At 44.7% G+C, this 123,829-nt stretch overlaps 2 protein-coding genes across 2 annotated transcripts; both read right to left on the minus strand.

Annotated features, from left to right (window-relative positions):
* Window positions 1–1,196: 1,196 nt before the first annotated feature.
* Window positions 1,197–24,412, minus strand: LOC124032383 (solute carrier family 25 member 33-like). Its single transcript, XM_046344751.1, has 7 exons — window positions 24,218–24,412; window positions 16,581–16,763; window positions 9,675–9,752; window positions 6,272–6,372; window positions 4,077–4,143; window positions 2,776–3,056; window positions 1,197–2,420 (listed from the first exon to the last, which is right to left on the minus strand). Exons 1-7 carry the CDS (start codon window positions 24,259–24,261, stop codon window positions 2,218–2,220), a joined length of 957 nt encoding a protein of 318 aa, XP_046200707.1. The 5' UTR covers window positions 24,262–24,412; the 3' UTR covers window positions 1,197–2,217.
* A 5,264-nt stretch (window positions 24,413–29,676) lies between these two features.
* Window positions 29,677–63,257, minus strand: LOC124032384 (SPRY domain-containing SOCS box protein 1). The gene is made up of 3 exons (XM_046344752.1): window positions 63,008–63,257; window positions 55,552–56,545; window positions 29,677–32,005 (listed from the first exon to the last, which is right to left on the minus strand). Exons 2-3 carry the CDS (start codon window positions 56,243–56,245, stop codon window positions 31,878–31,880), a joined length of 822 nt encoding a protein of 273 aa, XP_046200708.1. The 5' UTR covers window positions 56,246–56,545; window positions 63,008–63,257; the 3' UTR covers window positions 29,677–31,877.
* Window positions 63,258–123,829: the final 60,572 nt, after the last annotated feature.

Consider the following 123,829-nt stretch of genomic DNA (forward strand, 5'->3'; position numbering starts at 1 on the left):
CACAGGAATGTCAGAGTTCTGCCATGGCCAGAGCCCGGATCTCAATCCCATTGAGGACATCTGGGACCTGTTGGATCGGAGAGTGAGGGCTATGGCCATTCCCCACAGAAATGTCTGAGAACATGCAGGTGCCTTGGTGGAAGAGTGGGGTAACATCTCACAGCAAGAACTGGAAAATATCATACAGTCCATGAGGAAATGCACTGCAACACTTAATGCAGCTGGTGGCCACACCAGATACTGACTGTTACTTTTGATCTTGACCCCCCCTTCGTTCAGGGACACATTATTCAATTTCTGTTGGTCACATGTCTGTGGAACTGGTTCAGTTTGTGTCTGTTGATACACACATTTACACACGTTAAGTTTCCTGAAATTAAACAAGAGGACATTTCCATTTTTGCCGAGGTTATATTATTTTACTGCTCTAGGTGATATAATTAGTTTTGATAACCTTATATGGCTCCTTGCTGTCCCCAGTCCACCTGACTGTGCTGCTGCTCCAGTTTCTGTTCTGCTTAGACCATGTGATTTATAATTTGAACATCTTGTTTTCTGTTATAACCTTATATTCCTCTCTACTATTTTGGCCTTTCTATTTTCCTAGTATTGAATTTGTATCAGCTGATGTACTTATAAATGATTTGATTTGATTCAATGCACCTTTATGCAATGCACCCCGCAGAGAACACCCGGGAAGACGAATTATCAACCAAATTACCTCCGTGAATTGTAAAGTTTGTTTGTGTCAATTCATCCCATAAATGATGGGTTGCCAATTTGACATGAAAACCTTTTTCATTCATTCACTGTATGAATAGTGGTAAGTACTGATACAGTATATTATAATCACAATTAAAATGTTAAGACTGGATACAAACCCCAATGGGATTGCAAATCCAAATCCACTAAATGTACTACTGTACAGTATTTTACTAGATAAAGATGAATAGACAATCGCTAATATGTACCCATCAAAGTACAGTAATGTAATAATCTCAATCAGGCATAGTGGTTCAATCAAGTGAAAATAATTTATGTAAGTGTGTTTTGATTTGTGAAGCTGTGAGGAAACCCGGTTAACATAGTCAGCACCTTTACAGTAAACCACCAAGTGAAATCTTAACACCACTAGTTCAGGCCATCTTTCTCAACCAAATTACTGTAGTTTTACGCCATTCAAAAACAATGAACCGAACACTTAAGCCAAATTTTATTGAGCCACTGGTCAAATAAGCTTTCTCGTTGTCATTATAGTGTAAAAAGAAAAGAGAAAAAAAGAAGATTATGTTCTCTAACACAATATATAAATTAACCTGTATTTGTCATGGAAAATAATTAAAAATTACACTTCAAAAATCACTATGGTAGTAAATGAATAAGCAGGAACTATCATGATGGATGGTGGCTCGCAAGGAACAATTCTAGCTATGCCTTGATCTTCCTTAATTAGCATAAAATTATATAACCTGTAGCCCAAGACCTTGACTGATCTTTTGGACATTCAACATTTATAAGCATCAGAGAAAGTCAGACAACATAATAACAAAAGAAATACAAAATAATTTAGTTCCAATTTAAAACAATACTCTTCTATTCAGATGACCCCTTTATCTTGTATGAAAACAACTACAGTTATTCCCATATGGTCCTAGCCTGAATCCCAGATACGTTTGTGCCGTCTTGCCAACTCAACTCATGACAGCAATGGAGTTGGCGATACAACACAAACAGATCTGGGACTCAGGCTAGAGTTGTCCTGTCAGTAGTACCACAATTCTTGAGGAGTTTAAATTCTTCTGAACAACTTCTAAATAACATGCTTCAATGAAAAAAAAAAAAAAGTTTTATTATAGAGTCCAAAATGGCCCCTTTATAAAGTGCACTACGTTTGACCAGAGCCCTACGGACCCTGGTCAAAAGTAGTGCACTAAATAGGGGATAGTTTGCTATTTAGGATGTATCCTAAAAATCAGTTACAGTTCATTGGATAACAGTAAAACCTGCCTTCAAATTCCCTCAAGAGAAACCAACAGTCTCTAAACCAGTCTTTCCAACAAAACAGAAATTCTGCAATTTCACAATTGTCTTTTTCTTTCCCAATGTGCCTTGGGATATAACTACATTGTGTTGCCCTTCCATCTAGGATGGGCCGACCAAAACTGGTCTTTTCCTTAGCTACCATGTTGTTGTCGTCGTCATTGTTGTTGTTGTCGATTACTGCGAGGAGTCTCCCATCAGGTGGACAATGAGTTCGTAGGTGGAGAGGACGATGGCTGTGTTGGGGATCTGTCTGATAAGCTGAGGAATGAGTCCTCTGTAAAACGCAGCGTAGCCCTCCTCCACTGCCACCAACCGGGCCGTCTGGAAGAAGTACTGATATTTACTGCCCTCTTCTCGCAGCCTTGTCCGAATCACCTCTGACGAATGGAAGAGACGCAGAGAGAGAGAGGAGAGAAATTAAGATGAATTAGAATTAAAAAGGTAATTTTGAATGCGGTTTACAGAGTATTTTGACTAAAGACGGAATCCCAGATACGAACTCAACATAATCCCAGATGTTGAGTTTTACTAAAGTCTTCTCACTCAAGTTAACATTGAGTCATGGGTGAATGCTGTGCTACTGTACAGTAGACAGTTGTAGATCGGGCCGTCGTCAATTAAAAGCTTGTTTTGCCTCTTACGTCAATGTGTGTTGTTGTAGTTTGAGGTATGGTATGACAAGTTAATACCGTAGCATTTATTTGATTCCTACCCATGAATCCCCATGCTTACCGTGTGGGTAGGCTATGCAGGAAGCACAACCCTTAGCGAAGGCAGCCGCCATCATCAGGCCTAGGAAATCCGACGCCCCTTTTTCCGTTTCGCTGTTCGGCGACGTGAAGCGCGCTTCGTTCAGGCGTTTCTTCAACGTCTCGTAGATGAGGAAACAGATCATGGTCTCGGAGATGCCAGCGTAGGACGCCGTCAGACCCCGGTAGAAACCTCTCATGCCCTCGGTCTTGTAAACGTTCCGGGCACACTGCAGCGCGTTCGTCTTCTTCTCCCCTCGTACCCTGGAGGAAAAGACGGTCAGTATTGATCTAAAAAAAACAACTACATCAGCAGGTGCCAAAAAAGTATGTTTTTGGCAGAAGATTTAGAGAAGAGGTTAAATTGGATCAGAAAAACATTTTCCTGCAGGAATGGCATTTTGTGGGTGGTAACCTACTATTTGAACTTGTTCTATAAGAATGGTTTCGCTATATTTGTTTTGTGAAGGTGTGCCCTAACGCAGATGACCAAGAACAGAGGTGTCAGGGGCACAATACCCAGTAAACAACACAACATCAAGCAGAACAAGTGTCATACCTCACACTCCAGTCTTGTGACAAATAATCAAGAGACATCCTGTATTGTAATGTCCACTGTTACTTAAAAAAAATAAAAAAATGAAATGTGCATTTAGCATGATACAATTTAATTATATATTCCTATTTTTCCATCTACCAAAAAAACCCCTCCCTCCCCACTAGTTAACTATAGTTTGAGTGACTACCTTATATGAACAAGTCTACAGGGTAAATAGGACACTAGGTCACCAGACATGCGTGTCCCCGTAACGGTGACCTCCCATAGTTCTATTGCTCCCATGTGTTCCAAACGCCACCTCATTTCCTACATAGGGTCACTACTTTAGAACATGTTTCTGGTCAAAAGTAGTGCCCCTATATAGGGCGCCATTTAGGATACAGATTCTGTGTAAATATAGCCTCTTCCTCCAACGCAGCCTAATGCGTCAGCAGCCAGGGTATTTATGGATCTGCCCGGTCACATTACACCACGCAAACTGCGTAACCCAAGGACAGGACAGCAGCCAAGATGGGGGCCCGTCAAAGATCACATTAAAATGGTGGTGGTGACAGAACTGTAATTACACACTACGCTTTAATGAATGTTCTGACTCCATTAGTACAAAACTAGTATCTAAAATATGTCTGCATTTAAAGCCTGTAAAAAGCTTTTAAAAAGAGACTTAATAAAAGTAAAATTAAACAAGGAAGTAAGAACTGTTGACTAATATAAAATGTACATACTTCCTCTCCAGCTGCATCCTGGTCTTAACCATCCAGACGGGGTTCATGAGGGAGTTTGTAACAAAGGCTGAAACAGGAAGTAGAAACAGAGAGTTGTGTCGCATCACTGGATGTAGCAAGAGAAAGGGACAGAGTTCATTTTATATCTCTGGATGGGAGTTCAAGGAAAGAACAGAAGGCCATATAGGGCAAATCCTCCAGGATTCCTGACAGAGCAGAAATTCAATCATTAGACAACACATAGTTATAGAGTTATATATATATATATATATATATATATATATATATATATAAAATACACATATTTATTATATATATATATTTTAGTGGACAAAATGGCAAAAAAAAATCACCACATTTGGGCGCAACAAAAACTGTTGTTTACCCAGCAGGCATAGAACCGGCATGGTTTACCCAGCAGGCTTAGAACCTACATGGTTTACCCAGCAGGCATAGAACCGGCATGGTTTACCCAGCAGGCATAGAACCGGCATGGTTTACCCAGCAGGCATAGAACCGGCATGGTTTACCCAGCAGGCATAGAACCGGCATGGTTTACCCAGCAGGCATAGAACCGGCATGGTTTACCCAGCAGGCATAGAACCGGCATGGTTTACCCAGCAGGCATAGAACCGGCATGGTTTACCCAGCAGGCATAGAACCGGCATGGTTTACCCAGCAGGCATAGAACCGGCATGGTTTACCCAGCAGGCATAGAACCGGCATGGTTTACCCAGCAGGCATAGAACCGGCATGGTTTACCCAGCAGGCATAGAACCGGCATGGTTTACCCAGCAGGCATAGAACCGGCATGGTTTACCCAGCAGGCATAGAACCGGCATGGTTTACCCAGCAGGCATAGAACCTACATGGTTTACCCAGCAGGCATAGAACCTACATGGTTTACCCAGCAGGCATAGAACCTACATGGTTTACCCAGCAGGCATAGAACCTACATGGTTTACCCAGCAGGCATAGAACCTACATGGTTTACCCAGCAGGCATAGAACCTACATGGTTTACCCAGCAGGCATAGAACCTACATGGTTTACCCAGCAGGCATAGAACCTACATGGTTTACCCAGCAGGCATAGAACCTACATGGTTTACCCAGCAGGCATAGAACCTACATGGTTTACCCAGCAGGCATAGAACCTACATGGTTTACCCAGCAGGCATAGAACCTACATGGTTTACCCAGCAGGCATAGAACCTACATGGTTTAACCAGCAGGCTTAGAACCTACATGGTTTTCCCAGCAGGCATAGAACCTACATGGTTTACCCAGCAGGCATAGAACCTACATGGTTTACCCAGCAGGCATAGAACCTACATGGTTTACCCAGCAGGCATATAACCTACATGTTTATTTATTTTTTTTTACAGGGACAGTGCACATTAATCAACGTTTCAGTAAAAGTGCCGGTTTTAGCCAGCCAGGCTAATTTTCAACCGCAGTCCCTGGGCAGGTTTTTAAAAACAATTACAATACAGACAATCATTGAGCAGTGAGCACACGTAGAGCAACATAGGACAAGCAAGACATAGAATACAGACAGAGCAACATAGAACAAGCAAGACGTAGAATACAGACAGAGCAACATAGAACAAGCAAGACGTAGCATACAGACAGAGCAACATAGGACAAGCAAGACATAGCAACACAGAACAAAAAGCAGCAAGACAAAATTCATAAAAGCAACAAAGTGTTTCCACACCTCACAGACAACAGAAAACATGGAAAGCGGCAACACACAGCTAGGGACCATGTTCACAAATCTGATTGACATTTAGCCAGGTCTTCATGCATTTTGTGAAAGTGTGATAGGTGGTGCAGTTATATGTGTCTGAAGGCAGTGTATTCCAGACATGAGAAGCTCTCACAGAGAAAGCGGATTTACTAAAGGTGCTTTTCCTTAAGGGAACTATACAGACACCTCATGGCAGACCTAGTGGATCTACTGCCATAGTATTTTTGTTAAAAATTTAAATAAATAAAAACCTGAGTGGAGGGGGAGGAGCCAGGTCATTTAGGATCTTGAATGCAAGACATGCGTCAGTCAGTGCATTGCACAAGATTTTCCCAACTCAGGAGCTCATTGCTTTGGCTGTATTGCTTTGTGTTTCATATAGAATGAGGGTAGAGTGCTCCCACAGACGCTGGGGTCGCCGTGGTTTGCTTCAGACGGTCTCACCTGCACAGCCAGCTGAGGACATGTGCACCACTCCACTGTTGGGGACGAAGAAGCCATTGAACGTCTCCTTAGACTTCTTGTAGGCAGCAAAATAAATAGCTCTACAAGAAAAAGACAGAAGACCAAAAAAAAAAAAAAAAAAGATAAGGGTGAGAAATCAGATTCCCTCTTTAAAATGTTTAAACAAACGTATCTTTCTCAGTAAGTGAGTGTCCATCTTTCACTGTGTCTTATAAAAACGACAGCATGCCTTTATGTAACATCACACAGCCAGGTGCTGCCCGAAACCTGTGAAGCAGTAGCAGCAGCCTTTGACAGAGACAGCAAAGCGTGCCACGTGTGTCCTGTCCAGAGCAGTGTGCTATGCTTCTGGAACAGTCCGTCCCATACAGTGTGTGTCACAAGCAGCAGCAGAATGGGTTGAATAAGCACAGAGGCAGGCCACGGGTGTGGTCGAGAGAGAGAGAGATGGGTCTGGACTAGTGCTATTCTCATTCTGAATGCCAGGCAGGGTTTGGAAGCTGGCTGATAGCATGGGGGCGTGGGTCAGCTGGTTGTTAGCATGGGGGCGCGGGTCAGCTGGTTGTTAGCATGGGGGCGCGGGTCAGCTGGTTGTTAGCATGGGGGCGCGGGTCAGCTGGTTGACAGCATGGGGGCGCGGGTCAGCTGGTTGACAGCATGGGGGCGCGGGTCAGCTGGTTGACAGCATGGGGGCGCGGGTCAGCTGGTTGACAGCATGGGGGCGCGGGTCAGCTGGTTGTTCGCATGGGGGCGCGGGTCAGCTGGTTGTTAGCATGGGGGCGCGGGTCAGCTGGTTGTTAGCATGCGGGTCAGCTGGTTGTTAGCATGGGGGCGGGTCAGCTGGTTGTTAGCATGGGGGCGCGGGTCAGCTGGTTGTTAGCATGGGGGCGGGTCAGCTGGTTGTTAGCATGGGGGCGGGTCAGCTGGTTGTTAGCATGGGGGCGCGGGTCAGCTGGTTGTTAGCATGGGGGCGGGGTCAGCTGGTTGTTAGCATGGGGGCGGGTCAGCTGGTTGTTAGCATGGGGGCGGGTCAGCTGGTTGTTAGCATGGGGGCGGGTCAGCTGGTTGTTAGCATGGGGGCGGGTCAGCTGGTTGTTAGCATGGGGGGCGGGTCAGCTGGTTGTTAGCATGGGGGCGCGGGTCAGCTGGTTGTTAGCATGGGGGCGCGGGTCAGCTGGTTGTTAGCATGGGGGCGGGTCAGCTGGTTGTTAGCATGGGGGCGGGTCAGCTGGTTGTTAGCATGGGGGCGCGGGTCAGCTGGTTGTTAGCATGGGGGCGCGGGTCAGCTGGTTGTTAGCATGGGGGCGGGTCAGCTGGTTGTTAGCATGGGGGCGGGTCAGCTGGTTGTTAGCATGGGGGCGGGGTCAGCTGGTTGTTAGCATGGGGGCGGGTCAGCTGGTTGTTAGCATGGGGGCGCGGGTCAGCTGGTTGTTAGCATGGGGGCGGGTCAGCTGGTTGTTAGCATGGGGGCGGGTCCTCCCTCGCCCCCGGCCGGTCCGTCCGCCCGCCCCGCCCGGCCGGTCCGTCCGCCCTCGCCCCGGCCGGTCCGTCCGCCCTCGCCCCGGCCGGTCCGTCCGCCCTCGCCCCGGCCGGTCCGTCCGCCCCTCGCCCCGGCCGGTCCGTCCGCCCTCGCCCCGCCCGGCCGGTCCGTCCGCCCTCGCCCCGCCCGGCCGGTCCGTCCGCCCTCGCCCGGCCCGGCCGGTCCGTCCGTCCGCCCTCGCCCGGCCGGCCGTCCGCCCTCGCCCGGCCGGCCGGTCCGTCCGTCCGCCCTCGCCCGGCCGGCCGGTCCGTCCGTCCGTCCGCCCTCGCCCGGCCGGCCGGTCCGTCCGTCCGCCCTCGCCCGGCCGGCCGGTCCGTCCGTCCGCCCTCGCCCGGCCGGCGGTCCGTCCGTCCGCCCTCGCCCCCGGCCGGTCCGTCCGTCCTCGCCCGGCCGGTCGTCCGTCCGTCCGTCCCCGCCCGGCCGGTCCGTCCGTCCGTCTCGCCCGGCCGGTCCGTCCGTCCGTCCTCGCCCCACCCCGGCCGGGTCCGTCCGTCCGTCCTCGCCCCCACCCGGCGTCCGTCCGGTCCCCACCCCGGCCGTCCGTCCGTCCGTCCGTCGCCCGCCCCACCCGGCCGGTCCGTCCGTCCGTCCGTCCTCGCCCCACCCCGGCGTCCGTCCGTCCGTCCGCCCCACCCGGCCCGGTCCGTCCGTCCGTCCGTCCTCGCCCACCCGGCCGGTCCGTCCGTCCGTCCGTCCCGCCCCACCCGGCCCGGTCCGTCCGTCCGTCCGTCCTCGCCCCACCCCGGCGGTCCGTCCGTCCGTCCGTCCTCGCCCCCCCGGCCGGTCCGTCCGTCCGTCCCTCGCCCCACCCGCCCCGCCCCGGTCCGTCCGTCCGTCCGTCCGTCCGTCCGCCCGCCCCACCCGGCCCCGTCCGTCCGTCCGTCCCGCCCCACCCGGCCGGTCCGTCCGTCCGTCCGTCCTCGCCCCACCCGGCCGGTCCGTCCGTCCGTCCGTCCCCCACCCGGCCGGTCCGTCCGTCCGTCCGTCCTCGCCCCACCCGGCCGGTCCGTCCGTCCGTCCGTCCTCGCCCCCCCCCGGCCGGTCCGTCCGTCCGTCCGTCCTCGCCCCACCCGGCCGGTCCGTCCGTCCGTCCGTCTCGCCCCACCCCGGCCCGTCCGTCCGTCTCGCCCCACCCCGGCCGGTCCGTCCCGTCCGTCCTCGCCCCACCCGGCGGTCCGTCCGTCCGTCCGTCCCCCCCCCCGGCCGGTCCGTCCGTCCGTCCTCGCCCCACCCCGGCCGGTCCGTCCGTCCTCGCCCCACCCCGGCCGGTCCGTCCGTCCTCGCCCCACCCCGGCCGGTCCGTCCGTCCTCGCCCCACCCCGGCCGGTCCGTCCGTCCTCGCCCCACCCCGGTCCGGTCCGCCCCACCCCGGCCGTCCGTCCGCCCGCCCCACCCGGCCGGTCCGTCCGTCCTCGCCCCACCCCGGCCCCACCCGGTCCGTCCGTCTCGCCCCTCCCCGGCCGGTCCGTCCGTCCTCGCCCCACCCGGCCGGTCCGTCCGTCCTCGCCCCACCCCGGCCGGTCCGTCCGTCCTCGCCCCACCCCGGCCGGTCCGTCCGTCCTCGCCCCCCCGGCCGGTCCGTCCGTCCGTCCTCACTCCACACCGCCGTTCTGTCCTCACCCCACACCGCCGTTCTGTCCTCGTATGTCTTAATTCAACAACACAGCAGTAATAACATGTTGCAGTCTAAAAGCCGGTCCTTGGTAATGACATGATAAAAGGGTGAGTGTGTAGGCTGTTAAGGGTGTGGACATACAAAAACACATCCACACCCAAACATTACTTACACCAAAACGAATCCACCCTTTCAAATGCAGTCCGTGTCTCATTTAGCAGGCTTACCTTGAAGGGGCCACCCCAACAAGATTGGGACCCAGTCCCCGGAAAAGCGACCTTGGTCCCTCTTTTTCTAGAATTGACCTAGAAATGGGAAGAAAAACAGACAAGTTAATTGAATATACACACTTTTTAAAATTTTATGTTTGAATGACAAGAACATCTATTTAGGACGTGGATTCAGTAGTAGCGTCAACTGTGGTCGGGTTCAGGATGCTGTATGGTCACTCCGCAAGTCGTAATCTGACATCTGCATTGGCAACACAGCATGTACTGCCATGGGTATATTATTGTTAAATTGAATCGTTAGTGATAATTCAGTTAATTAAATCGTGATTTGACATTTCCCCCCCCCCCCTCCATATCACAGGGCTATGGTTTTGGCCAAGACCCTACTCTCAACCCAGTATACCCTTTGAAACTGGAGATGCACTGTGAACTCAGTCACCTCTGTGGGATTGACTTTACACACACACACACACACACACACACACGGTCGCAATTGTAAATGAAAACTTGTTCTCAACTTGCCTACCTGGTTACATACACACAAATAAAATAAATAAACACAACACACACACACACACACACGGTCGCAATTGTAAATGAAAACTTGTTCTCAACTTGCCTACCTGGTTAAATAAAGGTGAAATAAAATAAATAAATAAAACACACACACACACACACTTAGTCCCGTAGCAGACACACGGGCCAGGTGAGTAGACACACGGGCCAGGTGAGTAGACACACGGGCCAGGTGAGTAGACACAGGGACACAACAGGACTGATGTATTCGTCCTGCACTCTGCTGTAAAGGCAGATTTTTATTTATTTATTATTTATTTTAAAAAGGACACGATTAATCCCACCGGTTGTTTTCCCACACTGTAACGACGTCATTATGTTCAAATAGATAAAAATAAAATAAAAAACATCCTTCAGGCCAAGTAAATAAAGGATTTTAAAAGTTATCCTGTTTAGTCATAACATGTTATGGATTTACAGTTTTAACATTTTACCTTTAAAACTGACCAACAACGGCGTTTGGAAGTGAGCCAGTGAGCCACAACCTGTCACAACAGACAACACTGGATAAACAAGGATTTTGGAGAGAAGAGTTTCATTCACAACAATTATTGGTGAAATTAACTAAAATGGATGCTTGAAGGTTGTAGAGTCACTTAGAATTACAATGGCTCACCTCCAAAATGCCATTGTTGGTCAGTTTCAAAGGTAATTTTTTTTTAACAGGTTGACAATACTATTTGAGCCATTCCCCTCTGAACCATTCAGCTGAGTCCAGTCCAGACTGGTTCAGTCACATTCAGCAAAAGGCCTCCGGGCACTAAACCCTTGAGGCGAGAAACATGAGAAACCACAGACCACATTTCGGGATGTCAGTCGGCACGGCTTCCTCCTCGTGTTCAATTTGGCAGAGGCACAGTCACGCCATCACTCTCACCCAGTCTGTGGTCGGAGGCAACCCTCCCTGGGCCTCGGGGGTGAGGGACATTTCCACAGGTGGCATCAGCGCTTACATAAGTGTCCTCGCTGCACTGTGCGTCAGTGCGTGTGCGTGCGTTCCCCACAGCTGGCAAACAGCTCTTCGATTAGAACAAGATAGCTCTATCTTTAGTCTCTAGTTTTTGTGTATAAAACAGGATAACAGTAATGGCCCTCGTCAGACAGGGTGGGGGCGGGCCCTCGTCAGACAGGGTGGGGGCGGGCCCTCGTCAGACAGGGTGGGGGCGGGCCCTCGTCAGACAGGGTGGGGGCGGGCCCTCGTCAGACAGGGTGGGGGCGGGCCCTCGTCAGACAGGGTGGGGGCGGGCCCTCGTCAGACAGGGTGGGGGCGGGCCCTCGTCAGACAGGGTGGGGCGGGCCCTCGTCAGACAGGGTGGGGGCGGGCCCTCGTCAGACAGGGTGGGGGCGGGCCCTCGTCAGACAGGGTGGGGGCGGGCTCGTTTCCTCCTCTTTAGACGGAGTGGTAGAGTAAAGACACAGGCCTATTCACACAACTAGAGCAGCATCCCAAATTGCACCCTATGCCCTACAGTACACTACTTCTGACCAGGGACCATAGGACAAAACATTCTTAGCCTAGTAATTCCTTGTGGCCTGGCAGCCCAGTGGGTGGCCTGGCACAACCACAGATACCGAAGGCTACATTCTGCAGCAAGACAATGATCCAAAACACACAATCAAGTCTACATGGAAATGGTTAAAAAGAAACACATTTTTACGTTTTGGAATGACCCAGTCAATGTCCAGACCTAATTCCAATTGAGATGTTGTGGCAGGACTTGAAAGGAGCAGCTCATGATTGAAAACCCACAAATGTCTGAGTTAAATCAGTTGTGTGTGGAAGAATGGGCCAAACTTCCTCCACAGTGATGTGAGACTGATCAACAACTACAGGAAGCGTTTAGTTGGAGTCATTGCAGCTAAAGATGTCACAACAAATTGCTGTTTATATTCAGATCCACATTCCTCTGTAAAGATGAGAGGATCTCATGTTAAATACTGTTGATGTAATAGGGCTACAGGTTACTCTGCCTCACCTAAAGATCATTCTGGTGGGAATCTGCTATAGACCACCACGTGATAACAGTCAGTATCTGGATAATATTTATGAAATTCTTGATAATGTATGTGATACCAATTGAGGAGGCATATTATCTAGGGGATTTAAATATTAACTAGCTTTCAGCAGGCTGCCCACTCAAGACAAAGCTTCAAACTGTAACCAGTGCCTGCAACCTGGTTCAGGTTATCAGTCAACCTACCAGAGTAGCAACAAACAGCAGAGGAATGAAATGATCAACATGTATTGATCACATCTTTACTAATGCCGCAGAAAAGTGCTTTAAAGCAGTATCCAGATCCATTGGATGTAGTGATCACAATACAGTAGCCGTATCGAGGAAAACCATAGTTCCAAAGGCTGGGCCTTATATAGTGTATAAGAGGTCATACAATACGTTTTGTAGTGATTCCTATGTTGTTTGGTGTAAATAATGTGTTGGTCTGTGGTGTGTAATGAGGATGGATCTTCTTATGGCTGGGGGGCAGTATTGAGTAGCTTGGATGAATAAGTTGCCCAAAGTAAACGGCCTGCTCCTCAGTCTCAGTTGCTAATATATGTATATTATTATTAGTATTGGATAGAAAACACTAATATTAACACTCTAACACTCTAACACTCTAAAAAATATTGTCTGTGAGTGTGCCATAACTGATATTGCAGGCGAAACCCTGAGGAAAATCAAACCAGAAAGTGGCTTCTATTTTGAAAACTCCATGTTCCATAGCCTGCCTTTGCTCCATTTAAAGGGATATCAACCAGATTCCTTTTCCTATCGCTTCCTCAAGGTGTCAACAGTCTTTAGACATTGTTTCAGGCTTTTATTTTGAAAAAAATGAGCGAGAAAGATAACATCGAGTCATTATCTGGCCGGGTGCCAGCAGCGTTTTCTATGTGCAACAGACTTTGGGCAGCCATTGCCTTTCCCTCTCCTACTGAAAAATACAGTTGTGGTTGATATATTATCGATTATATATTTTAAAAACAACCTGAGGATTGATTATAAAAAACGTTTGACATGTTTGTGGACATTACAGATAGTGTTTGGAATTTGTCTGCGTTGTCGTGACCACTCTTTCCTGTGGATTTCTGAACATAACGCGCCAAACAAACGGAGCTATTTTGGATATACAAATCATCTTTATGGAACAAAAGGAACATTTGTTGTCTAACTGGGAGTCTCGTGAGTGAAAACATCCGAAGATCAAAAGGTTAACGATTAATTTGATTGCTTTTCTGATTTTCGTGACCAAGCTACTTGATGCTAGGTGTACATAATGTTTTGTCGAGCAATTGATAAACTTACACAAACGCTTGGATTGCTTCCGCTGTAAAGCATATTTTCAAAATCTGACACGACAGGTGGATTAACAAAAGGCTAAGCTATGTTTTGCTATATTGCACTTGTGATTTCATGAATATAAATATTTTTTTGTAATATTATTTGAATGTGGCACTATGCAATTCAGCGGTTGTTGATGAAAATTATCCCGTTAATGGGATTGCAGCCATAAGAAGTGTGTTAATGTGTTAACACATTATGAAATTGCTTATTCCAGTTACTAATAATCATGCACCCATTAAGAAAATTACTGAAAACGTAAATCCGAGTGGATTGATGAGGAAAAAGGTTTGGCAAATAAGTCTGGTTGTACAACCAATTGACAAACGTACTGCAAATAGAGAAATTGTGTGACTAAACTGAATACCGACAAATATTTAAATATTCCTTAAAGTAGTTGGCAAGATTAGCAAATTTAGGCATGACATGCAAGCAACAAATGCTGACACTACACATCCAAGTATATCTCACTAAATTATTAAAAACAAGAATTGTAATTTCAAATTCCGTAAAGTGAGTGAGTGTGGAAGAGGTGAAAAAAGTATTGTCTATCAACAATGACAAGCCACCGGGGTCTGGCAACTTGGATGGAAAATGACTGAGGATGATATTGGGGATGATATTGACCCTCCCGTTAGCCTGCTTTTCAATCCTAGCCTACTAGAAAGTGTCCCCCCCCCAGTCATGGGGGGAAGCAAAAGTCACTACCTAAGAATAGTAAAGCCCCTTTACTGGCTCAAACAGCCCAAAATGTTTTGGGTGTTTGACCAGATACAACATTATTTTACAGTAAACAAATTGACAAACTTTCAGCATGCTTATAAGGGAAGGACATTCAACAAACACAGCACTTACACAAATAACTGATGATTGGCTGAAAGAAGTTGCTGATAAAAAGATTGTGGGAGGCTGTTTTGTTAGACGTCAGTCTTTTTTTCGACATTATTGTGACATTATCGATCAGCCTGCTGCTGGTAAAACTGATGTGTTATGGCTTTACACCCCCTGCTATACTGTGGATAAAGCGTTGCCTGTCTAACAGAACACAGAGGGTGTTTTTAATGGAAGCCGCAAACATAATCCAGGTAGAATCAGGAATTCCCCAGGGCAGCTGTCTAGGCCCCTTCCTTTTTTCAATCTTTAATGACATGCCACTGGCATGACTCATTATACACATCAGCCACTACAGCAACTGAAATGACTCCAATACTTAAAGAGATGCAGATAGTTTCAGAACGGGTGGCAAGGAATAAGTTAGTCCTAAATATTAAAAAACTAAAAGCATAGTATTTGGGACAAATCATTTACTAAAACCTAAACCTCAACCTAAGGCAGGTCCTACAGACCCTAGTTATCACACCTGGGTTAATGTTCAGTTGTGTGGTCAGGTGCCACAAAGAGGGACTTAAGGAAAATTGCAATTGGCTCAGAACAGGGCAGCACGTCTGGGCCTTGGATGTACACAGAGAGCTAAAAATGTATCATATGCATGTCAGTCTCTCCTGGCTCAAAGTAGAGGAGATATTGACTTCATCACTACTTATATGTGTAAAAGGTATTGACATGTTGAAAGTACCGTGCTGTCTGTTTACACGACTAGCACACAGCTCAAACACCTGTGCATACCACACAATACATGCCACCAAAGGTCTCTTCACAGTCCCCAAGTCCAGAACAGACTATGGGAGGTGCACAGAAACTACATAAAGACATGACTACATGGAACTCTATTCCACATCAGGTAACTGCTGCAAGCAGTAGAATCAGAAAAAAAAGATGCCTTATTGTACAGTGGGGAGTGTGAAGCAACACAAACATAGGAACAAACACATACACACACACTATACACACACATGGATGTTGTGTTGTAGGTAGTTGAGCAAGGGTCCAAGGGGACACAGTGTGTTGTGAATTCTGTAACGCTTGTATTGTAATGTTTTCTTAAATTTAAATTGTATAACTGTTTTAATTCTGCCGGACCCCAGGAAGAGGAGCTGCTGCCTTGGCAGGAACTAATGGGGATCCATAATAAACCTCAGGAAGAGTAGCTGCTGCCTTGGCAGGAACTAATGGGGATCCATAATAAACATCAGGAAGAGTAGCTGCTGCCTTGGCAGGAAGTAATGGGGATCCATAATAAACCCCAGGAAGAGGAGCTGCTGCCTTGGCAGGAACTAATGGGGATCCATAATAAACCTCAGGAAGAGTAGCTGCTGCCTTGGCAGGAACTAATGGGGATCCATAATAAACCCCAGGAAGAGTAGCTGCTGACTTGGCAGGAACTAATGGGGATCCATAATAAACCCCAGGAAGAGTAGCTGCTGCCTTGGCAGGAACTAATGGGGATCCATAATAAACCCCAGGAAGAGGAGCTGCTGCCTTGGCAGGAACTAATGGGGATCCATAATAAACCCCAGGAAGAGTAGCTGCTGCCTTGGCAGGAACTAATGGGGATCCATAAAAAAATACAAACTGAGGAGTTGGGTATTAAATAACTTTATTTTATTTAATTAAGTATATTTGTTTTTGTTATTTGAAAAACTCAGGTTCCCTTTATCTAATATTAGCAGTTGGCTGAAGATCTTTATAAAAAAATCAGAAAGGGGACAAATACTTTTTCACAGCACTGTACACAACGTGGTGAAACCATTACCACGAGACCTGTAGTAGCAGCCCCACACTTATAAGAGCCCCTTACCATAAGACCCATAGTAGACTAGCCCCAAGATAATAAGGAGGGACAATAATATTTAGATGCACTATTGTAAAGTGGCTGTTCCACTGGATGTCATAAGGTGAATGCACCAATTTGTAAGTCGCTCTAGATAAGAGAGTCTGCTAAATGACTTAAATGTAAAATGTAAACCCCTTACCCTAACACCCATAGTAGACTAGCCCCAAGCTAATGAGGAGGGACAACCCCTTACCGTAAGATCCATAGTAGACTAGCCACACGCTAGGAATAAGAAGAGGGACAAACCCTTACCGTAAGACCTGCAGCAGGCCAGGTGGCGTAACGGTGCCCGAGCCTGGTCTGATGACCCCAGTACCATTGAGCGTGCCCAGTTGGACCTGGAACACGGGCCGGAGCGCGAGGCCTGACGACTGCAGCCTGGTCTTCAGCACCTCCAGAGGACAAGTCACGATGGCTCCCACCGTGCCACTACATCTGCAGAGAGAAAGATGGGAAAATACAGTAGCATTTATAATACAGTAATAATATATACACTAATCTCAGGTCATTTAAAAGTCAGGTTTTACAACATCTACACAGAGATGAGCAAAAACATGAATATGGCATTAATGAATTAACACGGCGAATGACAATGGAGATTGGTAAATCCTTTCCACCATCATTGGAGTTCAAAAGAGATTTCAGGAAGTGGAGAGCCTTAGTTGTTGCCCTTACGTACCTGAACCAGCCTTTTGTCAGGGCATGGTAGACTATAAATATACAAAAACACATATTTACATGTGTCCAATTTGTAGTGTGCTATGATTATACCGGGTGAAGTAGACCCGCTGTCTGTTGCAGTGTTATCAGTGAGAATTTATTTCTCCCTCTCTCAGGGAATGTAATTTACATAACAGTAGCAGCCGCGCAGTACTTTTATGGCATTACTAAAAGAGACAGTGTCATGAACAGGCTCTCACATTGACTCTATACACATCTGGCACAAAAGGTAATTAAACCTAAAAGCTATAGAGAGAGAGAGAGAGAGAGAGAGAAGAGGTCTTACAGCCTAAGCCTACATAGCCGTTTAAAAATGTCCAAATCACGCACTTCATTTGACCTAAATTATGACCTAAAAAAAAAAAAGTAGTCAGGAATAGTCTTGCGTCACAGAAGATATTAACCTCTCTATACAACCCCTGTCCATCTCAGACAAGGTGTGACAGAAGGAATTAGATCCGTTTTGCCCCAAGGGGACAAGCATTAAGTCTTCAATGAGGTCCAAAGGTTATTTTCTTACCGTTTTGGTAATTATTAGCGAGCTTGACACAGTTCGGATTTTGTTTTAGTGATTTAAAAATATATATATAAAACATACAGTGCCTTCAGAAGGTATTCATATCCCTTGACGTTTTCCCACATTTTGTTGTGTTAAATAAAATAAAATAAAAAACATTATATTCAATTTAATCCCTTGGCCATCTACACACAATATCCCATAATGACAAAGTGAAAACATGTTTATGGAAATTTCTTCAAATGTATTGAAAATCGAATTTACATAAGTATTGACAACCCCGAGTAAAACACATGCTAGAATCACCTTTGGCAACAATTACAGCTTGCGAGTCTTTTTGGGTAAGTCCAAGAGCTTTGCACACCTGGATTTTTTAAAGTCTTCAAGCTCTGCCAAGTTGGCTGTTGATCATTGCAAGACAGCCATTTTCAAGTCTTATCATAGAATTTCAAGAGGATCCATCCTCAGCTCTACCATCACAGCCATTAAACTATGTAACTGTTTTAAAGTCACCATTGGTCCTCTGGTGAAATCCCTGAGCGGTTTCCTTCTTCTCCGGCAACTGAGTTAGGAAGGACGCCTGTATCTTTGTAGTGACTGGGTGTATTGCTACACCAAGTGTAATTAATGACTTCACCATGCTCTAAAGGGATATTCAATGTCTTTTTTACATTTTTTTACCCATCTGTGTCCTTCTTTGCAAGCCTTTGGAAAACCTCCCTGGTCTTTTTGGTTGAATCCGTTTGAAATTCACTGCTAGACTGAGAGACCTTAAATATAATTTCATGTGTGGGGAACAGAGATGAGGAAGTCATTCAAAAATCATGTTAAGTAGCACACAGTGGGTGTACGTCATTTTTTGTGGTTCTTGAGGACATTTATACCACCTTATTTTTAATTTTTAATTGATTTGTAAACATTATTCCACTGACATTATGAGGTATTGTGTGGATACATTTAAGACTGATTCTAAAATATATATATATATTTTTAATCCTCCATCAATCTACACACAACACCCCATAATGACAAAGCAAAAACCGGTTTAGACATTTTTTACAAATATATAAACAATAAAACAGAAAACCTTAATTACATAAGTATTCAGACTCTTTGCTATGAGACTCAAAATTGAGCTCAGGTGCATTGTGTTCCCATTGATCATCCTTGAGATGTTTCTACAACTTGATTGAAGTCCACCTGTGTTGAATTCAAATTATTGGACATGATTTGGAAAGGAACACACCTGTCTATATATGGTCTCACAGTTGACAGTGCATGTCAGAGCAAAAACCAAGCCATGAGGTCGAAGGAATTGTCCGTACAGCTCTGAGAAAAGATTTTTGAGACACAGATCTGGGGAAATGTATCAAAAAAGGTCTGCAGCAATGAAGGTCCCCAAGAACACAGTGGCCCCCATAATTCTTAAATGGAAGAATTTTGGAACCACCAAGACTCTTCCTAGAGATGGCCGCCCGGCCAAACTGAGCAATCGGCGGAGAAGGGCCTGCTCTTGGACGTGACCAAGAACCCGATGGTCACTCTGACAGAGCTCCTCTGTGGAGATGGGAGAACCTTCCAGTAGGACAACCATCTCTGCAGCACTCCACCAATCAGCCTTTTATGGTAGAGTGGCCAGACGGAAGCCACTCTTCAGTTTGCCAAAAGGACTGACAATGAGAAACAAGATTCTCTGGTTTGATGAAACGAAGATTGAACTATTTGGCCTGAATGCCAAGCGTCACGTCTGGAGGAAACCTGGCACCATCCCTACGGTGAAGCATGGTGGTGGCAGCATCATCATGCTTGGGGATGTTTTTCAGAGGCAGAGACTGGAAGACTAGTCAGGATCAAAGGAAAGTTGAATGGAGCAAAGCACAGAGATCCTTGATGAAAACCTGCTCCAGAGCGCTCAGGACCTGAGACTGGGGCGAAGGTTCACCTTCCAACAGGACAACGACCCGAAGCACACAGCAAAGACAACACAGGTGTGGTTTTGGGACAAATTTCTGAACGTCCCAGAGCCAGGGCTTGAACCCGATCGAAACATCTCTGGAAAGACTTAAAAACAGCTGTGCAGTGACACTCCCGATCCAACCTGACAGAGCTTGAGAGGATCTGCAGAGAGGAATGAGAGGATCTCCCCCAAATACAGGTGTGCCGAGCTTGTAGCGTCATACCCAAGAAGACTCGAGGCTGTAGTCGCTGCCGAAGGTACTTCAACAAAGGTACTTCAATGTACTGAGTAAAATGGTTTGAATACTTACGTAAATGTGATATTTCCATTGGAAATTTTTCACAAAAAAAAAAACAGTTTTTGCTTTGTCATTATGGGGTAATGTGTGTAGATTAGTAAAAAAACAAAAACATTATGAGTCTGTAACGTTACAAAATGTGGAAACTGAAGGGGTCTGAATACTTTCCGAATACAATGTGTATCCACACACAAACGTTTTCATACACTGAACAAAAATATAAATGCAACATGTAAATTATTGGTCCCATGTTTCATGAGATGAAATAAATAAAAACCTAGAAATGTTCCATACGCACAAGATCCTCTTAAATTGTGTACAGATTTGTTTACATCCTTGTTAGTGAGCATTTCTCCTTTCTCAAGATAATCCATCCACCTGACAGGTGTGGCATATCAAGAAGATTATTAAACAGCATGATCATTACACAGGTGCACCTTATGCTGGGGACAATAAAGGGTTACTCTAAAATGTGTCGTTTTGTCACACAACAATGCCACGTCTCAAGATGAGGGAGTGGACAATTGGCATGCTGACTGCAGGAATGTCAACCAGAGTTGTTGCCAGATAATTTTTATGTTAATTTCTCTACCATAAGCTGCCTCCTACGTCGTTTTAGAGAACTTGGCAGTACGTCCAACAAGCCTTACAACCGCAGACCACGTGTAACAACGCCACACAGACAAGACTACGGGAGGCGCAAGACATGCTGAGGAGTGTTTATGTCTGTAATACAGCCCTTTTGTGGGGGAAAACCAATTCTGATTGGCTGGGCCTGGCTGCCAAGTGGGTGGGCCAATGCCATCCCAAGACCACTCATGGCTGCACCCCTGCCCAGTCGTGTTGAAATCCATAGATTAGGGCCTAAATCATTTTTCCAATTGACTGATTTCCTTATATGAACTGTAACTCTAAAATATTTTTTAATTTGTGCATGTTGCATTCATATTTTTGTTCAGTATAATATATATATTTATTTTTACTCAAACCACCCGCAGGCCGGATATGTTTGACACAAATTTAGGTCGGCCGTTTTGGTCAGGGAGCTCGTCAACCATGGTTTGCCAGTGCTGTGATAAAATAGTGTAAAATAATGAATTTGAGGAATTAATCTGCACTGTATATTTGTTACCAAAGCTAGCCTGCCAGTTTTAGGAACGATACCGTTAATGATTCAAATTTTCAAATTAACCGCCACTATCCCAACATTCCATTCAAACAATTCCGTTAAATCCTCACGGTGCCTTATCTTAAAACTGGCGTAAGGTCAAAAAATCAAAGTAAACATACCCCGATTAAAAACACCTGGTTTTCTGAGCAATCTTTCAAATTATTAGGACATGCAAAACGCCTTTTTTTATTGGCGTTTAATTTGTACTGCGCACGTGTTAGCACCAGCCTCCTTTAGCGTGACTGAAGTGAGTTCGGAACAACTGAACTAGAAGTCGTTTTCACAAACTTTATATGTCCAAACTCAAAGAAAAAAAAACACTAAAAAAATGCATCCCAAAAATAACATGCAAAGCTGTGGAAGAACATCTATTTAGATGGGCGATTTTCATCTATCAAAGTGACATAAGGTAGCCTGATTTCAGATATGTCCATGTAAAAACAGGAGTTTTAGGGGGAATCGTTCCTCTTACAAAGCACGTCAAAGTTTAAATCAAACTTACATTAATCTGACTTTTCAAATCTGACTTTCCAAAATAAATCGCATTACTGTGTGCATGTAACTGTACTCAGAGACATTTATAGTATGTTACCTATTTTTTAAGAGGCTATTTAGAAGAAACATTTGGATCAAACCGGTATAAATTATTTATAATTATATGATAATATTTTAGATTGACAATAATATTAGACAATTTCTGATACATCACATCTGATTGGTGGAGTGCTACAGAGATGGTTGTCCTTCTGGAAGGTTCTCTTGTATCTCCACAGAGGAACTCTGGAGCTCAAGTCAGAGTGACTAGATGTCTAAAGGGCACATTGTGCTAAATGCAGTTGCTTCCAATAACAAACAAATAGCTATCCATTCACTCGGCTTATCATAAGCATCTCCTGGCCGTCTGGGACGCAATGAGAAAAACACACTGTGGACGAGATGGAGTTGCATAACCCTGTGTGTGACAGTGATATGCATACTAAACACGGTATGGCAAAAGGCCATATCACGGTGTCCTCCAAACAACCAAAGTTAACATTTTTCAATCAGTTCAACTGTGAAACCAGAAGCCACCATTAAAAACATTTACTAGCTCAGAAGAGACCACGGCATGTAACAGCCTCTGTAAATACAGACATGTTATGTCTGCAGTCAGTGTGCAGCTTGGAAAGGCAGGCTAAACTCTTGGATCTCAATCCCAATCCCAAAATAAATGTAGCATTGCCTTGACAATGATATTCAGTGTGAGCTTGTCACTTATGATATTTGCACTATTCTACTATAGCGACTAATACTTTTTTAAAACGGTCATATTTTTTTTTAAATTTCACCTTTATTTAACCAGGTAGGCTAGTTGAGAACAAGTTCTCATTTGCAACTGCAACCTGGCCAAGATAAAGCGAAGCAGTTCGACACATACAACAACACAGAGTTACAACAACACAGAGTTACACATGGAATAAACAAAACATACAGTCAATAATTCAATAGAAAACAAAGTCTATATACAGTGAGTGCAAATTAGGTCAAATAAGGGAGTTAAGGCAATAAACAGGCCATGGTGGCGAAGTAATTACAATATGGCAATTAAACACTGGAATGGTAGATGTGCAAAAGATGGATGTGCAAATAGAGATACTGTGGTGCAAAAGGAGCAAAATAAATAAATACAGTATGGAGATGAGGTAGATAGATGGGCTGTATACAGATGGGCTATTATTAATATTATGTTCTGATTGTGCAAGTAGAGATACTGGGGTGCAAAAATAACTAAATAAATAAATACAGTATGGGGATGAGGTAGATGGGCTGTATACAGATGGGCTATTATTAATATTATGTTCTGATTGTGCAGGTAGAGATACTGGGGTGCAAAAATAACTAAATAAATAAATACAGTATGGGGATGAGGTAGATAGATGGGCTGTATACAGATGGGCTATTATTATTATGTTCTGATTTTATAAATAAAGTAAGCGTTATAACCATTATCCTCACCACTATGGCACTTCTTAACATTGGCTGTTCTATGAAATATAGGGCCTATATAGACATAACTATACGACTTGCATTTCTATTTCTCTATGGGTCCAATACAGGATCATATATCCCCAACTAAATGGATGATCAGTTCTAGGTTTTGAATAGTGCTTTCCCAAATGTCAAGAGCTGTCAACGGGTGACCTTGAGTGTCAAATAGTCCTGCTTAGCTTCCAAAAGAAAAAAATCTTCATAAACTTCCAAGTTTAAACCGGATAATATTTGTCTCATGAATTGCTAGCTACATAATTAGTTAAAATAAATTGTAGGTTACTTTTGATCTTTTTTTTTTTTTTAATATATACACATCTTAGAATATAATAAATATATCGCTAGCTATAAATATAGTAGATTCCTCTATGCTAAACTGCAGTAGCTAAAACGAGATAGCTTTCTAGCTGCAGCACTTTACATGGTCACATGGATGACTGATTGACCGGGGAACGATTATGTAACTCGAGGACATATTCTAAGGTCAGAATAGACTGCGACACTTGCCAGTTAACTAAATGCCACATCAAATATAAAACACGAATACTCTTGAATGTTGTATTCGAATTCACAGCTCAAGTGTTACGGACCTTCGTAGAAATAGAGGTCATTGCAAATGCCTAGGATTTTCACTTTAATTGTTTTTAGTTTTTAAGTTAGCTGACTGTTTATTAACGCCAGTCGGGATAGAAGATTCATAAAAATTAATATCCGGTTTGATTAGCCTAGCTAGCATGCTAGCAGTGAGAAGGACACTAGTTGGGCCACCTGACATTGAATAACTTGACGAATGATACAATAAACACTTGTTCGCCAGTTAAAAATACTATTCTGAAATCTTAGGCAAAAATTGTTAAAAAAAAAAAAATCACACTGTTCACCATTAAGAGTTTAGGTCGCAACCTCATGCAGTAGAGAGGCCTTCTCCCTCCTTGAGTGGAGGGGGGAGAGTAACGTTAGCTTATTAAAACACATTTCGGTTTAATATGACTCGTTTGGTCAAAATGTGGCACAAATATCTTAAAACGACAACGCAACTTGCCGAGTAACCCATCAATCTAACACAATAGCTAACATAAATTTACCAGGACAAAAGCAGAAGCCGGTAGACTATTAAAATAAATCTAGATATTCAGCTATGCTAATGTTAGCTAGATACAAATTAAACAATTAAAATGTCGTAAAAAGGAACACTTACCCGCCTGCGAAGAGATGTAATAGCGTATTATTATTATGTGCCATGTTTAAAAAATCTAACCATAATCTTCTTTGTCTTCTCGTAAATGTAATCTCTACAAGTCAGAGGCGAAAATGTGGTTTATCTTGCTTGTCAGCTGCTGTCACTAGCCAGTCGTCCAGCCGGCGGTCTCTGAAGCGTTTCCAAACTCTGACTACTAAATTCTGCCAGCAGCACAAACGATCATGTCAGTTTTTTTCGTATGGTAACGAAGAAACCTTCAAAATAATAGCCTGCATTTGAAAACATTGCAATCTGGATACCTCATGAAAAAAATAATCAATGGCCACTTTTATTGTGCCAATATAAAACATTTCAAAAGTCATTTCTGAAAAAAATATAAAATGTTTTTGAAAACATTTTTTAAATACAAATAATGAAAAAAAACATTGACATTGGTATGGGAGGGGGACTGGAGTCAATAAGTATACCATATACCGTGTATTGCATTGCAGTGAATAGAGTGGGTGGAGTTAAAGCCAATTTATGCTTGATCTGAAAAGTTGGTTGGAGGCTTCGTATGGAAGGCCTCCAGAGGCATGCAGCGGCCAAATCAAGCTTCGTACTGCATCGCCGTGTGCCTCTCAAATGTTTTAACAATGCGGAGGGCTCGGACAGCTTGGAGGACTCTGTATAGCTCTGCATTGACATGATTGGTTGACGGTAGGTGGTGGCAGTACATCCTGTATAAACACGAACTTACTTCCATAACAACTTCCTTCACAATTGCTCTGCTCCGCTAAGCACAAGACCATGCAGAGCCTTTAAGGACTCACCAGCACTCTGTATTAAACTCTTTGCTCAGCACAAGAGACCCATTTAAGTTTTGCAGACTCTATTGAGTATGTCCAATAACACATTTGTATTTCATTAAGTGTATTTCTTTAAATATAGCCTACACAAATGTTTTCAACATAACAGTATTTGTGTAAACTTTCAAAAGAAATGCTGACATAAATACACTATTAAAATGAAGATATGTCAAATTATCCATTCATTTTTTTCAAAGGTGGTTTCAGTGGTGTGAAAAACAGTTGTATTGCACTGTAATGCAATGCAAAAATATATATGATATTCCCAGTTTAGTGTTTCTTTGAAAGGGGACTCTTATGTTGAAAAACAATCCGCGATCATGCCGGCAAAAGATAATATCCCGCTGCTAGGAGAACAGTAATCAAATTCTGAAGAATCGACGTCATAGGGGCTGGTCGGGGGAGTTGACGGTGACGCGGAGAGGTCTGGCAACGATACAAGTGGGGGCCTCTATTTATTTATGGAAAGAAGATTGACAGAACAGTTGACCACGGAGAGAGATAAATCATTTATCCAATTAAACAACATACCCAAAGGAGTGGACCTGATGTCCTATCCTGCCCTTTTATTAGTCCAGGTTACTGATAAGAAAGAACTGGGTAGGTGGAAATAAGGGTGATAAAACCTTAACATGCTACTTTCACTTAGCCAGTGTACTGAGTACATAAAGATTTTATGCGTTTTTAGATAATTGATGTTAAAGGTAAAAAATATTTTTTATTAAAAATTATAACCAAGAAATTATCAAATAGTTTGACAACCCTGTTTTAAAACGTTTAAATTAAATCAAACTCAACCGTGATGAAGAAAAGGTCAACTCTGAGGTAGCACCTCTCCGAAATATTTTGCAATTCAGGTCCAAACAGTTATTTTCTAACTACTTCTACCAAGGGGAAATATGTATAGATAGTTTCATTCAAATCAAAAGGGAGGTGAGGTCAAAAAGGGATTGAAATGAAATGAAAAGACCCAGAGGGGTTAGCAAAATGACATTTAGCCTGGTAGAACATCAGAATCCCCCTGGTAGAACATCAGTATTTAAAAACCAGTCAAACAACCCCTAGCATGCTGTCCTGTGTGGCACAGTTGGTAGACCATTGCACTTGCAACTTCAGGAGCGTATATTCAGTTCCTGCTGGGGCCACCCATTAGAGAATGTGTGCATGCATTACTGTAGGTCACCTTGAAAAACAGATGCTAAATGGCCTTGAATTATAACTAACCCACAGCAGAGGCCATGAGGGTACACACGGGTGACAGCTATTCTCTTTGTCCTTTGAAAAACAAACAAAACTGCAATGAGGGTAATTGAAATACAATAGTTGCAACAACAAAAAATAACATTGTGTAGTTTATTTTTCTTACTATAAAGTGCTAATTTTGTAAACCACACATCCATGTATCCTCTCCTTGTCTTGGTGTGACTGGGAGTGTCTAGGCAGATGTATCGCCTGTGTTCCGTTTGGTGTCGTGAGACGTTCTTGTGACGTGACCCGGAAGAACTCTGGTCCGTTTCCCTGACGGGAACCGAAGCACTATTGTAAATCATTTAGTTCTGCTTGATTGAGCTTGTCTGTTGAACTTGAACCAACAGGAAAAGCCATCTGACACTCCAGACAGGATAAAGCAAAGGTTTGACGTATTTCAACGATTTCAAATTGCCGTTTGGACCCAGTTCTGGAGGTATAAAGAGAAAATGGAAAATGTCACTGGATAACTCACATTCTTAACTAAGAGAAAATAAACCTTTCCTGTTAACACACGACTTCACACACACACACACACAGAACTTCTCTGATGACTCTGCTATAGTCATCTGTGTCAGAGGGGACGAAGCTCATCGCAGGGATACAACGGAGGAGTCCTTTGTGAAATGATGCAAGGTCAACTACCTGCGACAGCCTCAACCCATTCTCTATTTTGAAATAGTACATTTCCTGATTGGCCGACTCCTCATGATGACCCCGGTTGGACATGACTCCAACAAGGTCACCAGGAAGGATCAGCCAATGAAGTTAAAAGTCCCACTCACTCAGTTGACTACATAAAAATAAATGCTGGAAGCCCTAAAATGGTTCTGCCCATACGAATACAGTCTTTTGGCTATTGGAGGCCTCGATCATTCTCTATGAGTGGGATCACCAACAGCATTTAACGCCTTTAAAACATATTTTTAAATTAAATAAAAAAATTGGGACTCTTCAGGTGCGTCATGTGGGTGTGTTTTTTCTTGTCATTGTTACATGTTTTGTCCATAGTGATTTAATTGATGATACGGATTGATTAAACCATTTCCTAAAGTACTACTTTACAAGGTATCAAGGTTCATATCCTATGGAGTACAGACAGAAGTCATTCATTCAACCCCTTGGTAAATTGGGATGTTTGGCAGTGGAAATCTGCTGATTTATTTTATTAGATTTTTTTTTTTAAAGATCAAAGTTTACTCTGGGCACAAATACAACTTGTTTGTTGACTTTTCCATAGACGCAGTCGATGTTCACGTTTTTTGTTTGCAATAAGCAACATTGCAGAAGTTATTTTGAGTCGATCTGTATCGATACAAAGGTCTTCATTATGATCACACACACACACACTAAGCCGCTACAGTAAACCTTTCACTTTGGGGTTTAATGTTTAATAAGAAGAGGTTCTTTGACTTTTGCAATTTAACAGAAACGGTCCTAAGGTAGTTGGTGCAGTAAGGCCAGTATCTGTTCTTTGGCGCCCCCTGCAGGCTAGATAATGAAAATGCCCGTGGAGCTCCCATTTCCTACTAAAATCAGAAGCTTTTAGATAAAGTGGATATTTTTCGTTTGGGTGGCCACAGCAGGAATCAAACCTATGATCACAGCAAAACGACAGAGGTTGAAATATCGTCACACAATTCAGTTCCATTTCCACTTGCTTCTGCTACCTTGTTGATACTTTGAGCACCAATTAAATCATACAGATATGTCACTTAACAGCACAAAATATATACATTTGAAATAAACGTTTATTATATGTTACAAATAATTTCATCAAGGAACACAAAACAGAATGAGCGGTTGCAAGTGAGATGGAAATAAAAACCAATCGACGCCGCATGGTCAAAAGACTGGACACAATGCCGAACTCGGACCACATCTGAACATCTGAAAATTACTCCAAAAAAAAAACAAAAAAACAAATCTCAGAATTTGACAATATGCTGTCAATTTGTACTGCATCACGTTGCAGCAGCACGTGTGGATTGGCTTGTCTCCATTATTACATCCCAAATCACACCCGATTCAGTGCACTGTTGACCAGAGCCCTATGGACCCTTGTCAAAAGTAGTTCACTATGTAGGGAATAGGGTGCCATTTGAACCTATCATTTTCCAAATAAAACAATATGTATGGATCCCAAAGCAGGAAGAACAATTAATGAACATGGACAGTGATTGGCTTGGTGGGCAATGAGAAAACATCAGTTGCTGGTGCATGCTACAAACAATCACAGCGATGTCATCCTTCAGTTTATATAAAAGCTCTCCAATGGAATAAAAAAAATATTTTAAAAAGTCTTAAATCTGTCACCCCCCCCCCAAACAGAAAACAGCTTGGCACTTCAAATACTACAGAAATACTCTGCTGCTCTCAGGTTGAGTTAAAGGGACTGTTCATAGAAAATACTTCACATCTTGGTTTCCTTACCCTGTACGTATTCTATGGACAAGGGGAGGCTAGGTAAACTAACCCAAAGCGTGGCTTGCACTAGAATGATTGTGAACTAAATACATAATTTGGTTGAACTATCCCTTTTAAAAGATCGGGGTAGGGGGCGGGGCAATGGTCACCTTGAGATATAAAACAGTGGTAGTAATGGTGGTGCTTCCAGGAGAAATTGCATCCTATCACCTCAACATTAGAGGTCAGTGCTGGTCTGTCCAGCCCACCGGGCCTAGCAGATAGTACTGCAGTATAAAACACACTGGGCCAAATCCCCCCTCCACCCCACTGTAGAGGTCACACACACACAGCTAAATCCCCCCCGCCACTGTAGAGATCACACACACACGGGCTAACCCCCCTGTAGAGGTCTAACACACAGGGCTAAATCCCCCCCCCCCCCCCCCCACTGGAGAGGTCTCTGACACACACGCACAGGGCTAAATCCCCCTCGGATAGTACACACACAGGGCTAAATCCCCTAAGTCTCACCAAGTATATAAAGGAGCACCATCTCACGGTGCTCATCTGTAGCGCCATTGGTATGGCACGGTGCTTGTAACGACAGGGTAATGGGTTCAATTCCCGAACACACCCATACGTAAAATGTATTCACGCATGACTAAGTCCCTTTGGATAAAAGAGTGCTAAACAACATATTATTATGGACCGTCGACAAGGGGAATTGTAAATACGTGAGAAATGGCGACACCTTGTGGTCAGAAAGTGTTAGGAAAATTATTATTTAAGAATCTCAGCACTTTAAAATGAGGATCATAAAAAATATAACACAAATCTATTCTACAACACAACCGCCCCTCCACCAAACAACTATTCTACCACACAACCCCCCCCTCCCCCCGCCAACGAACTTAGGTTTGATTCCAACACAATACTCCAACTTTGTGTCATACAACCATCATGTGATCGGCTTTGATTTTTTTATATATATATATATATATATTTTTTTTTAAATCAAACTGCAAACAAAAAGGAGAAAAAGGTAAAATCACAAGGTGTTGCAGTCAAAACAGACTGACAGACTGGCAAACTCATTGCACTTTAACACGGACAGACAGGACACCAATTCATGTCTTTACATGGTAGTCCTCAGGAACAGCAGAGATCTGGATAAAAGTCCTGTCTGCATGTCATGTCCGCCACAGACCTGGACGTCCCAGTAAATGATTAAAGCCATAAAAACTGGATAATAAAACAGGGCCTAAAATGTTGTTTTTGGTCCAGCAGTCATTGTTAAAGGTAGAAACAAAAACAACCAGCCACTCAAATTCTTTAACCAGCTGAAATATTTTGGCCATAATTACAACAAAAACTGACAATCATGCTTTGTAATATTTCTAAAACAAGAAATGTGTTAGTAAGAAGTACAATTTAATACATTTAAAATTGTGACCTCAGTCTTTTAAATCAAAATATCTGAGACAAAATGCTCAGTTGCCCCTTTGAGGGAAGTTACCGTGGTAACGGGGCCACTCGCATTCTGTCGTGTGTGTGTGTGTGTGTGTGTGTGAGAGAGAGAGAGAGAGAGAGAGAGATTTGGGCTCTGACCAGGGAGTTTTTGCTATCCATGGAAGCAGCGGACTCAAAACGAACGTTGAAAAACAACCTTGTGAACAAAACAATTGAAAGAGCCAAGAAACACGGGGACAAAGTCTCACTTTGTTGACTTGAGTAAATTAGACCAACGTTCAGGAGCATGAATCTATCAGCACGTCACTCAGTGAGCTCAGCTCCCCTGCCAGACTGTGTTGCTGCTCCAGGTGGGATATAGAATGTGAGATCAGCTCCCCTGCCAGACTGTGTTGCTGCTCCAGGTAGGATATAGAATGTGAGATCAGCTCCCCTGCCAGGCTGTGTTGCTGCTCCAGGTGGGATATAGAATGTGAGTTCAGCTCCCCTGCCAGGCTGTGTTGCTGCTCCAGGTGGGATATAGAATGTGAGATCAGCTCCCCTGCCAGGCTGTGTTGCTGCTCCAGGTGGGATATAGAATGTGAGATCAGCTCCCCTGCCAGGCTGTGTTGCTGCTCCAGGTGGGATATAGAATGTGAGTTCAGCTCCCCTGCCAGACTGTGTTGCTGCTCCAGGTGGGATATAGAATGTGAGTTCAGCTCCCCTGTCAGGCTGTGTTGCTGCTCCAGGTAGGATATAGAATGTGAGTTCAGCTCCCCTGCCAGGCTGTGTTGCTGCTCCAGGTGGGATATAGGATTAGTATAATTAGCAGCTACGAAACAAAACAGAAATACTTTGAAAACAGCTATTGCAGAATTCTTCAGACTATTTATTTATTGGTGAATGTAACGCTGGCACTGTGGAGCCCTGCAAATTGACCACCCGCCAAAACCTAAATATTCCCACATTTGGCAGGTGTTCATTGTATGCGCCGATTATTAAAAAATATATTTTAAAAACTGACCCAACACCAACCACTGTCTCTATAGCTTCTTGAACATGCCAAGCATCACACAGTGTTCTTCTCACTCTGTGGTGTAATGTGATTAGTAGAAATGAGCCCTGAGGGCTGGGTTGGGAGGATTAGTCATGGAGATGAAACACAGAAGCTGGAGTTATGTTGGGTTGTTAAACTGGTTCGTTTACCCTCAGTGGGAACAATACCCAAAGAAGGTGAGCGAGGGTGAGGCGTGCTCTGTGTATCTATTGGTGGGCACAGACGGGGCAGTCGGGGGGGAGAGAAGATGTGAGTGAGGGTGAGGCGTGCTCTGTGTATCTATTGGTGGGCACAGACGGGGCAGTCGGGGGGGAGAGAAGATGTGAGTGAGTCCCAGACCCTCCCTTGGTCATTGGTAGTTCTTGATGGAGGCCAGTAGAGGTGGAATGTGGTTCTGAGCCTGTGCTCAGTGTACAAGATGAGGGTTGTGAAGGGACAAGGCAGTCCCTAGTGAGGGGACAGGACCGTCCCTTGAGTTGTAATTGGTAGTAGTTGATTAGGGACAGCCCTATGGACAGAGGCCGGCAGGGACACTCAGTGTATATTATGAGAGGGCACAGGGCAGCCCCTTGGTAGATCTTTATTGAGGCCGGCAGGGGCAGCCGACGGATCGGAGGCATGTTCTGTTGTGCTGAGGGTCCCGAGGTCATTGGTAGAGAAGGTAATTCTTGAGAGAGGCCGGTAGAGGCAGACCATGGATCTCACTCAGTCGTTCTCTGCCTAAAGCTACCCTCACAGAGCGCCGACACAGCTCCAGCAGAGGGAGAGGCTCAGCTGGGGAGAAAGAGAGAGATTTAGAGTACAGCAATACTTTCACATTTAGTTTACCTTAAATATCAGAGAGAGACAGACAGACACAGACAGAGAGAGAGAAAGCACATAATTCTCCCCCACATGTCCAATCAGAACTGTCTTGCTGTACAACAACTTGATGAACATTTACTAGTGTACACAGAGTGAATCGTTGCAGTACAACAACATGTTTTGATAAACATTCTCATTAGAAACCACATTACCCCGAGAGGAGCAGTCATGAGGACCAGTCAGTCCAGTGACAGTCATTTCCACACTTAACAAAACACGATGCTTGTCATCTAAACTAGAGAGAATCTAGGAGCCAGAGACGTGTTGTCATTTAAACTAGAGAGAATCTAGGAGCCAGAGACACGTTGTCATTTAAACTAGAGAGAATCTAGGAGCCAGAGACGTGTTGTCATTTAAACTAGAGAGAATCTAGGAGCCAGAGACACGTTGTCATTTAAACTAGAGAGAATCTAGGAGGCAGAGACGTTGTTACCTAAACTAGAGAGAATCTAGGAGCCAGAGACACGTTGTCATTTAAACTAGAGAGAATCTAGGAGCCAGAGACGTTGTTACCTAAACTAGAGAGAATCTAGGAGGCAGAGACGTTGTTACCTAAACTAGAGAGAATCTAGGAGCCAGAGACGTTGTTACCTAAACTAGAGAGAATCTAGGAGCCAGACACACGTTATTACCTAAACTAGAGAATCTAGGAGGCAGAGACGTTGTTACCTAAACTAGAGAGAATCTAGGAGCCAGAGACGTTGTTACCTAAACTAGAGAGAATCTAGGAGCCAGACACACGTTGTTACCTAAACTAGAGAATCTAGGAGGCAGAGACGTTGTTACCTAAACTAGAGAGAATCTAGGAGCCAGAGACGTTGTTACCTAAACTAGAGAGAATCTAGGAGCCAGAGACACGTTGTTACCTAAACTAGAGAATCTAGGAGCCAGAGACGTTGTTACCTAAACTAGAGAGAATCTAGGAGCCAGAGACGTTGTTACCTAAACTAGAGAGAATCTAGGAGCCAGAGACGTTGTTACCTAAACTAGAGAGAATCTAGGAGCCAGAGACGTTGTTACCTAAACTAGAGAGAATCTAGGAGCCAGAGACACGTTGTTACCTAAACTAGAGAGAATCTAGGAGCCAGAGACACGTTATTACCTAAACTAGAGAGAATCTAGGAGCCAGAGACGTTGTTACCTAAACTAGAGAGAATCTAGGAGCCAGACACACGTTGTTACCTAAACTAGAGAATCTAGGAGGCAGAGACGTTGTTACCTAAACTAGAGAGAATCTAGGAGCCAGACACACGTTATTACCTAAACTAGAGAGAATCTAGGAGCCAGAGACACGTTATTACCTAAACTAGAGAGAATCTAGGAGCCAGAGACACGTTGTTACCTAAACTAGAGAGAATCTAGGAGCCAGAGACACGTTGTTACCTAAACTAGAGAGAATCTAGGAGGCAGAGACGTTGTTACCTAAACTAGAGAATCTAGGAGCCAGAGACGTTGTTACCTAAACTAGAGAGAATCTAGGAGCCAGAGACACGTTATTACCTAAACTAGAGAATCTAGGAGCCAGAGACGTTGTTACCTAAACTAGAGAGAATCTAGGAGCCAGAGACGTTGTTACCTAAACTAGAGAGAATCTAGGAGCCAGAGACGTTGTTACCTAAACTAGAGAGAATCTAGGAGCCAGAGACGTTGTTACCTAAACTAGAGAGAATCTAGGAGCCAGAGACACGTTGTTACCTAAACTAGAGAGAATCTAGGAGCCAGAGACACGTTATTAAACCTAAACTAGAGAGAATCTAGGAGCCAGAGACGTTGTTACCTAAACTAGAGAGAATCTAGGAGCCAGAGACGTTGTTACCTAAACTAGAGAGAATCTAGGAGCCAGAGACGTTGTTACCTAAACTAGAGAGAATCTAGGAGCCAGACACACGTTGTTACCTAAACTAGAGAATCTAGGAGCCAGAGACGTTGTTACCTAAACTAGAGAGAATCTAGGAGCCAGAGACGTTGTTACCTAAACTAGAGAGAATCTAGGAGCCAGACACACGTTATTACCTAAACTAGAGAATCTAGGAGGCAGAGACGTTGTTACCTAAACTAGAGAAATCTAGGAGCCAGAGACGTTGTTACCTAAACTAGAGAGAATCTAGGAGCCAGAGACGTTGTTACCTAAACTAGAGAGAATCTAGGAGCCAGAGACGTTGTTACCTAAACTAGAGAGAATCTAGGAGCCAGAGACGTTGTTACCTAAACTAGAGAATCTAGGAGGCAGAGACGTTGTTACCTAAACTAGAGAATCTAGGAGCCAGAGACGTTGTTACCTAAACTAGAGAGAATCTAGGAGCCAGAGACGTTGTTACCTAAACTAGAGAGAATCTAGGAGCCAGAGACGTTGTTACCTAAACTAGAGAATCTAGGAGCCAGAGACGTTGTTACCTAAACTAGAGAGAATCTAGGAGCCAGACACACGTTATTACCTAAACTAGAGAGAATCTAGGAGCCAGAGACGCGTTGTTACCTAAACTAGAGAGAATCTAGGAGCCAGAGACACGTTGTTACCTAAACTAGAGAGAATCTAGGAGCCAGAGACACGTTATTACCTAAACTAGAGAGAATCTAGGAGCCAGACACACGTTGTTACCTAAACTAGAGAGAATCTAGGAGCCAGAGACACGTTGTTACCTAAACTAGAGAGAATCTAGGAGCCAGAGACGTTGTTACCTAAACTAGAGAGAATCTAGGAGCCAGACACACGTTATTACCTAAACTAGAGAGAATCTAGGAGCCAGAGACGTTGTTACCTAAACTAGAGAGAATCTAGGAGCCAGACACACGTTATTACCTAAACTAGAGAGAATCTAGGAGCCAGAGACACGTTGTTACCTAAACTAGAGAGAATCTAGGAGCCAGACACACGTTATTACCTAAACTAGAGAGAATCTAGGAGCCAGAGACGTGTTGTCACCGAAACTAGAGAGAATCTAGGAGCCAGACACACGTTATTACCTAAACTAGAGAGAATCTAGGAGCCAGAGACGTGTTGTCACCGAAACTAGAGAGAATCTAGGAGCCAGAGACACGTTATTACCTAAACTAGAGAGAATCTAGGAGCCAGAGACACGTTGTTACCTAAACTAGAGAGAATCTAGGAGCCAGAGACGTTGTTACCTAAACTAGAGAGAATCTAGGAGCCAGAGACACGTTGTTACCTAAACTAGAGAGAATCTAGGAGCCAGAGACGTTGTTACCTAAACTAGAGAGAATCTAGGAGCCAGACACACGTTGTTACCTAAACTAGAGAATCTAGGAGGCAGAGACGTTGTTACCTAAACTAGAGAATCTAGGAGGCAGAGACGTTGTTACCTAAACTAGAGAATCTAGGAGCCAGAGACGTTGTTACCTAAACTAGAGAGAATCTAGGAGCCAGAGACGTTGTTACCTAAACTAGAGAGAATCTAGGAGCCAGACACACGTTGTTACCTAAACTAGAGAATCTAGGAGGCAGAGACGTTGTTACCTAAACTAGAGAGAATCTAGGAGCCAGAGACGTTGTTACCTAAACTAGAGAGAATCTAGGAGCCAGAGACGTTGTTACCTAAACTAGAGAGAATCTAGGAGCCAGACACACGTTATTACCTAAACTAGAGAGAATCTAGGAGCCAGACACACGTTATTACCTAAACTAGAGAGAATCTAGGAGCCAGACACACGTTATTACCTAAACTAGAGAGAATCTAGGAGCCAGAGACGTTGTTACCTAAACTAGAGAGAATCTAGGAGCCAGAGACGTTGTTACCTAAACTAGAGAGAATCTAGGAGCCAGAGACACGTTATTACCTAAACTAGAGAGAATCTAGGAGCCAGACACACGTTATTACCTAAACTAGAGAGAATCTAGGAGCCAGAGACGTTGTTACCTAAACTAGAGAGAATCTAGGAGCCAGAGACGTTGTTACCTAAACTAGAGAGAATCTAGGAGCCAGAGACGTTGTTACCTAAACTAGAGAGAATCTAGGAGCCAGAGACACGTTATTACCTAAACTAGAGAGAATCTAGGAGCCAGACACACGTTATTACCTAAACTCTAGAGAGAATTACCTAAACTAGGAGAATCAGGAGCCAGAGACGTTGTTACCTAAACTAGAGAGAATCTAGGAGCCAGAGACGTTGTTACCTAAACTAGAGAGAATCTAGGAGCCAGAGACGTTGTTACCTAAACTAGAGAGAATCTAGGAGCCAGAGACGTTGTTACCTAAACTAGAGAGAATCTAGGAGCCAGACACACGTTATTACCTAAACTAGAGAGAATCTAGGAGCCAGAGACGTTATTACCTAAACTAGAGAGAATCTAGGAGCCAGACACACGTTGTTACCTAAACTAGAGAGAATCTAGGAGGCAGAGACGTTGTTACCTAAACTAGAGAGAATCTAGGAGCCAGACACACGTTATTACCTAAACTAGAGAGAATCTAGGAGCCAGACACACGTTATTACCTAAACTAGAGAGAATCTAGGAGCCAGACACACGTTATTACCTAAACTAGAGAGAATCTAGGAGCCAGACACACGTTATTACCTAAACTAGAGAGAATCTAGGAGCCAGACACACGTTATTACCTAAACTAGAGAGAATCTAGGAGCCAGAGACACGTTATTACCTAAACTAGAGAGAATCTAGGAGCCAGACACACGTTGTTACCTAAACTAGAGAGAATCTAGGAGCCAGACACACGTTGTTACCTAAACTAGAGAGAATCTAGGAGCCAGACACACGTTGTTACCTAAACTAGAGAGAATCTAGGAGCCAGAGACGTTGTTACCTAAACTAGAGAGAATCTAGGAGCCAGAGACACGTTGTTACCTAAACTAGAGAGAATCTAGGAGCCAGACACACGTTATTACCTAAACTAGAGAGAATCTAGGAGCCAGACACACGTTATTACCTAAACTAGAGAGAATCTAGGAGGCAGAGACGTTGTTACCTAAACTAGAGAGAATCTAGGAGCCAGACACACGTTATTACCTAAACTAGAGAGAATCTAGGAGCCAGAGACACGTTGTTACCTAAACTAGAGAGAATCTAGGAGCCAGAGACGTTGTTACCTAAACTAGAGAGAATCTAGGAGCCAGAGACACGTTATTACCTAAACTAGAGAGAATCTAGGAGCCAGACACACGTTATTACCTAAACTAGAGAGAATCTAGGAGCCAGAGACGTGTTGTCATTTAAACTAGAGAGAATCTAGGAGCCAGACACACGTTATTACCTAAACTAGAGAGAATCTAGGAGCCAGAGACGTTGTTACCTAAACTAGAGAGAATCTAGGAGCCAGAGACGTTGTTACCTAAACTAGAGAGAATCTAGGAGCCAGAGACGTTGTTACCTAAACTAGAGAGAATCTAGGAGCCAGAGACGTTGTTACCTAAACTAGAGAGAATCTAGGAGCCAGAGACACGTTATTACCTAAACTAGAGAGAATCTAGGAGCCAGACACACGTTATTACCTAAACTAGAGAGAATCTAGGAGCCAGAGACGTTGTTACCTAAACTAGAGAGAATCTAGGAGCCAGAGACACGTTATTACCTAAACTAGAGAGAATCTAGGAGCCAGACACACGTTATTACCTAAACTAGAGAGAATCTAGGAGCCAGACACACGTTATTACCTAAACTAGAGAGAATCTAGGAGCCAGACACACGTTATTACCTAAACTAGAGAGAATCTAGGAGCCAGACACACGTTATTACCTAAACTAGAGAGAATCTAGGAGCCAGACACACGTTATTACCTAAACTAGAGAGAATCTAGGAGCCAGACACACGTTATTACCTAAACTAGAGAGAATCTAGGAGCCAGACACACGTTATTACCTAAACTAGAGAGAATCTAGGAGCCAGAGACGTTGTTACCTAAACTAGAGAGAATCTAGGAGCCAGAGACACGTTATTACCTAAACTAGAGAGAATCTAGGAGCCAGAGACGTTGTTACCTAAACTAGAGAGAATCTAGGAGCCAGAGACGTTGTTACCTAAACTAGAGAGAATCTAGGAGCCAGAGACACGTTATTACCTAAACTAGAGAGAATCTAGGAGCCAGAGACACGTTATTACCTAAACTAGAGAGAATCTAGGAGCCAGAGACACGTTATTACCTAAACTAGAGAGAATCTAGGAGCCAGAGACGTTGTTACCTAAACTAGAGAGAATCTAGGAGCCAGAGACGTTGTTACCTAAACTAGAGAGAATCTAGGAGCCAGAGACGTTGTTACCTAAACTAGAGAGAATCTAGGAGCCAGAGACGTTGTTACCTAAACTAGAGAGAATCTAGGAGCCAGACACACGTTATTACCTAAACTAGAGAGAATCTAGGAGCCAGAGACGTTATTACCTAAACTAGAGAGAATCTAGGAGCCAGACACACGTTGTTACCTAAACTAGAGAGAATCTAGGAGGCAGAGACGTTGTTACCTAAACTAGAGAGAATCTAGGAGCCAGACACACGTTATTACCTAAACTAGAGAGAATCTAGGAGCCAGACACACGTTATTACCTAAACTAGAGAGAATCTAGGAGCCAGACACACGTTATTACCTAAACTAGAGAGAATCTAGGAGCCAGACACACGTTATTACCTAAACTAGAGAGAATCTAGGAGCCAGACACACGTTATTACCTAAACTAGAGAGAATCTAGGAGCCAGAGACACGTTATTACCTAAACTAGAGAGAATCTAGGAGCCAGACACACGTTGTTACCTAAACTAGAGAGAATCTAGGAGCCAGACACACGTTGTTACCTAAACTAGAGAGAATCTAGGAGCCAGACACACGTTGTTACCTAAACTAGAGAGAATCTAGGAGCCAGAGACGTTGTTACCTAAACTAGAGAGAATCTAGGAGCCAGAGACACGTTGTTACCTAAACTAGAGAGAATCTAGGAGCCAGACACACGTTATTACCTAAACTAGAGAGAATCTAGGAGCCAGACACACGTTATTACCTAAACTAGAGAGAATCTAGGAGGCAGAGACGTTGTTACCTAAACTAGAGAGAATCTAGGAGCCAGACACACGTTATTACCTAAACTAGAGAGAATCTAGGAGCCAGAGACACGTTGTTACCTAAACTAGAGAGAATCTAGGAGCCAGAGACGTTGTTACCTAAACTAGAGAGAATCTAGGAGCCAGAGACACGTTATTACCTAAACTAGAGAGAATCTAGGAGCCAGACACACGTTATTACCTAAACTAGAGAGAATCTAGGAGCCAGAGACGTGTTGTCATTTAAACTAGAGAGAATCTAGGAGCCAGACACACGTTATTACCTAAACTAGAGAGAATCTAGGAGCCAGAGACGTTGTTACCTAAACTAGAGAGAATCTAGGAGCCAGAGACGTTGTTACCTAAACTAGAGAGAATCTAGGAGCCAGAGACGTTGTTACCTAAACTAGAGAGAATCTAGGAGCCAGAGACGTTGTTACCTAAACTAGAGAGAATCTAGGAGCCAGAGACACGTTATTACCTAAACTAGAGAGAATCTAGGAGCCAGACACACGTTATTACCTAAACTAGAGAGAATCTAGGAGCCAGAGACGTTGTTACCTAAACTAGAGAGAATCTAGGAGCCAGAGACACGTTATTACCTAAACTAGAGAGAATCTAGGAGCCAGACACACGTTATTACCTAAACTAGAGAGAATCTAGGAGCCAGACACACGTTATTACCTAAACTAGAGAGAATCTAGGAGCCAGACACACGTTATTACCTAAACTAGAGAGAATCTAGGAGCCAGACACACGTTATTACCTAAACTAGAGAGAATCTAGGAGCCAGACACACGTTATTACCTAAACTAGAGAGAATCTAGGAGCCAGACACACGTTATTACCTAAACTAGAGAGAATCTAGGAGCCAGACACACGTTATTACCTAAACTAGAGAGAATCTAGGAGCCAGAGACGTTGTTACCTAAACTAGAGAGAATCTAGGAGCCAGAGACACGTTATTACCTAAACTAGAGAGAATCTAGGAGCCAGAGACGTTGTTACCTAAACTAGAGAGAATCTAGGAGCCAGAGACGTTGTTACCTAAACTAGAGAGAATCTAGGAGCCAGAGACACGTTATTACCTAAACTAGAGAGAATCTAGGAGCCAGAGACACGTTATTACCTAAACTAGAGAGAATCTAGGAGCCAGAGACACGTTATTACCTAAACTAGAGAGAATCTAGGAGCCAGAGACGTTATTACCTAAACTAGAGAGAATCTAGGAGCCAGAGACGTTGTTACCTAAACTAGAGAGAATCTAGGAGCCAGAGACGTTGTTACCTAAACTAGAGAGAATCTAGGAGCCAGACACACGTTATTACCTAAACTAGAGAGAATCTAGGAGCCAGAGACGTTGTTACCTAAACTAGAGAGAATCTAGGAGCCAGAGACATTGTTACCTAAACTAGAGAGAATCTAGGAGCCAGACACACGTTATTACCTAAACTAGAGAGAATCTAGGAGCCAGACACACGTTATTACCTAAACTAGAGAGAATCTAGGAGCCAGACACACGTTATTACCTAAACTAGAGAGAATCTAGGAGCCAGAGACACGTTATTACCTAAACTAGAGAGAATCTAGGAGCCAGACACACGTTATTACCTAAACTAGAGAGAATCTAGGAGCCAGACACACGTTATTACCTAAACTAGAGAATCTAGGAGCCAGAGACGTTGTTACCTAAACTAGAGAGAATCTAGGAGCCAGAGACACGTTGTTACCTAAACTAGAGAGAATCTAGGAGCCAGAGACGTTGTTACCTAAACTAGAGAGAATCTAGGAGCCAGAGACGTGTTGTCACCGAAACTAGAGAGAATCTAGGAGGCAGAGACGTTGTTATTTAAACTAGAGAGAATCTAGGAGCCAGAGACGCGTTGTCACCTAAACTAGAGAGAATCTAGGAGCCAGAGACGTTATTTAAACTAGAGAGAATCTAGGAGCCAGAGACGCGTTGTCACCTAAACTAGAGAGAATCTAGGAGCCAGAGACGTTATTTCAACTAGAGAGCATCTAGGAGCCAGAGACACGTTGTTACCTAAACTAGAGAGAATCTAGGAGCCAGAGACGTTGTTACCTAAACTAGAGAGAATCTAGGAGCCAGAGACACGTTATTACCTAAACTAGAGAGAATCTAGGAGCCAGACACACGTTATTACCTAAACTAGAGAGAATCTAGGAGCCAGAGACGTTATTTCAACTAGAGAGCATCTAGGAGCCAGAGACACGTTGTTACCTAAACTAGAGAGAATCTAGGAGCCAGAGACGTTGTTACCTAAACTAGAGAGAATCTAGGAGCCAGAGACGTTGTTACCTAAACTAGAGAGCATCTAGGAGCCAGACACACGTTGTTACCTAAACTAGAGAGAATCTAGGAGCCAGACACACGTTATTACCTAAACTAGAGAGAATCTAGGAGCCAGAGACATTGTTACCTAAACTAGAGAGAATCTAGGAGCCAGAGACACGTTATTACCTAAACTAGAGAGAATCTAGGAGGCAGAGACACGTTGTTACCTAAACTAGAGAGAATCTAGGAGCCAGAGACGTTATTTAAACTAGAGAGAATCTAGGAGCCAGAGACGTTGTTACCTAAACTAGAGAGAATCTAGGAGCCAGAGACGCGTTGTCACCGAAACTAGAGAGAATCTAGGAGGCAGAGACGTTGTTATTTAAACTAGAGAGAATCTAGGAGCCAGAGACGCGTTGTCACCTAAACTAGAGAGAATCTAGGAGCCAGAGACGTTATTTAAACTAGAGAGAATCTAGGAGCCAGAGACGCGTTGTCACCTAAACTAGAGAGAATCTAGGAGCCAGAGACGTTATTTCAACTAGAGAGCATCTAGGAGCCAGAGACGCGTTGTCATCTAAACTAGAGAGAATCTAGGAGCCAGAGACGCGTTGTCATTTAAACTAGAGAGAATCTAGGAGCCAGAGACGTTGTTACCTAAACTAGAGAGAATCTAGGAGCCAGAGACACGTTATTACCTAAACTAGAGAGAATCTAGGAGCCAGACACACGTTATTACCTAAACTAGAGAGAATCTAGGAGCCAGACACACGTTGTTACCTAAACTAGAGAGAATCTAGGAGCCAGAGACACGTTATTACCTAAACTAGAGAGAATCTAGGAGCCAGACACACGTTGTTACCTAAACTAGAGAGAATCTAGGAGCCAGACACACGTTATTACCTAAACTAGAGAGAATCTAGGAGCCAGACACACGTTATTACCTAAACTAGAGAGAATCTAGGAGCCAGAGACACGTTATTACCTAAACTAGAGAGAATCTAGGAGCCAGACACACGTTGTTACCTAAACTAGAGAGAATCTAGGAGCCAGAGACACGTTATTACCTAAACTAGAGAGAATCTAGGAGCCAGACACACGTTGTTACCTAAACTAGAGAGAATCTAGGAGCCAGACACACGTTATTACCTAAACTAGAGAGAATCTAGGAGCCAGACACACGTTATTACCTAAACTAGAGAGAATCTAGGAGCCAGACACACGTTATTACCTAAACTAGAGAGAATCTAGGAGCCAGAGACACGTTATTACCTAAACTAGAGAGAATCTAGGAGCCAGAGACGTGTTGTCATTTAAACTAGAGAGAATCTAGGAGCCAGACACACGTTATTACCTAAACTAGAGAGAATCTAGGAGCCAGACACACGTTGTTACCTAAACTAGAGAGAATCTAGGAGCCAGACACACGTTGTTACCTAAACTAGAGAGAATCTAGGAGCCAGAGACGTTGTTACCTAAACTAGAGAGAATCTAGGAGCCAGAGACGTTGTTACCTAAACTAGAGAGAATCTAGGAGCCAGAGACGTTGTTACCTAAACTAGAGAGAATCTAGGAGCCAGACACACGTTATTACCTAAACTAGAGAGAATCTAGGAGCCAGACACACGTTATTACCTAAACTAGAGAGAATCTAGGAGCCAGACACACGTTGTTACCTAAACTAGAGAGAATCTAGGAGCCAGACACACGTTGTTACCTAAACTAGAGAGAATCTAGGAGCCAGAGACGTTGTTACCTAAACTAGAGAGAATCTAGGAGCCAGAGACGTTGTTACCTAAACTAGAGAGAATCTAGGAGCCAGAGACGTTGTTACCTAAACTAGAGAGAATCTAGGAGCCAGACACACGTTATTACCTAAACTAGAGAGAATCTAGGAGCCAGAGACGTTGTTACCTAAACTAGAGAGAATCTAGGAGCCAGAGACACGTTATTACCTAAACTAGAGAGAATCTAGGAGCCAGAGACGTTGTTACCTAAACTAGAGAATCTAGGAGCCAGAGACGTTGTTACCTAAACTAGAGAGAATCTAGGAGCCAGAGACACGTTATTACCTAAACTAGAGAGAATCTAGGAGCCAGACACACGTTGTTACCTAAACTAGAGAGAATCTAGGAGCCAGACACACGTTGTTACCTAAACTAGAGAGAATCTAGGAGCCAGAGACGTTGTTACCTAAACTAGAGAGAATCTAGGAGCCAGAGACGTTGTTACCTAAACTAGAGAGAATCTAGGAGCCAGAGACGTTGTTACCTAAACTAGAGAGAATCTAGGAGCCAGACACACGTTATTACCTAAACTAGAGAGAATCTAGGAGCCAGACACACGTTATTACCTAAACTAGAGAGAATCTAGGAGCCAGACACACGTTGTTACCTAAACTAGAGAGAATCTAGGAGCCAGACACACGTTATTACCTAAACTAGAGAGAATCTAGGAGCCAGAGACGTTGTTACCTAAACTAGAGAGAATCTAGGAGCCAGAGACACGTTATTACCTAAACTAGAGAGAATCTAGGAGCCAGAGACGTTGTTACCTAAACTAGAGAATCTAGGAGCCAGAGACGTTGTTACCTAAACTAGAGAGAATCTAGGAGCCAGAGACACGTTATTACCTAAACTAGAGAGAATCTAGGAGCCAGAGACACGTTATTACCTAAACTAGAGAGAATCTAGGAGCCAGAGACACGTTATTACCTAAACTAGAGAGAATCTAGGAGCCAGAGACACGTTGTTACCTAAACTAGAGAGAATCTAGGAGCCAGACACACGTTATTACCTAAACTAGAGAGAATCTAGGAGCCAGAGACGTTGTTACCTAAACTAGAGAGAATCTAGGAGCCAGAGACACGTTATTACCTAAACTAGAGAGAATCTAGGAGCCAGAGACACGTTGTTACCTAAACTAGAGAGAATCTAGGAGCCAGACACACGTTATTACCTAAACTAGAGAGAATCTAGGAGCCAGAGACGTTGTTACCTAAACTAGAGAGAATCTAGGAGCCAGAGACGTGTTGTCACCGAAACTAGAGAGAATCTAGGAGGCAGAGACGTTGTTATTTAAACTAGAGAGAATCTAGGAGCCAGAGACGCGTTGTCACCTAAACTAGAGAGAATCTAGGAGCCAGAGACGTTATTTAAACTAGAGAGAATCTAGGAGCCAGAGACGCGTTGTCACCTAAACTAGAGAGAATCTAGGAGCCAGAGACGTTATTTCAACTAGAGAGCATCTAGGAGCCAGAGACACGTTGTTACCTAAACTAGAGAGAATCTAGGAGCCAGAGACGTTGTTACCTAAACTAGAGAGAATCTAGGAGCCAGAGACGTTATTTCAACTAGAGAGCATCTAGGAGCCAGAGACACGTTGTTACCTAAACTAGAGAGAATCTAGGAGCCAGAGACGTTGTTACCTAAACTAGAGAGAATCTAGGAGCCAGACACACGTTGTTACCTAAACTAGAGAGAATCTAGGAGCCAGAGACGTTGTTACCTAAACTAGAGAGAATCTAGGAGCCAGACACACGTTATTACCTAAACTAGAGAGAATCTAGGAGCCAGACACACGTTGTTACCTAAACTAGAGAGAATCTAGGAGCCAGACACACGTTGTTACCTAAACTAGAGAGAATCTAGGAGCCAGAGACGTTGTTACCTAAACTAGAGAGAATCTAGGAGCCAGAGACGTTGTTACCTAAACTAGAGAGAATCTAGGAGCCAGAGACGTTGTTACCTAAACTAGAGAGAATCTAGGAGCCAGACACACGTTATTACCTAAACTAGAGAGAATCTAGGAGCCAGACACACGTTATTACCTAAACTAGAGAGAATCTAGGAGCCAGACACACGTTGTTACCTAAACTAGAGAGAATCTAGGAGCCAGACACACGTTATTACCTAAACTAGAGAGAATCTAGGAGCCAGAGACGTTGTTACCTAAACTAGAGAGAATCTAGGAGCCAGAGACACGTTATTACCTAAACTAGAGAGAATCTAGGAGCCAGAGACGTTGTTACCTAAACTAGAGAATCTAGGAGCCAGAGACGTTGTTACCTAAACTAGAGAGAATCTAGGAGCCAGAGACACGTTATTACCTAAACTAGAGAGAATCTAGGAGCCAGAGACACGTTATTACCTAAACTAGAGAGAATCTAGGAGCCAGAGACACGTTGTTACCTAAACTAGAGAGAATCTAGGAGCCAGACACACGTTATTACCTAAACTAGAGAGAATCTAGGAGCCAGAGACGTTGTTACCTAAACTAGAGAGAATCTAGGAGCCAGAGACACGTTATTACCTAAACTAGAGAGAATCTAGGAGCCAGAGACACGTTGTTACCTAAACTAGAGAGAATCTAGGAGCCAGACACACGTTATTACCTAAACTAGAGAGAATCTAGGAGCCAGAGACGTTGTTACCTAAACTAGAGAGAATCTAGGAGCCAGAGACGTGTTGTCACCGAAACTAGAGAGAATCTAGGAGGCAGAGACGTTGTTATTTAAACTAGAGAGAATCTAGGAGCCAGAGACGCGTTGTCACCTAAACTAGAGAGAATCTAGGAGCCAGAGACGTTATTTAAACTAGAGAGAATCTAGGAGCCAGAGACGCGTTGTCACCTAAACTAGAGAGAATCTAGGAGCCAGAGACGTTATTTCAACTAGAGAGCATCTAGGAGCCAGAGACACGTTGTTACCTAAACTAGAGAGAATCTAGGAGCCAGAGACGTTGTTACCTAAACTAGAGAGAATCTAGGAGCCAGAGACGTTATTTCAACTAGAGAGCATCTAGGAGCCAGAGACACGTTGTTACCTAAACTAGAGAGAATCTAGGAGCCAGAGACGTTGTTACCTAAACTAGAGAGAATCTAGGAGCCAGAGACGTTGTTACCTAAACTAGAGAGCATCTAGGAGCCAGACACACGTTGTTACCTAAACTAGAGAGAATCTAGGAGCCAGACACACGTTATTACCTAAACTAGAGAGAATCTAGGAGCCAGAGACACGTTATTACCTAAACTAGAGAGAATCTAGGAGCCAGAGACGTTGTTACCTAAACTAGAGAGAATCTAGGAGCCAGAGACGTGTTGTCACCGAAACTAGAGAGAATCTAGGAGGCAGAGACGTTGTTATTTAAACTAGAGAGAATCTAGGAGCCAGAGACGCGTTGTCACCTAAACTAGAGAGAATCTAGGAGCCAGAGACGTTATTTAAACTAGAGAGAATCTAGGAGCCAGAGACGCGTTGTCACCTAAACTAGAGAGAATCTAGGAGCCAGAGACGTTATTTCAACTAGAGAGCATCTAGGAGCCAGAGACGTTGTTACCTAAACTAGAGAGAATCTAGGAGCCAGAGACACGTTATTACCTAAACTAGAGAGAATCTAGGAGGCAGAGACACGTTGTTACCTAAACTAGAGAGAATCTAGGAGCCAGAGACGTTATTTAAACTAGAGAGAATCTAGGAGCCAGAGACGTTGTTACCTAAACTAGAGAATCTAGGAGCCAGAGACGTTGTTACCTAAACTAGAGAGAATCTAGGAGCCAGAGACACGTTATTACCTAAACTAGAGAGAATCTAGGAGGCAGAGACACGTTGTTACCTAAACTAGAGAGAATCTAGGAGCCAGAGACGTTATTTAAACTAGAGAGAATCTAGGAGCCAGAGACGTTGTTACCTAAACTAGAGAGAATCTAGGAGCCAGAGACGCGTTGTCACCGAAACTAGAGAGAATCTAGGAGGCAGAGACGTTGTTATTTAAACTAGAGAGAATCTAGGAGCCAGAGACGCGTTGTCACCTAAACTAGAGAGAATCTAGGAGCCAGAGACGTTATTTAAACTAGAGAGAATCTAGGAGCCAGAGACGCGTTGTCACCTAAACTAGAGAGAATCTAGGAGCCAGAGACGTTATTTCAACTAGAGAGCATCTAGGAGCCAGAGACGCGTTGTCATCTAAACTAGAGAGAATCTAGGAGCCAGAGACGCGTTGTCATTTAAACTAGAGAGAATCTAGGAGCCAGAGACGTTGTTACCTAAACTAGAGAGAATCTAGGAGCCAGACACACGTTATTACCTAAACTAGAGAGAATCTAGGAGCCAGACACACGTTATTACCTAAACTAGAGAGAATCTAGGAGCCAGACACACGTTATTACCTAAACTAGAGAGAATCTAGGAGCCAGAGACACGTTGTTACCTAAACTAGAGAGAATCTAGGAGCCAGACACACGTTATTACCTAAACTAGAGAGAATCTAGGAGCCAGAGACGTTGTTACCTAAACTAGAGAGAATCTAGGAGCCAGAGACGTTGTTACCTAAACTAGAGAGAATCTAGGAGCCAGAGACGCGTTGTCACCTAAACTAGAGAGAATCTAGGAGGCAGAGACGTTGTTACCTAAACTAGAGAGAATCTAGGAGCCAGACACACGTTATTACCTAAACTAGAGAGAATCTAGGAGCCAGACACACGTTGTTACCTAAACTAGAGAGAATCTAGGAGCCAGAGACGTTGTTACCTAAACTAGAGAGAATCTAGGAGCCAGACACACGTTATTACCTAAACTAGAGAGAATCTAGGAGCCAGAGACGCGTTGTCACCTAAACTAGAGAGAATCTAGGAGGCAGAGACGTTGTTACCTAAACTAGAGAGAATCTAGGAGCCAGACACACGTTATTACCTAAACTAGAGAGAATCTAGGAGCCAGAGACACGTTATTACCTAAACTAGAGAGAATCTAGGAGCCAGAGACGTGTTGTCATTTAAACTAGAGAGAATCTAGGAGCCAGACACACGTTATTACCTAAACTAGAGAGAATCTAGGAGCCAGACACACGTTATTACCTAAACTAGAGAGAATCTAGGAGCCAGACACACGTTATTACCTAAACTAGAGAGAATCTAGGAGCCAGACACACGTTATTACCTAAACTAGAGAGAATCTAGGAGCCAGACACACGTTGTTACCTAAACTAGAGAGAATCTAGGAGCCAGACACACGTTATTACCTAAACTAGAGAGAATCTAGGAGCCAGAGACGTTGTTACCTAAACTAGAGAGAATCTAGGAGCCAGAGACGTGTTGTCACCGAAACTAGAGAGAATCTAGGAGGCAGAGACGTTGTTATTTAAACTAGAGAGAATCTAGGAGCCAGAGACGCGTTGTCACCGAAACTAGAGAGAATCTAGGAGGCAGAGACGTTGTTATTTAAACTAGAGAGAATCTAGGAGCCAGAGACGTGTTGTCACCGAAACTAGAGAGAATCTAGGAGGCAGAGACGTTGTTATTTAAACTAGAGAGAATCTAGGAGCCAGAGACGCGTTGTCACCGAAACTAGAGAGAATCTAGGAGGCAGAGACGTTGTTATTTAAACTAGAGAGAATCTAGGAGCCAGAGACGCGTTGTCACCTAAACTAGAGAGAATCTAGGAGCCAGAGACGTTATTTAAACTAGAGAGAATCTAGGAGCCAGAGACGCGTTGTCACCTAAACTAGAGAGAATCTAGGAGCCAGAGACGTTATTTCAACTAGAGAGCATCTAGGAGCCAGAGACACGTTGTCATCTAAACTAGAGAGAATCTAGGAGCCAGAGACGTTGTTACCTAAACTAGAGAATCTAGGAGCCAGAGACGCGTTGTCATTTAAACTAGAGAGAATCTAGGAGCCAGAGACGTTGTTACCTAAACTAGAGAGAATCTAGGAGCCAGACACACGTTGTTACCTAAACTAGAGAGAATCTAGGAGCCAGAGACGTTGTTACCTAAACTAGAGAGAATCTAGGAGCCAGACACGTTGTTACCTAAACTAGAGAGAATCTAGGAGCCAGAGACGTTGTTACCTAAACTAGAGAGAATCTAGGAGCCAGACACACGTTATTACCTAAACTAGAGAGAATCTAGGAGCCAGAGACGTGTTGTCATTTAAACTAGAGAGAATCTAGGAGCCAGACACACGTTGTTACCTAAACTAGAGAGAATCTAGGAGCCAGACACACGTTGTTACCTAAACTAGAGAGAATCTAGGAGCCAGAGACGTGTTGTCATTTAAACTAGAGAGAATCTAGGAGCCAGACACACGTTATTACCTAAACTAGAGAGAATCTAGGAGCCAGAGACACGTTATTACCTAAACTAGAGAGAATCTAGGAGCCAGAGACACGTTATTACCTAAACTAGAGAGAATCTAGGAGCCAGAGACGTTGTTACCTAAACTAGAGAGAATCTAGGAGCCAGAGACGTTGTTACCTAAACTAGAGAGAATCTAGGAGGCAGAGACGTTGTTACCTAAACTAGAGAGAATCTAGGAGCCAGACACACGTTATTACCTAAACTAGAGAGAATCTAGGAGCCAGAGACACGTTGTTACCTAAACTAGAGAGAATCTAGGAGCCAGAGACACGTTATTACCTAAACTAGAGAGAATCTAGGAGCCAGACACACGTTATTACCTAAACTAGAGAGAATCTAGGAGCCAGAGACACGTTATTACCTAAACTAGAGAGAATCTAGGAGCCAGAGACACGTTGTTACCTAAACTAGAGAGAATCTAGGAGCCAGACACACGTTATTACCTAAACTAGAGAGAATCTAGGAGCCAGACACACGTTATTACCTAAACTAGAGAGAATCTAGGAGCCAGAGACACGTTATTACCTAAACTAGAGAGAATCTAGGAGCCAGACACACGTTATTACCTAAACTAGAGAGAATCTAGGAGCCAGAGACGTTGTTACCTAAACTAGAGAATCTAGGAGCCAGAGACGTTGTTACCTAAACTAGAGAGAATCTAGGAGCCAGACACACGTTGTTACCTAAACTAGAGAGAATCTAGGAGCCAGAGACACGTTGTTACCTAAACTAGAGAGAATCTAGGAGCCAGAGACGTTGTTACCTAAACTAGAGAGAATCTAGGAGCCAGAGACGTGTTGTCATTTAAACTAGAGAGAATCTAGGAGCCAGACACACGTTATTACCTAAACTAGAGAGAATCTAGGAGCCAGAGACACGTTGTTACCTAAACTAGAGAGAATCTAGGAGCCAGACACACGTTATTACCTAAACTAGAGAGAATCTAGGAGCCAGAGACATTGTTACCTAAACTAGAGAGAATCTAGGAGCCAGAGACATTGTTACCTAAACTAGAGAGAATCTAGGAGCCAGAGACACGTTATTACCTAAACTAGAGAGAATCTAGGAGCCAGACACACGTTATTACCTAAACTAGAGAGAATCTAGGAGCCAGACACACGTTATTACCTAAACTAGAGAGAATCTAGGAGCCAGAGACACGTTGTTACCTAAACTAGAGAGAATCTAGGAGCCAGACACACGTTATTACCTAAACTAGAGAATCTAGGAGCCAGAGACGTTGTTACCTAAACTAGAGAGAATCTAGGAGCCAGAGACATTGTTACCTAAACTAGAGAGAATCTAGGAGCCAGAGACATTGTTACCTAAACTAGAGAGAATCTAGGAGCCAGAGACATTGTTACCTAAACTAGAGAGAATCTAGGAGCCAGACACACGTTATTACCTAAACTAGAGAGAATCTAGGAGCCAGAGACATTGTTACCTAAACTAGAGAGAATCTAGGAGGCAGAGACGTTGTTACCTAAACTAGAGAGAATCTAGGAGCCAGACACACGTTGTTACCTAAACTAGAGAGAATCTAGGAGCCAGAGACACGTTATTACCTAAACTAGAGAGAATCTAGGAGCCAGACACACGTTATTACCTAAACTAGAGAGAATCTAGGAGCCAGACACACGTTATTACCTAAACTAGAGAGAATCTAGGAGCCAGAGACGTTGTTACCTAAACTAGAGAGAATCTAGGAGCCAGAGACACGTTGTTACCTAAACTAGAGAGAATCTAGGAGGCAGAGACGTTGTTACCTAAACTAGAGAATCTAGGAGGCAGAGACGTTGTTACCTAAACTAGAGAGAATCTAGGAGCCAGAGACGTGTTGTCACCGAAACTAGAGAGAATCTAGGAGGCAGAGACGTTGTTATTTAAACTAGAGAGAATCTAGGAGCCAGAGACGCGTTGTCACCTAAACTAGAGAGAATCTAGGAGCCAGAGACGTTATTTAAACTAGAGAGAATCTAGGAGCCAGAGACGCGTTGTCACCTAAACTAGAGAGAATCTAGGAGCCAGAGACGTTATTTCAACTAGAGAGCATCTAGGAGCCAGAGACACGTTGTCATCTAAACTAGAGAGAATCTAGGAGCCAGAGACGTTGTTACCTAAACTAGAGAATCTAGGAGCCAGAGACGTTGTTACCTAAACTAGAGAGAATCTAGGAGCCAGAGACGTTGTTACCTAAACTAGAGAGCATCTAGGAGCCAGACACACGTTATTACCTAAACTAGAGAGAATCTAGGAGCCAGAGACGTGTTGTCACCGAAACTAGAGAGAATCTAGGAGGCAGAGACGTTGTTATTTAAACTAGAGAGCATCTAGGAGCCAGAGACACGTTGTCATCTAAACTAGAGAGAATCTAGGAGCCAGAGACGTTGTTACCTAAACTAGAGAATCTAGGAGCCAGAGACGTTGTTACCTAAACTAGAGAGAATCTAGGAGCCAGAGACGTTGTCACCTAAACTAGAGAGAATCTAGGAGCCAGAGACGTTATTTAAACTAGAGAGAATCTAGGAGCCAGAGACGCGTTGTCACCGAAACTAGAGAGAATCTAGGAGGCAGAGACGTTGTTATTTAAACTAGAGAGAATCTAGGAGCCAGAGACGCGTTGTCACCTAAACTAGAGAGAATCTAGGAGCCAGAGACGTTATTTAAACTAGAGAGAATCTAGGAGCCAGAGACGCGTTGTCACCTAAACTAGAGAGAATCTAGGAGCCAGAGACGTTATTTCAACTAGAGAGCATCTAGGAGCCAGAGACGCGTTGTCATCTAAACTAGAGAGAATCTAGGAGCCAAAGACACGTTGTCATCTAAACTAGAGAGAATCTAGGAGCCAGAGACGCGTTGTCACCTAAACTAGAGAGAATCTAGGAGCCAGAGATTTATTTGCATGGTGAAAACTGCATGCTTCCTTCCACACTTCTGACTTGACATAATTGTGAAAGCAATGCAATGGAAATCTTCCAGTAGTACACTCTTCTACTCATGTCAGATCAGTGATTATTTTAAGGGATCATTCTCGTGACACCTTACTGCAGACAATGCTACCCAAAGCCCGAGACGAGGCAGCACAGTCACGCCCGAGACGAGGCAGCACAGTCACGCCCGAGACGAGGCAGCACAGTCACGCCCGAGACGAGGCAGCACAGTCACGCCCGAGACGAGGCAGCACAGTCACGCCCGAGACGAGGCAGCACAGTCACGCCCGAGACGAGGCAGCACAGTCACGCCCGAGACGAGGCAGCACAGTCACGCCCGAGACGAGGCAGCACAGTCACGCCCGAGACGAGGCAGCACAGTCACGCCCGAGACGAGGCAGCACAGTCAAGCCCGAGTCGAGGCAGCACAGTCAAGCCCGAGACGAGGCAGCACAGTCAAGCCCGAGACGAGGCAGCACAGTCAAGCCCGAGACGAGGCAGCACAGTCACGCCCGAGACGAGGCAGCACAGTCAAGCCCGAGACGAGGCAGCACAGTCAAGCCCGAGACGAGGCAGCACAGTCAAGATGGTAGAAGAAAAGAAAAAAAGAAAAACGTGATCAACAGGCTTGTTCAGTTATTCATTTACTGTTGTTCTCTGGGGCATAGGTCAGAGAGATCAAGTGATGTCATCCCGATGCCAGTGGCCCCTTATCACGTAGTGCCCAACTGTCTGGGATAATAGTTAGGATCAATGGCTCTGTTAGCCTAAACAGATCTGGGACCAGGCTGTCTTGCTGATTTGGCAAGTTCCAGTTTGAGAGAACAGCACAAACAGATCTGGGACCATGCTAGCCTAACTGCAGTCTGTAAGCCTCTAACCTGATCCCAGATCTGTTTGTTAACTCCTCTGTAAATAGTCACGGCCAGCAAGACAAAATGTGCGAAAATGATCAAAATATAAATAAGCGAGAGAGCACAGACTGATCTGGGACCAGGCAAGCATAAATGTAGTCTGTTCTAGGCTGGTCCCAGATCAGTGTTGGCAAGGCAACACAAACCAACATATACACATTAAAAACAGTAACCATGGGAAATGGCAAGAGAGCACAGACTGATCTGGGACCAGGCAAGAAAGCCTCAGTGCTCTGACGTAACCTTGGTGTGCAGTAATAAAGGCCCAACCTTTGAATGTACCGTTACGCTCAAGTTCATTACATCAATAAAACACGTGTGTACGGCCCAAACAAATGACACCCTATATAGTGCACTACTTTTGACCAGAGCCCTATCAAAAGTAGTGCACTACATAAGGGAGTCATTTGGGACACAAGCCCCCCAAAAAAAAATGTGTCTATTATGAAGTTATGAATCACGTCATGTCTGTACAATGAAAGACCAGACCGAGCTGCTAAAGGTGGGCCTCCCGGGTGGCGCATCGCAGCGCTAGCTGTGCCACCAGAGACTCTGGGTTCAAGCCCAGGCTCTGTCGCGGCCGGCCGCAACCGGGGGGGACCATGGCTCGGCGCACAATTGACCCAGCGTCATCCGGGTTAGGGAGGGTTTGGCCGGTAGGGATATCCTCGTCTCATCGCACAGGACCAGGTCAGCGGTGTTTCCTCCGACACATTGGTGCGGCTGGCTTCCGGGTTGGAAGCGCGCTGTGTTAAGAAGCAGTGCGGCTTGTGTTTCGGAGGACGCATGGCTCTCGACCGTCGCCTCTCCTGCGGCAGTATGGGAGTTGTAGCGATGAGACAAGAGAGTAACTACTAACAATTGGATACCACGAAATTGGGGAGAAAAAGGGTTTCCATTTATTTATTTTTTAATCCCTAGAAGGAAGTGTTCATGGGATAGCTAGGAACGCGAGCAGTATAGCCCTAACGTTACAGATCAAATGAATTGAGCCAACATTATTCCTTATCCTACTGCATGGTTGGGTTGTGTCGCAGAGAAGCATGTTTGATCTACAATAGCAGGTTTCTATCTGAACGATCCAAAAATATTGTGTTGTGCTAAAAGCGCCCTACAGGCCCGTGAGACGTGACGTCTATGGCGTTTAGAAAGTCTAAACCAATGTCTCTGGTAGGGCTGCACGAGTAATCCAATTCAGATCCAAATTGTGATAATGACATGTATATACATCCATATAGCAAGAGGGAGGCTGCCATTTCCTCCTTCCTGAGACACAACAACAAACTAGACTACGGTACCTCCTCCAATGAGATGCGCTAGACTCGTTCACTTTCTACATGCACAAGAAGATGTTGACCAATCACAAGCAGGCTCTCTAACTCTGCATCGCATGTCGGCCAATCGCGCTTCAGCCACCGATGTTCAAATTTGATTTCCGATGTAACACCCCTTTGACAAAATATCACGTAGCCGAGACGGCTACTATTTTATTTGATTTTTTACCTTTATTTAACCAGGCAAGTCAGTTAAGAACAAATTCTTATTGTCAATGACGGCCTAGGAACAGTGGGTTAACTGGTCTAGGAACAGTTATCCCACTGCCTGTTCAGGGGCAGAACGACAGCTCGGGGGTTTGAACTTGCAACCTTCCGGTTACTAGTCCAACACTAACCACTAGGCTACCCTGCCACCTACAAGCAGGCTCTCTGACTCTGCATGGCATGTCGGCCAATCACGCTTCAGCCACCGATGTGGCCTTCTCCATTTGCACACACCATACATAGATTTTTATATTGTGTTATTGACTGTATGTTTGTTTATGTGTAACTCTGTTTGTGTCGCACTGCTTTGCTTTATCTTGGCCAGGTCACAGTTGTAAATGAGAACTTGTTCTCAACTGGTCTACCGGATTAAATAAAAGGTGGGGAAATGATTATCTATTTTTAAGTAATCATTTCACAGGTCATGTCTACAGGTATTCAGCACGTGACAGTCAGTTTCTAGAAGATCATAAACAAGCTGGAAAGGAAATACAAGATTACATCTCGCACAGATTTCATTAATTCATAATCGCAATATCTGGCCAAAGAATTTTGTAATTAGATACTTTGTCCAAAAAGGTGCAGCCCCTCGTCTCAGAGAAAAAGACAAAAGCCAACCCTGAACCCCTTAAAATATACTTACGATCGAGTCCATTGATATAGCGGATTCGTATTTCACAGTGCCCCCACACAGCACTGACGACAGGGTACAGCTTCCTCCCCTTGAGTCCTCTGAAAGCCACCCCAAGGTATTGTCCGTCCACTATATAGCTCAGAGTCCCCTCGTCCATGTCCAACACTACCAGGAATGAGTCGGGGACTAGAAACGTGTCATCCGGCTCCAGGAACGCTGGGTATGTCTTACTGGGCTGGTTCTTCCCATCGTGGTGCAGTTTATTTCGTCCCAGGTCCCAGCCCCAGGACTCGTGGTTATTACCCACCAGGGTCGTGTAGCCTACAGAATGTAACGGCGCGTCTCCTGTCGCCACGCCGACAATGGCGTGCGTTCCCCGCTGTCTCATGGCCCAGCTGATCTCCCAGACGTGGAGCCCCCGGGTGTAGCCGATACAGGCCCGGATGGCGTCCGTGCTCTGAGCCACGGGGTGCCGATGGAAGACCAGTTTGTTGTCGTCCTTGACGAAGATGTTGAGCGATCGGTCGTTGTTGTTCCACGAGTGCTGCATCTGGACCTCCTGTCCAGCAGGGGGCATGTCCAGCAGCAGATCCAGCCTGGAGGGCTTGGCGTGGTCCAGGGCTGCCAACTCCAGCTTCAGAGGCCTGAATGCCGGGTCTCTCATGTCAATAGTCTTTATGCCTCCAGGGATGCTCTGCCCCATGCTCGCCTGGGAAGTTAGAACACAGAGTCCGAGTCCTCCTGCTGAGTCCTCCTGCTGAGTCCTCCTGCTGAGTCCTCCTGCTGAGTCCTCCTGCTGAGTCCTCCTGCTGAGTCCTCCTGCTGAGTCCTCAAAAAAAAAAAAATAATAATAAAAAGGGGGGAGCAAATCAAAATCAGTTGATTGTTAGTTTCCCCCTCCTCTCCACAGCCTGTTTGTCACAGCCAATCAGGAGGCTGGATTGGTGTCCCTGCTCCTGGTTGCCAGTTAACAGGTTCAGGCCAGCTGCTGGTTCAATCCCACCTGCGAAGAGATGGGAAAGGAGAAGAGAGGTAGAACATGAATCATTACACCACAGTACCCTGCTTCCTAATCACTATACTATGGTCCTGTGTGACTCGGTTGGTAAGAGCCTGGACATTCCTTTAGTCATGCTCCCTCAAAACTTGAGACATTCGAGGCGTTGTGTGAAAAAACTGCACATTTTAGTGGTCTTTTATTACCCCCGGCACAAGGTGCACCTGTGTAATGATCATGCTGCTTCATCAGAGCAAGCCTTGAAACGACTTCAGGGACATATTCACAAAGCAAGATTACTGATCCAGGATCAGGTGTCCCTCCTCCTCCATATAATAATAATCATTAAAACAAAAAGGCTAAAATGGATCCTAAATCAGGACCCGTATGTATCCAGAAAAGCTTCTCGGAGTAGGAGGAGTGCTGTTCTAGGATCCCGTTTTGCCTTTTTAGTTCATAATGAGTAAGATTGTGTGGTCAGTGCCTAGATCTGCACTCCTACTCTGAAGCTTCAGTGGATACGGGACCAGGTGTCATCAACTCATGGGGATACTGGCATCCACAGAACACATGAAGGCTTAATGAAATCACGTCTTCAGAATCTTCTTGTTTTTAAATTCCATGACAATTATTCCAAGAAATACTTGAAGAAAGGTCGAGGTCAACGTCATAGCTCATTGCCGAAAGAAATTTCCCCTCCTGGAAAGACCTAGTAGGCCTAACTAACTCAATAATGGTGCATAAAAGTACAACTGAGCTCAACGGTCAACAATTTGAGATGCAAAGAGAATTGTTTAGCTGAACCGGATTTAAATGTTGTTTTTGCCCCAGCTAAATTTAGGTCCTTAAATTATCAGAAATGACTCTAAACAACTGACACAGCCTTCAAGACTTGGGAAGACTGGGTTTGTAAACCAACTAATATTTGTGGTTTCATATTCAGCAACTAGGAAAAACATAACCTCAATATTTGCAACTGAGGCCCTGCTAGTGTAAACAGACAGAGGGCAAGACAGCTGCTAAGGCCTAGATTTCCATCTCTGTAAACTTATATATTCAGAGGGCAGAAAGCTTGAGTCGTTTCCTATTATACAGTCGTCTGGTCGGGGCCGGCCGTTGACCGTCGTCTGGTCGGGGCCGGCCGTTGACCGTCGTCTGGTCGGGGCCGGCCGTTGACCGTCGTCTGGTCGGGGCCGGCCGTTGACCGTCGTCTGGTCGGGGCCGGCCGTTGACCGTCGTCTGGTGGGCCGGCCGTTGACCGTCGTCTGGTCGGGGCCGGCCGTTGACCGTCGTCTGGTCGGGGCCGGCCGTTGACCGTCGTCTGGTCGGGGCCGGCCGTTGACCGTCGTCTGGTCGGGGCCGGCCGTTGACCGTCGTCTGGTCGGGGCCGGCCGTTGACCGTCGTCTGGTCGGGGCCGGCCGTTGACCGTCGTCTGGTCGGGGCCGGCCGTTGACCGTCGTCTGGTCGGGCCGGCCGTTGACCGTCGTCTGGTCGGGGCCGGCCGTTGACCGTCGTCTGGTCGGGGCCGGCCGTTGACCGTCGTCTGGTCGGGCCGGCCGTTGACCGTCGTCTGGTCGGGGCCGGCCGTTGACCGTCGTCTGGTCGGGGCCGGCCGTTGACCGTCGTCTGGTCGGGGCCGGCCGTTGACCGTCGTCTGGTCGGGGCCGGCCGTTGACCGTCGTCTGGTCGGGGCCGGCCGTTGACCGTCGTCTGGTCGGGGCCGGCCGTTGACCGTCGTCTGGTCGGGGCCGGCCGTTGACCGTCGTCTGGTCGGGGCCGGCCGTTGACCGTCGTCTGGTCGGGGCCGGCCGTTTACCGTCGTCTGGTCGGGGCTGGCTGTTCACTATTATACAGTTAACAGGAAAAGCAAATCAAAACTTTAAAATATTGTTGTGTTATCCTGCCCTTGAAAACAAGGCTACTGGTCTGGCTACACTGACCGGCTACTACTGGACAGCGCTACAACCCTACAGACTTTTCACCAAGTCCTAAGTGAAAGCTTGACGCACTGCACTTTGAAAAATGCAGTGTGTAGGACTAGATGGACACCATGTTCAGATACAGGTAACTCACGTAAGCCTGTACTTTTTCAAAATCAATGAATAGGAGAATTTCTTGACTAACTGAAATTCTGTAATTGTAAGCAATAACAGTTGGCATAGCTTGGAACACAAACACATCCATAACTGCCAACTCAAATCCATTTCTTTTCAACCAAACATCTGTTTTGTTTGTTTGCCCGTGAGTTCAGAACATCTCACAGGAAGTCCTGATGACTCACTTTACTGGAACACCGCAGATGTCATTTCCCCCTCGACAGGTTTGATTTAATCTATTTCTGTCCATGTTGCTAGGAGGTCATGAAGACACACAGGAAACTGTGGCATCACCACACAGCCAGGGAACTATAGACGGCCAGGGAGCAATAGACGGCCAGGGAGCTATAGACGGCCAGGGAGCTATAGACGGCCAGGGAGCTATAGACTGCCAGGGAGCTATAGACGGCCAGGGAGCTATAGACGGCCAGGGAGCTATAGACGGCCAGGGAGCTATAGACGGCCAGGGAGCTATAGACGGCCAGGGAGCTATAGACGGCCAGGGAGCTATAGACGGCCAGGGAGCTGTGGCATCACTACACAGCCAGGGAGCTATAGACGACCAGGGAGCTATAGACGACCAGGGAGCTATAGACGACCAGGGAGCTATAGACGACCAGGGAGCTATAGACGACCAGGGAGCTATAGACGACCAGGGAGCTATAGACGACCAGGGAGCTATAGACGACCAGGGAGCTATAGACGACCAGGGAGCTATAGACGACCAGGGAGCTGTGGCATCACCACACAACCAGGGAGCTGTAGACGGCCAGGGAGCTGTGGAATCACCACACAACCAGGGAGCTATAGACGGCCAGGGAGCTATAGTCGGCCAGGGAGCTATAGACAGGGAGCTGTGGCATCACCACACAGCCAGGGAGACGGCCAGGGAACTATAGACGACCAGGGAGCTGTGGCATCAGAAACTTAACTGTTCAAGCTGCTGCTGAGAAGGTAAAGGCCGACTAATTTAATTGTAGACAAGAGTTCATTGAGAAGTGTTTTGGCTCTTTTTCTAATGCAAGTAAACAACTATTTTAAGTGGGTCATGTCTCCTCAGCGGATGGCCAAAACAGAGGGAGAATAGCCCTGCAGCGGGTGGCCACATGGCTCAAACGGTGCCCTTTTCCTTACATAGAGACCAATAGAGCACTCTAACAAGTCCTGGTCAAAAGTAGGGCACTAAATAGAGAGGCGTTTACAATCATCACAGCCTGGTTTAATCAATCGTCCCTCAATGCCCGTCCAGCCTTCAGGGCCTCAGGATAGGGAGTATGGGAGTTGTTCCTAGCCACCGTGCTTCTACACCTGCATTGCTTGCTGTTTGGGGTTTTAGGCTGGGTTTCTGTACAGCACTTTGAGATATCAGCTGATGTACGAAGGGCTATATAAATGAATTTGATTTTGATATGAAACATGTTACATTTGCAGACGCCGTGCTGGAGACTTAATGTCACCCCCCCTTCCCTACCCCCTATGTAGTGCACTACCTTTGACCAGAGCCCTATAAAAAGTAGTGCACGATATAGGAAATTTGGGATGCAAACTTAAACCATTCATTGTTCTTCCTCCTCCGACGAACCAACACCGCTGTGCTGAAGTACTGAATTTCAAACCAAACACTTAATTTGTGGGATTAAAGTAGTGTAGCTCAGTTGGTAGAGCATGGCGCTTGTAACGCCAGGGTAGTGGGTTCGATCCCCGGGACCACCCATACGTAGAATGTATGCACGCATGACTGTAAGTCTCTTTGGATAAAAGCGTCTGCTAAATGGCATATATTATTATTATTATTATTATTATTAAACTACACTTAACTAAAATATATATATATTTTTCATTATAGAACACACATTTTAAATGAGGATTAGTGACAGTTGGTTTTGTTCTACCCTTCCATGGTGGTTCGCCAATTGCAGAAACTTTTGTAAATTCCTTCATTTTTAGTCTTCAACGGATGTTGAAAATGACCAATTTGATTGTTTATTCAACGTGTTCGTACCGGTCCCTATTCATACCATCCATAAATAAATGTGAGGCGATGTGGAGGCTGAGTGCCTTGGTGTAATAATCCTGCAGCTGGGCTTGTTGGGATTTCTGGACCCCTGGGTTTAGTAAGGAGCCGATTGAGATGTGGAGGGGACCAAAGGATTTAGCTGAGCCAAAGGAACACTAGTCTCTCGCATCGACCGAGTCCACATCACATCTCTCGCGTTGATCAAGTCCACATTTAGGCCAAGACACTAACTATGTAGATGTCACCGCACTTTCACGCTCCCATCATCCCGTTTCTGAATCCTGGGTTGCTATTAAAAAGAGTAAAATGAAAGAAGCCAACGCCAATAAGCAGGTTGGACCTGCTAGGGAAGTCCCAGATATAGATATATACATGGGTGAAGAAAGATTTATTCAACGTGGAGCAATATCTTTGCTACAGATTTTTAAATGAATATTATAAAATAACATGGAAGAAATATGCGCATTTCCACACCAGAATTGCTCTGTTGCAGGTAAAAGACTGTGTGTGATGACATACCGTACACCAAAACACTAAAGCCATGTCCCAAATTTAAAATAAAAATATGAGCTTCATGCATTTCCATTGCATTTTCCAATCTATCAATAGTTTTGTCACACCAACTGTGGCAATAAAAGTACAACTAGCCCAATGTGGTTCACGCATGCTCTCTAGACAATAGTTTGCTGATAAAGTTACCTGTCCAGTCTCATCTACCTGTCCAGTCTCGTCTACCTGTCCAGTCTCCATTTTATGATGAGATAGATTAGAGCAAGAACATTTTGTGTTAATTGGCAGCGAAGCACCAATCGTGTCACTAGCATACAAATGAAGACCCTTGACTTCATTGGAAAAGAGCGTCAAGCTCATCACTGTGCACTTTCACCACCCTGTAGCCTAAACTGTGCATGCTTTTTCAAGTTCACAGTGGGAGGACCACACAACATAGCAATGCATGACTGAAAATTTAACTCAAAATGGTGGTTAATTCTTTCAACAATTACACAATCAATTGTTTCCACTTCGATTCATTGCATAGTTAAAATTACCAAAAGCAAATAGATGCCACTGTCAAACAAACAAATTGTCAACATTTATAAAATTGTTGCTTTTTAATTTTGTAAAAAACAACTTTACTCGCATAAAAACTGGATGGAAACATTCACTGTTTAAAAAAAAACTAGTTTTAATTGTCATTTTCTGTAAATAAAAATTCAGTATGCTACCATAAATTCTAAAGAAACTTTGAACAATACCGTAAACTTTACAGTAATGTACTGTTAAACCAACGTTTTTGTAATTCCTGGTAACATACTGTACTAATTATTACAGTTATTACAGTTATCTCCAGGTAATTGGCTGCTTGTAAATTACTGTAAACACATGCGTTTTACAGTGTGGTTTAGAACTATGATTTAAAAAAAAGAAATTACGTTTTACAAATCGAAGTTCATTACATTCAAACACGAGTTAAATTCTTTGCGAGGCAGTAGCCAGAATCCGACTAGATGTTCATCACATTCTGTAGTTGGAACAAGGATACATCACTGAGCTCTGAGCCTGCGAGATATATGGCTCTGAAAACATACCTCAATCCAGGGATGGGATATGGCAGTGTAATCCTAATTATCCCATTAACCCAACTAGCAAATCGAGAAGATTTCAAATAACCCTAGTTTTCAAATGACTGATAGTTTGTCAGTATGCTAGGCTATTTAATGTTATTACAGCCCATTGTGATTCGACAACACTTCCGGTAGCTTCTCACCTCAACACTAAGCGTCACATTTTCATGGAATTCAATGGGCTGTTATACCATTAGCTAACCTAGTATGTAGAGGACAAAACGAGCAGTATTTCAATCTTCTCAATTTGTCATTTGGGATAATTAGAGTATACTGCCATCCCAGGATTGAGATACGTTTTCCGAGCCATATCTCACACCGGCAGAACGGCTAGTGGGATTCCGGTGATGTCCGTCTGCTCCTAGATAGTAGTTATTCCGTAACATTCACTCAAAACTGGAAGTAAACTTTGACACTGCGCCACTTCGAGTTCCATGCAAGAACGTCTCTCTAACACCAAGCAAGGTGAAGATACTTCACAGTGACTGTGTAGCTCTTACAGAGGAAGTGTGTCAACAACAGAGTAGATTCATTGTTGAAAATAAATTAATACAATTGACTTCATGGCATTTGATACTTGTTAAGTTAACAACTGCTCTCATGACATGGTTTGTTGTTTGCGACTAAAAACATTAAATGTCAATTAGCGATCTAGACATGAAAACATAGCATAAGTAAAACCGAAAACAAAACCTCTAAAAAAAAAACCCCGAACTAAATAAAACTCACCTTTGCTTGGTTACTTTTTTTTTTTTCAACCAATAGAACCTACAGAGGATTTGAAAAACGAGGTTTTGAGATTGAAACAAAACTCCTAAACGATACCATTGCTGTTCGTTTTATCCTCTGCAGTCCTCGCACCCCTTTCCCATTTTGGGTTGGACATGAATTAGGTAAAACGATGGCTGTCCTAACCAGTCACGTGGTCCAATAGCGCCCAGATGCCTTGCTGGGGTAAATTCATTAGGAACCAAACGGGGAGGAACTACCCGGATTTGTCTCATAACAAACGTTTTCTTACCGTTTGGAGGGAATCAGCCAATTAAATTGGAAATCCCACCCAGTTTACGACATTAAAATGGTGGATTGACCTCAATAGAGCCCCACAGTGGAGGTGTCATAATACCCATAAAACCTAGTGGTCAAACAGGGAGATTCCAATCGTTTTTCCACCATTCATTTATCCCATGGGTGATTTTAGAAACACTTAAAATAAGGGCTGTGTTTCGTGTAGGCTTTACGTGACGTTTTTATAACCATGTAAATCTCTCTCCGACAAGGTGTCTTGTCAATATATTTGCCTATATTTACCCCCAACAAATGACATGTTAATATGCTGCTAATGTGGCTATCTATCATAAAGAACTAGAAATGCCAGGATGATCTGAACGAGACTGCCAAATCGAGGCAAAGGTAAGAATCTCTGGAATAACTATCTAATGTTAGCTAAATCTAGTAATTAATAAACATTTCTTTAGCAGAGGTGCCAGCTAGACATTGGGTGCAGGATATTGCAGGGATTTGTTTTTTATTTTTTTTATTTCACCTTTATTTAACCAGGTAGGCTAGTTGAGAACACCTTTATTTAACCAGGTAGGCTAGTTGAGAACACCTTTATTTAACCAGGTAGGCTAGTTGAGAACACCTTTATTTAACCAGGTAGGCCAGTTGAGAACACCTTTATTTAACCAGGTAGGCTAGTTGAGAACAAGTTCTCATTTACAACTGCGACCTGGCCAAGATAAAGCATAGCAGTGTGCGCAGACAACACAGAGTTACACATGGAGTAAACAATTGTAATCTTGCATGATGTCTACTTTGATGATAATTAACATTTTTGAATCTGAGAGTAAATAGAGCCGATTTATATTGATAGAAGTCACCTTGTCCGAGGGAGATTTGCGCCGTTATCAAAACGTCACGTCAGGGTAAAGCCTACACGAAACACAGTGTTTCTAAAATCCCCTATGGGAAAAATGTATGATGGAAAAATTATAACCATTTCCCTGTTTGACCATTAGGTTTTAGGGGCATTATGACTCATACAGTGGTGCTGCTCATGACTCATACAGTGGTACTCTATGGTGCTACCCATGCTAATATGGCCTATTGGCCACAAGAGGCCTCTATCATTCTCCAGCATCAAGCTCATTCCACTGAGCACTGAGTGTCTGCAGGCTTCCGCTCATCCCTTGTCCATGATTGATGAGCTAAGGTCACTAATTAATAAATAACTACCCTCACCTGGTGGTCTAGGTCTTAATTGAAAGGGAAAACAACACAAAACCAGCAGACACTTGGCCCTCTATGGAAGGAGTTGGACACCGCTGCTTGAGTCTCCCTACTGAGCAACTCGCCATAGAAAAGTTCATGGGTCTACAGGAAATAATCTCGATCGTATACTCCACATGTCCTCTCCCTTCTCCTTCTACTCAAAACCCATTGGAAGAGAAGGTCAGAGGGGAGGGACATCTGACTTTATCATCCAATGCCTTTTGAGAAGGACGCAAGTGAGGATGCAATAGAGATTCTCCCCAGGACTTCACGGCCCGATACATTGCAAGGAATACTGTCCAAAGATACTCTTCCCTCTTAGGCCCCAGAGCCTGTAGGGATCGGAGTTGAGTTAGTTTGGACTGTGGAATTAACTCACTGAGGGAATTAGTTTGGACTGAGTAATTAACTCCCTGTGGTGTTAGTTTGGACTGAGTAATTAACTCCCTGTGGTGTTAGTTTGGACTGAGTAATTGACTCCCTGTGGTGTTAGTTTGGACTGAGTAATTAACTCCCTGTGGTGTTAGTTTGGACTGAGTAATTAACTCCCTGTGGTGTTAGTTTGGACTGAGTAATTGACTCCCTGTGGTGTTAGTTTGGACTGAGTAATTAACTCCCTGTGGTGTTAGTTTGGACTGAGTAATTAACTCCCTGTGGTGTTAGTTTGGACCGAGTAATTAACTCCCTGTGGTGTTAGTTTGGACTGAGTTTGGACTGTAATTAACTCCCTGTGGTGTTAGTTTGGACTGAGTAATTAACTCCCTGTGGTGTTAGTTTGGACTGAGTAATTAACTCTCTGTGGTGTTAGTTTGGACTGAGTAATTAACTCCCTGTGGTGTTAGTTTGGACTGAGTAATTAACTCCCTGTGGTGTTAGTTTGGACTGAGTAATTAACTCCCTGTGGTGTTAGTTTGGACTGAGTAATTAACTCCCTGTGGTGTTAGTTTGGACTGAGTAATTAACTCCCTGTGGTGTTAGTTTGGACTGAGTAATTAACTCCCTGTGGTGTTAGTTTGGACTGAGTAATTAACTCCCTGTGGTGTTAGTTTGTGAAAATAAGATGTGCAAGGAGCCCTGACCTATTACATGTCATCCTGGGTCCTGTGCTGTCCCAGTCATGTTATAACCCTATTGATATGGTATATGAACACAGCACATCACAAAGACCCCACTAACTGTTTCAAGGTATTCCTTATGTAGATGTCAAGTGCACTTGATATCATCCCTTCCTACTTACATTATGCTAGCTTTCTACGTGATTATAGATGTACTGTGTTGCACCAGTGACGTCACTGTAAAAAATGTATGTATTTGTCGATATGATACACCGGTAGAAGGACTCTACTGCCATCTAGTGACTTCAATGCACACAGTTCTGAGATTATACCTTAGTTTGTGTTAAGAGACACTTTTTATTCAAAGTGACTGACTTGGAATCCTGTGCAAATAATAGGAGACAGACACAGAAAAGTCACTTAACGTGATCATGATTATAAAAAAGTATAACATCCCAATATTCTGCAATAGCTCACTCAGTTAGGTCTTTCTCTTTTCATCCGGCTAATGTTGATTCTTATCACCTGATCATAATAGCATTATAATTTGACCTATGACAAGGTCAATAAATAACCGTATTTGTCCATGAATGTGCAACGTGATGAAGTGTTGTCTGGAAGTAAATCAGCTCTTGTTCCATGTTCTGTAGCTCAGTAGGTAGAGCATGGCGCTTGTAACGCCAGGGTAGTGGGTTCGATCCCCGGGACCACCCATACGTAAAATGTATGCACACATGACTGTAAGTCGCTTTGGATAAAAGCGTCCGCTAAATGGCATATATTAGAATTACTCTCCACTTAGCTGTCCGGGAGTGCAAATCCTATTTCCCCCTGTGTGGGTGGGTGTGGCTGGATATAGAGCAATATGCTGAGAATGCTGATATATCTCTGGCTATAGCCTCACTAAACCGAGTCCGGACTCACCGTGTGTGTGTGTGTGTGTGTGTGTGTGTGTGTGTGTGTGTGTGTGTGTGTGTGTGTGTGTGTGTGTGTGTGTGTGTGTGTGTGTGTGTGTGTGTGTGTGTACGAGCCGGACGACAGCTGAGATGTGCTTACAGTGCTCCTCTTTTATTTTCTGCCTGTCTGTCTTTTTAAAAAGCATCATTTCAGCAGCAGGATCGATAGAACGTCCCAGTCTACAGCTCTACAGTTTTACAGCAAAACACTGTGTTTCTATTGGAGAGAGAGAGAGGGACCGAGAGGAAGTGTTATATTGCAGTGAGAGGGGAAGAGAGAGCGTGAAAGGTAGAGTGTTATATTGCAGTGTGAGAGCGCGAGAGCGGTAGAGAGACACTGTGCTTCTATTGGGAGAGAGAGAGAGCGAGAGAGAGAGACCGAGAGGAAGTGTTATATTGCAGTGAGAGGGGAAGAGGGAGCGAGAAAGGTAGAGTGTTATATTGCAGTGTGAGAGAGCGAGAGCGGTAAAGAGACACTGTGCTTCTATTGGAGAGAGCGATAGAGAGAGAGAAACACACACATTTATTTCCACAGGGCCGTGGGGTGAGACAAGGATGCAGCTTAAGCCCCACCCTCTTCAACATATATATCAACAAATTGGCAAGGGCACTATAACAATCTGCAGCACCCGGCCTCACCCTACTAGAATCTGATGTCAAATGTCTACTCTTTGCTGATGATCTGGTGCTTCTGTCACAAACCAAGGAGGACCTACAGCAGCACCTAGATATTCTGCACAGATTCTGCCAGACCTGGGCCCTGACATTAAATCTCGGTTAGACCAAAATAATGGTGTTCCAAAAAAGGTCCAGTCACCAGGACCACAAATACAAATTCCATCTAGACACCGTTGCTGTAGAGCACACAAAAAACGAACATCAGCGCCACAGGTAACATCCACAAAGCTGTGAACAAGCTGAGAGACAAGGCAAGAAGGGCCTTCTATGCCATCAAAAGGAACATCAAATTTGACATACCAATTAGGATCTGGCTAAAAATACTTGAATCAGTTATAGAGCCCATTGCCCTTTATGGTTGTGAGGTCTGGTGTCTGCTCACCAACCAAGACTTCACAAAATGGGACAAACACCAAATTGAGACTCTGCATGCAGAATTCGGCAAAAATATCCTCTGTGTACAACATAAAAGAGACACATATTTCTCTCTGATTACACAGACCCCCCCCCAAAAATTGAAAAGAAACCCAACCAGTGTATAGCCACATTGTGTATAGCCATAATATGACATTTGAAATGTTGGCAGGTAGCCTAGTGGTTAGAGCATTGGGCCAGTAACCAAAAGGTTGGTAGATCAAACAAGGTCATATAAAACTCTGCCGTTCTGCCCCCGAACAGACTGTTCCTAGGCCATCATTATAAATAAGAATTTGTTCTTAATTGACTTACCTAGTTAAAACAGAATAAGGACATATTTTGGAAGTTCTGTGGGTGTAATGAGAGAGAGAGAGAGAGAGAGAGAGAGAGAGAGAGAGAGAGAGAGAGAGAGAGAGAGAGAGAGAGAGAGAGAGAGAGAGAGAGAGAGAGAGAGAGAGAGAGAGAGAGAGAGAGAGAGAGAGAGAGAGAGAGAGAGTTAATTAATTTATTAATTTCTGGTTTATCTATTTCACTTGCTTCAGCAATGTAAACATGTTTCCCATGCCAATAAAGCCCAATTGAATTGAAAGAGACGGAGCGAGTGATTTTATATTGGCCTGACTCAGAGGAGAGCATGTATATGGATGATGATGGCATCACCTAGAGGAGAGGAGAGCGTCTCAGTCAGGACCACAGTGAGCCAAGAAGATCTACGTCTCAAATGGCACGTATATTCCCTATATAGTGCACTCATTTTGACCATGTCCCATAGGTCTCTGGTCGAAGGTAGTGCACTATATAGGGAATAGGGAGCCATTTGGGACACTGCCAAGGTGAATGAAGGCATGCTGCGTCAGACAGAGAGCCAGCTCACAGCTTGTATAGGACAGGACTCTTTTACAAGGTGCAGTTTCAAGTTAAACCCAGTGGGTGGATACCAGCCCCAAGGCAAGCTGTGGATATACTTGCTGCAGGACAGCACCCCCCCAACCAACGGAGAGGATAGCTCTGGTCCAGGGCATTAGTGCTCATTGTTCAACCTGGAGGAAGCTGCATTAACACCCTGGACCAGAGCTCAAGACAGTAGTAATTGTACAGGTAGCTAGTTATTGTAGGACTAATTTTCTCGAATTTACAGTGGCTGTGGGAAGAGGAAGGCTAGACTGGAGTAACATCAACTCAAGGAGTGTACTAGCAGCAGGGTTCCCAGTACCTTGGTTAGAGTGCGAGGTAGTGGTAGTGTTCCCAGTACCTTGGTTAGAGAGTGAGGTAGTGTTCCTTGGGTAGAGAGTGAGGTAGTGTTCCTTGGGTAGAGAGTGAGGTAGTGTTCCTTGGTTAGAGAGTGATGTAGTGTTCCTTGGTTAGAGAGTGAGGTAGTGGTAGTGTTACTCTCTAACCAAGGTGCTGGGGAGGTAGTGGTAGTGTTCCCAGTACCTTGGTTAGAGAGTGAACATTTAACATTTAAGTCATTTAGCAGACGCTCTTATCCAGAGCGACTTACAAATTGGTGCATTCACCTTATGACATCCAGTGGAACAGTCACTTTACAATAGTGCATCTAAATCTTAAAGGGGGGGGGTGAGAAGGATTACTTATCCTATCCTAGGTATTCCTTAAAGAAGTGGGGTTTCAGGTGTCTCCGGAAGGTGGTGATTGACTCCGCTGTCCTGGCGTTGTGAGGGAGTTTGTTCCACCATTGGTTAGTGAAGTAGTGTTCCTTGGTTAGAGAGTGAGGTACTGGTGTTCCCAGCACCTTGGTTAGAGGTAGTGTTCCCAGTACCTTGGTTAAAGAGTGGTAGTGTTCCCAGCACCTTGGTTAGAGAGAGGTAGTGTTCCCAGCACCTTGGTTAGAGAGAGGTAGTGTTCCCAGCACCTTGGTTAGAGAGAGGTAGTGTTCCCAGCACCTTGGTTAGAGAGAGGTAGTGTTCCCAGCACCTTGGTTAGAGAGAGGTAGTGTTCCCAGCACCTTGGTTAGAGAGAGGTAGTGTTCCCAGCACCTTGGTTAGAGAGAGGTAGTGTTCCCAGCACCTTGGTTAGAGAGAGGTAGTGTTCCCAGCACCTTGGTTAGAGAGAGGTAGTGTTCCCAGCACCTTGGTTAGAGAGAGGTAGTGTTCCCAGCACCTTGGATAGAGAGCGAGGTAGTGTTCCCAGCACCTTGGATAGAGAGCGAGGTAGTGTTCCCAGCACCTTGGTTAGAGGTAGTGTTCCCAGCACCTTGGTTAGAGGTAGTGTTCCCAGCACCTTGGTTAGAGGTAGTGTTCCCAGCACCTTGGTTAGAGGTAGTGTTCCCAGCACCTTGGTTAGAGGTAGTGTTCCCAGCACCTTGGTTAGAGGTAGTGTTCCCAGCACCTTGGTTAGAGGTAGTGTTCCCAGCACCTTGGTTAGAGGTAGTGTTCCCAGCACCTTGGTTAGAGAGCGAGGTAGTGGTAGTGTTCCCAGAACCTTGGTTAGAGAGAGAGGTAGTGTTCCCAGCACCTTGGTTAGAGAGAGGTAGTGTTCCAGCACCTTGGTTAAGAGAGCGAGGTCGTGGTAGTTTTAACGGCACCTTGGTTAGAGGGTGAGGTAGTGGTAGTTTTCCCGGCACCTTGGTTAGAGAGTGAGGTAGTGTTCCCAGCACCTTGGTTAGAGAGCGAGGTAGTGGTAGTTTTCCCTGCACCTTGGTTAGAGAGCGAGGTAGTGGTAGTTTTCCCAGCACCTTGGTTAGAGAGTGAGGTAGTGTTCCCAGCACCTTGGTTAGAGAGCGAGGTAGTGTTCCCAGCACTTTGGTTAGAGAGCGAGGTAGTGGTAGTTTTCCCGGCACCTTGGTTAGAGAGCGAGGTAGTGGTAGTTTCCCCGGCACCTTGGTTAGAGAGCGAGGTAGTGGTAGTTTTCCCGGCACCTTGGTTAGAGAGCGAGGTAGTGTTCCCAGCACTTTGGTTAGAGAGCGAGGTAGTGGTAGTTTTCCCGGCACCTTGGTTAGAGAGCGAGGTAGTGGTAGTTTTCCCAGCACCTTGGTTAGAGAGCGAGGTAGTGTTCCCAGCACCTTGGTTAGAGAGCGAGGTAGTGTTCCCAGCACTTTGGTTAGAGAGCGAGGTAGTGGTAGTTTTCCCTGCACCTTGGTTAGAGAGCGAGGTAGTGGTAGTTTTCCCAGCACCTTGGTTAGAGAGTGAGGTAGTGTTCCCAGCACCTTGGTTAGAGAGCGAGGTAGTGTTCCCAGCACCTTGGTTAGAGAGCGAGGTAGTGTTCCCAGCACTTTGGTTAGAGAGCGAGGTAGTGGTAGTTTTCCCTGCACCTTGGTTAGAGAGCGAGGTAGTGGTAGTTTTCCCAGCACCTTGGTTAGAGAGTGAGGTAGTGTTCCCAGCACCTAGAGAGCGAGGTAGTGTTCCCAGCACTTTGGTTAGAGAGCGAGGTAGTGGTAGTTTTCCCGGCACCTTGGTTAGAGAGCGAGGTAGTGGTAGTTTTCCCGGCACCTTGGTTAGAGAGCGAGGTAGTGTTCCCAGCACCTTGGTTAGAGAGCGAGGTAGTGTTCCCAGCACTTTGGTTAGAGAGCGAGGTAGTGGTAGTTTTCCCGGCACCTTGTTTAGAGAGCGAGGTAGTGGTAGTTTCCCCGGCACCTTGGTTAGAGAGCGAGGTAGTGGTAGTTTTCCCGGCACCTTGGTTAGAGAGCGAGGTAGTGTTCCCAGCACTTTGGTTAGAGAGCGAGGTAGTGGTAGTTTTCCCGGCACCTTGGTTAGAGAGCGAGGTAGTGGTAGTTTTCCCGGCACCTTGGTTAGAGAGCGAGGTAGTGTTCCCAGCACCTTGGTTAGAGAGCGAGTAGTTTCCCAGCACTTTGGTTAGAGAGCGAGGTAGTGGTAGTTTTCCCGGCACCTTGTTTAGAGAGCGAGGTAGTGGTAGTTTTCCCGGCACCTTGGTTAGAGAGCGAGGTAGTGGTAGTTTTGCCGGCACCTTGGTTAGAGAGCGAGGTAGTGGTAGATTTCCCGGCACCTTGGTTAGAGAGCGAGGTAGTGGTAGTTTTCCCGGCACCTTGGTTAGAGAGCGAGGTAGTGGTAGTTTTCCCGGCACCTTGGTTAGAGAGAGAGGTAGTGGTAGTTTTCCCGGCACCTTGGTTAGAGAGAGAGGTAGTGGTAGTTTTCCCGGCACCTTGGTTAGAGAGAGAGGTAGTGGTAGTTTTCCCGGCACCTTGGTTAGAGAGAGAGGTAGTGGTAGTTTTCCCGGCACCTTGGTTAGAGAGCGAGGTAGTGGTAGTTTTCCCGGCACCTTTGTTAGAGAGCGAGGTAGTGGTAGTTTTCCCGGCACCTTGGTTAGAGAGCGAGGTAGTGGTAGTTTTCCCGGCACCTTGGTTAGAGAGCGAGGTAGTGGTAGTTTTCCCGGCACCTTGGTTAGAGAGCGAGGTAGTGGTAGTTTTCCCGGCACCTTGGTTAGAGAGCGAGGTAGTGGTAGTTTTCCCGGCACCTTGGTTAGAGAGCGAGGTAGTGCCAGTGTTCCCGGCACCTTGGTTAGAGAGCGAGGTAGTGCCAGTGTTCCCAGCACCTTGGTTGGAGAGCGAGGTAGCGGCAACGTTCCAAGCACCTTGGTTGGAAAGCGAGGTAGCGACAGTGTTCCCAGCACCTTAGAGCGAGGTAGCTGCAGTGTTCCCAGCACCTTGGTTGGAAAGCAAGGTAGCTGCAGTGTTCCCAGCACCTTGGTTGGAAAGCGAGGTAGCGACAGTGTTCCCAGCACCTTGGCTGGAAAGCAAGGTAGCGGCAGTGTTCCCAGCACCTTGGTTGGAGAGCGAGGTAGCGGCAGTGTTCCCAGCACCTTGGTTGGAAAGCGAGGTAGCGACAGTGTTCCCAGCACCTTGGCTGGAAAGCAAGGTAGCGGCAGCGTTCCCAGCACCTTAGAGCGAGGTAGCGGCAGTGTTCCCAGCACCTTAGAGCGAGGTAGCGACAGTGTTCCCAGCACCTTAGAGCGAGGTAGCGACAGTGTTCCCAGCACCTTGGTTGGAAAGCGAGGTAGCGACAGTGTTCCCAGCACCTTAGAGCGAGGTAGCGGCAGTGTTCCCAGCACCTTAGAGCGAGGTAGCGGCAGTGTTCCCAGCACCTTAGAGCGAGGTAGCGGCAGTGTTCCCAGCACCTTAGAGCGAGGTAGCGGCAGTGTTCCCAGCACCTTAGAGCGACGTAGCGACAGTGTTCCCAGCATCTTGGTTGGAAAGCGAGGTAGCGACAGTGTTCCCAGCACCTTGGCTGGAAAGCAAGGTAGCGGCAGTGTTCCCAGCACCTTAGAGCGAGGTAGCGGCAGTGTTCCCAGCACCTTAGAGCGAGGTAGTGACAGTGTTCCCAGCACCTTGGTTGGAAAGCGAGGTAGCGGCAGTGTTCCCAGCACCTTGGTTGGAAAGCGAGGTAGCGGCAGTGTTCCCAGCACCTTAGAGCGAGGTAGCGGCAGTGTTCCCAGCACCTTGGTTGGAGAGCGAGGTAGCGACAGTGTTCCCAGCACCTTGGTTGGAAAGCAAGGTAGCGGCAGCGTTCCCAGCACCTTGGTTGGAGAGCGAGGTAGCGACAGTGTTCCCAGCACCTTGGTTGGAAAGCGAGGTAGCGACAGTGTTCCCAGCACCTTAGAGCGAGGTAGCGACAGTGTTCCCAGCACCTTTTGTTCTAAATTAGACTTCTCTGTTTTCGAAACTCCCACTGATGTAGAAAAACAAATCAGTGACTCATACGTGGTGCACGTGACTCACACGTGTAATGTTAGTGTCTAGGTTTATATGAGCAGCTTGGATGCACCCACACACCCATGATGTTCGTGGGGTTTAAGCTACCGTCAAGTAGGAGAGAATGGGATTTGATGACACACCTGATGACACATCCCCCCCCCCCCTTCGCTGCAGAGGTGGAGGAAAAATAGAGACTATAAAGACTATAGTTTCCAGTTGGCTGTAAAATAGATAACATTACAAGACTATATTCCACGTGTTTAATTAAATCTATTTTGATGCCAAAATCAATCAATTCCACACTGCTTTAAAACCACACAGAAACGACTCTGCTTTCGTCTGCAGGGTGAAGGGTTAAGGGTCAACTGATACCTGATACCTTTAACAGGTCAGTGAGGGCTGAGCACACTGGACCGCTGAGGTTGTGTATGTATGTGTGTGTGCCACATGCGTGTTTGTGCTAGTGTAACGGATGTGAAAAGGCTAGCTTAGTTAGCGGTGCGCGCTAAATAGCGCTTCAATCGGTGACGTCACTTGCTCTGAGACCTTTTGTGGAGTGATGGGTAACAATGCTTCGAGGGTGACTGTTGTTGATGTGTGCAGAGGGTCCCTGGTTCGCGCCCGGGTATGGGCAAGGGGACGGTCTAAAGTTATACTGTTACACTTGTGCGTCTGCAATTTATGTCTTTGGGTAAGGGTGTGTGTCACATCCATGTGTGTGTGTGTGTGTGTGTGTGTGTGTGTGTGTGTGTGTGTGTGTGTGTGTGTGTGTGTGTGTGTGTGTGTGTGTGTGTGTGCACTCCTGTGTGTATTATTCTGTATCCATAAGTATGCAGGGGGAATAATAGAGGGGATTACTCTATATCCCTCACTATGCAGGGAGAACAGAGTGATGCAGGGGGTAGATTTCCAAGATGGCGTAGCAGTTCAGACGTCTTTGTCTTGTCGTGTCCCGTATATATATTTTTTCCCCTTCGTATATATTTCATATATTTTTAACCTCAGTTTCAACATACTCTCCTACAACCCGCTTTCACCCAATGTGGTATGGATCTGCTATTTTCTATACTTTAGAACCGGTACCCCCAACAGAAGTTAGCCAGCTTACTAGCTACTAGCTAGTAGTCAGTTAGCCACTGCTAGCGGTCATCAGCTAGCCTTAGCCTGGTTAACTCCTGCCAGTCTGCACTGCGTGATTCAACCTAGAACATACCGGACTGCTTTTTCTCCACATCTCCGGTTTTATACCACAAGCTCTGCACCTTTTCACCTGGATCATCGTAGCTAGCTGCTATCTGAGTGGCTACCCCCTGGATAACGTCTCTGTCCCGAAGCAACCACCAGTGAGCCTGGAACTAGCCTCGTGCTAAGCCCATCTCCCGGCTAGCTGAAGAGGTCCATCAGGTCCATCCATAACTCTTTGGGCTACAATACCTATTTTGCCAATTGGCCTGGAACCCTTTTACTGCCGATACGGAGCCCCGCCAATCCATCATGACTGGTCTACCGACGTAATCTGCCCGAGGGGTTTCTACAGGCTCCTTTGTCACAACATCCCCTGAAGGCCCATCTGCTAGCCGCAGCCCACTAGTTGTCTATAGGATCTCGGACTGTTTCTTGAAGAGTACCATCAGCCAATTTCTTGGGCAACAATACCTATTTTGCCAATTGGCCTGGACCCTTTTACTGCACGGAGCCCTGCCGATCCAACACGACTGGTCTGCCGACGTAACCATCCGAGGGTGGCTACAACAGACTATTCCATCGCAACGTTCCCCTAAGGCCCTTCAGCTAGCCCCGGCTCGCTAGCTGTCTGAATCACCGTGTCTCCAGCTCGCCTAGCTACTCACTGGTCTCACTGGTCTCTATGATCACTAGGCTAGGCATACCTCTCCCTAATGTCAATATGCCTAATGTCAATATGCCTTGTCCATTGCTGTTTTGGTTTGTGATTTTTCACTGTAGACCCTCCAGCCCTGCTCAATATGCCTCAGCTAGCCCTTTTGTTTCACCTCCCACACATGTGATGACCTCACCTGGTCTAAATGATGTCTCTAGAGACAACCTCTCCCATCGTCACTCAATGCCTAGGTTTACCTCCGCTGTATTCACATCCTACCATACCCTTGTCTGTACATTATGCCTTGAATCTATTCTTCAGCGCCCAGAAACCTGCTCCTTTTACTGTCTGTTCCGAATGCACTAGATGACCAGTTCTTATAGCCTCTAGCCATACCCTTATCCTACTCCTCCTCTGTTCCTCTGGTGATGTGAAGGTTAATCCAGGCCCTTCAGCGCCTAGCTCTTCTCCCATTCCCCAGGCGCTCGCATTTGTTGACTTCTGTAAACGTAAAAGCCTTGGTTTCATGCATGTTAACATTAGAAGCCTACTCCCTAAGTTTTTATTTTGTTCACTGCTTTAGCACACTCTGCCAACCCCAAAGTCCTAGCCATGTCTGAATCCTGGCTTAGGAAGGCCACCAAAAAGCCTGAAATTTCCATCCCTAACTATAACATTTTCTGACAAGACAGAACTGTCAATGGGGGTGGAGTTAGCCTGCAGAGTTCTGTCATACTATCCAGGTCTGTGCCCAAACAATTCAAGCTTCTACTTCTAAAAATCCACCTTTCCAGAAACTCGTCTCTCACCGTTGCCGCTTGTTATAGACCACCTTCTGCCTCCAGCTGTGCCCTGGACACCATCTGTGAATTGATTGCCTCCCATCTATCTTCAGAGCTCATACTGTTAGGTGACCAAAACTAGGACCTGCTTAACACCTCGGCCGTCCTACAATCTAAGGTAGATGCCCTCAATCTTACACAAATGATCAATGAACCTACCAGGTACAACCCCAAATCCGTCCATGGAGAATAAGAGCACCTCCTCCCAGCTACCCCTGCACTGAGGCTAGGAAGCACTGTCACCACCAATAAATCCACGATATTTGCGAATTTCAATAAGCATTTTTCTACGGCTGGCCATGCTTTCCACCTGGCTACCCTCACCCCGGTCAACAGCCCTGCACCCCCCACAGCAACTTTCCAAAGCCTCCTTCATGTCTCCTTCACCCAAATCCAGATAGCTGATGTTCTGAAAGAGCTGCACAATCTGGACCCCTACAAATCAGCCGGCCTAGACAATCTGGACCCTCTCTCTTTCTAAAATGAGCCGCCGATATTGTTGCAACCCCTATTACTAGCCTGTTCAACTTCTCTTTTATATCGTCTGAGATCCCCAAAGATTGGAAAGCTACCGCGTTCATCCCCCTCTTCAAAGGGGGAGTCACTCTAGACCCAAACTGTTACAGACCTATATCTATCCTACCCTGCCTTTTCTAAGATCTTCAAAAGCCAAGTTAACAAACAGATCACCGACCATTTCGAATCTCACCGCACCTTCTCCGCTATGCAATCTGGCTTCAGAGCTGGTCATGGGTGCACCTCAGCCACGCTCAAGCTCCTAAACAATATCTTAACCACCATCGATAAGAAACAATATTGTGCAGCCGTATTCACAAGGCTTTAGACTCTGTCAATCACCACATTCTTATCGGCAGACTCAACAGCCTTGGTTCTCAAATGACTGCCTCGCCTGATTCACCAACTACTTCTCTGATAGAGTTCAGTGTGTCAAATCGGAGGGTCTGGTGTCCGGACATCTGGCTGTCTCTATAGGGGTGCCACGGGGTTCAATTCTCAGGCCGACTCTTTTCTCTGTATATATCAATGACGTCGCTCTTGCTGCTGGTGATTCTCTGATCCACCTCTACGCAGACGACACCATTCTGCATACTTCTGGCCCTTCTTTGGACACTGTGTTAACTAACCTCCAAATGAGCTTCAATGCCTATTGAAGGAATTTAATTCCTCTGTTTTAATTCCCAATTCAAATTAAACACTCTGTCAATTCATAAGAATTTGTAAGACCCCTATTTTATAGGAATGGACAGAGCCCGGTCTTAAAGTCAAATAGCAGCCTTTATTCAAGAGAGTACTGAGTACATACACATTTTACCACAGGTTATAAACTGAAAATGACGTCAGCGTTTTCTAAATGTTCCGTCTCTTCTTGACACTGGTAGAAAGGCTCTTATAGCTCTCAAGCCTTCCCTCCTCGCCTAGAGCCAAAGTCAGCTAGTGTAGATAAGCATTCTAGTCAGGCTGGAGATATAGTTCATTCATTTGTACCAACGAACAGACCTCTCTTAAATGTAATGTAATGTAATGTAATGTCATTGTTCTAAACTCTTGACCACATTCACACACACACATTATTTTCAGTACTGGGATCAAGAAAGAAAACTCATACATATCCAGAATAGTATTCTGATTAGTACATATACAGTAACATAATAGTATTCTGATTAGTACATATACAGTAACACACTAGTATTCTGATTAGTCAGTCCTGATTGAAATGTATACATAATTAGTCATCATTGATAAAAATTCCCTTAACAATGCCATACAACACTCCTTCCGTGGCCTCCAACTGCTCTTAAATGCAAGTAAAACTAAATGCATGCTCTTCAACCGATCGCTGCCCACACCTGCCCACCCATCCATCCATCCAGCATCACTACTCTGGACGGTTCTGACTTAGAATATGTGGACAATTACAAATACCTAGGCATCACATTAAGCATCTCCAATCCAAAATGAAATCTAGAATCGGCTTCCTATTTCGCAACAAGGCATCCTTCACTCATGCTGCCAAACATACCCTCGTAAAACGGACTATCCTACCGATCCTTGAGGTCGGCGATGTCATTTACAAAATGGCCTCCAACACTCTACTCAGCAAATTGGATGTAGTCTATCGCAGTGCCATCCGTTTTGTCACCAAAGCCCCGTTTACCACCCACTACTGCGACCTGTATGCTCTCGTTTGCTTGCCCTCGCTTTATATTCGTCGCCAGACCACTGGCTCCAGGTCATCTATAAGTCTTTGCTAGATAATGCACCGCCTTATCTCAGCTCACTGGTCACCATAGCAGCACCCACCCGTAGCATGCTCCAGCAGGTATATTTCACTGGTCACCCCCAAAACCAATTCCTCCTTTTCCTTCCAATTCTTGCTGCCACTGACTGGAACGAATTGCAAAAATTGCTGAAGCTGGAGACTCATATCTCCCTCACGAACTTTAAGCATCAGCTATCAGAGCAGCTCCCAGATCATTGCACCTGTACATAGCCCATCTGAAAATAGCCCATCCAACTACCTCATCCCCATATTATTATATTTTTTGCTCCTTTGCACCCCAGTATCTCTACTTGCACATTCATCTTCTGCACATCTATCACTTCAGTGTTAATTTGCTAAATTGTAATTACTTTGCCATTACGGCATATTATTGCCTTACCTCCCTAATCTTACCTCATTTGCACACACTGTATATAGACTTTTCTATTGTGTTATTGACTGTACTTTTGTTTATTCCATGTGACACTTGTTTGTGTCACACTGCTTTGCTTTGTCTTGGCAAGGTCGCAGTTGTTAATGAAAACTATGTCTCAACTGGCCTACCTGGTTAAATAGATAAAAAAGTGGGGGACATCACACATTAGTTGGGTTGGGTGTTCTAATGCGGTATGGGACAGTGGTATAATGCAATCACCAAGCACCCCTCTCCCCCTGCTCTACCCTCTGCTCTACCCCCTCCTCTCCCCTCCTCTGCCCTCTCCTCTCCCCCTCCCTCTGCTCTACCCCTCCTCTCCCTGCTCTCCCTCTGCTCTACCCTCTCCTCTACCCCTGCTCTACCCTCTCCTCTACCCCTGCTCTACCCTCTCCTCTCCCCCTCCTCTACCCTCTCCTCTCCCCTGCTCTATCCTCTCCTCTCCCTTCCTCTACCCTCTCCTCTCCCCTGCTCTATTCTCTCCTCTCCCCTGCTCTATCCTCTCCCTCCCATTGCTCTACCCTCTCCTCTCCCCTGCTCTATTCTCTCCTCTCCCCTCTATCCTCTCCCTCCCATTGCTCTAGCCTCTGCTCTATCCTCTCCCTCCCATTGCTCTACCCTCCCTCCCATCTACCCTCTCCTCTCCCCTGCTCTATCCTCTCCCTCCCATTGCTCTACCCTCTCCTCTCCCCTGCTCTATCCTCTCCCTCCCATTGCTCTATCCTCTCCCTCCCATTGCTCTACCCTCTCCCCTCCTCTCCCCTGCTCTATTCTCTCCTCTCCCCCTGCTCCACCCTCTCCCCTGCTCTCCCCCTGCTCCACCCTCTCCTCTCCCCTGCTCCACCCTCTCCTCCCCCTCCTCTACCCTCTCCTCCGCAACCCTGTCCTCTCCCCTGCTCTATCCTCTCCTCTCCCCTGCTCTATCCTCTCCTCTCCCACTGCTCTATCCTCTCCCACTGCTCTATCCTCTCCCTCCCATTGCTCTACCCTCTCCGCTCCTCTACCCTCTCCTCTCCTCTCCCCTCCTCTACCCTCTCCTCTCCCCTGCTCGATTCTCTCCTCTCCCACTGCTCTATCCTCTCCGTCCCATTGCTCTACCCTCTCCCCTCCTCTACCCTCTCCCTCTCCCCTCTCCCCTCTCCCCTGCTCTATCCTCTCCCTACCATTGCTCTCTCCTCTCCCCCTGCTCTACCCTCTCCTCTCCCCCTGCTCTATTCTCTCCTCTCCCCCTGCTCTATTCTCTCCTCTCCCCCTGCTCTATTCTCTCCTCTCCCCCTGCTCTATTCTCTCTCCCTCTCCCCCATTGCTCTATTCTCTCCTCTCCCCCTGCTCTATTCTCTCCTCCCTCCCCTGCCCTCTATTCTCTCCTCTCCCCTGCTCCACCCTCTCCTCTCCCCTGCTCTATCCTCTCCCTCCCATTGCTCTACCCTCTCCTCTCCCCCTGCTCTATTCTCTCCTCTACCCTCTCCTCTCCCCTGCTATATTCTCTCCTCTACCCTCTCCTCTCCCCTGCTCTATTCTCTCCCCATTGCTCTACCCTCCTCTCCCCTGCTCTATTCTCTCCCCTCCCATTGCTCTACCCTCTCCTCTCCCCTGCTCTATTCTCTCCTCTACCCCCTCCTCTATTCTCTCCTCTCCCCTGCTCTACCCTCTCCTCTCCCCTGCTCTATTCTCTCCTCTCCCCCTGCTCTCTCCTCTCTCCCCTGCTCTACCCCCTGCTCTATCCTCTCCCTCCCATTGCTCTACCCTCTCTCTCCCCTGCTCCCTCTGCTCTACCCTCTCCTCTCCCCTGCTCTATTCTCTCCTCTCCCCCTGCTCTACCCTCTCTCTCTCCCCCCATGCTCTCCCTCTCCTCTCCCCCTGCTCTCTCCTCTCCTCTCCCCCTGCTCTCTCCTCTCCTCTCCCCCTGCTCTCTCCTCTGCTCTCTCCCTCCTCTCCCCCTGCTCTCTCCTCTGCTCTCTCCTCTCCTCTCCCCCTGCTCTCTCCTCTCTTCTCCCCCCTGCTCTCTCCTCTCCTCTTCTCTGCTCCTATCCCTTTGCTACTCATTTGTCAAGTTGCCTGCAGAGTAGACTTGAGTGGTGCATTGCTGCTGAAACAGAAGCAATGTAGTGTTCATCCCAAAATAGCACCCGAGTTCCTATATATATAGTGCACTACTTTAGACCAGAGCCATATGGCACCCTAGTTCCTATATATATAGTGCACTACTTTAGACCAGAGCCCTATGGCACCCTAGTTCCTATATATTGCACAACTTTTGACCAGAGCCCTATGGCACCCTAGTTCCTATATATTGCACAACTTTAGACCAGAGCCCTATGGCACCCTAGTTCCTATATATATAGTGCACTACTTTTGACCAGAGCCCTATGGCACCCTAGTTCCTATATATAGTGCACTACTTTTTACCAGAGCCCTATGGCACCCTAGTTCCTATATATCTAGTGCACTACTTTAGACCAGAGCCATATGGCACCCTAGTTCCTATATATATAGTGCACTACTTTAGACCAGAGCCATATGGCACCCTAGTTCCTATATATATATAGTGCACTACTTTAGACCAGAGCCCTATGGCACCCTAGTTCCTATATATTGCACAACTTTTGACCAGAGCCCTATGGACCCATAGGGCTCTGGTTAAAAGTAATGCTCTATAAAGGGAAAATCAGTGATCTACAAATAGGACCGTGGACCCCCAGTCTCCTTAGGGATCTATAGGCTACATTGGCATCAGGGAGGAGGATTAAAATGAGATTCATACTGCGCTGTCAGGCAGCATGTTGGTAGTTGCACCACAGAAAATGTTTGAGTATTTGTCTCTCAGAAATAACATATTACGCTTTGTCTCAGTATTACATCATTTGCATAGTGTTTAGATGGAAATGGAGAAAATTATAGCTGAGGAAGAAAGAAAAAAATACAATAGTATTTGTCATCATATATTCTTTATTACAGAACATTTCAGTAGGTTAGGCACTTTTCTCAGAGTCAAGAGACTTTTAGTCTTGTATTGTAGCAATGCAGCCATTTTCTCCGTGTGTGCGGTAACACGTGGTGACAGCCCAGATCTGTCACAGCATGGGTTTGTTCTGGTCATCAATATATGGCGGTACAACGGTAGACCCATGGAGTTCAGTTAATAATAATTTAATATACAGGGTAGCCTAATGGCAGGGTAGCCTAGTGGTTAGGTTGCAAGTTCGGAAAATTGCAAGTTCAAACCCCTGAGCTGACAAGGTACAAATCTGTCGTTCTGCCCCTGTACAAGGCAGTTAACCCACTGTTCCTAGGCCGTCATTGAAACTAAGAATTTGTTCTTAACTGACTTGCCTAGTAAAATAAAAATCTATATATTTTAGCAGACTTTTTTTTATCCAACAATGATTTGATAAAATTATTCTTTCATTTCAGCAATCCCACTCTGGCGTATATTATGTTCAACAATATATTGAAACATTTACAAAAGAGATATTAGATCGGGTTCAAGTCCAGGCTCTGACTGGGCCACTCAAGGACATTCAGAGACTTGTCCCGAAACCAATCCTGTGTTGTCTTGGCAGTGTGCTGAGGGTCGTTGTCTTGTTGGAAGGTGAACCTTCACCCCAGTCTGAGGTCGTGAGCGCTCTGGAGCAGGTTTTCATCAAGGACCTCTATGTACATTGCTCCATTCATCTTTCCCTCGATCCTGACTAGTCTCCCAGTCCCTGCCGCGGAGAAACACCCCAACCGCATGATGGTGCCACCACCATGCTTCACCGTAGGGATGGTGCCACCACCATGCTTCACCGTAGGGATGGTGCCACCACCATGCTTCACCGTAGGGATGGTGCCACCACCATGCTTCACCGTAGGGATGGTGCCACCACCATGCTTCACCGTAGGGATGGTGCCGCCACCGCGCTTCACCGTAGGGATGGTGCGCCACCGCGCTTCACCGTAGGGATGGTGCGCCACCGCGCTTCACCGTAGGGATGGTGCCGCCACCGCGCTTCACCGTATGGATGGTGCCGCCACCGCGCTTCACCGTAGGGATGGTGCCGCCACCACGCTTCACCGTAGGGATGGTGCCGCCACCACGCTTCACCGTAGGGATGGTGCCGCCACCACGCTTCACCGTAGGGATGGTGCCGCCACCACGCTTCACCGTAGGGATGGTGCCGCCACCACGCTTCACCGTAGGGATGGTGCCGCCACCACGCTTCACCGTAGGGATGGTGCCGCCACCAGGCTTCACCGTAGGGATGGTGCCGCCACCAGGCTTCACCGTAGGGATGGTGCCGCCACCAGGCTTCACCGTAGGGATGGTGCCGCCACCAGGCTTCACCGTAGGGATGGTGCCGCCACCAGGCTTCACCGTAGGGATGGTGCCGCCACCAGGCTTCACCGTAGGGATGGTGCCGCCACCAGGCTTCACCGTAGGGATGGTGCCGCCACCAGGCTTCACCGTAGGGATGGTGCCGCCACCAGGCTTCACCGTAGGGATGGTGCCGCCACCAGGCTTCACCGTAGGGATGGTGTCGCCACCAGGCTTCACCGTAGGGATGGTGTCGCCACCACACTTCACCGTAGGGATGGTACCGCCACCACGCTTCACCGTAGGGATGGTGCCGGGTTTCCTCCAGACGTTCTACTGAGAAGTGTCTTCCATCTGGCCACTCTATCATAAAGGTCTGATTGATGGAGTGCTGCAGAGATGGTTGTCCTTCTGGAAGGTTCTCCCATCTCTACAGAGGATCTCTGGAGCTCTGTCAGAGTGAACATCGGATTCTTGGTCACCGCTCTTCTCCCCCAATTGCTCAGTTTGGCTTCGTGGCTAGCTCTAAGTAGAGTCTTGGTGGTTCCAAACTAATTCCAATTAAGAATGATGGAGGCCACTGTGTTCTTGGGGACCTTCAATGCTGCAGAATATTTTTGGTACCCTTCCCCAGATCTGTGCATCAACACAATCCTGTTTTGGAGTTCTACAGACAATTCCTTCGCCCTCATGGCTTTGTTTTTGCTCGGACATGCATTGTCAAGTGTGGTACGTTATATAGACAGGTGTGTGCCTTTCCAAATCATGTCCAATCAATTAAATTTACCACAGGTGGACTCCAACCAAGTTGTAGAAACATCTCAAGGATGATCAATGGAAACAGGATGCACCTGAGATCAATTTAGAGTGTCATAGCAAAGGTTCCGAATACTTATGTATGCTTTTAATTTTTAATACATTTGCAAAAAATTCTAAAACCTGTATTTGCTTTGTCTTTATGGGCTATTGTGTGTAGATTCATAAGGGAAAAACACATTTCTTACATTTTTTAATACGGCTGTAACGTAACAAAGTGTGGCAAAAGTCAAGGGGTCTGAAAACTTTCTGAATGCACTGTATGCAAACTTTGATTCGTTATTTCTAAATGATGCTATTAGATAGATGGGGCGGCAGGGTAGCCTAGTGGTTAGAGCGTTGGACTAGTTATCGGAAGGTTGCAAGTTCAAAACCCCGAGCCGACAAGGTACAAATCTGTCGTTCTGCCCCTGAACAGGCAGTGAACCCACTGTTCCTAGGCCATCATTGAAAATAAGAATTTGTTCTTAACTGACTTGCCCCAGTTAAATAAAGGTAAAATAAAATACAGATGTCAAATATAGGTCAACAACACTTAATCTTAAGGCCCATTCTATGGAGAATTTTATTTCTTTGTTTGTCCTGGTTTTATGAGGAATCACTCACCTCTAAAGCTGACCGTGTCAGAGTATCAGGGTTCTTGGGGAAGGGGGTGTCCATGTCAGGACAAGCATCTGATCTGCTGCTGGACAGCTTTTAAAAAGAGATGTAACATTACTGTATGAGCCCAGCGTCAGCCTCCACGGGGGGGATGCTCGATGTAAAGAGAGGCCTAAAACACTACAGAAAGAAATTTAAAGTCCCAAAGTCCCCGAAATGTATACATAGTAAACAACAATAAAGTTTATTGGTGAAAATAATATTTGAGATTGAACTGTTTATTTCAGCTTGAATCTATGAAGTCTCCCCTGGTTTCTGTCTGAATACTGCTATTTCAATAATCATTATTTTGAATATAAAAAGCATTACAGTTATGGATTGTCCCCACAGCTGCTTGAAAGCTTTTCAGAACTATTATGTTGTGAAACGACAGTAGGCTATTCCAATGTTGTGGAAGTGACAAAACACTGGTACACTTATATTCAAGGACAGTCACACTTTTTTTTATATGTAACGGTAAACAAACAATCTGGGTGTGTGTGTAACCTCTCAGTCCTCACCATTCCATGAGATGTTGTTTAATCTTTTTTTTTTTATAAGGTCATTTTTGCTGTTTTGTTTGAGTAATTGGATATGGAAGGGATGCGATCCCTGCTCTGTATAATACCATGCGTTGCCGTGAATTCATTCTGGACTTGGACTGTGAATAGACCCCTTGTGGCAAGTCTTGTGGGGTATGTATGGGTGTCTGAAGAGACCCCTGGTGGCATGTCTTGTGGGGTATGTCTGGGTGTCTAAAGAGACCCCTGGTGGCATGTCTTGTGGGGTATGTACGGGTGTCTGAAGAGACCCCTGGTGGCATGTCTTGTGGGGTATGTATGGGTGTCTGAAGGGACCCCTGGTGGCATGTCTTGTGGGGTATGTACAGGTGTCTGAAGAGACCCCTGGTGGCATGTCTTGTGGGGTATGTCTGGGTGTCTGAAGAGACCCCTGGTGGCATGTCTTGTGGGGTATGTATGGGTGTCTGAAGAGACCCCTGGTGGCATGTCTTGTGGGGTATGTCTGGGTGTCTGAAGAGACCCCTGGTGGCATGTCTTGTGGGGTATGTCTGGGTGTCTGAAGAGACCCCTGGTGGCATGTCTTGTGGGGTATGTATGGGTGTCTGAAGAGACCCCAGGTGGCATGTCTTGTGAGGTATGTCTGGGTGTCTAAAGAGACCCCTGGTGGCATGTCTAGTGGGGTATGTACGGGTATCTGAAGAAACCCCTGGTGGCATGTCTTGTGGGGTATGTATGGGTGTCTGAAGGGACCCCAGGTGGCATGTCTTGTGGGGTATGTCTGGGTGTCTAAAGAGACCCCTGGTGGCATGCCTTGTGGGGTATGTATGGGTGTCTGAAGGGACCCCAGGTGGCATGTCTTGTGGGGTATGTCTGGGTGTCTAAAGAGACCCCTGGTGGCATGCCTTGTGGGGTATGTACGGGTGTCTGAAGAGACCCCTGGTGGCATGTCTTGTGGGGTATGTCTGGGTGTCTGAGCTGAATTTATTATTTGCTAATGCAGATTATCTGGAATCTTCATTTAAGTAATATTCTCATAAAATCAAGAAGAGCAAGTTAATCTCTCATCAACACCCAAACAGGAAAGACTGGCATGCATGTTGTTGATGTTAGTTCAATGTGTGCAGTTAATGGAAAGGCATGCCACTCTGTTTTGAGCCAGCCACGGCTTTGCTAGGTCTTCCTTTGTCAGACAGTAATCAAGATGGGAACAAGTCCAGAACCTGAACAACTAGTACTGTTGATATTTTTGTCAAAAACACAGAACATCTTTTTTATAACAGACATACAGTTGAAGTCGGAAGTTTACATACACCTTAGGTTGGAGTCATTAAAACTCGTTTTTCAACCACTCCACAAATTTCTTGTTAACAAACTATAGTTTTGGCCAGTCGGTTAGGACATCTACTTTGTGCATGACACAAGTCATTTTTCCAACAATTGTTTACAGACAGATTATTTCACTAATAATTCACTGTATCACAATTCCAGTGGGTCAGACGTTTACATACACTAAGTTGACTGTGCCTTTAAACAGCTTGGAAAATTTCAGAAAATTATGTCATGGCTTTAGAAGCTTCTGATGGGCTAATTGACATAATTTGAGTCGATTGGAGGTGTACCTGTGGATGTATTTCAATGCCTACCTTAAAACTCAGTGCCTCTTTGCTTGACATGGAAAAATCAAAAGAAATCAGCTCAGAAAACAAATTGTAGACCTCCACAAGTCTGGTTTAACATTGTGAGCAATTTCCAAATGCTTGAAGGTACCATGTTCATCTGTACAAACAAAAGTATGCAAGTATTGTTAAGAGTAATGAGTGAAGAGGTGTGGAGTCAGGCGCAGAGAGCAAAGGATGTGGGAAAAACAACACTCTTTAATGTCCTAGAAACATAACATGTACAAAAGTGGAAACACAAATGAACAGAAATATAAACGGACAGCGTGAAACCCAAAATGCCAACAAAAATACACTCAAACAAGGAAACAGGAGAACAAGCCCGCACGAAACAGAAGCGGGCTGAACAGACTATATATAACCCTATCCTAACAACCAAACTATAAACAGGTGCTACCATTTAGACAAAACTAAACGAACACAGAACAACGGATCGGCGATAGCTAGTAGACCGGCGACGACGACCGCCGAGCGCCACCCGAACAAGAAGGGGAGTCACCTTCGGTAATATTCGTGACAGTACCCCCCTCCTGACACGCAGCTCCCGCAGTGCGCTGACGCCGGCCTCGGGGACGACCCGGAGGCCGAGGCGCTGGGCGATCCGGACGGAGGCGATGGAATTCACTCAACATAGATGGGTCTAGAATATCCCTCACCGGAACCCAGCACCTCTCCTCCGGACCGTACCCCTCCCAGTCAACGAGGTACTGCAAGCCTCTCACCCGGCGTCTCGAGTCCAGAATAGCTCGTTTCTTGTACGCCGGGGACCCCTCGATGTCCAGAGGGGGCGGAGGAACCTCCGGTACCTCATTTTCCTGCATGGGACCAGCTACCACCGGCCTGAGAAGAGACACATGAAATGAGGGGTTAATACGATAATACAAAGGAAGTAATAATCGATAACAAACCTCATTTATTCTCCTCAGGACTTTAAATGGCCCTATACACTGCGGACCCAGCTTCCGGCAGGGCAAGCGGAGTGGCAGGTTTCGGGTCGAGAGCCAGACCCTGTCCCCAGGTGCAAACACGGGGGCCTCACTGAGGTGACGGTCAGCGCTCTTCTTCTGCCTTATAGTCGCTTGGCGTAATGACTCTTGGACCGCCCTCCAGGTCTCCTTAGAGCGCTGTACCCACTCCTCCACCGCAGGAGCCTCAGTCTTGCTCTGATGCCACGGTGCCAGGACCGGCTGGTACCCCAACACGCACTCAAATGGTGACATGTTGGTAGAGGAGTGGCTTAGTGAATTCTGGGCTATTTCTGCCCAGGGAATATATCTCGCCCACTCCCCTGGCCGGTCCTGGCAATACGACCGCAGAAACCTACCCACCTCCTGGTTAACTCTGTCCACCTGACCATTACTCTCCGGGTCATACCCTGAGGTCAGGCTGACCGAGACCCCCAGACGTTCCATAAATGCCCTCCAAACACGGGAGATAAATTGGGGGCCACGATCAGAGACTATATCCTCGGGCACCCCGTAGTGCCGGAAGACATGGGTGAAAAGAGCTTCCGCAGTCTGTAGGGCCGTAGGGAGACCGGGAAATGGGATAAGACGGCAGGACTTAGAGAACCGATCCACAACGACCAGGATAGTAGTGTTACCCTGAGAGGGGGGGGGTCAGTAAGAAAATCCACCAAAAGATGGGTCCACGGCCGTTGTGGAACGGGAAGAGGTTGTAATTTACCTCTTGGCAGGTGTCTAGGAGCCTTACTCTGGGCGCACACCGAACAGGAGGAAACATAGAATCGCACATCCCTCCTCAAAGTGGGCCACCAGTACTTCCTCTCAAGACCTCTCACTGTCCTATAAATACCTGGGTGACCCGACGAGGGTAGACAATGAGCCCATCGAATCAATTGATCACGAACAGCCAGCGGCACGTACCTACGACCCTCCGGACACTGTGGAGGCGCAGGTTCCCCCCTTAGCGCCCGCTCGATGTCCGCGTCCACATCCCATACTATCGGTGCCACCAGCTTAGCTGCCGGAATGATGGGAGTAGGATCGATGGACCTGTCCTCAGTGTCATAGAGTCTTGACAGCGCGTCAGCCTTAGAGTTGAGGGAACCTGGTCTATATGAGACAGTGAAACGAAATCTGGTGAAAAACATGGCCCACCTTGCCTGACGAGGATTCAGTCTCCTAGCTGATCGGATATACTCCAGGTTACGATGGTCAGTCCAGATAAGGAAAGGGTGCTTAGCCCCCTCAAGCCAGTGTCTCCACACCTTTAGGGCCTTAACCATAGCCAACAACTCCCTATCCCCCACATCATAATTCCGCTCCGCTGGCCCGAGTTTCTTAGAAAAAAAGGCACAGGGGCGGAGCTTCGGTGGCACACCCGAACGCTGTGAGAGCACCGCTCCAACCCCAGCCTCGGATGCGTCCACCTCTACTATAAACGCCAAAGAAGGGTCCGGATGTGCCAACACCGGCGCCTTAGTAAACATCGCCTTCAACTTATGAAAAGCTCCGTTCGCCTCTGCTGACCACTGTAAACGCACCGCCCCCCCCCCTTCAGCAGTGAGGTAATAGGGGCAGCTACCTGACCAAAACCCCGGATAAACCTCCGGTAGTAATTGGCAAATCCCACGAACCGCTGTACCTCCTTTACCGTGGTCGGAGTCGGCCAATTACGCACGGCCTTAACGTGGTCACCCTCCATTACCAAACCAGAGCTGGAAATGCGATAACCCAGGAAGGAAACTGATTGTTTGGAAAACTCACATTTCTCCGCCTTCACATACAGGTCATGCTCCAGCAGTCGTCTAAGAACCTTGCGCACAAGAGATACATGCGCAGTGCGTGTAGCGGAGTAGATCAAAATATCGTCAATATACACCACTACACCCTGTCCGTGCAGGTCTCTTAGTATTTCATCCACGAAGGATTGAAATATAGCTGGAGCATTCTTTAAACCGTATGGCATGACGAGGTACTCATAATGGCCCGACTAGTGCTAAATGCAGTTTTCCACTCATCTCCCTCCCGAATACGCACCAAATTATAAGCACTCCTGAGATCCAGTTTAGTGAAGAACTGCGCTCCGTGAAATGATTCCACTACCGTAGCAATGAGAGGTAGTGGGTAACTAAAACCCACTGTGATGGAATTTAGACCTCTATAATCAATACACTGACGCAAACCACCATCTTTTTTCTTCACAAAAAAGAAACTCGAAGAGACAGGTGACATGGAGAGCTGAATGTACCCCTGTCCCAGAGCTTCGGTGATATAAGTTTCCATAGCCACCTTCTCCTCCTGGGACAAAGGATACACATGACTCCTGGGGAGTGCAGCGTTAACCTGGAGATTTATCACGCAATCCCCCTGCCTATGGGGTGGTAATTGGGTCGCTTTCTTTTTACTGAAAACGATAGCCAAATCGTCATACTCAGCTGGAATGCGCACGGTGGAAACGTGGTCTGGACTCTCCACCGTTGTAGCACCGATGGAAACCCCTACACACCTGCCTGAACACTCATCAGACCATCCCTGTAGAGTTCCCTGTTTCCACGAAATCGTAGGATTATGAATAGCTAGCCAGGGAATCCCCAGAACAACTGGAAACGCAGGTGAATCGATAAGGAACAAACTAATTCGCTCCTTGTGATTCCCCTGCGTAATCATCTCCAACGAAATTGTGTCTCTCACCAGCCCTGACCCTAATGGTCGACTATCTAAAGAGTGCACGGTAAAAGGGGGGTCTACTTTTACTAACGGAATCCTCAACCTCTGAGCGAGTCCGCGATCTATAAAGTTTCCAGCTGCGCCTGAATCTACCAGTGCCTTATGCTGGAGAGAAGGAGAATAATTAAGGAAACAAATTAATAGGAACATGTGACCAACAGGAAACTCTGGGAGAGTGTGGTGCTTACTCACCTGGGGTGACCGATGAGTGTTCTGCCTGCCCTCATGATTCCCAGATGAATTCCTCCAGCACCGACCAGACTCGTGCCCTCTCCGGCCACAACTGGTACAGGAGGAGCTTCCTCCTCCGATCTCCCTTGACGCGGTCCCTCCTAGATCCATCGGGATAGGGGCAGGAGGATCAGGAGGTAGAACTGACAGGACCCTTTCAGAACGTCCACGAGCAGCTAGCAGATGGTCTATCAGGGCCCTGTCGTTCCACCCTGCTCCCGCAGCCAAGGTCCGGAACTCCAGCGCGAAGTCCTGCGCGCTCCTCGTCCCCTGTCTAAGATGGAACAATCTCTCACCCGCCGCTCGACCCTCTGGAGGGTGATCGAACACGGCCCTGAAACGGCGGATGAACTCCGGGTAGTTGTCCTTCACCGAGTCGGGCCCGTTCCAGACCGCATTAGCCCACTCCAGGGCTCTACCGGTCAGGCAGGTGATGAGGACCCCTACTCTCTCCTCCTCCGAGGGGGCCGGCCGAACGGTGGCCAGGTAGAGGGCTAATTGCAGCAGGAATCCCTGGCACCCCGCTGCTCCATCGTAATTCCTCGGAGGCGTCATGTGCAGAGCGCTGGAACCGGATCCAGATGGGGGAGATGGTAGAGTTGCTGGTAGGAGGGTCGGCGGGGTAGTCGTAGGGAAACCATTCCTCTCCCAACGATCCATCCTCTCCATCATCTGTTCTATTGCTGATCCTAGGCGATGGAGGATGGACGTGTGATGTTGAACTCGCTCCTCCATAGTGGGAAGAGGAGTGGTCGCTGCTCCTGCTGACTCCATAGTGTGGTGCGGGCTTCTGTTAAGAGTAATGAGTGAAGAGGTGTGGAGTCAGGTGCAGAGAGCAAAGGATGTGGGAAAAACAACACGCTTTAATGTCCTAGAAACATAACATGTACAAAAGTGGAAACACAAATGAACAGAAATATAAACGGACAGCGTGAAACCCAAAATGCCAACAAAAATACACTCAAACAAGGAAACAGGAGAACAAGCCCGCACGAAACAGAAGCGGGCTGAACAGACTATATATAACCCTATCCTAACAACCAAACTAGAAACAGGTGCTACCAATTAGACAAAACTAAACGAACACAGAACAACGGATCGGCGATAGCTAGTAGACCGGCGACGACGACCGCCGAGCGCCACCCGAACAAGAAGGGGAGTCACCTTCGGTAATATTCGTGACAAGTATAAACACCATGGGACCACGCAGCCGTCATACCGCTCGGGAAGGAGACGCGTTCGGTCTCCAAGAGATGAACGTACTTTGGTACGAAAAGTGCAAATCAATCCCTGAACAACAGCAAAGGACCTTGTGCAGATGCTGGAGGAAACGGATACAAAAGTATCAAAATCCACCCTATATCGACATAACCCGAAAGGCCACTCTGCAAGGAAGAAGCCACTGCTCCAAAACCACCATTAAAAAAGCCAGACTACTGTTTGCAACTGCACATGGGGACAAAGATCGTACTTTTAGGAGAAATGTCCTCTGGTCTGATGAAACAAAAACAGAACTGTTTGGCCATAATGACCATCGTTATGTTTGGAGGAAAAAGGGGGAGGCTTGCAAGCTTAAGAACACCATCCCAACCGTGAAGGACGGGGCTGGCAGCATCATGTTGTGGGGGTGCTTTGCTGCAGGAGGGACTGGTGCACTTCACAAAATAGATGGAATCATGAAGCAGGAAAATTTAGGTGGATATATTGAAGCACCATCTCACGACAGTCAGTCAGGAAGTTAAAGCTTGGTCGCAAATGGGTCTTCCAAATGGACAATGACCCCAAGCATACTTCCAAAGTTGTGGCAAAATGGCTTAAGGACAACAAAGTCAAGGTATTGGAGTGGCCATCACAAAGCCCTGACCTCAATCCTATAGAAAATGTGTGGGCAGCACTGAAAAAGCGTGTGTGAGCAAGGAGGCCAACAAACCTGACTCAGTTACACCAGCTCTCAGGAGGAATGGGCCATAATTCACCCAACTTATTGTGGGAAACTTGTGGAAGGCTACCCGAAACGTTTGACCCAAGTTAAACAATTTAAAGGCAATACACTCAATTAGCATGTAAACTTCTGACCCACTGGGAATGTGATGAAAGAAATAAAAGCTGAAACAAATCATTCTCTCTACTATGATTCAGACATTTCACATTCTTAAAATAAAGTGGTGATCCTAACTGACCGAAGACAGGGAATTTTTAAGAGGATTAAATGTCAGGAATTGTGAAAAACTGAGTTTTTAAATGTATTTGGCAAAGGAGTATGTAAACTTCTGACTTCAACACTACCTCTACCCATCTTCACAACAACTTTGTCAAGATGACTTAACCATGATAATAGACTATTCAATGTTACTCCTAGGAGTTTAGCTTCCTCAACTTGCTCAATGTTCACACACTTTATATACAACTCCAGTTAACGTTTAGCTCTTACAGAATGTTTTGAACCAAATACAATACTTTTAGTTTTATATTTTGTTAACTTGTCTTCTATTCCTGTTGTGAAGTGGTGCCGAATGCTCTGACAGTTTACAAAGTCCGAGCTCATGACCAATCACAGAGCTGTAGGCCCTAGACGAGCCAATCACAGAGCTGTAGGCCCTAGACCAGCCAATCACAGAGCTGTAGGCCCTAGACCAGCCAGTTACAGAGCTGTAGGCCCTAGACCAGCCAGTTACAGAGCTGTAGGCCCTAGACCAGCCAGTTACAGAGCTGTAGGCCCTAGACCAGCCAATCACAGAGCTGTAGGCCCTAGACCAGCCAGTCACAGAGCTGTAGGCCCTAGACCAGCCAGTTACAGAGCTGTAGGCCCTAGACCAGCCAGTTACCGAGCTGTAGGCCCTAGACCAGCCAGTTACCGAGCTGTAGGCCCTAGACCAGCCAGTTACCGAGCTGTAGGCCCTAGACCAGCCAGTTACAGAGCTGTAGGCCCTAGACCAGCCAGTCACAGAGCTGTAGGCCCTAGACCAGCCAGTTACAGAGCTGTAGGCCCTAGACTTATATCATCAGCCACTTGGAGTGGCACAGGGGGGGTGGGTGTTACTCCAATCTCTTTAATGCTGAGTGAGACATAGTGGCCTGTTTTAAACACACACACACAGAGCTGACGGGACTTTTAAATCACCTGACGCTTAACCAAATTAAGATCATTATGAATTCTAGTCCAGGGGCTCCAGGTAGCCTAGTGGTTAGAGGCAGGTAGCCTAGTGGTTAGAGGCAGGTAGCCTAGTGGTTAGAGGCAGGTAGCCTAGTGGTTAGAGGCAGGTAGCCTAGTGGTTAGAGGCAGGTAGCCTAGTGGTTAGAGCGTTGGGCCAGTAACCGAAAGATTTCTGGATCGAATCCCTAAGCTGACAAGGTAAATATCTGTCGTTCTGCCTCTGAAAAAGGCAGTTAGCCCACTGTTCCCTGGTAGGCTGTCATTTTAAATAAGAATTTGTTCTTAACTGACTTGCCTAGTTAAATAAAATAAAAAATATCAACATTAACCTTTGCTAAAACATAGCCAGAGCATAAATATATACATTATTATTCCTGCATGATGTATGAAAAGTACGCTTCTCGGTGAAATCACTTCACCTCAAAGGTATACTTGTGGAAGTCACCCACTGTAGAGACGCCCACACATTGTGGATTCAATAATGATGTAATGATTTGTTATTACATTATTATTCTGCAGCTGTACACGGTTATTTACAGACGGACTATCTACCTTCCTCATCCCCATATTGTTTTTATTTACTTTTCTGCTGTTTTGCACACCAGTATCACTACTTACACCTCATCATCTGCACATCTCTCACTCCAGTGTTAATTTGCTAAATTGTAATTACTTCGCTACTATGGCCTATTTATTGCCTTTACTTCCTTACTCCATTTGCACACTCTGTCTATAGACTTTTCTACTGTGTAATTGACTGTACGTTTGTTTATGTGTAACTCTGTGTTGTTTTTGTTGCACTACTTTGCTTTATCTTGGCCAGGTCGCAGTTTTAAATGAGACCTGCTAATGACCTTGTATCAACCATGATACCCATATAATTACTAATGACCATGATAACTCCATATAATTACTAATGACCATGATAACTCCATATAATTACTAATGACCATGATAACTCCATATAATTACTAATGACCATGATAACTCCATATAATTACTAATGACCATGATAACTCCATATAATTACTAATGACCATGATAACTCCATATAATTACTAATGACCATGATAACTCCATATAATTACTAATGACCATGATAACTCCATATAATTACTAATGACCATGATAACTCCATATAATTACTAATGACCATGATAACTCCATATAATTACTAATGACCATGATAACTCCATATAATTACTAATGACCATGATAACTCCATATAATTACTAATGACCATGATAACTCCATATAATTACTAATGACCATGATAACTCCATATAATTACTAATGACCATGATAACTCCATATAATTACTAATGACCATGATACCCATATAATTACTAATGACCATGATACCCATATAATTACTAATGACCATGATAACTCCATATAATTACTAATGACCTTGTATCAACCATGATAACTCCATATAATTACTAATGACCATGATACCCATATAATTACTAATGACCATGGTACCCATATAATTACTAATGACCATGATACCCATATAATTACTAATGACCTTGTATCGACCATGATACCCATATAATTACTAATGACCTTGTATCAACCATGATACCTCCATATAATTACTAATGACCATGATACCCATATAATTACTAATGACCATGATACCCATATAATTACTAATGACCATGATACCCATATAATTACTAATGACCATGATACCTCCATATAATTACTAATGACCATGATACCTCCATATAATTACTAATGACCTTGTATCAACCATGATACCTCCATATAATTACTAATGACCATGATACCCATATAATGACTAATGACCTTGTATCAACCATGATACCTCCATATAATTACTAATGACCTTGTATCAACCATGATACCTCCATATAATTACTAATGACCATGATACCCATATAATGACTAATGACCTTGTATCAACCATGATACCCCATATATTTACTAACAAAATACCATGTGATTTCTGTCCAATTAAAGAAAGTCCAATCAGAAACCAGCAGTTAATTAATGATGCGACTACCCTCAGCTTCCTCCTCAGCTTCCTCCTCACTTCAACACAACAACTAATTGGCAAAGTCAGGTTTTCCCTTTTGGACCGAATCAACTCGTCTGTAGTGAGAATGAAATAACTAGCTTTGAGTAAGACAAGAGAAATGAATAGCTTTGAGTAAGACAAGAGAAATGAATAGCTTTGAGTAAGACAAGAGAAATGAATAGCTTTGAGTAAGCCAAGAGAAATGAATAGCTTTGAGTAAGACAAGAGAAATGAATAGCTTTGAGTAAGACAAGAGAAATGAATAGCTTTGAGTAAGCCAAGAGAAATGAATAGCTTTGAGTAAGACAAGAGAAATGAATAGCTTTGAGTAAGACAAGAGAAATGAATAGCTTTGAGTAAGACAAGAGAAATGAATAGCTTTGAGTAAGACAAGAGAAATGAATAGCTTTGAGTAAGACAAGAGAAATGAATAGCTTTGAGTAAGACAAGAGAAATGAATAGCTTTGAAAGACAAGAAAATGAATAGCTTTGAGTAAGACAAGAGAAATGAATAGCTTTGAGTAAGACAAGAGAAATGAATAGCTTTGAGTAAGACAAGAGAAATGAATAGCTTTGAGTAAGACAAGAGAAATGAATAGCTTTGAGTAAGACAAGAGAAATGAATAGCTTTGAGTAAGACAAGAGAAATGAATAGCTTTGAGTAAGACAAGAGAAATGAATAGCTTTGAGTAAGACAAGAGAAATGAATAGCTTTGAGTAAGACAAGAGAAATGAATAGCTTTGAGTAAGACAAGAGAAATGAATAGCTTTGAGTAAGACAAGAGAAATGAATAGCTTTGAGTAAGACAAGAGAAATGAATAGCTTTGAGTAAGACAAGAGAAATGAATAGCTTTGAGTAAGACAAGAGAAATGAATAGCTTTGAGTAAGACAAGAGAAATGAATAGCTTTGAGTAAGACAAGAGAAATGAATAGCTTTGAGTAAGACAAGAGAAATGAATAGCTTTGAGTAAGACAAGAGAAATGAATAGCTTTGAGTAAGACAAGAGAAATGAATAGCTTTGAGTAAGACAAGAGAAATGAATAGCTTTGAGTAAGACAAGAGAAATGAATAGCTTTGAGTAAGACAAGAGAAATGAATAGCTTTGAGTAAGCCAAGAGAAATGAATAGCTTTGAGTAAGCCAAGAGAAATGAATAGCTTTGAGTAAGCCAAGAGAAATGAATAGCTTTGAGTAAGACAAGAGAAATGAATAGCTTTGAGTAAGACAAGAGAAATGAATAGCTTTGAGTAAGACAAGAGAAATGAATAGCTTTGAGTAAGACAAGAGAAATGAATAGCTTTGAGTAAGACAAGAGAAATAACTAGCTTTGAGTAAGACAAGAGAAATGAATAGCTTTGAGTAAGACAAGAGAAATAACTAGCTTTGAGTAAGACAAGAGAAATAACTAGCTTTGAGTAAGACAAGAGAAATAACTAGCTTTGAGTAAGACAAGAGAAATAACTAGCTTTGAGTAAGACAAGAGAAATAACTAGCTTTGAGTAAGACAAGCGAAATGAATAGCGTTCTGCCCACTGAGCCCTGCTGTCTGAATGTGTCTTTAATGTTACCTTGGAGACAACAGGAGACGGGAGAAAACAGATAATTTAAGGACAAGTGTGTTGTAGTAACCTGAAGTCAGGATTATACTAGTAATAAATCAGCCTCTGGCAGTTGTGTGGTGCAAAAAAAAGAAATAATAAATAACTGCAAAATCACGTCAGCAGAATGAATCATGCGTACGGTACTGGGTGCATACGGTACTGGGTGCATACGGTACTGGGTGCGTACGGTACTGGGTGCATACGGTACTGGGTGCGTACGGTACTGGGTGCGTACGGTACTGGGTGCATACGGTACTGGGTGCGTACGGTACTGGGTGCGTACGGTACTGGGTGCGTACGGTACTGGGTGCGTACGGTACTGGGTGCGTACGGTACTGGGTGCGTACGGTACTGGGTGCGTACGGTACTGGGTGCGTACGGTACTGGGTGCGTACGGTACTGGGTGCGGTACGGTACTGGGTGCGTACGGTACTGGGTGCGTACGGTACTGGGTGCGTCCGGTACTGGGTGCGTCCGGTACTGGGTGCGTCCGGTACTGGGTGCGTCCGGTACTGGGTGCGTCCGGTACTGGGTGCGTCCGGTACTGGGTGCGTCCGGTACTGGGTGCGTACGGTACTGGGTGCGTACGGTACTGGGTGCGTACGGTACTGGGTGCGTACGGTACTGGGTGCGTACGGTACTGGGTGCGTACGGTACTGGGTGCGTACGGTACTGGGTGCGTCCGGTACTGGGTGCGTCCGGTACTGGGTGCAGACAAGACTGTTACATCAGTCGTGTGACCTTTCAACTGGAGAGTACAGAATCATCAAGGACCCCAGTCCTGCTACAGTAACATTCCAATGCAGTAAGGATGAAAACCTAAATAATTATATATTTGATTTAAACCTTTTAATTAGACAAGGAAGGGACATTGAGACCCATGTCTCTTCGATACGTTGGTTTAGCTGTTGGGCATGAAATAAGTAATCATCTTGAAACGTCTGTAGCTCAGTTGGTAGAGCATGGCGCTTGTAACGCCAGGGTAGTGGGTTCGATCCCCGATCCCCGGGACCACCCATACGTAGAATGTATGCACACATGACTGTAAGTCGCTTTGGATAAAAGCGTCTGCTAAATAGCATATATTATTATATTATTATTTAATTAGTCATGCAATAAAGTGTCCAGGAATCAGCCCAAAAACACTTTACCCCTGACGGGCTATTTATTCAACTAGAAAGAAGGCAGATTTGTCAAAGACAAGTGTATAACATGACAATGCAGTGAGGATCATAGTAGGATTGCATCAGCTTCTAGAAGTTTCGCTGCAAAAAAAAAAAAAAAAAAAAATCTTGAAACGTCTGCAGAATTAGTCATGCGTACTGAGTCAGGATCCATGCAGGAGTCCAGAGACACTTTTACCTCTCTCTAGTGGAGAAAACAGATTCACCAATGACACGTGTATACCATGACAATGTAGTGAGTAGGATAAGTAATACATCTGGCCAAAATAGCTGTCATGCTGGAGCTGGAAAAAAAACTGAAACTTTTTGCAAATCAGAAATGCATAACGCAGGAATCCGTTAGTTCAGAGAGACACTTTCACATCTTGTTTTGATTGAAGACCATTGAGACTGAGCTTGGCCTAATGGTTGACACCTAGCACGCTACCAAGGGGATGAATCAACACTCCTGTTATCTTCACTGGCCAGATCTTTAGGGTCGTGAAGCAATAGGCCGGGCTGCAGTAGCAGTAGGCCAGAGTCACACTGTATTTCTATGTTTTTACCAAACTTCAGCAATTGATAGACTAGTGATAGACTAGTGATAGACTAGTGATAGACTAGTGATAGACTAGTGATAGACTAGTGATAGACTACTGATAGACTAGTGATAGACTAGTGATAGACTAGTGATAGACTAGTGATAGACTACTGATAGACTAGTGATAGACTACTGATAGACTAGTGATAGACTAGTGATAGACTAGTGATAGACTAGTGATAGACTAGTGATAGACTACTGATAGACTAGTGATAGACTAGTGATATACTACTGATAGACTAGTGATAGACTAGTGATAGACTAGTGATAGACTAGTGATAGACTAGTGATAGACTACTGATAGACTACTGATAGACTAGTGATAGACTAGTGATAGACTAGTGATAGACTAGTGATAGACTAGTGATAGACTACTGATAGACTAGTGATAGACTAGTGATAGACTAGTGATAGACTAGTGATAGACTAGTGATAGACTAGTGATAGACTAGTGATAGACTACTGATAGACTAGTGATAGACTACTGATAGACTAGTGATAGACTACTGATAGACTAGTGATAGACTACTGATAGACTAGTGATAGACTAGTGATAGACTAGTGATAGACTACTGATAGACTAGTGATAGACTAGTGATAGACTAGTGATAGACTAGTGATAGACTAGTGATAGACTACTGATAGACTAGTGATAGACTACTGATAGACTAGTGATAGACTAGTGATAGACTAGTGATAGACTAGTGATAGACTAGTGATAGACTACTGATAGACTAGTGATAGACTACTGATAGACTAGTGATAGACTACTGATAGACTACTGATAGACTAGTGATAGACTACTGATAGACTAGTGATAGACTAGTGATAGACTAGTGATAGACTAGTGATAGACTAGTGATAGACTACTGATAGACTAGTGATAGACTAGTGATAGACTAGTGATAGACTAGTGATAGACTAGTGATAGACTAGTGATAGACTAGTGATAGACTAGTGATAGACTACTGATAGACTACTGATAGACTAGTGATAGACTACTGATAGACTACTGATAGACTACTGATAGACTAGTGATAGACTAGTGATAGACTAGTGATAGACTACTGATAGACTAGTGATATACTACTGATAGACTATGAATATACTACTGATAGACTACTGATAGACTAGTGATAGACTATGAATATACTACTGATAGACTACTGATAGACTATGAATATACTACTGATAGACTATGAATAGACTACTGATAGACTATGAATATACTACTGATAGACTACTGATAGACTACTGATATACTACTGATAGACTACTGATATACTATGAATATACTACTGATAGACTACTGATAGACTAGTGATAGACTAGTGATAGACTAGTAATATACTACTGATAGACTACTGATAGACTACTGATAGACTACTGATAGACTACTGATAGACTACTGATAGACTACTGATATACTACTGATAGACTAGTGATAGACTATGAATATACTACTGATAGACTACTGATAGACTATGAATAGACTATGAATAGACTACTGATATACTACTGATAGACTAGTGATAGACTAGTGATAGACTATGAATATACTAGTGATAGACTACTGATAGACTATGAATAGACTACTGATAGACTACTGATAGACTACTGATAGACTATGAATATACTAGTGATAGACTAGTGATAGACTATGAATATACTACTGATAGACTATGAATATACTACTGATGGACTACTGATAGACTAGTGATAGAGTATGAATATACTACTGATAGACTACTGATAGACTACTGATAGACTACTGATAGACTAGTGATATACTACTGATAGACTAGTGATATACTACTGATAGACTACTGATAGACTATGAATATACTACTGATAGACTACTGATAGACTACTGATAGACTACTGATAGACTATGAATATACTACTGATATACTACTGATAGACTACTGATATACTACTGATAGACTACTGATAGACTATGAATATACTACTGATATACTAGTGATAGACTATGAATATACTACTGATATACTACTGATAGACTACTGATATACTACTGATAGACTACTGATAGACTATGAATATACTACTGATAGACTACTGATAGACTACTGATAGACTACTGATATACTACTGATAGACTAGTGATAGACTAGTGATAGACTAGTGATAGACTAGTGATAGACTAGTGATAGACTAGTGATAGTCTAGTGATAGTCTAGTGATAGTCTAGTGATAGTCTAGTGATAGACTAGTGATAGACTTGTGATAGTCTAGTGATAGACTAGTGATAGACTACCGATAGACTATGAATATACTACTGATATACTAGTGATAGACTACTGATAGACTAGTGATAGACTAGTGATAGACTAGTGATAGACTAGTGATAGTCTAGTGATAGTCTAGTGATAGACTAGTGATAGACTAGTGATAGACTATGAATATACTACTGATAGACTACTGATAGACTACTGATAGACTACTGATAGACTACTGATAGACTACTGATAGACTACTGATAGACTACTGATAGACTACTGATAGACTATGAATATACTACTGATAGACTACTGATAGACTACTGATAGACTACTGATAGACTACTGATAGACTATGAATATACTACTGATATACTACTGATATACTACTGATATACTACTGATATACTACTGATAGACTACTGATAGACTATGAATATACTACTGATAGACTAGTGATAGACTATGAATATACTACTGATATACTACTGATAGACTACTGATATACTACTGATAGACTACTGATAAACTATGAATATACTACTGATATACTACTGATAGACTACTGATAGACTATGAATATACTACTGATATACTAGTGATAGACTATGAATATACTACTGATATACTAGTGATAGACTATGAATATACTACTGATATACTACTGATAGACTACTGATAGACTACTGATAGACTACTGATAGACTACTGATAGACTAGTGATAGACTAGTGATAGACTAGTGATAGACTAGTGATAGACTAGTGATAGACTAGTGATAGTCTAGTGATAGATTAGTGATAGACTTGTGATAGTCTAGTGATAGACTAGTGATAGACTATGAATATACTACTGATATACTAGTGATAGACTATGAATATACTACTGATAGACTACTGATAGACTATGAATATACTACTGATAGACTAGTGATAGACTATGAATATACTACTGATAGACTAGTGATAGACTACCAATAGACTATGAATATACTACTGATAGACTACTGATAGACTATGAATATACTACTGATATACTACTGATAGACTAGTGATAGACTATGAATATACTACTGATAGACTAGTGATAGACTACCGATAGACTATGAATATACTACTGATATACTACTGATAGACTATGATTATACTACTGATATACTAGTGATAGACTATGAATATACTACTGATAGACTAGTGATAGACTATGAATATACTACTGATAGACTAGTGATCATTGACAAAACAAAGAGTCTCACATACAGTACAGGTTGGTTCATAGTACGTCTAACGTATTGCCCTTGAGTAGTAGACATCTCAGGGTGATGTGTGAATGAGAGCCGAGCAGGATGACAAGACGTTGTTCTGTTCTGACCATGTCATCTGCTTTTAGGCAGATGGGTAGCAGGGGCCCGCCCACACCGCAAACATAGGAAACCTTATTCCCTATGTGGACAACTACTTTAGGCCAGAGCCATCTCAGCATAAAGTAGAGTGAGAGGCTGTCTGTTCTGACAGTTGGGACCGTAATATAATCAGACATGTAAAAGGCCTCAGCCTCGTGTGTTATTTATCAGACGGATGTCGTCGTTACTGAACAGCCCTACATGTAGAGGGGATGAGGGATATGCTGCTGGGAGCATTTTTCACACACACACACACACACACACACACACACACACACACACACACACACACACACACACACACACACACACACACACACACACACACACACACACACACACACACACACACACACACACACACACACACACACACGAGAGAGAAAACACATACGCCCAGGCAAACAGGCCCAACCCCCACTCTTACACTAGCCCGAGCCGATGGCGTGTACCAGATGCTCAGCAGGCTCTGCTCACACTTACTGGCTCGAGGCCAAAACACACGACCAACAACATTGGACACTTTATGGAACACAAAGCCTTCCCTATCTCATCCTGGAATTTCCCAAGCCTGAGGTCATCTCCCTTCGGCCTAAAGAGCAGGAGCCTGGACTTCACCCACTGGTTGCCCTCTAGGTTACAGAGAACTGGTAGTCCCATCCACCACACTACCAGGTGGGTGGTATAGAGGAGACGGACCCACTGGTTGCCCTCTAGGTTACAGAGAGCTGGTAGTCCCATCCACCAAACTACCAGGTGTGAAACAGGGAACGGGCTCAGGGGGTATGCTAATTTGGTATAGAGCAGACCTAACTCGCTCCATTAAATTAATTAAAACAGGAACATTTTACATTTTGGCTAGAAATTCAAAAGGAAATGATCTTAACAGAGAAAAATGTCCTCCTGTGTGCTACCTATAACCCCCCACTCGAATCTCCATACTTTAATGACCCCTCCTGTCTCAGCCTCCAGTATTTATGCTGCAGTAGTTTGTGTCGGGGGGCTAGGGTCAGTCTGTTATATCTGGAGTATTTCTCCTGTCTTATCCGGTGAATTTAAGTATGCTCTCTCTAATTCTCTTTTTCTTTCTCTCTTTCTTTCTTTCTCTCTCTTGGAGGACCTGGGCCCTAGGACCGTGCCTCAGGACTACCTGGCCTGATGACTCCTTGCTGTCCCCAGTCCGCCTGGCCATGCTGCTGCTGCTCCAGTTTCAAATGCTCTGCCTGCGGCTATGGAACCCTGACCTGTTCACCAGACGTGCTACCTGTCCCAGACCTGCTGTTTTCAACTCTCTAGAGACCGCAGGAGCAGTAGAGATACTCTGAATGATCGGCTATGAAAAGCCAACTGACATTTACTCCTGAGGTGCTGACTTGCTGCACCCTCGACAACTACTGTGATTATTATTATTTGACCATGTTGGAATTTATGAACATTTGAACATCTTGGCCATGTTCTGTTATAATCTCCACCCGGCACAGCCAGAAGAGGACTAGGCTAGGTTTCTGTACAGCACTTTGAGATATCAGCTGATGTAAGAAGGGCTTTATAAATACATTTGATTTGATTTGAATGAAGACAGTTTCCCCATCCTAGAGGGGGAAATCAATCATTTCCAGGCCAAGTGACATGTACTAGTCTGTGGTGACTTTAATGCCAGAACCGGAAAAGAACCTGACACCCTCAGCACACAGGGGGACAAACACCTACCTGGAGGTGACAGCATTACCTCCCCCATATGACCCCCTAGGCACAACTAAGATAACATAACCAACAAAAATGGGTCACAACTCCTGCAACTCTGTCACACGCTGGGTATGTACATAGTCAATGGTAGGCTTCGAGGGGACTCCTATGGTAGGTACACATATAGCTCATCTCTTGGCTGTAGTACTGTAGACTACTTTATCACTGACCTCAACCCAGAGTCTCTCAGAACATTCACAGTCACCCCATTGACAACCCTATCAGATCATAGCAAAATCACAGTCTACTTGAACAGAGCAATATACAATCATGAGGCATCAAAGCCAAAGGAACTGAGTAATATTAGGAAATGCTATAGATGGAAGGAATGTAGTGTGGAAACCTACCAAAAAACAACTAGACAACAACAAATTCAATCCCTTTTAGACAACTTCCTGTACAAAACGTTCCACTGTAATAGTGAAGGTGTAAACGTAGAAAACCTAAACAATATATTTGATATCTCAGCTTCCCTATCAAATCTAAAAATGTCAAACAGAAAACCGAAGAAAATTAACAGTCTACGCCTTCACTATGATGAATCACTAAAACTATACAGAAATACAGTACGGAAAAAGAAGGAACAGCACGTCAGAAATCAATGTAATTAAAGAATCCATAGACTCTAACCACTTCTGGGAAAATTGGAAAACACTAAACAAACATCAACACGAAGAGTTATCTATCCAAAATGGAGATGTGTGGGTATACCACTTCTCCAATCTTTTTGACTCTATAACAAAGAACAAACAGCAAAAACATATACATGATCAAATACAAATCTTAGAATCAACTATTAAAAGACTACCTGAACTGGATTCTCCAATTACTTTGAATGAACTACAGGACAAAATAAAAACCCTCCAACCCCAAAAGACCTGTGGTGTTGATTGTAAATCCTCAATGAAATTATAAAATATTCAGACAACACATTTCAATTGGCTATACTTAAACTCTTTAACCTCTTACTCCTACCCCCTACTTTTTCGAACATTCTGTTAAAAATCGCGCAACATTTCAGCACCCTGCTGCTCATGCCAGGAATATAGTATATGCATATGATTAGTATGTGTGGATAGAAAACACTCAGACGTTTATAAAACTGGTTAAATCACTGCTGTGACTATAACAGAACGTGTGTTTCATCGAAAAGTGCAGGAAACTCTGATCACTGAAAATGGAAATAAATATCCATGCGCCACTTCCAGGAATTGTTCAAGAAGAACCGAATTAAATGAGGCCGAGGTTGCAGTACCTACAGCTTCCACACGATGTCTAGAGTCTTGTCATTTGCTTCGGCTTTGATTCTTGGTCAAACTGAATCAAGGGAACCGATTCCCTCCGGTCTCCGACCGGATGTTTTGGTTGAGAAATATCCGGACATTTTTTCCAGACGGACAGCTAAAGAATTTACATCGCCTCCTGATGAATTTTATCGCTTATTAACGTGTACTAATACCTAAAGTTGCATTACAAAAGTATTTCGAAGTGTTTTGTGAAAGTTTATCATCGACTTTTTTAATTTAAAAAAATGACGTTACGTTATGAAACGCTATTTTTTTTCGTTTATCACACAGTCTTCATATATCGATATCTAGGCTATATATGGACCGATTTAATCGAAAAAAGACCCAATAGTGATTATGGGACATCTAGGAGTGCCAACAAAGAAGATGGTCAAAGGTAATGAATGTTTTATATTTTATTTGTGCGGTTTGTGTAGCGACGACTATGCTAATTATTTTGTTTACGTCCCCTGCGGGTCTTTTGGGGTGTTACATGCTATCAGATAATAGCTTCTCATGCTTTCACCGAAAAGCATTTTAAAAATCGGACTTGTTGCCTGGATTCACAATGAGTGTAGCTTTAATTCAATACCCTGCATGTGTATTTTAATGAGTTTTAACTAATACTATTAGCATTTAGCGTAGCGCATTTGCATTTCCAGATCTCTAGATGGGATGCCTGCGTGCCAGGTAGGAGCAAGAGGTTAACATCATCCTTAGCTCTAGCATCTTCCCCAATATTTGGAACCAAGGACTGATCACCCCAATCCACAAAAATGGAGACATATTTGACCCCAATAACTACCGTGGGATATGCATCAACAGCAAGATTGGGAAAATCCTCTGCATTATCATTAACAGCAGACTTGTGTATTTCCTCAGTGAAAACAATGTACTGAGCAAATGTCAAATTGGCCTTTTACCAAATTATTGTATGACAGAACACATATTCACCCTGCACACCCTAATTGGCAAACAAACAAACCAAAACAAAGGCAAAGTCTTCTCATGCTTTGTTGATTTCAAAAAAGCCTTCGACTCAATCTGGCATGAGGGTCTGCTATACAAACTGATGGAAAGTGGTGTTGGGGGAAAAACACATGACATAAAATCCATGTACACAAACAAGTCTGCGGTTAAAATTGGCAAAAAAACACATTTCTTTCCACAGGGCCGTGGGGTGAGACAGGGATGCAGCTTAAGCCCCACCCTCTTCAATATAAATCAACGAATTGGCGAGGGCACTAGAACAGTCTGCAGCACCCGCCCTCACCCTACTAGAATCTGAAGTCAAATGTCTACTGTTTGCTGATGATTTGGTGCTTCTGTCACCAACCAAGGAGGGCCTACAGCAGCACCTAGATATTCTGCACAGATTCTGTCAGACCTGGGCCCTGACAGTAAATCTCAGTCAGACAAAAATACAAATTCCATCTAGACACCCTAAAGCACACAAAAAACTATACATACCTTGGCCTAAACATCAGCGCCACAGGTAACTTCCACAAAACTGTGAACGATCTGGCTAATAAATACTTGAATCAGTCATAGAGCCCATTGCCCTTTATGGTTATGAGGTCTGGGGTCCGCTCATCAACCATTAATTCACAAAATGGGACAAACACAAAATTGAGACTCTGCATGCAGAATCCTGCAAAAAAGAAATCCCCTGTGTACAACGTAGAACACTAAATAATGCATGCAGAGCAGAATTAAGACGATACCTGCTAATTATCAAAATCCAGAAAGGTGATGTTAAATTCTACAACCACCTAAAACACATATGTCAGAGTCAAGGCCCGCGGGCCACATCCGGGCCGCGAGAAGGTTTTTTACGGCCCCTGGGATGATCTTGATTTATTATTAGAACCGGCCCGCAGACCGCAGCAAGCCGGCAGCCCGCAGATCTTTTACACGCACCAATACTACATTTCCCACAATGCAACGGTGACGCACCGAGCAGTAGGCTGCTTCATTTCAATATTTATTGGCACAGCAGTTGTCAGCATCACAGTAAAATTAACTTTCAGATACCCATCAAAAATGGCAAAACGGAAGGTGGACACTGAGAACCGGGGTTTCAAACAAGGTGGGAGTCGGAGTATTTGTTCACGGAGGTAGCTGGAAAACCTGTGTGTCTTCTGTGTGGAAAGTGTGGCGGTACTGAAAGAGTATAATCTGAGACGACATTATGAAACGAAACACGCGGACAAAAACAAGAATATGGACATGGAACAAAGGCTACAAAAGGCAGAGGAATTAAAACGAGGCCTCAAATCTCGACAGGCTCTGTTCAAAAAAGCCAAATCACAAGGCCAGGCTGCTGTCAAGGCCAGTTTTATTTTGGCAGAAGAGATCGCTAAATCAGCCCGGCCATTTACGGAGGGGGATTTCATCAAAAACTGCATGATTAAAGTTTGTGACGACCCAGAAAAAAGGCAACTCTTTTTAAATGTGAGTCTGAGCAGAAACACCATCGCCGAGAGAGTAGACCAGTTGTCCATCAATCTAAAAGAGCAGCTTGTGAAAAAGGGAAAAGATTTCATTGCATATTCCTTGGCTGTGGATGAGAGCACCGACATTTCTGACATTGCCCAGTTGTCAATTTTCATCCGCGGAGTGGACTCCAGCCTAAGCGTGACAGAGGAGTTTTTGGCTTTACGTCCTATGCATGGCACAACTACGGGGCATGATTTGTATGAAGAGGTGTCAAGATGTGTAAATGAGATGGAGCTGCCTTGGGAAAAACTCGTGGGTTTGACAACCGACGGAGCACCTGCGATGTGTGGACACAGGAGCGGACTGGTGGGGAAGATACGGGAAAAGATGCAAGAGGAAAACGCGACAGGTGAGCTGACAGCTTATCATTGTATCATACACCAGGAAGCGTTGTGCGGTAAAGCCTTGAAAATGGAGCATGTAATGAGCATCATCACGCGCACAGTTAACTTTATCAGAGCCAAAGGTTTGAATCACCGCCAGTTCAAGGCATTTCTGACGGAGTTAGAAACGGAGCATGGTGATTTGCCTTATCACACAGAGGTGCGATGGCTAAGCCAGGGAAAGGTGCTTCAAAGATGTTTCGAGCTTCGTGAGGAGATTTGTCTGTTCTTGGACAGCAAAGGGAAAGACACAACACAACTCCGAGACGAAATGTTTCTGTGTGAAATGGCTTTTCTGTGTGACATTACGAGTCATCTGAATGCAATGAACTTGCAGCTGCAGGGTCGGGATCGTGTCATCTCTGATATGTACAGTACAGTGAAGGCATTTAAAACCAAACTGACTCTGTGGGAGACGCAGATGCGGAAAGAAAATTTGAGCCACTTTCCCAGCTGCCAGACCATGAAAGAGAAGCTCTCTACCAGTGCGTTCCCGAGCGCACAGTTGGCTGATAAAATAGGTATGCTTGCCGCTGACTTTCGACGCCGATTTGCTGACTTTGAAGCACAAAAAGCAGGTTGGAACTGCTCGGTAACCCATTTGCTGTTGACGTGGAAAGCTCACCACCAAACCTCCAAATGGAGTTGATTGACCTCCAATGCAATGATGCACTGAGGGCAAAATATGCAAGTTCGCCCGTTTCCTCCCCGACACAATGCCCCAGCTGCGCATCCAGGCTGCTCAAACGTTGTCTATGTTTGGCAGCACATACCTGTGTGAACAACTGTTTTCTTTGATGAACTTGAACGAAACATCACACAGAAGTCGACTTACTGCTGAACACCACCACTCAATTCTGAGGATTTCCTCAGCTCAGAGCCTTACCCCGAACATTGATGAACTTGTGGAAAAGATGGGACACCACCAAGTATCACCCTCAACCTCAAACAAGTGAACATTACTGTGCAATCACATATTTAGAGTTTTTACTCAGTTCAAGTTTAAAAGTTCAAGTTTAATATTTGTTTTCACTGCATGTTACTTCTCCTTAAACAAAGTGTTGTTTTTGATTAATAGATTTTTGCACTTTATTTTATTGTATTTCAATCCAATTATATTTTAAAAATATTTCAGTTGAGTGGATGATAGAAAATTGCTATTATTGTTTTTTTCTTTGAAGTAAATTTAGCCCACTTTTGCTAAAATAGAAAATATAGGCTACTGATGGTGCCTTGAATACCGGTTTCTTTCATTTAATGTTCATGTTATGGGGATTTTTATATAAAGGAAATTTGTCTTTTGTGTCTGTTGAAAATTAAAGATTACTGACAGAGCCATAAGAAAATATTGCTTTATTTATCTGATCATATTGGAATATATTTGTTAGGTTTTCAGTAGGTTCAATTAGGTTCACTAGACTATATGCGTCATTTAAAAAAATTTCAATGAACATTCGAACAGTCCGGCCCTCGGCTTGTAGCTAAATTTTTTATTTGGCCCTCCGTCCATTTGACTTTGACACCCCTGACCTAAAAGGAAGCGATGCCCAAACCTTCCATAACAAAGCCATCACCTACAGAGAGATGAACATGAGTCCCCTAAGCAAGCTGGTCCTGGGGCTCTGTTCACAAACACAAACAAACCCCACAGACTACTCCCATAACTGAATTAAATGTTCCGGGAACCTTTAAAGAATTTTACCAGGTGTTCTGTCAACATTTTTACATTATAAGAATCTCCTGTTTCACCCTGATACAAACATTATCTGAATGTCAGTACAACTGGCCAGTTTTAGTGTTTTGGGAACCTATCTGTTGTTCATATCCAAACAATGATCCCACAACCTAAAGACACATTCTGGGAACGTTTAAAATCAAATAAATACTAAACGTGTTCTGGGAACGTTCTTGTAACATCAGGTGAATGTTTTTTTTTACAGCCTAAAAAGAAACATTGTAGAATTATCCACACAACCGGACAGTTTTTGTGTTTTGGAAACATATATATTTTTGATGTCCCCACTAGAGGTGTGCCAAGTAGTCGGACAAAACGACTATGGCAACTTGATATGGGCAATTTTCTGGATACGAATATGATCCGATTATTTTTTGTAATTATCCGTGATTGTGAAAAAAATAATTTCATGGCCAGCACGAATCTTTCTCATGTCAGTCAGTCAAGTGAGGTGCGAATGTACGCGATCTAAATAACTCAGCTGGCTAGTTTGCCTGTCTGTAAAGAGATGGGCGGGCTGTACGTTGATTCTCCTGTTCTGATTGGATAGAGTTAAGTTGTATTTCTCGGTTCGCTCGCTAGTGCTGCACGGGTCAGCTGTTTGTTCATCTGCAATCACCGAGCTATAAGGCCCACACCCAACCCTAACCTGCAAATATAGAAAATGCGCTATAGCCTAGTCAAATTAACCATTTTTGACAGGGGGTGCAGGTTTTTTGTTGATGTTATTGTCTGATTTCGATATGTTTCTTCTTATAATTTCCGACATTTTGGCAGGCTATTTGTTCGTCAACTTGTCTATAATGAGATACATGTAGCTTATCTTCTGTTGCTATATGTTGCACTACAACACAAAATAAACCGTTGCTCAACAGAATAATGTAATAGATCGATAGAATGAATTCTTCGCTCTAGTTGACATTGGTAAAACATTTCCCTGTCATCTTCTTTCATGGAGCAGATGTTTAGGGACCGGGGAGAAAATGAAATAACGCAACAAAAAAACAAAACAGGAACGATTGTCTGTGCAAAATGTCCAAATTACATCAGTTTGACCAGTTGTAAGGAAACGGAAATCTGTGAAAACGACCAACGTGTTTCTGATATTATTTCAGTTCGACTTCAATGCATATTTAATGTGGTTGAAATGCTATCAGCTTTTATGACACTGATAAAGACAGGACCTCTGCAGATGGTATTTAATGAGCACGCGCATTTCTCTCAAGATGTTGAAATAAAAATAAAGAAAATTCTCCACTCCTCTGTTCCCAAGTCAACATTTTGCCTACATATAGGTGTATAATTTTCCTACAATAAATTATTAATTCTGCAGGATTTATTATTAAGATTATGTGAGAGGTTATAGACCTACAGTCAGTGTCCAGATTGCAGTTTCCGTTTAACCCATCTAAACAGTATAGACTACAGTTTCCTTGACATTCCATAGCACTATTTGAAGCACTATTTGAATTCTTGTGACTGTTGAATTTGTATGACGCCTCGCAATCATCATCCTCTTTTACCGCTTCACAAAATCTGTCTTCTCCCTTCTCTTTATTTTCAACTCTCCTTTCGCAGCTTTTGTCTTATTGAATTAAGTTTAAAATCGACAATGTCCTTTTTGCCTCAGTGGATTGTAGTGGTGGAAAAAGTACCCAATTGTCATACTTGAGTCAAAGTAAAGATACCTTAATAGAAAATGACTCAAGTAAAATGGAAAGTCACCCAGTAAAATACTACTTGAATAAAAGTCTAAAAGTATTTGGTTTTAAATATACCTAAGTAACAAAAGTAAATGTAATTGTTAAAATGTACTGCATGTAATAGTAAAGCAAAGTACAGATACCCCCCAAAAATGTAGTATTATAAAGTAGTACTATAAAGTATTTTTACTTATGTAGTACTATGAAGTATTTTTTACTTAAGTAGTACTATGAAGTATTTTTTAATTAAGTAGTACTATAAAGTATTTTTTTCTTAAGTAGTACTATGAAGAATTTTTTACTTAAGTAGTACTATGAATTATATTTTTACTTAAGTAGTACTATAAAGTATTTTTTACTTAAGTAGTACTATGAAATATTTTTTACTTAAGTAGTACTATGAAGTATTTTTTTACTTAAGTAGTACTATGAAGTATTTTTTACTTAAGTAGTACTATGAAGTATTTTTTACTTAAGTAGTACTATGAAGTATTTTTGCTTAAGTACTTTACACCACTAGTGGATTGACATTAATGTTTTCTGCCTGTTCCCAAAAGCATTTGGAGATTGGCCGTGTAGACTATTTGACACATGTTCAGTTAGGCCGTAAAGCGTAGGCTTTCTCACTAATGTCAGATGGTATAAAACAATGAAAGGTAAAAACTCAATGTAGCCTATAGATATAAACTCAATGTAGCCTATAGATATAAACTCAATGTAGCCTATAGATATAAACTCAAAGTAGCCTATAGATATAAACTCAATGTAGCCTATAGATATAAACTCAAAGTAGCCTATAGATATAAACTCAATGTAGCCTATAGATATAAACTCAAAGTAGCCTATAGATATAAACTCAATGTAGCCTATAGATATAAACTCAATGTAGCCTATTGATATAAACTCAAAGTAGCCTATAGATATAAACTCAATGTAGCCTATAGATATAAACTCAATGTAGCCTATAGATATAAACTCAATGTAGCCTATAGATATAAACTCAATGTAGCCTATAGATATAAACTCAAAGTAGCCTATAGATATAAACTCAATGTAGCCTATAGATATAAACTCAATGTAGCCTATAGATATAAACTCAATGTAGCCTATAGATATAAACTCAATGTAGCCTATAGATATAAACTCAAAGTAGCCTATAGATATAAACTCAATGTAGCCTATAGATATAAACTCAAAGTAGCCTATAGATATAAACTCAAAGTAGCCTATAGATATAAACTCAAAGTAGCCTATAGATATAAACTCAATGATAGCCTATAGATATAAACTCAATGTAGCCTATAGATATAAACTCAAAGTAGCCTATAGATATAAACTCAATGTAGCCTATAGATATAAACTCAATGTAGCCTATAGATATAAACTCAAAGTAGCCTATAGATATAAACTCAATGTAGCCTATAGATATAAACTCAATGTAGCCTATAGATATAAACTCAAAGTAGCCTATAGATATAAACTCAATGTAGCCTATAGATATAAACTCAATGTAGCCTATAGATATAAACTCAAAGTAGCCTATAGATATAAACTCAATGTAGCCTATAGATATAAACTCAATGTAGCCTATAGATATAAACTCAAAGTAGCCTATAGATATAAACTCAAAGTAGCCTATAGATATAAACTCAATGTAGCCTATAGATATAAACTCAATGTAGCCTATATATATAAACTCAACAAGAATTATACATTTATGGATTTTAAAAAAAGGTATTTATTTTCTCTTTATTCAACACCCTAACCCTAACCCTGACCCTGACCCTGACCCTAACCCTAACCCTGACCCTGACCCTGACCCTAACCCTAACCCTAACCCTGACCCTGACCCTGACCCTAACCCACTCGGCCTTCATCCACACAATATTTCAGGTTGCCTGCGGTTATTCGCCAACCACTCCCATCACTTTCACTTCTCTGTTTGGGTCTGATCATTCAGCCTGCTGCTGCCTCCTGTTTGTCTACTACTGTGATAAACCACATGGCGAGGACGTTTGCTCTCAAGCTATCAACGTGCACAATATCTAACAAGTGGGGCGAGGGTAGAGAAAGAATATGAAATGCCGATGTGCATTCAGACTGAGTGACAGAAAACTGGTCTGCCTGCTGCAAGTTGAGGACACACAGACAGAGGTCAGACACACACAGACAAACAAACACCCCTCTGCACGTTGCTCCTAACCTGCAACTTGTTTGGTATATACACGTCCAGGGAGGTATTTTGCCAACATCTACTTGGGCATATTAAAACATTTCTGTTTCGTCCAATTCCGATCCGACTATCAACTGTCAATTTACAGATATGAGTTACGACTACGGGTATGGTCATGTCGGCACACACCTAGTCCCACAGTGTTCCCACCAGGCTGTCCCCACAACCTAAAGAAATATTCTGGGAACATTTTAAAGAACAGATTAAATGTGTTCTGGGAACCTTTTGAAAGAGCAGATTAAATGTCTTCTGGGAACCTTTTGAAAGAGCAGATTAAATTTGTTCTGGGAACCTTTTAAAATAGCAGATTAAATGTGTTCTGGGAACCATTTAAAGAACAGATTAAATGTGTTCTGGGAACCTTTAAAGAACATCCCAGTGGGGATGTTATATTAGATGAGACGCCCAGTGGGGATGTTCCATTAGATGAGACGCCCAGTGGGGATGTTACATTAGATGAGATGTTACATTAGATGAGATGCCCAGTGGGGATGTTACATTAGATGAGATGTTACATTAGATGAGACGCCAAGTGGGGATGTTACATTAGATGAGACGCCCAGTGGGGATGTTACATTAGAAGAGACGCCCAGTGGGGATGTTACATTAGATGAGATGTTACATTAGATGAGATGTTACATTAGATGAGATGTTACATTAGATGAGACGCCCAGTGGGGATGTTACATTAGATGAGACGCCCAGTGGGGATGTTACATTAGATGAGACGCCCAGTGGGGATGTTACATTAGATGAGACGCCCAGTGGGGATGTTACATTAGATGAGACGCCCAGTGGGGATGTTACATTAGATGAGATGTTCCATTAGATGAGACGCCCAGTGGGGATGTTACATTAGATGCGATGTTACATTAGATGAGACGCCCAGTGGGGATGTTACATTAGATGCGATGTTACATTAGATGAGACGCCCAGTGGGGATGTTACATTAGATGCGATGTTACATTAGATGAGACCCCCAGTGGGAATGTTACATTAGATGAGACGCCCAGTGGGGATGTTACATTAGATGAGACGCCCAGTGGGGATGTTACATTAGATGAGACGCCCAGTGGGGATGTTCCATTAGATGAGACGCCCAGTGGGGATGTTCCATTAGATGAGACGCCCAGTGGGGATGTTACATTAGATGAGATGTTACATTAGATGAGACGCCCAGTGGGGATGTTACATTAGATGAGATGTTACATTAGATGAGATGTTACATTAGATGAGATGCCCAGTGGGGATGTTACATTAGATGAGATGTTACATTAGATGAGACGCCCAGTGGGGATGTTACATTAGATGAGATGTTACATTAGATGAGACGCCCAGTGGGGATGTTACATTAGATGAGACGCCCAGTGGGGATGTTACATTAGATGATGTTACATTAGATGAGACGCCCAGTGGGGATGTTACATTAGATGAGACGCCCAGTGGGGATGTTCCATTAGATGAGACGCCCAGTGGGGATGTTACATTAGATGAGACGCCCAGTGGGGATGTTACATTAGATGAGACGCCCAGTGGGGATGTTCCATTAGATGAGACGCCCAGTGGGGATGTTACATTAGATGAGATGCCCAGTGGGGATGTTACATTAGATGAGATGTTACATTAGGTAAGACGCCCAGTGGGGATGTTACATTAGATGAGACGCCCAGTGGGGATGTTACATTAGATGAGACGCCCAGCGGAGATGTTACATTAGATGAGACGCCCAGTGGGGATGTTACATTAGATGAGACGCCCAGTGGAGATGTTACATTAGATGAGATGTTACATTAGGTAAGACGCCCAGTGGGGATGTTACATTAGATGAGATGTTACATTAGGTAAGACGCCCAGTGGGGATGTTACATTAGATGAGATGTTACATTAGATGAGACGCCCAGTGGGGATGTTACATTAGATGAGATGTTACATTAGATGAGATGTTACATTAGGTAAGACGCCCAGTGGGGATGTTACATTAGATGAGATGTTACATTAGGTAAGACGCCCAGTGGGGATGTTACATTAGATGAGATGTTACATTAGATGAGACGCCCAGTGGGGATGTTACATTAGATGAGATGTTACATTAGATGAGATGTTACATTAGGTAAGACGCCCAGTGGGGATGTTACATTAGATGAGACGCCCAGTGGGGATGTTACATTAGATGAGATGTTACATTAGATGAGACGCCCAGTGGGGATGTTACATTAGATGAGATGTTACATTAGATGAGACGCCCAGTGGGGATGTTACATTAGATGAGATGTTACATTAGATGAGACGCCCAGTGGGGATGTTACATTAGATAAGACGCCCAGTGGGGATGTTACATTAGATGAGACACCCAGTGGGGATGTTACATTAGATGAGACACCCAGTGGGGATGTTACATTAGATGAGACGCCCAGTGGGGATGTTCCATTAGATGAGATGTTACATTAGATGAGATGTTACATTAGATGAGACCCCCAGTGGGGATGTTACATTAGATGAGACGCCCAGTGGGGATGTTACATTAGATAAGACCCCCAGTGGAGATGTTACATTAAATGAGATGTTCCATTAGATGAGATGTTTCATTAGATGAGATGTTCCATTAGATGAGACGCCCAGTGGGGATGTTCCATTAGATGAGACGCCCAGTGGGGATGTTACATTAGATGAGATGTTCCATTAGATGAGACGCCCAGTGGGGATGTTACATTAGATGAGACGCCCAGTGGGGATGTTACATTAGATGAGATGTTACATTAGATGAGATGTTACCTTAGATGAGATGTTACATTAGATGAGACGCCCAGTGGGGATGTTACATTAGATGAGACGCCCAGTGGGGATGTTCCATTAGATGAGATGTTACATTAGGTGAGACGCCCAGTGGGGATGTTACATTAGATGAGATGTTACATTAGATGAGATGTTACATTAGATAAAATGTTACATTAGGTGAGACGCCCAGTGGGGATGTTACATTAGATGAGATGCCCAGTGGGGATGTTACATTAGATGAGACGCCCAGTGGGGATGTCACATTAGATGAGACGCCCAGTGGGGATGTTACATTAGATGAGACGCCCAGTGGAGATGTTACATTAGATGGGATGTTACATTAGATGAGACGCCCAGTGGGGATGTTACATTAGATGAGATGTTACATTAGGTAAGACGCCCAGTGGGGATGTTACATTAGATGAGATGCCCAGTGGGGATGTTACATTAGATGAGATGCCCAGTAGGGATGTTACATTAGATGAGACGCCCAGTGGGGATGTTACATTAGATGAGACGCCCAGTGGGGATGTTACATTAGATGAGATGTTACATTAGATGAGACACCCAGTGGGGATGTTACATTAGATGTGAGACGCCCAGTGGGGATGTTACATTAGATGAGATGTTACATTAGATGAGATGTTACATTAGATGAGACGCCCAGTGGGGATGTTACATTAGATGAGACGCCCAGTGGGGATGTTACATTAGATGAGACGCCCAGTGGGGATGTTACACAAAACAGAGATGCTTGTTCTAGGTCCCAAGAAACAAAGAGATCTTCTGTTGAATCTGACAATTAATCTTAATGGTTGTACAGTCGTCTCAAATAAAACTGTGAAGGACCTCGGCGTTACTCTGGACCCTGATCTCTCTTTTGAAGAACATATCAAGACCATTTCGAGGACAGCTTTTTTCCATCTACGTAACATTGCAAAAATCAGAAACTTTCTGTCCAAAAATGATGCAGAAAAATTAATCCATGCTTTTGTCACTTCTAGGTTAGACTACTGCAATGCTCTATTTTCCGGCTACCCGGATAAAGCACTAAATAAACTTCAGTTAGTGCTAAATACGGCTGCTAGAATCCTGACTAGAACCAAAAAATTTGATCATATTACTCCAGTGCTAGCCTCTCTACACTGGCTTCCTGTCAAAGCAAGGGCTGATTTCAAGGTTTTACTGCTAACCTACAAAGCATTACATGGGCTTGCTCCTACCTACCTCTCTGATTTGGTCCTGCCGTACATACCTACACGTACGCTACGGTCACAAGACGCAGGCCTCCTAATTGTCCCTAGAATTTCTAAGCATTAGATGAGATGTTACATTAGATGAGACGCCCAAACAGCTGGAGGCAGGGCTTTCTCCTATAGAGCTCCATTTTTATGGAACGGTCTGCCTACCCATGTCAGAGACGCAAACTCGGTCTCAACCTTTAAGTCTTTACTGAAGACTCATCTCTTCAGTGGGTCATATGATTGAGTGTAGTCTGGCCCAGGAGTGGGAAGGTGAACGGAAAGGCTCTGGAGCAACGAACCGCCCTTGCTGTCTCTGCCTGGCCGGTTCCCCTTTTTCCACTGGGATTCTCTGCCTCTAACCCTGTTACGGGGCTGAGTCACTGGCTTGCTGGGGCTCTCTCGTGCCGTCCCTGGGGGGTGCGTCACCTGGGTGGGTTGATTCACTGTTGTGGTCGGCCTGTCTGGGTTTCCTCCCCCCCCTTGGGTTGTACCGTGTCGGAGATCTTTGTGGGCTATACTCGGCCTTGTCTCAGGATGGTAAGTTGGTGGTTGAAGATTTCCCTCTAGTGGTGTGGGGGCTGTGCTTTGGCAAAGTGGATGGGGTTATATCCTTCCTGTTTGGCCCTGTCCGGGGGTGTCCTCGGATGGGGCCACAGTGTCTCCTGACCCCTCCTGTCTCAGCCTCCAGTATTTATGCTGCAGTAATTTATGTGTCGGGGGGCTAGGGTCAGTTTGTTTATCTGGAGTACTTCTCCTGTCCTATTCGGTGTCCTGTGTAAATCTAAGTGTGCGTTCTCTAATTCTCTCCTTCTCTCTTTCTTTCTCTCTTCGGAGGACCTGAGCCCTAGGACCATGCCCCAGGACTACCTGACATGATGACTCCTTGCTGTCCCCAGTCCACCTGGCCATGCTGCTGCTCCAGTTTCAACTGTTCTGCCTTACTATTATTCAACCATGCTGGTCATTTATGAACATTTGAACATCTTGGCCACGTTCTGTTATAATCTCCACCCGGCACAGCCAGAAGAGGACTGGCCACCCCACATATGCTCTCTCTAATTCTCTCTTTCTTTCTCTCTCTCGGAGGACCTGAGCCCTAGGACCGTGCCCCAGGACTACCTGACATGATGGCTCCTTGCTGTCCCCAGTCCACCTGACTGTGCTGCTGCTCCAGTTTCAACTGTTCTGCCTTATTATTATTTGACCATGCTGGTCATTTATGAACATTTGAACATCTTGGTCATGTTCTGTTATAATCTCTACCCGGCACAGCCAGAAGAGGACTGGCCACCCCACATAGCCCGGTTCCTCTCTAGGTTTCTTCCTAGGTTTTGGCCTTTCTAGGGAGTTTTTCCTAGCCACCGTGCTTTTACACCTGCATTGTTTGCTGTTTGGGGTTTTAGGCTGGGTTTCTGTACAGCACTTTGAGATATCAGCTGATGTACGAAGGGCTATATAAATAAATTTGATTTGATTTGATTTGATTTAGATGAGACGCCCAGTGGGGATGTTACATTAGATGAGACGTTACATTAGGTGAGACGCCCAGTGGGGATGTTACATTAGATGAGATGTTACATTAGATGAGCAGTTACATTAGATAAGATGTTACATTAGGTGAGACGCCCAGTGGGGATGTTACATTAGATGAGATGTTACATTAGATGAGCAGTTACATTAGATGAGATGTTACATTAGGTGAGACGCCCAGTGGGGATGTTACATTAGATGAGATGTTACATTAGATGAGCAGTTACATTAGATAAGATGTTACATTAGGTGAGACGCCCAGTGGGGATGTTACATTAGATGAGATGTTACATTAGATGAGCAGTTACATTAGATAAGATGTTACATTAGGTGAGACGCCCAGTGGGGATGTTACATTAGATGAGATGTTACATTAGATGAGCAGTTACATTAGATAAGATGTTACATTAGATGAGACGCCCAGTGGGGATGTTACATTAGATGAGATGTTACATTAGATGAGATGTTACATTAGATAAGATGTTACATTAGGTGAGACGCCCAGTGGGGATGTTACATTAGATGAGATGTTACATTAGATGAGCAGTTACATTAGATAAGATGTTACATTAGATGAGACGCCCAGTGGGGATGTTACATTAGATGAGATGTTACATTAGATGAGACGCCCAGTTGGGATGTTACATTAGATGAGATGTTACATTAGATGAGATGTTACATTAGATGAGACGCCCAGTGGGGATGTTACATTAGATGAGATGTTACATTAGATGAGACGCCCAGTGGGGATGTTACATTAGATGAGATGTTACATTAGATGAGATGTTACATTAGATGAGACGCCCAGTGGGGATGTTACATTAGGTGAGACGCCCAGTGGGGATGTTACATTAGATGAGATGTTACATTAGATGAGATGTTACATTAGATGAGATGGGGATGTTACATTAGATGAGATGTTACATTAGATGAGATGTTACATTAGATGAGACGCCCAGTGGGGATGTTACATTAGATGAGATGTTACATTAGATGAGACGCCCAGTGGGGATGTTACATTAGATGAGATGTTACATTAGATGAGACGCCCAGAGGAGGAGGAGGGGTGAAGTGGAGGAGTGGGAGGGGTGAAGAGGAGGAGGAGGAGAAGGAGGAGGAGGAGGAGGGGTGAAGAGGAGGAGGATGGGTGAAGAGGAGGAGGAGGGGTGAAGAGGAGGGGTGAAGAGGAGGGGTGAAGAGGAGGAGAAGGGGGGTGAAGTGGAGGAGGGGTGAGGAGGAGGAGGAGGAGGAGGAGGAGGAGGAGGAGGAGAGGAGGAGGAGGAGGGGTGAAGAGTAGGAGGATAGGTGTGAAGAGGAGGAGGAGGGGTGAAGAGTAGGAGGAGGAGGAGGAGGGGTGAAGAAGAGGAGGAGGTGTGAAGAGGAGGAGGAGGGACCCTCTCGCGTGGAGTTTGTTGGTTACCCTGCTAGGGGGATGGAGGGGGTGAGGTGAGGCGGAGGATGGTCTAAGGCTATGCAAACATTATCTGTGACCCAAATGGCACCCTATGCCATTAGTTTATAGTGCACTACTCTTGACCAGGGAATGTTATTTGTACCTTTTTACCTTTTACCACAAGAATAGGGGGACATTAGGGACAACACACTGACCCTGTAGGTTACTGCTGCCGTGTTCACACACACTGACCCTGTCGGTTACTGCTGCCTTGTTCCCCTTTAAAAGTGCTGTCCCACTCAGATACGCAGAGCAGCCCTCCTCTCTCTCTCCCCTCATGATGCAGGATCCGCTGTGCTGCAGTAGAGAGAGAGGTAGAGAGAGAGAGAGAGAGAGAGAGAGAGAGAGGAGCGAGAGAGAGAGAGAGAGAGAGAGAGAGAGAGAGAGAGAGAGAGAGAGAGAGGTAGAGGTAGAGAGAGAGAGAGAGAGATGTAGAGAGAGAGGTAGAGAGAGAGAGAAAGAGGTAGAGGTAGAGAGAGAGAGAGAGAGTTAGAGAGAGAGAGAGAGAGAGAGAGAGAGAGAGGTAGAGAGAGAGAGAGAGAGAGAGAGAGAGAGAGAGAGAGAGAGAGAGAGAGAGACAGAGTTAGAGGTAGAGAGAGAGAGAGAGAGACAGAGTTAGAGGTAGAGAGAGAGAGAGAGAGTTAGAGGTAGAGAGAGAGTTAGAGAGAGAGGTAGAGAGAGAGAGAAAGAGAGGTAGAGGTAGAGAGAGAGAGAGTTAGAGAGAGAGAGAGAGAGAGAGAGAGAGAGAGAGAGAGAGAGAGGGGAAACTGCTGAGCAGTGCAGTTTGTGCTGCCAGTAGAGCATGCGAAACAGGAGGAGGAGGAAGAGGAGGAAGAGGAGGAGGAGGAGGAGGAGGAGGAGGAGGAGGAGGAGGGGGGGAAGCAATAGAGAGCACAGAGCAGGAGAAGGAGGAGGAGTGAGGGATAGAGAGAGAGAGAGCGAGAGAGAGAGAGCAAACAATGTCATTCTGTTCAGGAGGCAATGCAGCAGTCAACTTTGCGGCGACGTGAAGGAAGCTACAATAATCTCCTCTTCCAGCAGCAGCAGCAGCAGCTCCACTGAACAGACGAAAGACAGAGTCCGTGAGTAACGGAAGTTTTCTGTGTTTGTGTGACGCTGCAGCTCGTTCTTCAGGCTTCGTCTTCAGGACTATATGCTGGTAATTTAAAACTCTTCTTCTGTGGGCTGGATAGCCTTTTGGTGGAGTCTGCTTGCAGTAAGACAGGGTTCATTTTCTCTCACGGTAATTTATTTATCCTTAACGTGGCTCTCTCTCTTTCTGTGATGCTGACCCAGTGATTCTTAAAGGAGCCTTACAGCTGTCTATGCCAGTCTGACCATAGTAATATAATGACTGTCTGACCATAGTAATATAATGACTGTCTGACTCGCAGTCTGCTGTCACAGTTATAGTAGCTCTGAGCGGATAGATAGTGGTCGGCCGTGACAGTCACAGAGCCCCAGCTAGCCAGTTAGTGGTCGGCCGTGACAGTCACAGAGCCCCAGCTAGCCAGTTAGTGGTCGGCCGTGACAGTCACAGAGCCCCAGCCAGTTAGTGATCGGCCGTGACAGTCACAGAGCCCCAGCTAGCCAGTTAGTGGTCGGCCGTGACAGTCACAGAGCCCCAGCTAGCCAGTTAGTGGTCGGCCGTGACAGTCACAGAGCCCCAGCTAGCCAGTTAGTGGTCGGCCGTGACAGTCACAGAGCACCAGCTAGCCAGTTAGTGGTCGGCCGTGACAGTCACAGAGCACCAGCTAGCCAGTTAGTGGTCGGCCGTGACAGTCACAGAGCACCAGCTAGCCAGTTAGTGGTCGGCCGTGACAGTCACAGAGCCCCAGCTAGCCAGTTAGTGGTCGGCCGTGACAGTCACAGAGTACCAGCTGGCCAGTTAGTGGTCGGCCGTGACAGTCACAGAGCCCCAGCTAGCCAGTTAGTGGTCGGCCGTGACAGTCACAGAGCCCCAGCTAGCCAGTTAGTGATCGGCCGTGACAGTCACAGAGCCCCAGCTAGCCAGTTAGTGGTCGACCGTGACAGTCACAGAGCCCCAGCTAGCCAGTTAGTGATCGGCCGTGACAGTCACAGAGCCCCAGCTAGCCAGTTAGTGGTCGGCCGTGACAGTCACAGAGCCCCAGCTAGCCAGTTAGTGATCGGCCGTGACAGTCACAGAGCCCCAGCTGGCCAGTGAGTGGTCGGCCGTGACAGTCACAGAGCCCCAGCTAGCCAGTTAGTGATCGGCCGTGACAGTCACAGAGCACTGCGGCTCTGCTGCTCTCCCATCCATGTTTAACACATGGTAGAAAGCTGCTCTGAGAGGCTTTAAATAGCAGGAGTGTGTCAGATAGCAGGCAGTTGGTGGATTGCTGCACTCCACTGCACTGCACTCCACTGAGAAATGACTCAGGAGAAACACCGGTCTGTTCTTGAATGTGACGGAGTCTTT

This window comes from Oncorhynchus gorbuscha, linkage group LG03 (genome assembly GCF_021184085.1).
Source record: "Oncorhynchus gorbuscha isolate QuinsamMale2020 ecotype Even-year linkage group LG03, OgorEven_v1.0, whole genome shotgun sequence".
Lineage (NCBI taxonomy): Eukaryota > Metazoa > Chordata > Actinopteri > Salmoniformes > Salmonidae > Oncorhynchus > Oncorhynchus gorbuscha.

Coding starts and splice junctions, on each gene's coding strand:
- LOC124032383 (XM_046344751.1), bottom strand. CDS start 24,261: ATGGCACATAATAATAATACGCTATTACATCTCTTCGCAGGCGG. Junction 16,764..24,217: donor TTACATCTCTTCGCAGGCGG/GTAAGTGTTCCT, acceptor TTCTCTCTGCAG/ATGTAGTGGCACGGTGGGAG. Junction 6,373..9,674: donor GTTGGGGTGGCCCCTTCAAG/GTAAGCCTGCTA, acceptor TTTTTCTTGTAG/AGCTATTTATTTTGCTGCCT.
- LOC124032384 (XM_046344752.1), bottom strand. CDS start 56,245: ATGGGGCAGAGCATCCCTGGAGGCATAAAGACTATTGACATGAGAGAC. Junction 32,006..55,551: donor CTATATCAATGGACTCGATC/GTAAGTATATTT, acceptor CTTTCTCCCCAG/CTGAGCCTCTCCCTCTGCTG.